At 47.6% G+C, this 101,913-nt stretch overlaps 2 protein-coding genes across 3 annotated transcripts; one reads left to right on the top strand and one right to left on the bottom strand.

Moving 5' to 3' along the window:
• The first annotated feature begins 452 nt into the window (after positions 1-452).
• CLUH (clustered mitochondria homolog) lies at positions 453-35,387 on the top strand. 2 transcript variants are annotated; one of them, XM_082294641.1, is made up of 26 exons: positions 453-616; positions 12,964-13,160; positions 14,683-14,854; positions 15,016-15,159; positions 15,364-15,491; positions 16,073-16,227; positions 17,041-17,166; positions 18,270-18,417; positions 19,137-19,229; positions 19,474-20,168; positions 21,218-21,435; positions 22,014-22,118; positions 22,903-23,003; positions 24,397-24,549; positions 25,162-25,224; positions 25,911-26,155; positions 26,939-27,023; positions 27,515-27,668; positions 27,963-28,102; positions 28,208-28,288; positions 28,890-29,015; positions 29,514-29,635; positions 30,895-30,988; positions 31,744-31,878; positions 32,866-32,939; positions 33,483-35,387. In XM_082294641.1, the coding sequence occupies exons 1-26, from the start codon at positions 502-504 to the stop codon at positions 33,649-33,651; spliced, it is 4,038 nt and encodes a 1,345-aa protein (XP_082150767.1). In that variant the 5' UTR covers positions 453-501; the 3' UTR covers positions 33,652-35,387. The 2 variants fall into 2 exon arrangements, with proteins under 2 accessions (XP_082150767.1, XP_082150768.1); XM_082294642.1 differs by lacking the exon at positions 453-616 and adding an exon at positions 7,119-8,281.
• A 1,471-nt stretch (positions 35,388-36,858) lies between these two features.
• On the bottom strand, positions 36,859-65,589 carry PAFAH1B1 (platelet activating factor acetylhydrolase 1b regulatory subunit 1). Its single transcript, XM_082294772.1, has 11 exons — positions 65,441-65,589; positions 50,443-50,651; positions 49,937-50,021; positions 48,347-48,421; positions 47,299-47,505; positions 45,830-45,998; positions 44,836-44,938; positions 43,894-44,122; positions 42,422-42,523; positions 41,624-41,780; positions 36,859-40,389 (listed from the first exon to the last, which is right to left on the bottom strand). The coding sequence occupies exons 2-11, from the start codon at positions 50,472-50,474 to the stop codon at positions 40,316-40,318; spliced, it is 1,233 nt and encodes a 410-aa protein (XP_082150898.1). The 5' UTR covers positions 50,475-50,651; positions 65,441-65,589; the 3' UTR covers positions 36,859-40,315.
• Between the last annotated feature and the right edge of the window lie 36,324 nt (positions 65,590-101,913).

The following is a 101,913-nucleotide window of genomic DNA, read 5'->3' as shown; positions in this document are numbered from 1 at the left end:
GCAGGGGGAGCAGAACTGGGGGGTCCCTTCCAACCCGAACCCTTCCGCGCTCTCTTCTGCTCCGTGAACGCCCGGGGCTCAGTGCGGGGCAGGCCCTGCGCCCCCCCCCGCCCAGGGCCTGTGTCCCTGTCCGCCCGCCCCGCCGGGCCCCGGCCCGGGCCCGCTGCTCCGGGGCAGCCGATCCCGACACCGGCCGCTGCCGGCTCTGCCAGCGCGGCTCCCCGGACACGGCGTCACCCCGGTGCCCCCCGGCGCTGCACGGTGACCTTGCGGCCTCTGGGAAGGACGCAGGCAGCCGGGAGCCTTCACCGGGGCTTGGGGGTCTCCCTGGGCCGTACCCCCCGGGGCCGTGCGGGGTCCGTGCGGGCCGGGCCCAGCGCGGCGGGCGCGGCCCCTTTAAGGCGCTGCCGGCGCGCGGGGGTTGGGCCCTGGCGGGCGCCGTAGCGGCGGCGGGGCCGCACCACGTGGGGCGGGCGGACGGCGCTGTCCTTCGGCGGGCCCATGGTCATCCGAGCGGGCGAGATGCCGCCGGCCGCCGTGCCGGCCGCGCAGGGCGCCGAGCAGCAGCAGCCGGCACCCCGCGCCAGCCGGCCCGCGGAGACGCAGCAGCGCCCCGGTAAGGGACCGGGCTGGGCCCTGCGGCGGGAGCGCGAGCCGGCCGTGCGGGGCCGGGGATGCCCGTCCCGAGGGTGCCCGTCCCAGCGGTGCAAACCCACCGCTCCCCCTCCGGTGCCGGGGCTCTTGGGGCCTGCCGGAAAGCTCGCGGGGGTCTGCGGGAGCGGGGCCGGGGCCGCGGTGGGGACCCGGGGCGGTTCTGGCAACTCGGACGGCTCGTCCCACCCGGGGACAGCCTGGCGGAGCGGCCCGGGCGCGCCCCGCCGCGGGGCCGGGCTCCCGCGCCCACGGTCCGGGGGGCTCCGTTCCTGCGGGGAAGTCGTGCTCGGGCCCGGTGCCCCCGCCGTGCCTCGGGAAGGCTCCTCGCAGCGCCGAGGCTGCGCTGGCTGCTGAGGCCGGAGGCCGTGGCGGGGCCGGGCCGTGCGATTTCGGGTGCCCGCCCGTGCCGCAGCAGGGCCGAGCCGGGGCTGGGGCCCAGGGGAGCCGCGGGGTCAGCCTGCGCCCCAGGCCTGGGCGGGCCCGTCCCGGCGGAGCGGGAGCCCCGGGCCCGGTGAAGGTCACCTTCATGGGGCCGCTCCACCGCGCGGCCGCGGGGGGGCCCGGGCCGGGAGCGCCCGTGCTCGGCCCGCGGGGAGCGGCCCCGTCCCCGTGGGCTGTGGGGCCGCTCCGGGGAGCGGGTGGGCGGCGGCGGGCGCTCCCGGCCCGGGGTGCGGGAGCGGAGTTCGTTCCGGGCACCGCGTGCTGCTGCCCACGCACGGACACGGGTGTCCCGGGGCTGGTGGGCAGCAGAGGGCTGGATCCTCCTGGAAGTTTGGGCTGCGGGCGCCACTGACATGTTAAAAAATACTCAGGAGCAAGAGCTTTCCTAGAAAGGGCAGAGGCTTGTTCGATATCTCAGATGGAAATTGCAGGTTTTAACTATTTATTTGCTGGCTGTTCTTGCTCTGTGTCAAAACCTGAGTGGCTTAGCCAGGAACAAGGTGCAGCTCCTGACTGTTCTCAGTGCCAGCTCCCGGGCCGGCACCGACCCTGAGATGTTTCCACCTGCCCCGGGTTTGCTCAGTTTCATGCTTCCTATCTTAAAGAACTTAAAAGCCTGAGCTCCCATCTCAGCCTCAGCTCTTTTTTGTGATCTCTAAAGTACAAGCAAGAGGGGTAGAAGCAACGTGCCTTGTGGCTGATCTTCATCCTGAGGCACACAAATCCCCTGATTGACCCACATGTCGCTTCCATCCCCCCCAATTTTATGGTGTCGAGGTGGATTTTTGAAGTTTGTTACCTAAAGCAAAGTTCACTGGCATTTGGTAGTGGAGCAGGTTGGATGCAGTTCAAGAGTGGGAAACTCAGTGCTGATAGTCTCCCCCTCTCAGCCACGTGCTGGATTTTGAAGCAAGAATCACGCCTGCAGTGCCAGCAACTGGGTTAAAAAGTTATGAAGTGTAATCCCTGCCTCTCTGGCCACAATTGATTGCTGAGGGAGGATGGAAGGTGGAAAAATCCTTCATGTGTTTCGGCAGCGCACAATTGCTCACGTGGGATCTGGGGAGGAGCAGAGGAAGGTCTCATCAGGGAGCCAGGTTCCACGGGAGCGGGATCAGCCTGGCCACCTTGGCATCGGCCTCACGAGCTCTGGTTCCTGGGCCAGGGGCAGTCGGGCCCCACTCTGGTGCTCCCACCGCTGTGTGTGGCCTGCAGAGCACCCCTGTAGGCACTGGCTGTCTGAAGGCAGCTGTCAGTACCTGGAGCCATGGGCAGGCTGCGAGTGGGCTCCTTGCTGCAGAAACCCACCCCTGAGCTGTGCCAGGCACCCAGGCTGGGGTGCTGGGCTCTGTGCCAGGTGAGAGGGCTGATGGCTGCTGCTCTCTACCCCCAGCTAGAAACTGTTGAGACTACTCTGTCCTGAGTGCAGAAACACAAAAGCATGGACAGTTGGGGTTCCTATAAAGATTTCTGATGGGTGCAGTTTTGGGTTAAGTTACCTTTCCTGTCAGCTAGTGTGAGATCAGAGACAGCCATTGTGTGCAGCGTTTCTTGGATTATTTTTATTCCTACAGTCTTCATGGCCTTAGAACAAGTTTCCCACATACAAGATTAGCAGTGCTTCTAACAACCATAAAATGCCTTTCAACCTTGCCTTGCCCAGATCTGTTTTTTCCTAGCTCAGTCCCTCTGTCCCTGAGCTCCCCAGCCACCCCTGCGCTCAGCCACATCTTCTGTTAGAGCAGCGGAGAATGCAGGTGTTAATGGAAAACTGCTGTGGAGGCAAGTGTAGCTGTGCGTTAGCAACAAGGTCAGAAGGCTGATTCTTAATCTGGGAATCTGCTATCACTATCTGTTGCCCGACCTTGGAGGTTTGCCGGTGTTTTGGAAAGGGCTGAATTGCTGGCAGTCGGGGTTTTAATATGCAGCTCTAACAGGCTTGTGGGGGGACAGTTGGAGAAAAGTTGTGCAGGAGAAGTCTGATCACTGCTACAAGGTTAAGAAGAGGAAAAGAGTGTGATAACACAGCATCTGTATGGCCAGATGAGGGATGGGAACCGGAGGGGATCATGTTCGGGGCGGTTCTGTCAGTGGGTAAGAGCTGAGCTCCCACTGGAAGCTCTCTTGCTCTGCCTGAGCAGCCTTGCTCCTGGGTTTCCCAGCTGAAAAGTGGAAGTAAGTAGGTCAGGAACATGCACTGGGATAAATCCACCTGCAGACTCAGAACTGCCTCGTGCACAGTAAAACCAGCACCGTGTTGCAGAGTCCTGTGTTTACCTTCATTGTCTGTACATGACTAAACTTGGCAGGACACCCCTCTCCTGGCGCAGCTTCCCAGCACTTGCTTTACTTTCCTGAATTGTGCTCCACTGGTTGTGCTGGAAAGTTATTTCTAGAAGCTTTACAGGTCTGAAGTTCATGCATTTTTTTATTTGCATTTGAGAAGCAATGACAGTCCTTGGGGCAGTGCTTGGACAGCATGCCAAAGATGAAAACCGACATGTGGTTACTCCTGTGGTGGCAGTGGCTGTTACTCTTGGCAGTAGGTCAGGTTTTTGCCATAGCATCAAGGCTATCTCGGGATTAGCTTTTTGCTAATGCATGGTTGATTGCAGAGCTCACATATGCCCCTTTGCCATTGGAGCTTTCTGTTGCATTCTGCCTTTCTAAGGTTATTGAGTCTGGGATGGGCAGTTATCTGCTATTTTCCTGACAGGCTGGCGTAAAGGCACTTGCACAGTGGACAAACCTTCCCTCTTTGGTTGGGGAAGCAGATCTATGCTTGCAGAAGTGCATGTTCTTTCCTCCAGCTAAAGAAATAACTGCTGTGGTGCTCAGCAGCCACTTGACCAGTTTAAAGGGAAAAATCCCATGAAATGGACCACTGAAGCAAGGTTCCCTATAAGTGATATTGGAGTAACGACATATTTTCATAAAAAGCATTGCCTTAGTTTGTCTTTCACTTTAAAGAGAAAATCTCTACTGCAAGCTGTTGAAGAGGCTGCAGGCTCAGAGAAGTTGTATGTAGTTATGTCCAAAGATGTAAAACTGCAGGATCATTAACCTTACCCAGTGCTCCAGCGGGTCAGATCAGCCTGACACCAGCCCTGCTTCCCAGGCTCCCCACTAGCCACCCTCCTGCCCTTGGGGCTGGATGAGACTGGGAATGGTAACGTGGATCCTGGCTGTTAGCAAGCTGTGCCGTGCTGAGTGTCCTGCATGCTCTGTCTTTGCTGTTGGTGTCCCTGGAGCCTGCGAAGTCTCCACAGCCTGGAAGCTCAGCTGCAGGTTGGGCTGGGGCTGAGGTGGGCTGTGGTCAGCTCAGGTTAGGGCACTGTGCGAGGTAGGGTGGGATCACTCCATGTCCCTGGCAGAGGGGTTCCTATGGGACAGGCAGGTTTCCCAGGCTGCTGCTGGCAGCACACTCTTGCAGGAGCAGGCACCCAGCCATGTCCCCAGAGCTGTGTGTGGCCTGGGCAGCCGGCGCGGGGTGGCCAGGGCGGCTGTGGCCGATGGGCACAGCTGTGCCGCGGGGCACAGGAAGGCAGCCGGAGCTGCTGAGGACATCACAGCTGTCAGATCTCCCTTGCAAACCCTCCCCAGAGACCAACAGGTTAGTTCTCTGCTCTTGCTGTCCCAGTAGCTTTCTGGAACTAAGGTATGTGCAAGAGTAAGGCACAGAGATTTGGAGAATCATCGGTGGGTTCTTGGTTTCTGTCTGAAATACAATTCCTTCCTTCAGTTCTCCTGAAATTTGAGAAACATGCTTCTCCTGACACCATTAATGTTTTTGTTGGTGCTGATCTTTGCACTTTGCATTAGTTCTACTCTTAGCACCTGATTACTGTGATGTTTGAATTGCATGTTATTGTAGCAGGGTCACCCAGACAGTCAGCTTCAAGGCTAGGATCCTGAAAAGTTTTGACCAGACAGAAAGTTTACAAATGAATTTAAATGTAGTTACCAGATGTGGAGAATGCAGGGTGGGTAGCTCAGGGTGCCAGATGCAAAGCACAAAGCATATAAGCACCTGTAAGTGCTTGAGCCAGCAGCTGTGAGACCCCATGGATATCCTGGGGCTTGGCCCTGCCAAGAGCACCGCAGACTGCAGCCTCACCATGCTCTGCTCTCTCTGTGAGCCGGTCCCAGTGGTGTGAAGCTGCTGAGAAATAAATGCAGAGCTTGTACCTTTGCCCACAGATGTCTGAGAATCAATTTGAGTTTGATGATGGCGGTAGAGCAACTCTAATGTTCCACTTATTAAAAGAAGTCCTTGTTGTACCTAAAGTGCTGGAAGTTCCTGGGAAGCTGTGGTTTCCTCAGAGGAGGCAGAGGGAGGCAACTCCACATCTCCCACCTCCCTGACGGGATATCCTGCAGAAATGTTTTCATTAGGGCCATCTCTGGAGCTAATGCCTATTCATTTAGTCAATTTATTTGGATTCATTAAAGTATTAATTTAGTTTCATTTATTATTCAGCTAAAATTAAATTTGCATTTGTTGTACTGACACCAGCCTTCACAGGTTAGAGCTGACACGTACACACTGCTGTGAGCTTGCTTTGGCTGGAGTCGAAGAAGTGCAGCTCAGCTTCATGAGACCTGACCAGGTGCTTCTCAGAGACTTCTCCTCTTCCCAGAGGTCTCTTGGTAAGGAGGAAGAGTTGAAGCTGTCAGTGCATGTGAACTCCTTCAAAAATCACAAATCACAAGAAAAACATGATACTCGTGATCTGAAAGTGCTGGCTCATGGGACTGAGGGGTACCCGATCGTGGGGCTCCAAGGCCTGTCCTATGCCAGAGGAGTGACTGTGGTGGTCCTGAGGGTTCCTTGCTTACTGGGACAGGAGCTCAAATGAGTTGGAGTGGGAGAGACTTCTCTTCCAATTCCTTTTCCCTTTAAAAGGACAGCAGAAGCTGGCCAGGGTTTCTGTGGAGAGCTGCTGGTCTCTTTCTCAGTTTCTCCTGGAAAGTGGCTGGCTGACTCCAGGGGCTGCTCCTGGGCTTTACCGGGGCTGCTGTTGGAGAGGGGGTTGCCCTGTCTCTGCATGTGCTGTGTTGGCCTTGAGCAGGGACCACATGAGCTGTGTGGTCCTGACTTTGTTGTGGTTCTGATGTCTTTGTGCTAGGGATGTAGCATGTAATTTTCTTCTGCTTGGTGCAGAGTTGTGTCCCTTCCCGCCCATGAAGCCGTGCTGAGTGCTCACGAAAGCTTTCCCAGGCGGGTCCAAGGCTGGTCTGTTTAGGCTGCAGCTCTTACACATCACATCATGCTTGAAAGATCTGGCTCTTCGTGTGTGTCCCATGAAACAGGGACCACCAAAGGGCCCCATGTGGCTGAGAGTGGAGTAGCATGCGTGCCAGCACACGGGATGCACACAGGTGTGCAAAGGGGCTCTGAGGCCTGGATGATGCTGCTGATGGAGGGTGAGGAGCAGGCGGCTGTGGCACAGCCTCACTGGAGGTGAGCAATGCCCTATTTGGCTGCAGCCTCCCCTGGTGCTTGGAGAAAGCTCCAGTTCCATAATAAAACTGCTTCAGTTGCCGTGATTTTCTTAAAGTAGCATGGAGAGAGGAGAGGTGTTAGGAGATTGTATGTGTGGTTTTGTGGTTTGTTTGTGTTTGATATGGCAGAGCAGCGTGAGAAGAGAGAAAATTCGTCTAGAAACTACTTACTGGTTCACTGCCTGAATGCTTTGTGCTCGCCTGCTTAGTATGGATGGCTGTGCTGGGCCTGGGCGTGCCATAGTAACTGCCCTCGCCTTGTAATTCAATGCATCTCACTTGCTCAGGTTTGGCACAGCACTCGTCCCAGGCTGCACTGGTGTGGCACTCGAGATCGGGCTATTTATAACCACTCCGGCCCCAGCCAGCATCCCCCTGTGAGTGCCTGGGAACCTGTCAGAGCCCGGCTGTGCTGCGGCACGGCAGGAGAGGAGAGGAGAGGAGAGCTGCAGCTGCGGGAGCTGCTCCAGGCCTGGCGGGTGTCGTGGCAGCTGGGGACAGGGGCGAAGGCGTGCGGTGGATGAAGGTCTCCAGGCAACGTTCTGGGGGAGCTGCTGCAAGCCCAGCATTCAGTTCTGGTGAGCACACGGGACGTGGGATCCTGTGCCGAGGCAGCTGCTGGTCCTCTTGTGTCCTGCCACCCTGGGGCCAAGTAGGCATTCTCTTTGGAGAAGGCATCTGACTGCAAGAAGGCAGCGGAGGGCACGGGCTGCGCGTGGGAGTGTGCCTTGTGGGGACTTCCGCGTATGTGTGAAACACAGCTGACTGCTCTGATCCACGCTGCATGAGCCAGGCATGGGAAACAGCCTTTTTGCAAACTGCTGCAGGCAAGTCACTGATCTCCTCTTCCAGCCACGCAGCTCTGGCTCACCTGATGAGAGGTCGCCCCTCTTGCCAAAGTCTCCCACAAGCTGCACTGTCTTCTCGGAGATGCCAGAAGCTGCCCAGTGTGCTGGGCTGTATCCAGACATCATCCCCAGTGAGGCGGTGACTGGAAACCTGCAGAAGGGCACCAAATACATTCAAGACCTATCTGAGACCAAGGACAAAGAAGGAATGGTGACAGTTTGTGATAAGAGCAGTTTGAGCCCTGGTGTTGGCACAGTTGGCCTGCTCCAGCGGACAGAGGCATCCCATGCAGTGACTGTCCTTCCAGCCGACCTTGGGGACAGGCCGGCAGGGCTGGTTGATCATGCTCAGTCACTTGAGGCCTGCCAGAGCTGTGTGAAACTTGAGGACAGAGGCTTAGCCCACAGATCCTGCCGCCGGGAGGAGCACGTGGCAGCAGCTGACAGCGACGCGGGCTCTGGAGCGCATTCCGCTGGCCAGGGCCACGGCGAGGGGCGAGCAGCCGTGCGCTTAGACACAGCCCCAGTGGCTCCAGACAGTGTGCTGGAGTGCAGAGGTCCTGCGCCTTCCCCAGGGAGCCCTGGGATGCTGTCCTCTGCTCTGCCAGCAAGTGCGGGGAAAACCCTGCCGGCTCCAAGTGCAGTTGTGCTGCCTGTGCCCCCCGGTGAGGTGTCACCTAAGGCTCGGGACACAAGTGCTGGTTTTGTGACAGAGCCTACCACCTGCCCCAGCAGAAGGTCAAGCTGCCCTCTTGATTCCCAGGCACAGGTTCTGCCCTCAAAGCAGCAGCAGCAGAAGAAGAAGAGGGGGAAAAAGAAGCTCCTTCTCCCAGGTGCTCAGCTCAGTCCCAAGGGCTCTGTCCTGCTGCATGGAGCCAAAATACTGTATGCCCTTAACGGGGGTGGGTGGCTATGTGTGCCCATGGGATGGGGCAGCACAAAGGAGAGGGGAGGGGAGCAGAGGTGACATTTTAACTTCACGGCAGAAGGAGGAGAAGGGAGGTGGCGAGGTATCCCACCTGGGTGTGTACCACAGAGGCACCTGTCTGTGCCTTGTCCATGTCAGCAAAGCAAACTTAAGGACGTTTTGCTTATCTTTTTCTCAATTCATAAGGCAAATCCCTCTTTTGTTTGTGACTGCAAACATGGTCCTTGTAAAGGATGGGAGCACATCTGCCCAGCCCAGCTTGCAGCAGCTTGGGTGGGAGTGTGCAGCTGTGAGGGGCCACACTCGGCTGCATCTGGCTTTCCTCCTCCCCCACTTCTCCACAAACTGGCACAGCACGGCTGGTGTCCACACCAGCTTTTCTTGGGGGATACCAAATGGTAACTCAGAGAGGCTTTTGTCCTCACCAGGACTTTGAGGATATGAGGAACAGTTTATTTTTTAATCACGAGGTCAAATTTTGCCTCTCACTATATTTTTTGTTCAATCTGTGTGCAGTGGCTGAATTTTGGTCTCAAATGCTGTCTTGTGGTGTACCTGGTGGCATGAGGGGATGTGTAGTGTGACTGACCTGTGGCTTAGTTTGTGGTTTAGCAACCTGTTTGCTTTCCCTGTGCCCATTGGCACACCAGTGGCAGGTGTTCAGGCTACAGCTGCTTGGGGGACTGCAGAAACTGTGTTACACTGCTTGGAATTCGAAATACCTTTGAGGAGGGAAAGGCAGAAATTGGCCCCTCAAAATGGCACTGGAGCTGATAATAAGAAATGCATTCCAAAAGTTGGTGCTGGAAAAGGTAGGGGGTTTAATTTTTAGTTTCGTCCCTCTAACAATTTCTAGTAGTAGGGAAGGAAACTCCTCACTGACAGAGCAGTCCCTGCAGACCAGGCGAGCTGCCAGCAACATAATGTCGCTGACTTCTTGATCTGATAATCTTCGAAAAGGATTTGTGTCTGACTTTGGTTTAGAAGATTTGTTTGAACAGAAATTAGTTATTAACTAGCTGTTCCCAGGATCTGTGCTGTCTATCATGGTGTGCAGCCAGCAGGTTTCGGGTTCAGGTGTGTGCCCTCCCTCACACCAGGATCTGAGCACTCAGGGTCACCAGGTGCCTGCCACTGCAGCCTGGCTGTAAATAGGAAGCATGATTAAAGCAGGCCCTGTCACCTTGGCGTGTGAACTCCTTGTCGAGACACAGAGATGAAACCTAATCCTCAGTCTGATCCTTTGTGCCAGGTGTGACCGCAGACGGGCGAGCGTGGCCCCGGTGCAGTGCCCGGCTGCCTCCTGCTCTGCTCTGCTCTGCTCTGCAGGGACTGCTCGCACTGTGCCCAGGGCAGCAATGAGAGCATCGTGTCACAGCTCGGCCACCAGCCAGCACAGGCCAGAGCCCAGCAGCCTCCACCACACCTGCGGGTACAAACTGCAGGTGGAGTGCAGGAGGAGGGTCCTTGCTGGGACACGGGCGCATCCCTTGGAATGACAGGGGAGACCAGAGGTCACAGCCTTGGGTCGAGACCACAAATGTGCATCTCGAGGCCGACGTGCTCCGGCAGGGATCTCGGTCTGCAGCAGGGAGCAGGGCGGTGAGCGGGAGGAGCGGCCGGGTTTGCCCCCGGAGCGGGTGGAACTGCTTCCCTGTGACTCAGACACCTTCCCTGAGCCATCCGGGGTGCAGCGCATGGCAGCGAGAGCCGGCAGCCAGACACAGCTCTTCAAGTGAGAGCAAGGAACAGGAGAGAGGTCTCTGCGAGTGTCTCTAAGGTCTTCCTCTGCCTCCTACCATCTGGAGTAGGCTGAAATCCTGTGAAACCCACGAGTGCCCCATGATGTGCCTCCCTCTGCACCGGCACTACTGAGGCTGCGGCACAGTCAGGCTGCGGCGGGTGGGAGGAACCGGTGACCCACTTTAAGGCAGGTGGGTGCAGCTCTGCTTCCCTCGGGGAGCACATGTGGTGAGTCAGCACCCGGCAGGCAGCACAGCCTCCTGGCCAGCTTCCTTCAAACAAACCCGTTCATTATGGAACCCCTCTGGAAAGCCTTGCCTGGCTCACATCCAAGGGTTAACCTGCTGCACAGCAGATCTTTCTCAGTCTAGACTTAACTTCTGTTTCTAAATGTAAGACTCTGCTGGTTGGAGCTGGATCCTCTGGCATAAGGAGGCATGAAGGTGTTGCCTCTACGTGTCTCTTGTCACAAAGTGCAGAGCTGTGCCTTCATTCAAGTAAGGGAAAGAAGGTATGAGCATCTTGTATTTCTGCAGACTAGGAACAGTCTTCTGATTTCTGAAACACTTGGTAGTTTGTGGATCTGACACCACTGAGCAGTGAAAAGCAGAAGTGTGGTCTTGATTGGTGACTTTCCCTTGCATTCAGATTTTCCTGTCTTGCTTTGCTTTGCTGCTGAAGGTGTTTGCTGTGCTCCAGACTGGCGTGTGCATGAGTTGCAATGCCAGTCTTCCTTTCAGCCAAATTCTGCCTCCTTCCTGGCTGCCACAGCAGGAACAGAAGTTCAGTGATCCTGCCCTGCTTGGGTGGGCAGGGGCTGGGCCAAGCCTGGCTCGGGCACCTGGCAGGTCATCCTGTCTGCAGTACCAGTAGCCCCAGGTGTAGCATTTCAGTGGTGGCTTGTCTGCACTCCCTCCAGATCCCCACATGTTCAGGCAGTCCAGGAGTATGGCTGTGCTGGCTGTAGGGTGTGACGAGGGGCTCTCCCCAGCCCTTTGGGCATGGTGTGGTTTTTCTGAAACCACATCTCTTGAGGCACTCTTGCATGGAGCTTTTCTTCCTCCTTTCTAGCATGACAGCAGCTTGCAGGAGCCAGGGCCAGGCCTCTTGTCTGACTCGCCCGTGGCTTCATCTGTCAAAGAAATGAGCAGCGAGTGCTGGGGACATATGCACAGTGACAGGCACCGTGAGCAGCAGCCACTGAGCTGCTGAAGGCAGCTGAGGCTGCATGAGGTAGCTCTGCTACCTCCTGCCTTTTAGAATGGGTGTGCTCTCGTTGCATTTTTTGCCCTTTCACGATGTCCTAAGTCAGCCCTGACAGTCATCTCTGAGGGTTTGCTGTTGGCAGTTGTAGTCTGGAGCCAGGGGCATGACCTTCCAGGGATGCTTTTGCAGGGGCTGTTGCTGCAGCCTCATGTTGTGCTCCAGAGCTGTGCAGGGGGATATGGTGATGCCATCCCTGTTCTGGATTATGGTGAAGTGAAGGCTGCATGACTTCTTTGGGCTACAGGAGGAGTTGGGGCTGATGGGGAAGAACTGGCTGTGACAGCTGTAGCTCCTCAAGCCACAGTGCCAGTCGGTGAGGTGAGGGAGGCTGAGCTGCCATTTCCCCTGAAGTGGGGAACTGGTGCCTTGCTGGGAGGTGAGGATGAGGAGAGAGACCTGCCAGATGGAGATGGCTGCAGGGCTGCAGCCTGGAGGCATTAGCCTGACTTGGAGCTGTCCTGAGCCTGTGCAGCCTTTCAGAAAGGCTGTTTCTGCTGCCTGGGAGAGCGCCCCATCTGCTCCATCTGTGCTGCCTGCAAGTGGGTGCCTGAGAGCACGGAGCTGGAACTGCTGCGTGTGACCTTGGGGGTCCAGCGGAGGATGCGGCCGTGCTGGGCCAGCCCTGCTGGGAGCACAGCCTGAGGGACATGATGCCTGCTGTGCTCCAGCACCCACTGCCCCGGGTGTGTGGGGCGGTGTGGTGCCCCTGGGGCACCAGCCTGGCGGGCTGGGGGCAAGGGGTACTCTGCTCCCTCCCAGAGTTGCTATCAGCGGCTCTTTCTACAACTTCTCCTGGAAGCCCCTTAGTCCTCTTTAGTGTGGTCCCCAGCCTGGTTCAGAGGATGTAGGCTGCTCTAGGAGACTGGCAGCTTCCTAGATCTTATCAGCTCTCTGACACTATCCACTGTATTGGAAAAGAAAACAAACCATTGTGGATCGGTGAGGTAGGTGCAGAGAGCTCCCAGCCCTGTGACGCACCTGTCTAAATGAGCACTTAAAATGTCGTCACCATTTTCTTTAATAAAATTGCTCAGCCAAAGCCTCGCCCTGGCACCATGGGATCTCTGCAAAGTATTTGGAAATGCAGAGGGTGGCCAGATGTGGGCAGGGGTGTGGGAGCTGTTTGTGTGCCTGTGGAGTAAGCGGGCTGCCACGTGACGCAGCGGTGCCGGCAGCTGCTCGCCTCCTCTCCCTCTCTGCTCTTTAACTTGTCAGTGCAGAGGTTACAGCTGCCTCCAGGCCGCAAAGCACCACACACCCTTTTTTTCTTTAATTAAGAGGCTTTTTAAGACAGCTCAGTGTGGTGTACACTGATCCATCCCTTCTGCTCTCCTTCCCTCCCCTCTCTGCACATGGTTTGTGGAAGATGCAAACACCGCAGGTGAGCGAGAGCACCTTAATAATGCTGTGAGGAAAGAAGGGGAAGGGCATGGCACACCTCTGTCTAGTAAACAGCAAGTGCAGAATAAAACCCTTCCTGCCTTTTAGCCCCTGACTGGCTCGGGCTGGCCGATGTCCAAGCCAGCCTCTGCAGTGCCTCGGAGAGGACCCTGTCTAAACCCTTCTCTTCTTGCCCAGAGCACCCGTCTGGCGTGGCACTGATGAATGGCAGCGGCCTGCATGACAGCCTCAAGGGCGAGAAGGATGCCAGGCAGAATGGCCATGAGGAGGCTGACCCGGGAGAAGATGGGAATGACCAGGAGGTCATCGTCATACAGGATACAGGATTTACTGTCAAGATCTGTGCACCAGGGATAGAGCCCTTTTCCCTGCAGGTACCTGCCCTCACCACCTGGGGAAGGGAAAAGAGGTGGTGGGAAGTATTTGAGCCGGATCCGTGCAGGCAGGGAAGGAGGCAGTGCCTGGGAAGGCCCCTGTTAGCCCCCACAGTCTGGACAGTACCTTCAGGCTGCTCGCAGCTCCCTGACCTGTCTACCTTCTGACCAGGACTAAGTGGAGAAGGGTGCAGCAAAGGGTGGAGGGTGCAGGAGAGAGAGTGCCTGGCCAGTGCCTTTGAGAGAAACGAAGGAAGAAGAGACGTGAGCAAGAGGTTGCCTAGCCCAGGCCTGCCTGGGCATTGCAAGGATAGGGAGGGTGTTTCATTCTGGATCCCAGGTGTGGAGCAAGGGAAAGGAGAACTCACTGAGGTGTAGCTCTTTGTCCGTCAGAGGGGCTTGGGCGTGGAGCTGAGCACAGGGAAAACGGCCTTCCCACTTCTGGGCTGTTTTAAAGAAGTGTTGTGAAAACATGATATCTGGGCCTGACTAAGGAAGGGAAAATCTCCTGCTTGTTCAGCAGTTATGACATGATGCTCCTGCAGGCCAGCCTGGGTTTGATGCAGTGACAGGTGCTAACACAGCTCAGGGAGCTCAAGCACCGGCCTGAAGACCAAGGGAACGATGCAGTCTCCACTTTCCTCTGCATGGAGAGCTCTGCCTCATGTCATATGGGCAGTGACATGCCACCAGATCGGGATGGGCTCTGACCGGCCTGGTTCATGGTCCCATTTAGCTTGATACTTCACCAAAAACTATTTGAATGAAGTATCTCTAATTTTGGGGAGAGGCATCTGGAATCTAAACCCAGTGGGAAGTTCTGATCTCCCCAAGACCAGGAGAGAGTGCAGCAAAATCCCATCCCCTGTGGAAGTAGCTGTGTCTCAGACTGGCTTTTTGTCTCCTTAAAATCCCCCCGGCTGTTAGTTTTAATAGGCTAATAATAGCAGGCCGTGTTGTTTACAGCAGCTTATGTAAACTACCCCGAGTCCTCCAGGTTTTGGAGCAGTGTCAGCAGTGCTGGAGCAGAGCAGGGAGGTGGGGGAGCAGCCCCAGTGTTCCAGCCAGGGCGGCTCCGGCCTCAGCTGGGCTGTGTGGCACTGGCACAGACACGCCACACAGGGAGGAGGAAATGGGCTGTTTTCCATGTGCCTCATTCAAGGCCTCACCACAAATGTGGTGTCAATGGATTAAGGAAGAACCCTCTGTTTCCCCCGCCACCTTCTATTCCTTCACTGCCCTCTGTCACCTCTGTCCCATGCCACGTGCTCGGTGCAGTGCCTGGCTGTTACATCTCTGGGTGCCAAGCCCTGCGGGGTGGAACTCAGGGGGCTGACCCTGCTAGAGGTGACAGTGCCCTCCCAGCAGGAGCAGAAGTGATCTTCCTGGAAAGGGAGGTAGAGTCTGCCTTTCCAAGCCTGCAGAGGTCTGAGAGGCTCTTGATACAGCAGCTGAGGGGCAAAGTTTGGCAAGAACATGTGGGAGGGTAAAGGATAATTGTCTGGGTTCTTACCTTCTTAAGGTTTCTCCTCAAGAGATGGTGCAAGAAATCCATCAAGTTTTGATGGACCGGGAGGATACCTGCCATCGGACCTGCTTCTCCCTGCAGCTGGATGGCAACGTCCTGGATAACTTTGCTGAGCTGAAGACAATTGAAGGGCTGCAGGAGGGCTCGCTGCTGAAAGTGGTGGAAGGCAAGTTCCTTCAGACTTGGGAGGGAATGAGTGAGGGTTTTCTTAGGGAGTGATTTTGGCCACCTGTCAGCCCTTTCCTGTGGTTCTGTTTTGAGACCTGTGTACCAAAGGGGTGAGCAACTGTGTAATTCCAGTTTCTTTCCTCACCTTTTGCTCATCAGAGCCATACACAGTGCGAGAAGCCAGGATACACGTGCGCCACATTCGGGACCTTCTGAAGAGTCTCGACCCATCAGATGCTTTCAATGGTGTGGACTGTAACTCATTGTCCTTCCTGAGTGTCTTCACTGAAGGAGACCTGGGAGGTATGGGTCAAAAAGACTTCTCTGGTGTGGTCAGGGGTTTCATTCCCTCACTCCTTGCTTAGTTAAACACACAGTATCAGCTGTCCCGTGTCATTTGGGAGTGCAGAGAACACTTGGAGCACTTCTGCATCCCTCCTTGAATGCTGACTGGAGGAGGGAATGCTGCACTTTTCAGAACTGACGTTATGTCTCTGTCTGTTCTAGACAGTGGAAAACGGAAGAAGAAAGGTACCGAAATGGAACAAATTGACTGCACCCCTCCTGAACATATCCTGCCAGGTAGCAAAGAGAGGCCCCTGTGTGCCCTTCAGCCCCAGAACAGAGACTGGAAGGTAGAGTTCTCCTGTGTCATTGAAACAGCTGTTGGCACATTCCTCACAGCAAACTGGTGGTCAGGGATTGAAACCTGAGTTGAAGTGGACTTTGGGATTTGCTCTGCTTGGTGCTTAACGAGTGCTGGGATAGCCAAAAGAATAAAGTCCAGGAGGCTGGTGTGCAAAACACTGGACATGGAGTCTGGACATCTGCAGAGTGTGGAAGGGCCAGACTTGCTGGGATGGGTGGCAGAGAAGGGAAAGCAGCGTTCCACTGCAAAGTCCTGGAGGCAGGATCTGCAGATCACTACAGATTGCCCTTAGCTGCCATTTGAAAACAAGTACAGCAAGAAATCCATACCCTGTGCAGCCCAAAGGCCCAGGGTGTCTGTTTTCACCCATGTCTTGCGGTGTGAAAGGCAAACTAGTGGACTGCAGAGGGCTCAGGAAGCCGTGCTCTGGAGACCAGGTGCGTTTGTAAGCTCTGTTTCTGGAATCAAGCAAGGGCAGCAGGTAAAAGGGATCTGGCGTGTACGTTGAATGACTTAAAGAAATTAATTCCTGCTGACAGGAGTTGCTTCTGTTGTGTTCTACTGTAGCCTTTGCAGTGCCTAAAGGTATTGACAATGAGTGGCTGGAACCCTCCCCCCGGTAACCGGAAGATGCACGGGGACCTCATGTATTTGTACGTCATCACGGTGGAGGATCGGCACGTCAGTATCACTGCCTCCACTCGGGGATTTTACTTGAATCAGTGAGTAACTGAGATTCTTCCTGTCCTGCCCTGCAGCAGCCAACTGGAAAACAACTCACTAACAAACAGTTGCAGCTTTTTTTTTTTTTTTTTTTTCTTTTCCTTTGGCAGAAACAGCCTATTTTAATTTGGTGCTCACATGGGTTGTGGGAGCTGCTATACTGGATTGGGCTGTTCAGTTATGCCTGGTGCCACTTCTCCACAGTGGCTAAATGCCTGATGCTTTAGGGAAAGTTTAAACATCCCATAATGTCATCAGCTACTTAGAGCATTTTGAGTTGGGAGGAAATTCCTTCCTGACTATTGCAACTATCTCATTTTGCCCTAAAGCAAATGCACAGCCTGTCAGAACTCCCTGAGCTGGGTGCAGATTTGACTAGAAATAATTTTTTTTTTTTTTTTTTTATGGTAACTAAGAGAGGCTGTTGTGGCTGTGCCTGTTGGAGCGGCTGTGCTGAGAGGGTTCTCTGTTAAGCAAAAGCACCTTTGGTGTGTTTGGGAAGTTCTGTGAAATGAGTCCTTCCCAGCTATAAAAATAGAAGCCTCTCTTGATCCTGGGGATGCTGAAGAAGGTCTAAATTAGAAAATCATCAGGGCCAGGTACAGGGTTACTGGCTGTTCCATGCGGGGAGCCTGGATAGTGTCCTTGCTGCCCATCTGCCTCTTTGCCCCATGGTCTCCCATTTTGCAGGCAAAGGCACGTGGTGCAGCCTTTGATACCGTGCAGTATGAAGAGCTCTCAGTCATGTTCCTAGGGTGTGGGCAGTCTCAGGTATCACAATGGCTTGTGACTTTCTTTTTTTTCTCTTGCAGGTCTACTGCATACAACTTCAATCCCAAACCTGCAAATCCCAGTTTTCTCAGTCATTCCTTGGTGGAACTACTTAACCAGATCAGCCCTACCTTCAAAAAAAACTTCTCTGCCCTGCAGAAGAAACGGTAGCGGTGCTTCTTCCTCTCCAGTTCCTTGAGCAGCACGGAGCTGTCAGAGCTGCTGTGCCTGTCTGTGGTGTTCAGCACAGCAGTGACAGGGGCCAGTGGAATCCCAGAGTCCCAACCAGTATCCACTGCATGATTCCTCTTGGCTGTAGCTCCCCAGTGACTCTTGCTTACAGCATGTAGATTTACTGTTTCAGTTCTGCCTGAAGCAAAGGGGGGATATGACAGCATTCTGCTGCCATGGGAGTCTCAGTTCTGGGGCTTACCTGGAATGCAGGTGTTCTGTCTGTGCTGCAGACTGAACACGTGGGACAATTTGCACAGTGGGAGAGCGAGCCTGGAGCTGGGCTACAACGTTTGTGCAAAGGGATGCTGTGGGTGCACTGCCCAGCTCCCTGGGCAGCAGAGTTGTCATGGGGCATGGCCACGAGCTGCAGCAGCACTGGTAACCTGAGCAGTCCATACTTCTCCCCAATCCACAAAAGAGACTGAAGCATAAATATCAGTGAAAGTAACACATGAGGGCTTTGTGTAGGCTTCCTGTGGAGAGAGGTTGGTTATTCTAAACATGTCTGTGCATGTTAATATTCTGTAATTTCCTCTAGCTCCTATAATAATAACACAACAATAAGGCATTGTTTGATTCTCCCGTCCTTGCTGCAGGAACCATTTGTTCTGCTGCAGGACAGTGGGTCCTGTGCAAAAGCCTGTCATTCTTCAGAGTCACTTAATGAACTGCCTCGGCTCAGCAGGGTGTGGATTGACAGGTACATTGTGTGGCTTTCGGGAGCTCTGCTCCTGCTTCATTAAGGAGATGAAAGTGACATTAGACAAGGGCTGAAATTAGCAGTGGCCTCCAGCCACCACTGTGACTATCTGGCCATTTAAAAATTACTGTACTATATTGCTTCTTTGACCAGAAGTAACTGCAGATGAGCCCCCAGCCCCTGCTGAGAGCAGATTACACGAGAGACCCTTTGGCAGTGCTTGGGTTTCCACTGCAGGGCCTGTGAGGACCTGTGTGAAAGCACAGGGAAAATTCTCTTGGAATAGAAAGGATTCTTCCTTTGAAAAGTGTGTAATTGTTGTTTCTCCCAAACTAGGGTTCAGAGACACCCTTTTGAGAGGATAGCCACTCCTTTCCAAGTGTACAGCTGGACGGCTCCGCAAGCAGAGCACGCCATGGACTGCGTCCGGGCAGAGGATGCTTACACTTCTAGACTGGGCTATGAGGAGCACATACCTGGACAGGTATTGGTCTTGCTTTGCCTGACAACACTGGCAAGGGTTTTGCTGCCAGCTGTGCCAAGAACAAGCTAACTTCCAACAAGTAATCTCTGGTATTTGTGGGAGGCTTTTGCTCATCAAGGGAAAACTTGTAGGAGTCCTTGTTCTTCACAGGGCCCGTGACTACAGGGCCTGTGCTGCTCAGGCTGCAGCTCCATGAGCACAGAAACAACTGAGAGGAGCAGCTTCTGCTCGGATGTTTATAAATTCCGTGTCCTTTCTCTGAAGAGTGCCACTGCGCAGGAGGCGGACTGCTCCCTCGTGCCACTCAAGCCTGGAATGGCTCTTGTGTCTCCGAGCAGACTGTTCCAAATGCTTCAGCTGCAGCTTTGTAGCACAAAGTGGTCCAGGGCAGGAATGGGCGGCTGTAGGCAGGACATGCCTGCAGTGTGACCACAGCACTGGCTAATGACACCTGCACCGTGCTGCCCCTTCAGTGACACTGCCCTGCACTGGCTGGGCTGATGCAAGATCTGTCCCAAACTGCTGTTGAATAAACTCCACTCTCGAGGTGTGTTAGTTCCTGCTGCTAAGTCACTTCCTCTGAGCTCCACAGCAGCCTGAATTCTTGCCCCTTCCTCTCCCTTCTCTCCCAAAATGCCTAGTGAAGCAGGAATTCTGCCTCGCCAGCCTCTTCCCACACAATGTGTTGCATCCCACAAGGCTTTCCCTCCCTCTTTCAGACCAGAGACTGGAACGAGGAGCTGCAGACGACACGGGAGCTGCCACGCAAGAACCTGCCTGAGAGGCTGCTGAGAGAACGAGCCATTTTCAAGGTAACTTTGGGATATGCAGGGAGCTCCTCACACAGCCCCTTCTCTGCTGCCTGTGTTCCAGCTCCTGGGGCTTGTATCCAAGCCACTAGCCAGGCTCACAGAAGTAAAAGTCAGTGGACCTTCCTGCATGCTGGAAGGCTATTAGGAGGAGGAGCAAAGGAAAAATTTGCAGGGAGCTTTGAGAGCAGGGTGCTGGGAGCGTGGGGGCCCATCCTGACCCAGCTTTGTCTCCATGTGCCTCCAGGTTCACAGTGACTTCACTGCAGCAGCAACACGAGGTGCTATGGCCGTCATCGATGGCAACGTCATGGCCATCAATCCCAGCGAGGAGACCAAGATGCAGATGTTCATCTGGAACAACATTTTCTTCAGCCTGGGCTTTGACGTCCGTGACCACTACAAGGACTTCGGTGGAGACGTTGCTGCTTATGTAGCTCCTACCAATGACCTCAATGGTGTGCGGACCTACAATGCTGTGGATGTGGAAGGGCTGTACACGCTGGGGACTGTTGTGGTGGATTACAGAGGTTACAGGGTGACGGCTCAGTCTATTATTCCTGGCATCTTGGAGCGGGAGCAGGAACAGAGTGTCATCTATGGGTCAATAGACTTTGGCAAGACAGTTGTGTCACACCCCAAGTACCTGGAGCTGCTGGAGAAGACCAGCAGGCCGCTGAAGATCCAGAAGCACAAAGTTCTCAACGACAAGAATGAGGAGGTGGAGCTGTGCTCCTCGGTGGAGTGCAAAGGCATTATTGGCAATGATGGGCGTCACTACATCCTGGACCTGCTACGCACTTTCCCTCCAGATCTAAACTTCCTGCCTGTTGAAGGGGAGGAGATGCCAGAGGAATGTAAGAAAATGGGGTTCCCCAAGCAGCACAGACACAAGCTTTGCTGTCTCCGGCAAGAGCTTGTTGATGCCTTTGTAGAACACAGGTGAGCAGAGCTCCCCCCTTCCTCCACCCGCAGCTGGTGATGGTTCCAGTCAGGACCTTGCTGCACTGTCCTGGGAACAGCCCAGCAGAGCTCCCAGAAGTGAGCAGCTAATTGCCCCATTTCTTGGCTATGTAAATGCAGTTATAGGAACTTAATTAACAAGAGGTGAGAACAGTAGGGATTCAGACAGGGAGCCAGGGAAAGAGATGGTTTGTGTTTTGGTCTCCAGATCTGTTTTGTTGATTCCTGTCCAAACATAAGTTCTTCTTTCCCTGCAGGTAACCTGTCCACTTGATGGCTAGGGAATGGGAAGAATTTATGTTGCTTTTTAAGGCTTTCCCAAAGTCCTGAAAGTTGCCTTTGTTTCTAGAGGCTGAAAAAAATCCTGTGGGAACTGCTGTAGGCATATTTGTGGTGGGATGTTTGGGTCACTTGGTGCTGTCGAGGCAGTGGGAGCTAGAGGACTGGGACACGTTGCAGTCGTGTGGTGCTCCCGCCGGGGCTGCCCTGCTGTCACAGGTGGCCAGAGCCTGTGCTTTGCCTGCCGGGAGGATGAGCCCTCCTGCTGCTGAGGGAGGAGCCCTGCCTGCCGAGCAGCCCGAGCTGCAGCCAGCGCCGCCTCAGCTCTGCCCCTGCCCTCGGGCTCTGGGACAGCTCCCAGCCCAGCAGCAGGACTGTGGCTGCAGGGCGCTGCTCTGAGCCTGGCAGAGCCTGGGCCTCTCTCTGCTGAGCTCTCCTGGCCAAGCTGCTGCTGAGCTGTGACTGGTCCCGTGCATCTGGCACCGAGTCTTTCTGAGCTGGCTGCAGATGCTGCCTATGGGAAGCAATTGCTGCAGGGAGATGGGTAATGAAAACCCACTGTTTTGCTTCCTTCCATAATGTGCACTCCTTGGATTTTTGGAAAGCTCGTGGGAAGAGGGTGTATACCCTTCCTTTCCACAGGGAAACTGTAGGGTCTGTAATGCTAACTTGGTGAGATTTTTCCCTGCAGAGCAGAGGTGATCCTCTGGGATTCTGCTGTGCTGAATTGCCCTTTCCCTCTGCTGCAGGTATCTCTTATTCATGAAGCTGGCTGCGCTGCAGCTGATGCAGCAGAAAGCCAACAAGCAGGAGAGCTCCATTGCACTGGAAAATGGTGCCTCTCCGGAGAATGGTGCCGCAGACAGCAAGAGGCCTGAGTCAGAGGATGGCAAAATAGACGATAGCGTGACTGGGCTTGATCAGGTGAAGGAGCTCGCTGAGACCATCGCGTCTGACGAGGGAACAGGTATTTCATCCTCAGCACCAGCCCAGCGCAGGCCCGGTGGGCTGTCACTGGTGGGAGCAGCGCCAGGCTGGGGGTGGTTGGGGTGATGGATGGTGGTTAAACAGGACAAGCACTGGCTGCCTGTCAGTGTTGCCTGGCCTCTTTGTTAGAGCTGCTCACACCCTGATGAATGACTCCCCCGGGGGCTGGCTGGGTGGGTGTGTCTGAGCCCAGCAAGGCCACCAGCCCCTCAGCTCTTCCCTGGGAGCAAGAGCCTGGCCAGGCTGGCCCGTGGAGTGCAGGGGAGTGGGGCTGGGCAGGAAGCGAGCAGTGCACAGGCACCTTTGGGAACCCCAGGCTTGGATTTCTGAGTGCCTGGAGTTGGGGACGTCCATGGGGCTTTTTGGGTCATCTTGCATGCTCTTACTCAGACTTTGCAGCCATTCTCCTTTACAGTTGATTGTTTTTATAATGTAATTTCTTCAGAATGTGCTATCATTGCTCTTTCTAGTAACAAAACTTTATCTTAATTTAATAGCTAGATCTGTCATTTCCTGAACTCCACATTCATTTGTATTCTGTTTTTCTTCCTGCTCCAGTGGATCCCAAAAGCAGAGAAGTGATTCGAAATGCTTGCAAGGCTGTAGGCTCCATTAGTGACACATCATTTGATATTCGGTTTAACCCAGATATTTTCTCACCAGGTACGTGTACCCAGAGCTGTGTCCAGCCAGCTGCAGAGAAAAACTGTGTTCTGTAGCCAAGACTGTTGCTGGGTTTTCTTTTGCTGGGCATGGTGCAGGGCTCTGTGAAGCACAGAGATACAGAAGAGGGAAGCAGTAATGGATTTTAGTGCTGGGGCTGCCAAGAGTGGGCGGGGAGCGTCTCCCACCGCGCTCGAGGGAGGGCTGCAGGTTGCTGCCAAGAATCTTCCTGTGATTCTCCGGCATCCCAGCTGCGAGACCACATGAAAAGAAGCAGAGGGAGGAAAAAAATCAAATTTGATCCTCATGTAGTAGTTTACACAAAAAATAACAGCTGTAGTTGAATGACTGATGTTGGGCCCTCAGTGAAGGGCTGGGTTTGTTTTAGTAACATTTCAGTGAGCAGTCATGGTGCCCTTTCACATGCACACATCAGACACAGGCATCACACGTGAGTTTCCATGGCTTGAAGCAGTATTTTTTATTGGGAAATTGAGAAGAAGCTCCCAGAGTGTTTTGGGGGTGAATACTGGGGCAGTGTGCAGGCATGTTGCAGGGGAATGGCCAAACCATTGAGTTTGAACAGCCCAGCCACTGCCTGAACACAGCAGCCAATGCTCTTCCCATCAAAACGTGTATAGTTTGAGGTAAGTTTTTGAAGCATCTGTAATTCCAGGGAGACAATTACTATTAACTTCTTACCTGCTCTTACTATGTACTTTGTGTAGAGGACTTGTTTCTGTGAGTTGCTGCGGTTGACGTTTTTTCTCTTTTCCTCTCCCAGGAGTTCGCTTCCCTGAGTCGAGCAAGGAGGAGGTGCAGGATCAGAAGCAGCTGCTGAAGGATGCTGCTGCGTTCCTGCTGTCGTGCCAGATCCCAGGCTTGGTGAGGAGCCGAGGGCCAGCAGTGATGTTGCCCTCAGAGCTTGGTGGTGCAAGCAGTGGCACTGGTGACCTCTGGGACACCAGCTTGGCCTGAGCAGCTGCAGGCTCTGGCACCGGTGGGGGAGCACAGGGAACAGCACGAGCATCGTGGGCAAGGGCACAAGGGGTTTTCCATTTCCCATCTTACATCGGGGCACAATTTTCTCACCTAAATCCAACAAAAAAATTTTGGCACTGGTAATTAAAGGTATTGCTAAGAGTTTGGGACAATAGAGACCACACAAACCATCCTCCCTAGCCCTGGGCATCCTTCACAGCTTATTGTTTTAGCTGACCCTGGCTATGACTCAATCGATGACTAATAATTTGAAGTGAACTGGGAAATTGTTTTTACTAATAGCAGTCATTAGAAACTCCCTCTGTAAGTCTTAAGCATTTTGGATGTTACCCATGCACCTGGCCAGATCAGAAATCCCAGTCCCTTCCTGGGACACTTGCTGAATTCATGGCTAATGCAGCTGTCAGACCAGGCACTGGAACTGGCGGGGGAGAACTCATGAGCTCTACTCCAAGAGGTCCAGGAGTTGTTGGTCTTGTGTAGGAAAGGGTTTTCCTTGTTGGAAAGTTTCTTCTGCACTCTAAATCCACTAGTTCTGTAGTCAGCACAACCTTCAGAACCAGCAATTCAGTCTTTAAATAAAAAAGGAGGGGAGTGAGTCAGAAAAGGGCTTGGTGATTGTTGATTACATAGTTGATACTGCAGTATATAAACCCAAAACACTGCACAGGCCTGTGTGAGAGCAGGTTGAAGAGCAGCTGCTGTAGGAGGTAGTCCTGTGCATATCAGAGAGGAGCTGGTGTTACTCCATGACGTGAATTAAACTGTTTATCAGCACTGCAACACAAAGTGCATGTGCCATTTCTCCTTATCAGCTGTGTGTGCACAGCTCCACGTACTCTTTTAATTGGAAATGTGTTTAGTTAGTGACTGTGAGGCCTCTAAAGAAGGGTCAGCCTGCTACTTGCACAAGTAGGAGTTGTTTTGCCTCTGCCTCAAGAGAATGTAGTGCTGCTCCTTCCCTGCTGAGACAGAGCGAAACTGTCCCCAGTGGCAAGGACCTGGCCCAGACTGGGCTGGCTACTGCAGGTGTCCCCCTGCCTGTGTACCATGATGGTCCCTGGTGGTACAGCAGGTGTTGCCCACCAGAAGGGTCTTGTTTGGGGTCAGTGCCTGCCTTCAGGGCGACCCTCAGCCCCCGGTAATGAGGTGTCTGCAGTGGCATCAGGGAACCCCTGTGCTGCCTCCTGGTGTGGTTTTTTAAATTTTGTTTTTAAATGGAAGTTATTTCCTTCATGTTTGTCCTCAGTAAGCAAAGTCTGTACATACCCTGCAGGTCAAGGACTGCCTGGATCACACGGTGCTCCCGATGGATGGGGCGACCTTGGCTGAGGCCATGCACCAGAGGGGCATCAACATGCGTTACCTGGGCAAAGTGATCAACTTCATCACCAAGACCCCTGGCCGTGCACAGCTGGATCACATCTTTGTAAGCATCAGGCTTAACATCACACAGTTCAAACCGCTCTGGCATCATTTGTCCCGAGGAGATTCCCACTTGGCCAGTTGTTCTCTCTGTGTAAAAATAGCTTCAAAAATAGGGGAGGAGGGAGAAGGGCCTGTAAGTGGTGGCTGGGGAGGTTTTTTTTTCAAATCCATAATGGCTTTCATAATGTTAGGGACTGTGAGTATCTTTTGAGGTAGAGAACTGCTTCAGGGATTTCCAAATGCAACAGTGAGTAACACAGTTGGATTTTCAGCCATGCATTTTTTAAGTCTCTAAGATGCAGCTGGGCTTTGGATCAAACTCAGGTGGTGTGAGTGTGGCTGCCCAGCAGCAGACAAGGGCTGAGCTGCAGCAGCCCCTGGAGCACTGTTGGAGCTGCGCTGAGCCACACAGGTGGCTTGTGGTCACCAGGCACAGAGGTGCCAGGGGCTCCTCACTGGCTCCAGGAGAGCTGTCAAACGCTTTTGCAGTTCTGTGCTGCAGGGAGAATAGTGTGTCTCCTGCAGATCTTGATAAAAGACCATTTCAAAAGCTCAGTGTATTTTTCCATTTTCTTGCCAATGGACTCAGTCTGTTCTTTATTCCTTTGGGTAGAAAATTGGAATCAGCGAATTGATCACTCGATCAGCCAAACACATCTTCAAGACGTACCTCCAGGTATGACCTGCACTCTGACCTCTTGCCTCATGTGTCCTCCCTAATGACTTTTTTCCACAAACAGAACTGTTCGGGGTTCTCCTCCCATTAGGCAGTTCCTGGGGGTTGCGTGGCAACAAGAAGTACAAGCTCATTAGCACTGAAATAGGTACAGGCCTGTATGTAAGGGAGAACAAGTTCCCACTTGAAGAAAGCTTTCCCGGAGAGCAATCATTCATGCTTTTCCTCCCCAGATCCTCACTCATTATGTTGGAGGCTTTTAAAAGTGAAATCCCAGCTTGTTTTCCTTGTAATACCTTTTCCTCTTATAAACAGTGTTGCTTTTGCCCTGCTAAGAAGCCTTTTTAATTGGCTCAACACTACATATCCTTGTACCTGTTCATACACAGCACAGCAATACACTTGGCTTGGTTCCAGTGCCAAAATCATCTTTGCACTCTCTGCTTTTTCTGTCCCAGGTAGCAGCCCGAAATGTAACTCCACATTTCTGTGTGTAGGCATACACCTAATCCTACATCGACATAACTCCATCTGTGCTAGTGCCATTTGGAAACACTGCCTTCCTGTCCCCCTCGTGGAAGATCTCTCTGTTTCTGCAGGACTGGATGTGTGTGAGGCTCGGGGTCGGAGCAGTGCTGTGTGATGTGGGTGTCTCTCTCTGTACTCACTCTGCTGTCTCTCTGTAGGGTGTGGAGCTGTCAGGTTTATCCGCCGCCATCAGCCACTTCCTCAATTGTTTTCTGAGCTCCTTCCCAAATCCCATTGCCCATCTTCCAGCTGATGAGCTGGTCTCCAAGAAGAAGAATAAGAAAAGGAAAAACAGGAACCTTGGAAATGCTGATAACACTGCATGGGCCAGCATGACCCCTCAGGAGCTATGGAAGAATATTTGTTCAGAAGCAAAGAACTATTTTGATTTCAGTCTTGAATGGTAAGTGGAGCAGGTGACCCCAGCTTCTGCCTGGACTCACCAAATTTCTGTAGCTCTTGTTCTTTAACAGGACCCCCCTTTTTGATTTGTTTCCTGTTTGAAAAAAATTTGTACCCTTGAGGGACTTACACAGATTTTTAATGGAAAGAAATTGGGCAAAGAGTAGGAAGGGGGAAGTGAAATTTTGAATCGGGAGAAACCTATGATGCAAAAGCAGCCAGGAGAAGCAGAGGAGGAAGGGAAACCTTTCCTAAGGGTACAGAGGGGACCAGAAGGTGAGAAGCAGAAGTAGTGTAGTCAAAAGTAATATAGTCTATATCAACAATGATTTAGGCTGAAGGGAGGTTCTGTTCCAAAAAAAAGGACAGCTGCTCCTGCACATGAGCAGAGATGGGGAATAAAGAAGGGGCACATTGTGAGTGCTAAACTGAAAGTACCAATGAAGTGGCCCAAGAGAAAAGCCATGGCTAGTTGGATAAACCAACTTTTGGTAGCTGGACAGTGATCACCCCTTCATGTCAGGAACTGCTCGCTCCTGACCAAGAGCTGAAGGCGTTCAGGCCAAACGCTGCAGTGGGCTTTGAGAACACATGTAGGATTTCTGTAAAAGCACTGCTGTGCTCTGTAGGCTTTCACAGACCATGGGCAAACTCTGCAGTGTTAGTCTTTGGTTTGAGTTAGCACCTGGCTGTACAGGGACCTGTGCCTCAGGTACCCACAATGGAGCGATGTCCTTGAGCAGAAACTCCCCTGAGAGCTGAAGCTTCTGTGTGCTTTCTGCAGTGAGAATGCTGACCAAGCAGCTGAAGTGTATAATCTACAGAAAATCACCCTGCTCCGTGAAATCTCCCTCAAAACTGGAGTCCAGGTAAGATCCACATCCTCCTTCCCTTGCCATCATGTTCTGTGCTGAGGAACACGAAGAGTAAGTGCAATGTGTTTTGCAGGCACAGTGTGAGCCCCAAAAGGTCTTTGTGGTGTTCATGTTGGAATACAGGTCCCAGCTCTGAGAAAGGGATTTCTAATCCAGCTTCCTCCTAGGGTAAAGTTTCTGGCATGTCCCTTGGAAGAGCAGCTAGCCTCAGTACAATTGCACTGCCTTCTTGCTCCTCTGTGGGCTGTGGGACAATAACAGGATGAGCTCTCCTGTCAAGGGTTCAGTGTTGGCACTGCGGTGTCATTTTGCCATGTACATTTTGCCATGTGCACAACTACATCTGACCACCTTGCAGAGTTCTGCCCCAGGTCATGGTACAGGAGATGTTTTGACTGTGAATCCACGTTTAGAATTTTGCCCCTTTTCTTGCCCAAGTGCCTATGGAAGTGGTAACTGCCCTCCACTCTTTTTGGTCCCTCCAGATCCTGCTGAAGGAGTACAACTTTGACAACAGGCACAAGCCCACTTTCACAGAAGAGGATATTCTTAACATCTTTCCTGTAGTGAAGCATGTAAACCCCAAAGCTTCTGATGCTTTCCACTTCTTCCAGAGCGGGCAAGCAAAAGTTCAGCAAGGTACAGACCCCACATGTCTCTGCCTCTCAGGGTGATCACTGATAATGGGAAGAGCAGGGTGGGGCATGGGTACCTTCTCCCCCCACAGTTTGGTAGAGAATCCTGGTCTCCAAGACTATCTGGAACACTCCTGCCATAAAGCCACCAGCAGTGAGCAAGGATGGGTCAGGGCAGTGCTGTCCTTCCCCCAGGGCAGTGACCTGTGTCTGTGCATCCCACTGCTGGTCTCGCCTCCTGTCTCCAGCAGTGTTAGGGGGTATTTTGTACATATATATGGATATACTGTCTTTTCAGGTTTCTTGAAGGAGGGCTGCGAGCTCATCAATGAAGCCTTAAACCTGTTCAACAATGTGTATGGTGCTATGCATGTAGAAATCTGTGCCTGCCTGAGGCTGCTAGCTCGGCTCAACTATATCATGGGAGATTACTCAGAGGTAAGCTGGGGCTCCGAGGGGGTTTCCTCAGTGCTCTGATTCCTTCCCCATGCTTGCTGAAGCTCACAGCATGATGTGACTTGCTCTGGGTTCTGTTCTCTCCAGGCCTTAAGCAATCAGCAGAAAGCGGTGCTAATGAGCGAGAGGGTCCTGGGCATCGAACACCCCAACACCATCCAAGAATATGTGAGTATGGGGAGCTGGGGGAGCAGCAGCACCTCAAGGGTCTGGCTGCAGTCTGTGAGCCTTAGTTCATGCCTGCAGCTGGAAAACAGCTACATTTTCCTCTCTTCTGCAGCTTTCTTTCCAGAACCCTCCATCATCTCTTATGATCCTGCAAAGTGAAAAGCTGAGTGTGTGCACTGTAAATGTCCTGCATGCTCTCTATTTGTCCTGCTTAGCCTAGGTTTCTAGTGTTTGTCGGCTGCATCTTTATTTAGATATATTAATTCTCTTGGCTTTGGACCTGGGCTTATGTCAAAAACAAAAAGAGGAAAGAATCCCCCCCCAAAACACAGCCAGAGTATGACATATACATGCAAGTCAGGTTAGAAATATTCCGTGAGGGGTGTTAAGAGAAACTGAAATAAAACACTCAGCTTCTTCAGTGCTGTGTCCTCTGGGACACCTCAGTGGGGCTGTTCATTAGCCAGCAGACTTGGGCTTTTCAAAGTGGCTGAAGTCCTTCTTTAACCATTAAGGAAGACTTTATTCATGTGCAGCTGAGGAAAGGAGCGGAGAGATTAGTTTTCTTTACATTAATGCTGAGTCCTTTCTCTTGTCCTAGATGCACCTGGCTCTGTACTGCTTTGCAAACAGCCAACTCTCGACAGCACTGAACCTGCTGTACCGTGCACGCTACCTCATGCTGTTGGTATTTGGGGAGGATCACCCAGAAATGGCACTCTTAGATGTAAGTAACCTGTTCAAGAGTCTTCAAATTCCTAATCTCTAAGAAACCTCTTGGCCTTTAAGATGCCCACATGATGGCTGTTGAAAACAAACACTCAGGCAGTGCTTTTCCTCCCTGGGTTGTTACTGGTTGGTGCCATCAGATGAAGGAAAAAAGGAGTTCGACCCTTTTAGCTGGGAGGGTCAGCCTCCGTGCAGAGCTCTGCGCTAGAGGACTGCAGGTGGGGTTTGAGCACCCGTAATCCTTAGGAAAACTCCTTCATTTGTTATGTTCTTGCTGCACTGCGTGAACTGGAGAGTTCGTTACCTCCCTTGTGCCTGGTGTGTTTGGGCCGAGCCCCCACGGGGGGTGGTCCCTGTGATGTGTCACGGCTGCAGGGACATCGCCAGGGCTGCAGCGCTCCCGGCAGTGACACACCTGTGGGGTCCCGCTGTCCACAGAGCAGGAACTGTAGTGTCAGTGTGTCTTTCTCAACGCCTGCTTGGCTTCTTTGTACAGAACAACATTGGCCTGGTGCTCCACGGGGTCATGGAGTATGACCTGTCCCTCCGGTTCCTGGAGAACGCGCTGGCCATCAGTTCCAAGTACCATGGCTCCAAGTCTTTGAAGGTTGCACTCAGGTGAGGCAGGGTGGGGTGCTGGGCTGGGTCACTGCTGTCAGAGCGAGCACAGTCATCGAGCACTCACATGGGAGGCTCTGGTCTTGTGAACTGGAGATTTCATCTTGTCCCAGAGCCAAGGTCATGGTGCAGTATCCAAGTTGGTTATTTCAAAAGATGGTGATCCCTTGTTCTTAAGGTTAATTGTGGGATCTACTGTGATGCTGCTTGCTCAGAAAGTCTGTCAAGATGACCCTGGTCCCTGTGGACTCTCAATAGAAAAATGTATGTGGGGAGTAGAGGTTGGAGAGCCTGTAAGGGAATTACACTGGGAGCCAGGGACAGTATGTTAAATATTCATGTTTAATGGTTCCAGCCCTCGGGGAGGGATCTTTGAGAATCATTTAATGTGCTTTTGTCCTTTGCCGTAAAGTCCTGTATTTGAATGAAAACCCTAAAGTGGCTTCTGCGTGTTCCCAAGCGAGCTGGGACTGGCGACACCTGTAGTAGGATCTGCTCCCAGTGCCCACTGCTGCAGTGCTGGAAGCCCTCTGTCCTTCAGTGCAGAACTGGCTCTGTCAGCCAGGCATGGCCCACTCCCAGTTCTTGCTGCCACATCGCAGCCATCTGTTCTCCATCGGGGTGCAAATAACCTGATTAAACACCTGCAAGGGCCTGCCTTGTTTTCCTGTGGCTGATGAATGTGCAGGCTGCAGAGAGTCTTCTGCTGTTACTCAGTAGCACCCCAATGCACTGCGATGCTTGGAGAGACCCAGCCCCTCCCACAGAGAAACTCTGCCAAACCCAGCGATTTCTTTTTCATTCCAGAAGGGCCAAGACCAACAGTCCAAGCCAAGTCAGTTCTCCCAGCTGGCGAGAGCCCAGGGGACGCACACCTGGCTCTGCCTGAGGGCTTAGGGCTGCAGCTTTCCTTTCCAGTTAATAAATCCAGCCCTGAGGTATTCCCATGGATGTGCCTCTCCCTTTGGTTCACTGCTGTGGCCTTCAGCTTTCCTAGATGAAGGAGGAAAGATGCCCAGTTCAGTCTTTACCTCTGTTGGTCACTTCTCAGCATTCCAACAAAAATCCAACCCAAATAAGTGTAGTATTTGAATCCTCAGCTGGGCTGGGAAGAAGTAACTCCCAGAGTGCTGCATTCAGTCTCCTTTCACAGTCATGTTAAGACTTTCAGCCCAAACACTGATGCCACAGTCACACTCGCTGCAGCACAGAAATGTTTCTTCTTCAGAGAAGTGACTCAGCCCTTTTCCTTCCCTCAGCCACCACTTGGTTGCCCGAGTGTACGAGAGCAAAGCAGAATTCCGGTCGGCTCTGCAGCATGAGAAGGAAGGCTACACCATCTACAAGAACCAGGTGATGAGTGGCCACGCTGTGCACTTGTGTGCTGTCACTGCGGGGCCAGAACTGAGCAGTTCCACTGCAACCCAGTGCCCAGCCTGGGCCTTGGGGAGGCCTTTCCTACAAACAGCTCTGAGGGGATGCCAGGGAGTCCTTGTAGGGCCAGGGCAAAACTGCTGCTCTGTGCAGTAACTGCCCACTATGCCAGGAATCTTTGTTCAGCTTCCTGCAAATGTGTCCGTACTCTACCCATGGCTGGACAAGCACTTCTGTTGTGGCATGGCCCCATGTTCTGGTGGGGCTTGGAAAAAACTGGTCTCCCCATATTTTGCACCACTAGTCTTTAAATACCAGCTCCAAACTGGTTTGGTAGTGAGCTCGCAGCCCAGCTGTTGCTCAGCGAAACTCCTGCCCCAGCCCGGGGCTGTCTGAGCATGTCTGCGGCTGCACGCGGTGACTCAGTGCCGCTGAGCTGGCTGAAGGCATGGCCCACTGCAGGGAATGCTGGAATGCTGCTCCTGGAGGAAGAGCCCAGTGCAGGGAATGCTGCTCACCCAGCAAATGCACTCCCACTTGATGAAAATGTGAAATGTTGATAATAAGGCTCCCAGAGGAGCTCTTTTATTGGTTTTTGAATGCCAAGGCAGGTAAAATCCATTCTACCGAGTTCCTCTGGGGATGCTGAGCTGGCAGCACCCAGGTGTGTGCCCTGGGTTGGGTCCTGTTCTCACTCGTGGTGGTGAACCTTTTTCTTTCCCATTTCCTTTCAGCTCGGTGAGCACCACGAAAAGACCAAAGAGAGCTCCGAGTACTTGAAATACCTGACGCAGCAAGCGGTCGCTCTGCAGCGCACAATGAATGAGATCTACAAGAACGGCTCCAATGCCAACATCATGCCGCTGAAGGTAACCCGGAGCACCGGGGAGCGTGCTGTGCCAGCAGCAGGTTGTGTCCAGCTGTTCCTGAGGGACATGGACTGTCAGGAGAGGGTAGCGGTTATGCCAGGTCAGACCCTTCCTGGGCAGAAGCCCCTGCCAGGGCAGTGGCTCAGACACAGTGTGGTGTCATCGGTGTGGATGGAGCACAGCGTTGCAGGGTGCCTGGGGAAGCAGTGGGGTGCAGGGACAGCTCCTGGGGTGAGAGCCTGGCACACCTCCACACAACCCTGCCCTGCTGCTGACTCACTGCCAGGGGGCAGGTTGCTCAATCCAGAAGAACTTTAGTTTCCTCATCCTCAGAAATGCTGTCATCTTTTACCAGGTGCTTTGTTCTCCTTCCAGGGATGTTGTAGTTGGGGAGGCTGGGTGGGGAGCGCAGAGGGGCTGTCTTACCTTACATGGAGCAGGAATGACTGGCCCTCCTGGGCCAAACCCAGCTGCTCCTGCCGGCCTCCACACCTGGCAGAGCACCCGGCCTGAGCAATGGGTGCTCTCCCTGCCAGGCTGTACCCCAGCAGACTGGGAAAGAGGGTTCCAGCTGCAGGGAGGACAGAGCGGGACAGTGCTCTGTGCATGGGTGTCCTTCTCCCTGTGCAGAACTGGCAACAGACCTGAGGGGTTCATGGCAATGAAGGGAGCACAAGGACCTTGAATCTAGTAAACCCATAAAAACAGCCCTAAAGGATTTACTCTTGTTACAATACTTGAAGGAGGGTAGAAAACACATTTTGGAACTGGCACTGTGATGTATTTAACTGAAGTCCTGCAGGAATCAGCAGGAGGCTCCCTTAGGGATTGGTGGGGAGCTCTAGATGATGCTTTCCAGCTTATGGATATACAGAGGTAGATAATGTAAATGATTCCATTTTCTCAGCTGTTGGTAAATGGATGTGCTTAGCACTTGAGTCCTCTCTAGGTTCTAATTCCTAAAACTTTTTTTCCCTTGCAATGTAGTTCACAGCTCCCAGTATGGCCAGTGTCCTGGAACAGCTGAACATTATCAATGGAATTCTCTTCATTCCACTAAGGTACAGTGATTCTTCTGGTTATGCCTTTAGAAATCAAGTCTGTATTGTCTTGGTTTGCAAGAGAGCAGAAACCAGCTCCCCAGCATTTGTTTGTTTTAGCCAAGATCCCAATTCAGGCCCTGGTTAGCATCATCAAGCCACTATAAACAGCAGGACTCTTAGATTCTTTTTTTTTAATTATTGTGAATTGTCTTTTAAACTTCTAGTTGAAAATTTGATTGGGATAATGGGGGAAATAGATGACCTGAGCCAAGACTGTGTTGTTCTAAGGCTGTAAATAAGCACTGGTGGTAAAATGCAGCAGCAGCAGCTGGAGGCTGCCTGGACATCCCCGAGATGAACCCCCTGCTCTGCCCCAGCCCCACTGAGGGAGCAGCTCCTGGTGCCTCTTTTTTCAAACCGAACCAGCAAACTGGGTGTGGCTGAGCTGTGGGGGAGGGAGGTGCAAGGAGTGTTCCCTCTGTTGAACACAACCTTGTCCTGGTGCTTCACCAATCCCACAGCCAGTCTAATGTCTGCTCCCCTCCCTGCTTTCCCCTTCAGCCAAAAAGACTTGGAGAACCTTAAAGCCGAGGTGCAGCGACGCCAGCAGCTCCAGGAAAGCATGAAAAGTGGGGAACAGGTGGAAGCAGAGGACAAAGCTGTGGAGGAGAAAGAGGCTGAGCCGAGCATGCCTTCTGCTGCCATCCCCTTAACACAGAGCTCTGCTTAACGTGTACCTCGCTTTAAAAAAAAAAAAAAAAAGTTTAAACCACCCTTTTCTGAATCTGGCCCAGGGCCTTGGCCGCCCTTGGAGCAGCTCCTCCTTTTTGACAATGTTATTGCACTGGTACAATTAATACACAATGCAAAGAACTAATCTGAGCAATGTAATCTGTCTGCCTGAGCTTGTGTCTGCCATGCGAGGGGAAGTGGCCGGAGGCAGCACAGACCCGTCCTGGCGCGCGGGGCCCTCCTGCCGTGTGTGTGTCCATGTCGTGTGTGTGCGCAACAGTTATTTCTACTTTGTACATATGGATTCCAAATGAACTGTCTGGAGGAATGTAACATTTCTCAGGTCATTTTTATGTTGACTAAGGACACTGCTTTGCTAAACCAGTACAGAACCAGCCCCATCACTGCTCCGCGTTCTTGTAAAACGTGGATTCCAAGCCAAAAGATTGATTTCCCCCTAGTCGCTATTCAAGACTGTGCTAAGAACAGCCATATTTGTGTCGCTCAGATGACTGAAGCCTGTGACGTGTGGAAGTGGGGGATGTACAGCATTTTCTACATCAGGATATAGCCATGGGATTCCTTTAACCATTTTTTTCTATGTTTGGTTGGCAGTTTGGCAATTCAGTGGGGTTTTGTAACATTCACATTCTAATTTTCAAGGTAAAGATATAGATATATATAGATATATATAGATATATATATAGAGATATATATATAGATATATATATGATATTCACTGTTCCACCTCTGCTCTGCCTGCAGCTGAGTAACTTGGGATACTGTATCCAAAGAGTGAGGGCTTGATCTTTAAAAAAGCGCACAAACTTCTATTGCAGTGGAAACCCCAGTGCCTCAGAGAGGTGGGAATGCAGCAAATGAGGGCTGAGCTAAGGGGAGTGAGGAGGGAATCACAGCCCTATTTGGGGGGGGGGAAGGGGGAGGAAGATTCAGAAATAAGAGACCTGATGTCATTTGCAACAGCAGCTGTGACACAGAGCTGAGGGCCCTGAACCTGACGGAATCACAACCAGAAAGTACCAGGTTCTGGGGAGGGGATTTAAATAAAAACTGAAGTTCCCTCAGCACCGAAACCTCTGCCAAATACCTTCTTCTCTGGCGTTTTTGCACACTGGTTTTGGGACTGGTGCTGGGAGCTGCCATTGCTGGCAATGGGCGGTACTGAAGGGCAAGTGCCACTAAAAAAATCCTCCTGTCCCCTCCCCTCCCATGCACATCCTGTAGGGTTGTCACTGTCCTCAAGCAGGTGAGATGTGGCTGCTGCAGGCCCTGGGATGCCGACAGAGTTGAATGTCCTGTTTTCCAAGCAGATCAAGCTGTAGAAGAACAGTGGGCTGGCTGCAGCCCCGTGCTGCCGGCGCCCAGCCTCTCCCTCCCTCGCGTTGTCTGTCATGGATCGTGCCCCGTGCTAACCCGCGCTGCTGCTTTTACTGACCCTTGGAGCCAAGTGCTGTTCCTGTGCTCTGTACCCTCGGTTTCCTGTCTGACCTTACAGGTATTTGTAACTCGGGGCTGGGCAGGGGGGGAAGGAGGGAGCAGCCTCTGAGGTGTTGGAGGCAACAAAGCAGAGTCTTCACTGCGAAGGAACTTGCTCCTATTTGAAAAATTCTGAATTTCCTGGAAAGCAATCAATAAATGACTACAGTGCATCTTTCCTACAAGATTTTTCTTTTACTAGTGTCTTACAGTCCATTAAAAGCTTTTTAAACTCTTGCAGGTACTTTTTTGGTTTCTTTACTGTTTGGTGCAAAGTGTTGGTAGCAGCACTGGAACCACCACTCCTGTTCCTTTGAGCAGAAGCAAGGGGAGAGAACAGAACCAGGTGACCTGGACGCTTTAAAATCTATAAACCAGTACCAGAGTCACAACCCCAGCCCAGAAGGGCCAGAACTCACAACCTCTGCTGTCAGGATCCATTTGTGCTCAGGGAGAGGAGTCACTTTGCCCTCTCATCCCGGGGGTGATGTGGGAGCAGGGGCACAGCTTTGGGGATGGTGTACCCAGATGCCAGAGCCTGCATCACCCCCACACCGCCAACCCAAACCCCTGCATGTGTCACCTCATACTCGACCCGTCCACTGAGAAATGTTTCAGTGCCCATCAGTGCTGTATTGGGACTGGAAACAGCTGCTCCAAACCAGGCTCACACCTAAAGAGCTGCTGTCAGAGCAGCACTTACTGCATGAGCAACAACTCACTGAGCTAACGGGGAAATTAAATTCAACTGCCCGTACTGTTCTTGGCAACTCACACCTGAACCTGCCTTGCACTCCCCGTGAGCAGCTCACTGCTTGTGGACATACGAGGCTTTCCTTTCAACCCTCACCCCAAAAACTGCCTCTGTGCCACCCCATCACCCCAGCTGGGATAGCCCTGGCAGAGCCCAGATTCAGGTTTTTTTCCCAAATGCAAGTGGGTCTCCTCCAAATGTCCATCCCAGGTCTGTTCCCACTGCCAAGTACCACCCTACCAGCTGCTTCCACAGACCTCAGCTGGCAGGAGTGCCCCTTCATTTTCTCCCCACGTCAAGCTCAAGGGCACATCCATGCTCTTCCATTACGAAGATGTGCCCATTCCAGTTCTGGCCACCGACCCATCTCTAAACAGTACTCAAGGCAATTAGGGCCAAATCACAGGGGAAAGTCAAACCAAAGCACGCAAGACCCTAATACCAGAACAGATGTTGCCAGAACCACCCAGTGCCTCAGCTTTCCCCTGTGCTGCCTCAAAGCCAAGAGCAATTACTCCGAGGACTCATGGCCGCACTCAACCCCCACCCTCAACAGCTCTTAACAGCGAGCGAGGAGCAGTGAAAGGCAGCTCCTGTCAGGGCTGCGGTGAAGAGAAGGTCAACGTAAGGGAAAAATCCAACCAAACCCAACCCAACCAGGGGAGGCCTGTGCCATGCACAGGGACAAGGCTCTCCTGCCCACACGTGAGCCCAGCTTAGCCCACCAGAGCATCTCCTGCACCACCTCATTGCACCGGATCAACCAACAAAACCTCTCACTACTCCAGCTGCCATGAACCACCTCAAAACCACCTCCTGCAGCCTCAGGTGAGCACAAATTAAATTAAAATCAGAGCAAGGGCAAAGCAGGTGGGAGCAAAATCTGAGGGTGAAACACCAATAGCTTTTTTCAAAATAGTTTAATTCTTGCATCCAAGGAAACAAAACCACATCTAGTTTTATATGCATTTAATAGTTTACCAATTGGTACAATAAGATTTTTTTAATATGCAGAAAACATGAATAAATTTTGTTTTACACAGTCTGAGAGCAACAAATCTTACTGTAAAACACAGAGCAGTATTATATACATTCCTTTACCGATTTTGTTTTAATTGTGTCAATAGCTTCAGTTAACTCCTACAGCCTGGGAACTGTTCTCTCCAATTGCAACCTCTAACAGCGCTCAAACAAACATCTGACATTTGCCTTCACGTCGATGTCAGCATCGACTCTAAAGCATGAGGATTTTGCTAACTTCTCTTCAGAATGAACTCGGGGAAGCCTGAGGGACAGGCAGGACAGGAAAGCAGCTACTTACATGACACAGTGGAAAGATAAAAAGGCCAGTTAATGCCAGTTGTGACTTGCAAATCCAACGTGACCCCCCCCGCTCCCCCCCGTCCATCCCACCCCTCTATGCATGTGCTCTTGCTACAGGACTCTCGGTATTGATTTAATACACGGACGTTATATACAGCTGGACACAACAGCTCACTCCAAGGGTGCTTTTCCTTCACTCAACTCAGCATTTGCAATATTCAAATCATTAAAGGATTACCAAGCCACCACTGTCTACAAAAACAAAGTATTTTTCCTTTTAAACAGCTCTCAGGGGAGTCAGGAGCTGTCTAAGAGTGATTTCTCAGGCAGTTCACATGGACAGGAAGAGGCAGAGGAGAGGCAGGGACCACATGCCCACAGTCCTCACTCACTACCAACCAGGGGTTGTTTTCCTTTCCTCAGTGCCCCGGGCACACATTGGTCACACCACACACAAAAGCAGGACGGGTTTGCTTCACCTTCTAAAGTGCAAGATGGTATAAAACGTCAACTTCCAGCTTCTATCTAAACCACAACAAACGTTGCACTTTCTGGCCCATGTGGCATGACCCAGGCTAGGCTAAGCCCAGGGATCTGCAGTGGCTCTGCTAACAGGCCAGAGGTGGGTCCTGGCAAGTGCTGCCAGTTTCAGTCAGAAGTGCCAAAGCAGCAGTGAACCTCTCGACCCCTCCAATATGTTTAGTGCATTATTGACCCAGTAACCTCATTGTTGCAGTTCTAATCACAGCAAAGGCACAGCAGGAGCTGACAGAAACAGTGGGGACAGTTCCCCAGCACATCCCAGAGTGTCCCCCTCACTCCCACACCTGTGGTGTGGCTCCCTTCCAACCAGGGCTTCCGCTTTGGTCCGGTCGGGACCATCCCTGAGATCATTCCCTGCTGCCCCAGAAGGCTCACTCTGCACAGCAGCAGTGTGGAGTCTCGCACAGCAGCGATGCTGCTGCCAGCACTGGGGCCGGGTGTCCTGTTCTTTGCTACAGGGAAAAAATGCAGTAGACAACTTCCACATCACAGGTACCTTTAATTTCTCATTCAGGTTTCAGTTATGTACATGAGGGTGGTTTACTTTAGACTTAAATAAAGTTTCTAGGTCCTACCAGGAATTAAACAGATGTTATTACTTTACAGTTGCAGATGCATGGAGGGATTTAAGATGCACTACTTGTGTATCTGGAATTCTCCAATAGGACAAAAAGCAGCAAATTTTTCCAGTCCAAGCAGCTAACGAACAAAACAGACTTTATTCGTGCATGCTTAACTGCAGCAACACACACCGAGAATGACAGAAACCACTGGATTTAAGAGAATAGCCTGGATCTTAAACTGGCTCTGAAAGCCCCCACATCAGAACCCCACTTTCTCCACCGCTTCCCAGAGGATCCCACACCCCAATCCAGCTCTTCCCACACAAAAACAGGTTCTTCTGGGGTGTCTGTGGAAGTTTCCCCCTCACCAGTGCAGTGTGTTCACCCTCCAGCCCACCCTATGCTGGTCAGGGACTCTCAGCTTTAAAAGGGACATTTTAAAAGCCATGGATTAAACCAAAGGAGTAAAATAAAGCATAAATTCACCTGTTAAAACATCGGCCTGGTACTTCATTGTATTGTCAATTTTAAAGGTGATTTTTAAAAAGACCTGGTTAGTTTGATAAGTACTGTAATTCTTGGTTATCTACAATGGAATCTGTCACAAAAATGCTGATTAAAATATTAATTTATAATATTTTCATTCATTTCAGATCAAAATATGTAACTTTAGGGAAATGCAAATTAAAAATTGTGTACACCAAACAACATAAATACTAATAACTGAGCTGGGCTGGTTTTGCTGATAGGATTTGGGTTTGGTTTTAATGTTTAGCATAATTCCCACAGATGGGTGTGGGTTTTCGTTCATGGCATTTTTCTTTTAGAAGCCTGTGTGGATCTGACCTGCCATTGTCAGCTGATTCTCAAGAGACTTAGTGCTTCCTTTAAAGCATTTCAATGCTGCAGCCCAAGGTTTTTCTCCACTTGCAAGCCCCAGGACATTTTTATTGGAGCCACATTGCCAAGGTGAGGATCACCTCATTGTCAAAGGGTTTCCAAGGAGGCACTAAGGAAACCAAGAAACTTTTGTATACCCCAATTTCCTGCCAGTGAATGAGGGAAGTGTCCTTTGATCCTGCTGTGTAATAGGAATTGCACATCTCTAACAAACATGGAAAGCTAACAGCAAGTTGGACCATGGCAGTCATTTGGGAGAGGAAGCTCTACTGGAAACTGGATCACTAAACTCTAGTGGGACGGACAACTCCTCCTGGAAGTTTGTCTAGCATAAAAAAAACCAAACAAAAAAACCATTTAAACTTAGTTTAACAGCACAGCTTAACCATTGAATGACCAAATAAAAAATAAATACATTTATCACATCAGCTGCGACTAAGATTTGTTGTCTTATTTCAGGTTTACAGTCAGTTCTATAAATATACCAACCCTTGCGTGATAGGAGGCCAAAACAAGTGTTTTCTGTTGATTTGGCAAATGTTTCATGACAAATATTCCAGAGTTTAATTAATTTCCATTAATTACATATAAGGTTCAGAAGATTCTGAATTGCAGCCTTATTATCTAGTATTCTTAGAGAAGATTTATTAAGCACACTTAAGTGATGTTACATAGATACACATTTCTGAAAGAGCCCTACAAAACTTTTCCCAAATGAGGTCACCAATTCAGGCACCAACAGACAGCAGAAAGAAAAACAGGTATAATTATCCGACATAACGACACTGTCAACTATTCAGTTAAGTGCCCTATTCCAATCATCCCACTTCTGCCTTCTCAGGTCTGATGTGACCAATGCCAGCCCATGTTCTTAAACCTATGGTACTTCTAGACAACGTATGTAAATTTACAGTATACAATTTGGATTCACCATGCATGAATACTTTGTGTGTAACATTTAATAAGCTCAATCTACATCCAGAATAATTTACATGAAAGGACAATATTTATTTAAACAGAGCTCAATGGGTAACCATGGTATCTGAGTGCATCCAGAGGAAAAGGGGTCACTGTGAACTCCATCAGCGGCACTCCCACACTTTTACTGTTTGATCTACACTCCCAGTCACCACGTACGGGGCTGTCTTGTGGAAATCTGCCAGGAGACAAAAGCTCACGTTACCAATGAACCCAGAACTTCAGCATTTCCTACTCTCACTGAATGGCACTGCTTTTTCAAAACAATTCTACCAGCTCAAAGGCTAAATTCCAAAGCTCCTGGCTGTACTTTTGTAGCCAAATTCTCTCATGCTGTAATATTGTAGAGCATGAAAATCTACCTTCAATTCAGCTATAAAGGCACTTTTATGGAAAAGAGATCAGGAAGACTTACAAAACATCTCACACAGATAAAACCCTTCAATGCCACCAGGAGACAGAACTTAATGTATTTAATAAGAGGTGTCCAAGAATGAGGGAACTCGACTTTTTGCTGTAGATAGTACAGTCTGTGAATCTGTATTTAAAAATGTACCATGTACTGTTCTTCAGGAGATCCCCAAATATTTGGCATATACAAATCAATTTGGGGCTGGCTCAGAGACAGGATGGGGAAGTTCCACCAAGAGGAATCAGTCTCACCGTAGGAAGAGGGGTCAGCAAAGCCAGCTGTAACTGAGGTAGCCCATTCCGGGGTTAACGAGGCCCTGCTCTGGGTCTGATGTTCTTCAACTCTCACTGTTTCTCCTCAGCCATTTCAGGGGGAAGCTAAAGCCTGCATTTAATTAGCCCTGCCAGTTTGGTCAGGGAACCCCAGAAGCCAACTCCAGGCTCCTTGCTCCAAACTCACACAGCTTTGCTGAAGGAGCAATAGACTGCCAGAGGAACACAGAGAACAAAAACAATGGAGGAGACTCCAGAGCAAAGCCCAGCCTTGCTGAACAAGGAGTGGTTGGTTTGTTCTGGCCTTGCCAGAGCAGGGGGGAACTAACATCTCCCAAGATCTGGTAACACCAACCAGGAATGTCCAGGAATTCAAAGTAACTCTTTTCTGACTGTTGTGCACACCCTTCTTGTTTTCCTTTTGCTAGGCAAGCGCTGACACTAGAGCACTTCCCAGATGCCTGCATCCTCTGGTGACAAGTTCCAGAACTCCCTGTCAGTTAATGTCCTTAACCATGTGCAACACTGGCAGCAGAAGTGGAAAAATCCAGCACGCTCCAACTCTACAACTCACATGAGTGGGGGGTTTGACTAGAAACTGGAGTTAACTTCTAGTTCATTTCTTGTACACAGAGAGCATAAGGTGCCACTAGAGCCTGAATGCCAGCCTGATGCTCAGCTGCAGCTGGTGAGGAAGCAGCAGCTCTGGCACGGGGAGCAATACATACCCAAAGAGGTAACAAAGTGTTCGTGCGCGTTGAGGGTTTTCATGCATCGCTTGTTCTTGAAGTCCCAGACACGGAGAGTCTTGTCATCAGCACAGCTCAAAATAAACTTTCCCCCAGAATGGAACAGGACGCCACGTACCCAGTTATCATGGCCCACCTTGTGCACAAGGAGAGATCAGTGAGCAGGTGCAGGCTGTGAGCTGAGCATCCCACACCTCACACTATGGCACACTGAGGGACCCCTGCCTGGCTCTGCAAGGACAGCCTTGAGCTCCTGAAACCCATCAGAACTCACAGCTTATCTCCAGTTTCTATTATTACACCTCTATCAGTTCTCCCAACAATGCAAGTTCCTGTCCTTGAAGGCAAACAAACAGCAGTCCTCATGTGATCTGCACCAATTCTGCTCTCCACCCCCAGCACCACCACCCAGTCCAGCCAGAATCTGAGCTGTGAACAGCAGGCTATGGCCCACGGGAAGTCCCACACGAGGGAACAACATGACATTTCACAGAAGACAAAATTCAGATCATTACAAGCATTTCTGTAAACCAACCAAGCTACTCATTACAGAACCTACACCACAGTCCTGCATTCACACTATGGTTGTAGAGATCCTCAGTAATTCTTAGCAACAACAAGATCTGAACTATAGAAGCAATTAAAACTGTATTTCTAGCATTTGTATTATGACGACTCTGGTTTCTCTTGAAAACATGACATGCAAGATAATGCATTCCATTAAAACTGGTTGTACATATGCAGCTATGACTGCCAGAAAAACACCAATGGACTTACAAGTGTCATAAGGCACATGCCAGTGCTAATGTCCCACATCTTAATGGTCTTGTCTCTGGATCCAGACAGCAGAAAAGGCCCAGGCTTGCCACTCTTCTTAGTCTACAGAAAGTTATGGTATACATAAGATGGAAGCAGGTAGAGGAGAAACGAAGCCGATCCCTTCCCAGTGATATTGCTGAGTACCAAAATCAGATCATACGATAGCTTACAGTGAGTAAATCCACACTGACAAAGCTGGGTCACAGGCATTGGTACTAATGCTAAGAGAATTAAACAATCTGTTACAAGAAATGGTTGTTTGTCCTGCTGATTCCACAAGCCAAGTAATGCTCTGAATAAACACTTGCCTACTGCAAGACATCCTCTGCTAGCAGCAGACAGCTCAAGTGCCACATCTCAGGATTAACGAGGATGCAGCTCACACATACCTTTGTGCTCACATTCTTCAAAAAATATAATGAAGCAGGGTTAGGAACTTCTGAAAACCTCCTACTCTGAAGTGATTTCTGTGTGTGCCCATGCACGGCGTGACCGCTGGCCAAGCTCCCACCTGCCCCGGGTGCTCCCGTGCGGGCTGTGCCCGATCCCACCGGCAGGGGGCAGGGGAGGCACCACCGCAGAGCCCGCCCGGCCACAGGAAGGGACACACGGAATTTTCGTTTTAATTACTTATAATGGAAAGATTAGAAGGATCTTTTAATGATGCAAGTAAAATTTGACTGAAATAATCTGTAAAAGCCATCACTAGACACGTCCCTATGTTCAGTGTGGCTACTTTTCCCCTGGGGTGTCCATGTCCTTTGGAGGCAGAGAGCAAAACAGCAATGCCGGGTGGAGGGTTTGACTAGAAACTGGAGTTAATTTATAGCTCCTTTCTTCTACACTTTAACATCCTTAGAATGAAATTTATTCTGGCCTTTAGCAAGCCCTTCTTGAGGGTCACTAGAAGAGGTACCTGTGACCACACAATCTGGATTTATTTAAGGAATGCTTTCTCCTATCAGTAGCTGTACAGTAAAACACAGCAGCAGTTGGTGCTTGACTCCAGCGCAGTGAACACTGCATCCAAGACAGCTTCATTCTGCATTACTGACTGGCTCCTTCTCCCCTCTACCTTCCAATTGCTAAGCATCCTTATAATGTTCACATTGTGCCAGAGAAGCTGCTTTACACATTTCTTTGCTACAAGACAGTGGTCCCACTCTCACCTGTCCCTAAACAGCATCTCTCCGCAGTTCTTGTTTCACTAGAGCAAAGGTAGGTCCTACTGATAAACACAAAAGCTGGATCCTGTGAAGCCAAGATGGGACTTAACTGCATAGCAAGACACTCAGACAAAAGTACTCATACACCTGCTGTACCTGCCAGGCCCTTTGAGCCCCAAGCTCAGTCGCTGTCAGTGCTACACAGAGCACGGACAAAGATCTCCCCATGCATGCTTGTGTAACAGCCCAGGAACGTAACGTTACCTCTGATCCTGTCGCTTCTGATATGGTGGAGTAGGAGCTCTCGGGAGCCCAGGAAATGCACTCTACCACATGCTCATGCTCTCGGAGCTCAGCTTTGCATTCCTTTGTCGCTACCACCCACACGCGCACCGTCTGGTCGTTGGAGCAGCTGGCAATCAAGGTGCCGTCCTGGTTGGGCCGCACCATGCGCACCCATTCTCTGTGCCCCGTGAAAGTCTTCACGCAGTAACTGTACAAAAAACCACAGCGTGACTCAACCACCTCTGCAATAACCCACTGCACGTGCTTGGAAATTTGAGGACACTTAACCTACTCTTAGTGGTTAAGATAAAATATTTTAGAGCACACATGTTCATCCTGGCAGGTGAGGGACCATGCCATAAACAGTTTGTGGAAAGGACGCTGACCTGAGAAAGCAGTGATAGCTAAGAGCTAGCAGAAACTTGTTAAGGCAGAAAGCAGGAAACTTGGGGGAAAACGAAACTGACATGACTACTTGAATTAAATAGGTATTTTAAGAACAAGTAGAGATTTACAGGGCACTTAGGTATTAGAGAGACAACTGACAAATTAAACAAGCAAGACAAAAAAAAAAAAAAATCAGGAGACACCTTAATCTGTGTCAAGAAATGTAGCAGATACTCCCTTTAAACTCATGGTTAACCAGTGAATTTATTTTCCTAATTGGTCATGAGCTAGAGATCTACCTTCATAGCTTCCAGGAAGACAAAACCAGTTAGTTTTAATTAATCAGTATTAACATCTAAACCCCTCTGCCTAATGATTGAGGCAGAATCCTTCAGTGAATTACTCTAAAGGGCACAACATCATTTCTCAATTCAAATAGTGCCTGCTGACATTCAGATTCCTGTGTCCCATTTCTACACACAGTGGTTTCTGCTCGCTTTTGTTCTGGTGCTGTTTGCTCACAAGTGCACTTACCCTGTCTGGACTTCCCACATTTTGATAGTTTTATCCCTTGAGGCAGAAACTATATGATCTCCGTTGGGCATGATGGCTACCGAAGAAACATTATGATCATGACCTAAAAACAAAATAAAACCTTTATTAAGGGGCACTGGCAGAGTTTTCACAGAGCACACAGGACTTGCTGGTTTTTTTATCTTGGTCAAGTAGCAACAGCAGCAGTGCATGTTTTATGGAATAATCTTTACATGTAAACTTGAGGTTTTATGAAATAATCATCCATATTTTTAGAACCCAATGGTCCAGACACTGAGCATCCTTAAAGGTGCTTTCTGTTTACTGATGCATATCTGTGGGTAGGTGTTTATTTTTTTGAAGTCTCAAACATTCTCTAGTCCTACTCGCTGCTTCTGCAAGATGATACTAAAAGCAAGAAAAAAAGCTTTTACATAAAGACTATAAAAAATATTTGCTGTCAATACTAGAATCTTATAGCTGTGGTTGTTGCACTTTCTCATTTTTCCTATGGCTTTCAAACCCAGTGCAAAGGGAACGTTCCCCTTCATGTGATCAAGCACACGCAGCCAAACCCCGCATGGAGCAGCCACAGCTCCTCTGGCACTGATTGCTCCCTTCCTGCAGCCCTGCATCAGGAACACAGAGGGCTGAAGGAAGGAATCCTTCACTGATCTGAAGGCAGTTTCACTGTCTTGCAAGCATTTAATATTTAAAGCTAAAATCCCTTTAACTGTCATTTTATTTCAGTATCATTAAGGGATGCTTCCCACACCATCATGCACAGTAGATTTGAGATGCTATTTCATTCCATAAACACTACATGTATCCCCTATTTACAGAGCACTCAAAGCATCAAATTATGTCCCCCCTTTTTCTTTTGGAAAATACTCTGGTCTATAACCCCTTTCCACATCAGCAGTTTTCCTGGATTAAAAAAAAAAAAAAATCTCTTCACTTTACAGACTGCTAAATCAATCCCTTTATACCTTACCATGCATAGTTCTGATGCACTCAAAGCCCTGGAAATCCCATAGCTTAATGGTCATATCAGCAGAACAGGAGGCCAAGAGTTTGCCAGTGTGGTCAAAGGAAATATCTTGCACAGAGTCTGTGTGCCCCTTCAGGGTTCGCTCAAAGTCTCCTGTCTCATAATCCCACACCTGACAAGTGAACAGACAAACTGTTAGCAGCAGCCCGTTACTCTTTGTATTCTTCAGCCTCACATTTGCACTCTGCAGGCCAGTCTGGCACCCTGTTCAATAATTAATCGAGCAAGAGACAGACAGCCCTAAAAAGCTTAACAGCAGAGAAAAATCAACTTCTTTTTATGTGATTTTGTTACTTATAAATTAACTGAATTCATGCATTTTGAAAACTGCTTTTCAGCTAACTTTAAGCATTATAAACCCAGCAGGAGAACAAGTTTCATTGTATCTGGAAGTCTTGACACCCAATGCCTTTAAAGAAGGAAGATCAATTCAGAAAATACTTGACAGAACAAATCCACTTCGTACAGACCATTTTCCTCCATCCATTTCTGTGCCAGCTGCCTAACTTCAGCAACACAGCCCACTTTCAATAACAGGGAAAGGATCATCTTTAATATCGCACTCACCTTTCCCAAGCTTTACTGTGGCTCCAAAATTTACCTGCTTGCTTCAGAACCAACCAGCAAATACTCTGCATACCACAGAGAATACTCAGAATGCTTTGGGTTAAGGCTGATAATCCAAACCCCTCTGAAGAGTTTGATACACATTCAGACATTCACAGATTACAGAACTGCTCAAGTTAAACAAACGTTTGCTGTTAATAACTGCAGGACAGCTTGAAGTCCCATTCTCACATCCTGATTAAGTCAGTCTCCTATCATCTAACCACAAAGCTTTTAAAACTAAACTGGCTCCTACAGATTTTACTGTGTCTCTCTCAAGCACAAAATTGGACAATTAATTTAAAATTATATTCTAAACAAAAAACAAAGCATCAAAAAACACCCAACAAAGAATCCACTATCCCAATAGATTGCAATCATTGGGATGGCAATAGTCAAATGGAGCTACACAGCTAGACTTCAAGAATAAGGAAATTCATCCAGAGTATCCCTAAGAGAGGGAAAACAAAACTGACTGGGGCCCTCCATAACATCCAGAACACTTGGAGCTGTCACTGTTCCAGCTGACCCTGTCTGTCTGCTGCAGAAACAGGTTAAATGTCTCTAAATCCACAGCTTCATTATTTTTAACTCAACCCAAAGGATAATAAAATACTCCGAGACATTAAATGGACCAGCATAAAACTAAAATCTGTAGATTACACACGGCATCACATTGGAAAGATCTGTCCCTCAAGAGGCTGAAGCAGAACCAGGAAGAACAAACCTTCCACCAGTTCAACATGTCCAGCCTGAAGCACTGATGTCACCTATTCCACAGCCAACTGTCTGGAGCACACACATACCTTTATTGTGGCATCCTCTGAAGCAGAGACCATAACACTGAAAACTGGATGGAAAATGACTCGAGTGACAGGACTCCTGTGCCCACTCAACGCATACTTCTCTGGAGGACGAGGAATCCACTCCTTAGGGTCTCGTTTCTGACCAAGAGGTCCACCTGATGTAAATTCTTCCTTAGCTTCATTCAGCTTCGATTCTAATTCCATTACCTAAGTGTATGAATTTTAAAGAGACTTTCATCTCCGGTTTTATACAAGATCTAATTCACCTTCTTGCATTAGTAATCCAAGTAAAAACTGACTCCTAAATTCACAGGCATGGAGCAAAACTGATTACCAATATTCAGTAGCACTGGTTTTAAAAATCAAACCTAAATTAATAATTTATAGTTTATTCTTTAATAATTTATAGTTAATTCTTAATAATTTAACCATTAATCATTTATTATTTTCAAATTCCCAAATATTTTCACAGGAAAAAAAAAGTTCTACAAAATTCCCTTCACTCACACACTGTACAAATACATCTGAATTACTATTGTGCCAAACTACCAAAGAAGGTCGTGCTAACAAAAGGGAATGCTACTGCTGCAGGAATTCTGTGTCCTGTTGGAGCTAGCACACACATTAACCAACAACAGAAACACTGGAGGGCTAATAAATCCTCGTTGTATTAACCTGCACAAGGGATAGGACTCCATTGTTAACACACTGATTTTAGGGTTTTTTTTGCTTTTAATACACTCTTGAGCCATTGAAGCATGACTAAGAAGAGTTTTGTACTCTCCACTTGCAGCACAATCCCCCAGTGGAATGCACTGGAGCTAATGGCTCCTTCCCTCTAGGGCCATGGCCAAAGACAACGGGCAGCACTGATTTTCCCTCCGTTCTAACCCAGCCTGACCCTCTGCACACAGCAATTCCATCTCCCCACTCACCAACTGCCTCAAGGCACCTCCTGCCTCTCCAGCTTCAGGACTGCACATGCATGTTCAGTGCTGAATGCTTTCTGTGCTTTTTATACGTGTACATCCAGCAGATCTCTACTTACCTTCTTTTGTAATCTTATAACAGATGTCCATTTTTTTTCCAGAAGTCCAGCATACTTCTTATCTAACTCTTCATTCTGAAGAGAAGCATTTAAAGAAAGAGGAAGAAAAGCACACAGAAAAACAAACATCAGAGACACAGAAGTGTAACTAAATGCTGCATTTTCTTTCTATTACAAGATTAGAGTCTCATGCTACAACAATCCTAAATTAGATGCAGATAACACAGACATCAGAAAATAGCCATGCCATGGCTTACTCCATGGAAGATAAAAGCTCTGAGGACTGGCTACCTTGGTCAGAGACAGATGTTAATCTACTACTATAGGGCACTTGTAAAAGCTGGAGTTATCTGCATGAATAATCCATACAAAAATTAAATCTCTTTGTAGAGATACACATCAATCCTTCCAATTTACTCAAATAATTTCAGCCTTTACCCTTCTTTTTCCATTTTAGTATAGCCCACTCCAATTCAGATTTTCTTGCATAGAAGTCATGAAACTTTTAGCAACTGCATTTTCTCTTTCCCTCAGGACCATCTAACCTATTTAGATTGCTTTCCTAAGCTTTGGGAAGAGGAGACTAAATTAGGTTGATAGATAAGGCAGACAGGGCAATGATACTAGAATTTTCAATTATAAGTACAGTGTTTCAATTTGTCATTTCTACTTATTTATTCAATACTAGTAGCAAATTGGAGAAATTAAGTCAAATTTTAACCAAGCATTTTGGAAAAAGAACAATGCAAGATATGTAATAAAGAAAAGGCAAGGATTTATCCAGAGGATTTATCCAGCACACAGAAGTTTATTACTCGATCCAGCTGCAGCCATATGAAATGCACACCTCCTATGCTAATAGGTGGCAAAGTTAAAAATTATACCAAATCATCTGTGACAAAGGCAAATCAACAGAATGAAGTTGAAAGAAATGACTGGTCTGAGTCATTGGCATCTGCACAGTCTAAGCAAACAGAGCTGCTTACCAGAGCTGGTCACACAATCACAGAATCACAGACTGGTTTGGGCTGGAAGGGACCTAGAATCTCATTTTGTTCTACACCCCTGCCATGGTGGGGGACACCTTCCACTAACTGCTCCAAGCCCCATCCAACCTGGCCTTACTGGATGATGAACTCCTGTGAACTGTTTCAGCCTGCCCTCGTACTACTTGGTTACCCAAGAGACTCAACAACAGACTAAGGCAATGACTTAACTCCTGACCCACCTCAAATCTCAAAAGAATCTTCCAACATTGGCTCTGTATGATAAAGCAGAGGACGAAAGTAATCCAGTTTTGTCTTCCTGTTTCTTAAAGATTCCCACTGAAGTCAGTCTCCAAAGCTGCACAGTCTCAGACCATTTCAAATCTGGTTATAAAACCATTTGCTCAGAAATGGTCAACTCACCCAACGATTATTTTTCCCTTTTCTGGCAAGGCAATAAGCTGTGTGAGTTCATCACCTCCAGTTCTGAAACTGTCTGAGCTAACAGGCAGGTAGTAGACACAGGTTCAGAACAGATCCAAGTGCCATAAAACTGACAGACTTGTACATTAAAATATAGATGAAGAATCTTGTTTGAACTCACCACATCTAATTCAGCTTCCTTTTTAAAAACCGAATATGCCTCCTCATAGCCATTGGAACGGAGGTAATCTGCTATCGCTCGATTTCTACAAAGCAACATTTTAAATACAATTTAAGGAATCAAAGAAAGATTGTCATCACAACATAGCGCATTCTGATCAGATCCTTGTCTACGCTCCAAAGTAAAAGAGCAAAAAATTGCCAGACTTTACTCAAGATAAATGTAGAATTCACGGATTGCAGCTTATATTGCAATGTGCTTACTGCAAATTGAAGAATCCTTTCTTTATGCCATCAGTAATCTTGAAATTATATTTTCATCATTTCCCAGTTCTAGTTTCAAATACTAGCAGTTCTATCAAAAATAAAGAGTAGAGAGATCCAAACCACAACACACAGTACTTAAAGGGCACGTGAACAGAACCACTCTAAAATCTATTTGGAAACAAATGCTAATAATTTAAGCTTAATGAAAATGCAACACAAACTTAAAAACTGATTCCTTACAGTTCATCTCGTTGCCTTTGTGACAGCACCATCGTGGCTGAGATGTCAGGTTAACGTGATCGAGCAGTGGCTTCTCCTCAAGAGCTAATGTCTTGGGAACCCAGGATCCACAATTCAGTCTGCCACAGTGGCTTAAATCACAAGTATTTCTCCAGATGTGAAATCCAATAGGAAATCCAGAGGCATTCAACACAGAAGATTCAATCCATCTACAAGGAGGAGAAAGAAACATCATTTGTTTCATTGAAACAAGCATTCCTCTGGCAGCTTTCTTAGATTTATCCAAACAACATCTTTAAAGACTCCGGCTCTACCCCAGCATGGGGCCCTTGCAGCTACAGTGCTGCACAACTGTAGCACACAAATGACTTTTCCCACTCCAGTACCACCACCTGAGGAAGTTCCCAAGAGGCATGGATTAAGAGACAATACTGGTTTTCTTTTCAGTCATGTGTTGATGCAGTTTACCTATAGCTAATATTTCATCTTGCCCACATTTAGAGCACAGCAAATTTTTAAACAGTTCTTCAATCTTATCAGAGTGGCACCATTACCACGGGGAGAGCTGCCACAGGCCCGTTACTGCAGCTGGGCTCAGGGAATGGTGTGATCACAACACCTCTGGCAACGCCAGCCAATTCAGGATACAGCTGGAACCCGACATGCTTGAGATAGTTGGGTGCAGCCGAGCTGTGCCTTTGCAAAACACACACTCGTTAGTATCCTTTGATGCAGAAACACAAACTGCAGCATTCTCAGTGCACAACCTGCTTCAACCGGGCAGCTTTAACCTCTGCCACACTGACATCACCAAACCCATGTTGGCAGTGCTGCCTCTGCTTTCTGCACTGCAGGAACCTTGTGAGCACCATGACCATGGGAAGTGCTGAAATGGCACTTCTTGAACACCTGGCAGGTACTGTACAGAACTCATCATTCACTCAAGCTGTTCAGCAAGTCTGACCGACCAACCAGCTTTCAGCACCGAGATAAACTGAGGCAACATACAGAGGCTCACAGACAGCAGGTGGGTTTGCAAACATTCTACTGACTGCTTGAGGACGTGCATGCTCCCGCTCCCTCACCTCTGCCCCTCCCTAGACACACAGGTATGCCGAGTTCAGTATCACAGCTCAATAACAATTTTAGTAAGGAGCCTCTTTTAAACAATAGTCTGCTATGAAAAAAGTCAAGAAAATACTAAGCTCGTATCACTAATGGCTACTTATTCATCACAGGGGATCAGAGGCTTCTTTCTAAACCTATCTAGGCCCTGCTGTCTGCTTCAAAATGAGCTTAAGCTGCAAGTTGCTTGCATTCGACCCTGCTGGTGGATCTTCTACGTCAAATGCTGCACACCATAATACTGCCCTACAAGCCAGTTAGAACAGGAACACTCTGAACAGGCAGTACCGCATTTAATTAGTCTAACCTCTTCCCCAATAGCTATTTCAGAAACAATTCAGCGGAAAACTAACAGCACAGGCTGCATCCTTCAGAGAACAGAAGCAAACATTTCACTTACTCTTGTCAATACCTAATTCATGCCAGGTAAAGAGAGAGTTGGGTTTCAAGAGATGTCCCGTGCTCAGCCCACAGTCAGAATACCACATGCAAATCAATGGAAATTCAGTTAATATCAAAAATAACGTCCTGCAGTGCAGAGAGGCGCCCTGCAGAGGGCGCCACGGCGGGACAGCCCGTGCCGAACCAGGCTCGGGCACGGGCAGGGGCAGCGCAACGAGACCGGGCACCTCGGAACGCACGGCAGCGCTTCTGGAAGCGCCCAACAGCACAACGCAAAGACACAAACGTCCAACATCTGCCTCTAGGACTGCCAGGGTGAAAATCTGAAGGTCGGGTTTGTATTATGAACCTCCACTAGCAGTGAATGTCTAGTAAATCCAGTGCCAGCATACTGGCTCCAGTAAAAATCCCAGTATCTCATCAATTTTTTTGCGGCATCTGGGAGATGCAATTATAGCACTTGTCTAAAAATAACAGCAACTGTGTTTGTAAGGCCATCCTTCACATATCACCTATTTAGAAATTCATTTTCCCTGTCAAATATAAAGTAACCCCAAACTTCTCCCATATCCACCTCCCAACACCTGGGCTGCTCCACAGTCTAACTCTGAATTGTTAGTGAGAAACAGATCCTAGTACTAGATAAATTCCAACAGCTACAGGGCAAAACAGCTACTCCTGCTATAAGCAAATTACAGCTGAGCCAAAGCCACCAACCAACTGATCTACAGTATCTCGCTCCTCCAGAAAGGGTCTGTTCCAAGCACCCTGCTCAGCATTCCTAATTTTTTAACTACAAAGCCACCTAAATAGCAGGCAAAGTATTTTTAGGGCTGCCTCCTTCATAGACAAAAACAGAACAAACAAACCAACACCAAAGCCCACCACAAGCAAACAAAAACCCCCATACAAATAACCCACTCAAGCAAAAACATCCAAACCCAAAAAGCCCAAAAGGACCAACATTCATTATACACCTGTGCCACTATGTGCACTGCATTTTTTTTAGCTGGAGCAGACTTTGTGACATACAGGCTTCAGTGAAGCAAGACTAACCAGTCCTCCTCCATCACCTATCAGTCACCACCATGTTACCCGCAAACAACTCAGCCATGAGAGGCAGCCAGGACTCTGGGGGAACGCCGGGGAACAAAAACAACCCACAAAAAACCGCCACCAGCTCATTACATCTTGCCTGAAACTGGTCACTTTGTATCAGCATCTTACTGTGACCACGGCAGTGTCAAGACAGAGTTAGATCTTCTTTTGAAAGCAAAGGTGTCTTTGCATGAGAATTTTACTTTGCTCTCTATTAAATACAGGAAAAAGCACAATGAACTTAGAGAGCCACCCATGGAGTAACAGCTACTAATCAAGTGTGAATCAGGATGTGCCTTTTATTAATACCCACTTACACTCCTCCAAGTTGTAGTTTCTAACTTAAAACCTATCTGATTCCCTATCAATAGTCTGCAAATATAAAACCACTAAGTGGCAAACCTCTGCACAAAGACAATAACAGAGGGCTACAGGTGTTCTCAGCAAGATCTAGTGTCTTTGTAAGTAAGCCTTTTAAAACTGGGAGCTGGCAGAACACCTGTCACTGGCACAGGCACGACACATGCAACGGTCACCTCTCACTCCTCCTGGCAGTGCAGGACCTGCACGGTTTTCTAGAACAACACAAACCATTCCTTACTCATACACAACATACTCCTCAGCTCCACTAACAGCAGCAGATACTCAGCAGGCAACTTGCACCTCATCCCAAGTGCCCACCTTTCCACTCAGCTACAGATCAGCTTTTATACTTAGGACTGGCAGAAACATCAGAGCAGTAAGCATAGCAGACCTACTTCAACCCTTCAGTGCTGCAGGACTACAGAGTGGCACACTAAAGCACAGTCTTTAAAAAGAAATTAAATTAAGAGGCAGCCAAGAATCGTCACAGGCCGGAATTTTTCCCTGCACAAGCTTCTAAAACACAGAATTATTGATGAAGAGCAACAAACTGAGCAGAAATACCTGAAAAGCAGAAGAATCCTCTCCTGTAAGGGAAGGTGGAAACAGCACAGTGCAGGTTCCTCTCATTTGAAAGAAAATAAATGGGACCTTCTGTCTCTTCACATCTGACTGTCCCCCCCTTCTTCCTAAACCAGGGTTCAGAGATTGCTGAGCTTCACCACACCAGGCTGCTGCTGCAGCCAGCTGCCCTGGCCACGAGCCTGCCCCCGCTGCACTAAGGACATGCTCGCTGCCACTGCAGCGGCTCCGAGGCCCCGGCTGTGCCCAGCCGGTGCCACCTGGGCAGCACACGCCCCTGTGCAAGCGGCTGCGAGCAGGGCACCCAGCCAGCCCCACGCCACGCTGGCACCGGCCACCACCGACCTGGCACGGACAGGAACACCCTCTTCCCCAGGGCGACTAAGAGGATTCAACAGACAGCTGCTGCTTCCTGGCTTCAAACACTGGGTTCTGCCACTGATGGGTATCAGTGTGGTTCAAATGCTTCCTAGATTACTGGAAAACTTCACAATAACTTAATGAGAGACCTGCACATGATTCATAAATGCACCAACAGCAAAATGAAACAAGTTCAGCTCCATTCGTTAGCTGATTCAGCTCTACAGGAGGTATCCAAGCACAATAGCTACACGCTCAGTCACAGCAGTGAGGTAGGGAAAAAATAATCACTTTCAGGCAAGAGATTCCCCTCAGTTCATTATATGTCATGCCAATAAATGATACACCTTGGCTTGTAGGTATTTCTATGACTGTGTTCATACTTGCTTCAGGAGACACTTAAGTATTTTCCATAAGTATTCTCCAAATAAGACTGAGAAACAGATTATGGATCCAAATTAATTAATCAGCATTTTAGTCTCAACCTGCCAAAAATACTTATTTACCAGAACTAGCATCAAGCAAGAGCAAAGTTACCAGAATTAAAATTCCTAAAAGTGCCCATTCTGTACACACAAAAAATCAAATCTAGTCTGTAAATTTCTTCAGAGTTCATTATGATTTTGTTTAGCAGAGTATACTGGATACTAAACGGTACTAAAGTTTGGGTTATATACCTAAGCCCTTCCAAATCCACATTTTCATAAATGTATCCTGAGGTACCAAACTACACTATCACAACAAACCTCAGCATCTTCCGCAGGATTTTGTCACTAAGTTCCGTTCAAGGTTCTCCACTGTCTTTCTCTGCTCCTATCAAGTGTATCAAAAACACTTTCAAGGACCAACACCATAAACAAACCCCTAAAATGGTTCAACTGACTAACAATGCCCATTTCTGCCGTTCAGAAGAAGTCACAGTAGAAGTCACCCCCAGCTGAGCTGCGATCCATCTCACCCACAGTGAGATCCACACTCCCCTCTCCCAGGAGTGATGGCACAGCAAACCCAGCTGTGTCAGTGCCTCTGTCACTGGCAGTGCTCTGCTACCACAGCGAGGGGTAAGAAAACCAACACAAGAACCATGCAGTGACATACAGAGAACACCAAGGCCCTCCAAGTTCATGGTGAACCAGTGTTCCTCACAGACATGTGCAGGTCCTAACCACAGTTTTAAGGTCACCTCAATAAAGCTGCAGAGTAATCTGAAGATGTATTACATTATAATGTAATACATTCTAAACATCAAAAGTTCAATTTCCCAGACTTCTCATGGCCTGAGTTACTTCGATTACTTAAACCAGGACTCCTTTCACCAAGAGAATCCTCATCAGCACCACAGTGTCTTGTCACACCACAAGAACTCCTGGCTCTTCATCATTCTGGTAATTTCAGTCCTCAAACTTACAGAAACATTTGTTTACCAGCTACTAAAAAAAGCTGTCACTCAGCCTTATTATGTTCTTAAGCACTTCTCCTAACTCCCGTAATTCCCACAGGCACATTTGTCCCTCATGTATTTTATTATTTCTCTCTTACCTTTTTAATTTTTATAAGTTAAACCAAGAAAATCAGCTTCAACTTAATTCCTTGGTTCACAACTCTGGCAGCAGCAGTGAACTGTTCCATACACCAGCACCACCACCCCGGGTTCACTCTGCTGCTGCTGTCCAGCAATCTCATCTGGTAGTGCATATCCCAAACATATGTTCATGGCTCCTCCAGGAACTTAACAGTAAATTAATTCAATTTCTGCAGATTTTATGACTGTTGCTCAGGCTCCATAAACAGTCTTCCCCACAAAAACACAAGCTATGTACACTAAACACATAACTGTAGCTCATTACATTAAAAATTAGAAAAGATACGTGGCATCAATTACAGAGCTAAAGCATCAGCAGATACAGAACAGACCAGCAGAGTGCAGCTCTGAAAGCTCAACAAAGCTTTAGCTCAGCACTGCTGTGCTTTAGGAATTGTACTTTTTTGCCTTTTTTTGCAGAATCCTAATACTTTAATTAACTCAGCTACAAGACCACTTTGTCTGTAAGTATTACTATGACAACATTTTTAATAATATTCTACAAGAACATTTATTGAAGGAAACAAAATCTGAGGTCCCATTCTCAGATTGCCAGCTCAGGCACACCTAATACAAAGCATTTGGGTGTTAAAAAGGCACATGAGCCATCATCAACATCAGGAACACAAACTGAGTTCACATTGTGAAATCAATTAAGAGTTTTCCATTACTCACATTTAGGTTCAAATTTAAATCTTCATTTATAATTTAAAATTTCAATAACCTGTATAAGAAGTAAAACATTTTGGAGTGTCAATCTACATGCTACCAACTTTCAAGTGGTTTCTCTAACACATTCTATCATTCTTAAAATGTTTTTTTACCTCAAAGAAAACTCCTGGAGTTTACTTCGAAATTGTTAATATACCCAAAATCCTACTTCAGTTAGCTCTGTCTCTTCAGCTAATTTTCCAACCCCAGTGAAAAGGCTAGTCACTTATGAAAACCAAAAGCCACCGAAAAGAGTAACTGAATTGATATAATCGGAATTAAATTCCACAATTCTTTAACTTTAAAGGATCCATTTGTGCATTAGTAAAAGAGAAACTCTTGTTGCATTGTCTCTTGCTACATGGCTGGCACAGGAGATCCTTGAAAGGTTCTTCGACAGTGTATCTTGTTTCACAACATTAACAAGAGAACTTAAAGTGGTTATTTGGGAGTATTCCTAGCAATTAGAGCTACAGTCCTTATGGAAGAACCAGACTGCATGAATTGTTCTCCTACACCTCTGGATTATGTTGCTAAATTCTACCAAGTACATAAGAACACTTCCTTTTAAGTTAAACTAATTTTTAAGGGTCTGATTTTCTTTTAAAGCCCATAAGCAAAAAGCTGCTTTATCAGACTCAAGCCACAGAATAGGACAACTCTTTCCACAAATGAACTCAAAGCCAGATTCCACAGAAGTGAAGTAATATCCACGTTTCCTGGGCATAACTATTAGGACCTGAAAAGGGTACCTAGATACGTCTCTATCTGTTGATAGGAAAGAAAAACACTAACAAGTAAAATAATCCAGTTCCGCTCCTGCCTCCACCTTGTCCCGTTACTGCAGGAAAGCTCATCCACAGTAGAATCACCCAGGCACAGCCATGCAGCCGCTCCTAGTGCGGCAAACAGACCTTATCCTAGAAAATGTTGGTATCCATCACCTGCTAAGCTGGCAGGGATGAGTCAGGGAATATGAGAAAGCTACTCATTTATGAGCTGGGTTAATCTTTTTTTTTTTTTTCCCCCCCCCCCACTTTTCAGCCTACATCTGTAAAGCTGGCTGAGGGATTACGACGAAGTGAGCTCCAACAACTATCTGATTTGGGAAAAACAAAACAAGAACCAAATCTGATCTGAATTACAACTCTGAGCCTTATTTTTAATTCATATGTTTAGTAAGCCTGTTATTCTGCAATTAAGGGAAGTCTCAAAATGCCCGTAGGTCAACACTTTGCTTGATACATCAATGTAGTATTCACAGAGTACAGCATTCTGTGCAGTCTTTGTAATAATTCACAAAAAACATTTTCTGCTTCAGTTCAGTTACAGGTTTATCAAAGGAAATAGATTTTAACATGAAAAAAGTGAAAAATTTTATGTCTGTTTTCTTCCCCATTTCACCTACATGCACAGTTTTTGCTAAAAACCTGATACAGTAGTTTAGTTCTGAAAATAATTCAACACCAAATCCATGGGGAACGAGAAAGCAGTCTGTAGCAGATCAGATATAATGCCTATGTTCCAAAGACTTGGAATGCAGGTTGCAATTACATCTGAAAAATAAAGCTAAGGAATGTCATCAAGATGCTATAAAACAAGAGCAAGTTGGCTCCTCCATGCAGCATGCTGCCTAAAGAAACGCCCGTGCATTTTGAAATCAACTCCTATGCCCGTCTGCTTTCCCATATTATCTCAAGCTAAGTTTTTAACACATCACTGGCAGTCACTACCCACCTTTAGGCCTGTAAAACAACGAAACACATTTTTGGCCTCATTACCTTCCCAGGCACCAATGCTAAATGACTTTGAGGAATCTGGACCAAATTTGCTTGGAAAATACTTTTTTTTAAAAGAAGACTTTAAATTAATTCAATCTTGACATTTTTTCTACATGTATCACTTCAGTTTTGCAATTCTGATAGAAGCATGATACAAGTAATTCTCAGGAGAAACATCTTGAGCACTGTCACATCATCTAATTTTAGAGCCTTTGAGCTTCCTCCAGGTCAGAGCTCCAGCCTGAGGTCTGTGTATAGGCTTTGGGGGAAAACATCCTTCTTCTAACCTGCCTGTTCAGTTCTATGTGAAAATGCAGGTAAATTTAGCTATCAATAAGTGAACAACCTGGAAAAACTCAGGCTGCAGTAGAAAACCAAGCTTTAACATGTGTGAAAACGTTTTTGACATAGCACTCTCCACATTGCTCTCAGTGTGTTGTGACAGTGGTAGGACAGCAAGTAGGGGTAGTGTTATGGGGCTCGACATTACATGTTGCTACTCAACACTTGCTCAGAGTGAAGCACATAAGGGTCAGCTGGATGACTTAAGCAGGATATTTTTCAGTATCATTACTGCTAGGTCAAACAACACATACATATTTTGGGATAGCAATTCTAGACCACCAAGAGAAGAGTGCTGCACTCAGATGTGTCTGTCAGCAGGCATGCAACTGGATTTGAACTTTATTGTTTTCAATTTTTCCTCCCATACTTCTCTGGCTTGAAAAATTAAGTAACAGATTTATAACTGTAAAGGAGGTCACAGGACTATATTCAAATTTAAATAATTCAATCATTAAACTGCCTGTTATACTGGAAATGTGATATTAACAAAAATGACTGTGAATTGATTAAATTTATATAGAAAAATATCTGGAAGGAAACTTAAAAGGAACACCTAAGTTAATACTTCAGAAACAGGAGAAGGTGTAAACCACAAAGAAATCCAAACAAGAACTTAAGACAGACCTTCCACTCTTCAATCATGAGAACACTGTTGGTCCTTTACCCATTTTCGAAGCTCGTTGGCCAAAAATGGCTTCACTTGCCCAGAGGGGGAGGGGAAAAAAAAAAACAAAACCAAAAATCTCATCAAAATTGTCTATCTTCTTCTATTACACGCAACAGTGTTCAACCTCTCATGACACTAGTACCAAAAATAATGAAATCAGGGTTCTGGTAGAAGGTGTCTCATCTTTCTTATCACCCACCTTCACCTACTACCCTCCTGCCTCTAAAACAGAGCTGAAGGTGAAAGAATCAGAAACTTCTACCATTACTGATTTAATAGACACCATCTGTTTAAAATACATACACACACTCATTAATGACATCATCCTCTTAATAGATTACAAGGATATGAGCATTTAAACAAACCAAATTGTTTATGCAATCTCTTTCTTTACCGCAAAAAGCAGATGAATCCAGCACAAGATAAGCTGCCAGTGTCGTTTCTTTATGGAAGAAACAGTCATTTATCTGCAGCAAACAGCCTAGATGCTTCCAGCTGATTTTCCTCTAGTCTTAAAGAAGGATAAACTTAACACCTTTGCTTTAGCATTAAGCAGAAAAATAAGGCAGAGGCAATCTCGGGGCGAGGTGAGGGGGGGAGGAACACTTGTCTAATTAAACCAAAAGAACTTAAGGTTTGTGGAGCACAACGGGAACAATTAACATGGATACAAGAGGCAAGGTATAAATAATCCCAGTCATGAATGCCCCTGTGCTATCCCAGATGCAAACCAGTAGAGCACCACCCCACAGAGCCACAGAGCCTGTCACCTACCTCACAAGAGGTGTGACAGCTGAGTCACCAACCAGCCCCAGAACAAGAGGTGCCTCTGAACAGCCTTCGACCAACTCCCTCAGCAGGGACCTACTTAACAACGGATGCAAGGAAATTACAGGACAGACACTGCTGCTGCACCACCTACAAACCTCAACCACGGATGGTCCCATCTCTGGAAATACCTTCTCAAGGCTGCAGCAAGTAGATACTAGTTAAAAACATCAGATAAGCCTTCCAGAATCAACACAATCACAACCACAAAGATGTATTTATTACATTCATTAAATTACAATCCTTATCCAAAGTCCACAAACAGCCAAGCCAAGCTGCAGGGCTCACTCAGAAGCAGTACCATTAAGAAGGAAATGGCGAAAATAATTCCAAATGTATTAACTAGCAGGTACTCTGAATTAATAACGCTGATATTTTTACATAGTTATACATGCATCAGTGCTCTTAGTATTTATTGGTCAATGTGACAATGCTGTGCACAGCAATAATTTTGGAAGGACTGTATGCTTACAGGCCCAAGGAAATGGAGTTCAGCATACACTTACTTCTCAAGTAACATTTTTCTTTGAAATTTCCTGACAGTACATGCCAGCAGGAAGCTAAATGATAGGTGGCTTCCAAGACGGTGAACTAAAAGCAAGAGAGCCTAAGTCACACCTACCTAATCCCTTAAGGAGAGAGCAGGAGGTTTAAAAAAAAGAAAACAGAATGAGCTTTTAAACATTATGAATGAGACAAACATTGCCCCATCTAAGGTCCTGCCTCAACTGAGAGGAAAAGGCCCTTCTTTAAACAACCGAGATAAGATACAGGTTAGCAATACACATCTGTTGGGCTAACCCGCAGCAGCTGGCATCTCCAGGGTAAAACTGGAACTCTATTCTTCATCAGACAAAATCCTGGTTATCGCCAATGTTTCTAATATGTACTGTTCATCAGTTGGTCTTAGAACATGGCAAGAATGAAGAAAAGTTTTGTTCTAAAATAACTAATACATGAAAACCAGACATTTAACCCAACCTCGGCTCAGGACCCCACCACTAAGCTGACAAGACAGAGCTACAGCTCCCATCACACCTCTGCACCCCAGTGGTGGCACAATCCTGCCCACAGAGCATGGCCATTCATGCTCCCCTAGCATGGACAGCATTCAGAGCAAGAATTCTGAGGAAGCAGCTTTATGTAGTTAAAATTAAATTTAAACAGGTCAGGATTGTATCTTAGTGTAAATGCTTATTTTTAAAAACTTGAAGTGTAGCCTACTCTGTCAGGCAGATCAAAAGACAAAGCAACATCACCCATGAATCCCCATTTCCCTTGTGTCAGGAATGAAGTAGCTCCTGAGAAAGCCCCTGAACCCAGGCCAGGCTTCACCAGCGCAATACATTTTTAGTAGTCAGGTTGTCCTGCCGGTGATACTTAAGCTCTTATAAAAAGGAGAAAGAGGAGGCAGTTGTAACGTCACTGACAGATCTGCAAGTATGGACAGTGCATAGCCTACTGCTTCTCTACAACAAACCTCACAGGAGAGTCCCAGAACCATTCTATCAACACACATGGCTCTGATCCTTAGGAAAGATCTTCAGTTGCCATCACAAATTACATGTTAGAGGCTGGAAACTCCCCCGCACCCCATAGGAAATCTGAAATTATTCTCTATTAATAATAATTACTGATTTCTATTGTCTTCTTGATTTCCTGAATTTAGGCCTACACAGTTCTTATTTTCAGCCTGACAAGTATTTCAGTGCCCACTTCATGGACACTTCAGCTGCTCTCCCAGTCTTTGCCTTTAGTTTAGAAAATGGGCCTGAAGCTCACCAAAGCAGGAGAGAGCTGACCTAAACTGAACTATTCCAATGTCACTCTCCTTCTTACTATGGTAATTCCAACCCCTCTAGTTCAGGAATATAGGGCAGCTACAGAGGGTTGTAAAAAAAACTTACAAACATATGCAGTCTATACCTGAGCTACCCTGAGGCAGACAGGTCCAGCTATTGTTTGCTCAGAATATTCCACAAGAGGTACAAATACATTATAATTAAAGATGGACATTGGCTGTGGAGTTCTTCATGGAAGACAAGGTTGGAGTGCTGAACAAGGCAGTCAGCAGATGTTGACTCTGGAGCTGTCCCATTCACAGCAAGTTGGATAGACAGCAAGCTGAGAGCAAAGACACAACCTGAGTCCCCAGGCTGGGAGGAGTACAGGAGCCAGGACAGGCACAGGAATCAGCAGGACAGGCAAGACAGAGCTCATGTGCAGGCGGAAAGGAACTACTGATGCCTTTTGCTTCTGTAGAACCCAAATGAACAAGTAACTCCTGTAGAAAAAGTGACTGCCATCATTTCAAGGGCAAAAATCAACCAAAGCTGTTAAGATGGCAAGTGTTTTACTGGGTTCTTCATCGGCCTTAGCCTGGATATGCATTAGACTCAGCTACTGAGCTCATGCAGCCACTGAATCCTGGAAGATCTACTCCAAGTGAACGAACTAGAAATAACGCAGAAGCCACTGCCCCTTATTTTAATTTTGGGCATACTAAGAGAAACACAGTCTCTTGTGTGCCCATCTCCTGTCACAAACTGCACTCCAAAACTGAGACCCCCATGAAAAAGCAAAATCTCAGTCTGCTTCAGAATCATCCGTGTTCAATGCTGTACTTGCTCCAATCAACACTGAAATCAGATGGGAATGCCATGAGGTACATGTGGAACAGGAGAGCACTTCCACAAGCAGCCCTTCCTAGGTGCTTCCTCCAATCCCTATTGTACTCCCCAAATCCTTTGTTCTAACGCCTTTCCTACACAACTTTAAGCAATAGTACCCAAGGGGGACAGCAATGCTCTTACAGAGCTACAGTGCTCAAAAGGGCTTCGAAAATCTTGAGATGTTATTTTACAAGAACTCAGCACATGACGAAGGGCAATGCAATCTAGTCTGTACACTGACAGCAGTCACTCCACTGTGGTCACCAGAGAAACCAGGGATTGTCTTTTCCTGTGTGCCCACCCATAATCCGGTCTAACCAAGAAGTTCCATGAACAAATAACAGCATGAAGCCACAATACAGGGGCTTCTCTAGATTCCAGAGAATCTTGTGTGTGAAACACCAGCGCAAAAATTGTAATTCTTATCTAAAGTGTAAATAAAATCAATTCAACAAGTGAATATCTAAGTGGATAAATTGAAGCGGTTATCAGACAAAAAAAATCCGGCTTTGCAACAGTGACTGGTCACTTCTCACTGCCAGACAAATCAAAATCCATCCTGCAGAAAAAACCAGCCTCAGAACAGAATGTGAGATTTGTTTCATTTCCGAAGCTTCCTGCACCATTAGATTCTTCCCTAAAGAAGAGACTTCATTGTTACGGCAATTAGTATTCCTCCACCCCGGCAAAGGGAGAAAAAAAAAGCTCTGAAAGGGTAATCGAGCCATTTCGCAGCTTTGCCTCCTTACTCCACCCAGTCTCTTCCCTGCTCAATGGCTGCTCACAGCATCCACAAACATGGGAACAGCAACAGAAACACACAAAAACGAGATGCCTAAGAACAAGCCGGATATTTGCAATGCATCTTACAGTTTAAAAATATTTTCTTTGTTTAGCTCCCCAACATAATTTTCCTATTTAACAAAATCACTCTAAGGGCAAATAACATTCTGACAGCAGACCCTCCCTCTCCCGAAAACCAGCCAAATGCTGCACAATCATTTACAAAACGATCATGAGTGAACGGAGGTTCTTTAACCACCACCTCCTAATGCCATGAACAATACTGTCATAGGAACATGCACTTAAAAGAATCACCACAAAAATACGTATTTAAGCCAGGTCAATATGCCCAAACATTTAATTATATTAAAATAGTGTTTATTAAAGATTTTTAATATAGCTTAGATTAACCTTCTCCCATCCCTAGTAGGTAATTCATTATGAAAGGACTTGACCTGCACCAACCAAGCCCACTACTGCAGCACTATAGGCAAGGAAATGGTTCGAGTGATACCATGGCAAAGAAAGGGAAGGTGTCACATTATTATTGGTATTAAAGGTCAATTTAATTGCATCCACCTTAAACAAAAAAAAAAAAAAAAAAACAACAAAAAAGAAAGAATACAAAAAAAATCTCACGCCCACAGAACTGAACAAACCCCAAACTTTTCAAGGGAGGCACCACTCCCACCCCCCAACTTTCATCAAAAGCCTTGCCTGCATATAACCTCCTGCTGAAACAAAACCTCGGGAGCAGCAATTAATACAGGATTTTAGCAAACTCGATTGCTATTATAAGATTTTCAGGGGAAGCCTGTGCACCTGCAGCCATCCAGGCAGTGATATGACCCCCAGAAGGAGAGATTAGACCTCCCTCCCCCGTTTTACTGCAGCTGGTTCTGAAGGTCTGAGCCACCTCCTATCGCTGCTGCCCTGCTGAGCACTGCAGGAAAACTGGGGATGCGAGACAAATTCTGAAACAACACCTACTCCTTTCCCTGGATTATTAATTCTCGTCTTGTTTTCGGTGCCGCGGCCGCGCTGGCGATTTGGGCCATCGCCCGACGCCCGGCCCTGCCCGGGGAGAGGGTGACAGGGGGAAACCCCCGGCAGGAACCGGGGAGGGATGCTCGGGGTCCCCTCCGCGCACGCACCGGGCCCATCGCCCCTGAAAGCTTTTTTATCGCTATTAACCCTGGCCCATCGCCTCCTCCAGGTATTTGCTAAGTCACGGACGGAGCGGCGCGGCCCGCGGGGGGAGGACACGGGCCCGGCGGCGGCTCCGCGCCCGCCCCGCCGCTCCCGCCGGGCCCTGTTTTCCTGCAGAGTCACCGCGGGAGCGGGGCCGGGGGCCGCGGGGAGCGGGGGAGCCGCGCCCCGGCCCCCAGAACCCCCCCACACCGACCCGGGGGGAGGACACCGGGCCGGCCCCCCCGCCGCCCCCCGCCCCGCCCGGTCCCTCCTCACCAACGGGCGCGGCCGCCATTTTGAGAGCGAGGAGAGAAGGGGGGGGAGCGGGGCGAGGGCGGGGAGCGGGAGAGGAGGGGGAGAGCGGAGAGGAAAGCGGCGGCCGCTCGGGCCCCGGGCCGGGACAACCCGCGGGCCGTTGGGGCGGCGGGCCCCAGGCTTACCGAGCCCCGCCAGCACCGCCGCCTCGCTGTGCTGCGCGGGGCCGGCGCCACCCGCCTGTCCCACTCACCGGCGCGGCGTCCCGGTGCGGGGTCGGGGTCCCGGTGCGGGGTCGGGGTCCCGGTGCGGGGTCCCGGCGCTCGGGGACGCTCCGCTCGCTCCGCGCTGTCAGAGGCGCCGCGGCCGCCGGGAGGGAGGGCGGGAGCGGCGCGGCCGCCGCGGCGCTGCGCATGCGCGGCCGGGGGCGGGGACGGCCGCCCTCCGCCATCTTGGGCGGCCGAGGCGCGGGGTGCGTGTCCCGGCGTGCCGCGCGCTCCTCCCGGCGTGCACTGCGCGCCTGCCCGCCTGAGGGGGCGGCGCGGGGACACCGGGAGCCCCCGGAATAACGGGCGCTTCCCGGGAACACACCGCGAGTACCGGGCACATGCCACGAAGATCAGGCACACCGGGAGAACACCGGGCACGGCAGCAGTGACACTGGGCACACCGGCACCGGGCATGCCGAGTGCCACCGAGCACCGGGAAGACGAGGCACAGCGGGTACACCCACCTCGATCTCGGCCTCCCACAGGCACCGGGCGCTCTGGTGCCTTCCGAGTGTCCCTTCCTAGGAATTTCGTCCCGGGACAGCTTTGTTTTGTTGAGTGACCTTGTCCCGCAGATCTGGAGTCACCAGAGTTGAGAGAAACGTTCAGATCTTTTGTGTCCATCACCTCCTTGTGACGGGAGCACTGGGAACTGGATGTTTGCATAGTTAAATCTCAAAATGTCCTGTGTTTAATATCTCAAAATGGTGGTTCGTGGTGGTAAACTGAGGCACAGACCACTGCTGCTTTGACCCATGCGCTCACAAGAGGTGGCACAGGAGAGTCCTGGAGCGTCTTGGCACTGCCTCTCTCAGCTCCTGTTTGACCAACACAGCCAAGCAGCTCTGTCAGCAGAGTTCTCCCACCAGTTTGTTGTTTTGAATCCCAGTGGTCGCAGTGTCAGGGACAGCAGTGCTTGCCCAGGAGCTCTGCACAGCCCATCGTGGTGAGCACTACAGCTGCGCTGGTAGAGGCCACAGGCAGGGAACCTGCTGCTGGCCGGGAATCCCAGAGCCCCGCAGCCCCAGGGACAGTGACCACAGCCACCTCCAGCACAGGCAGCGTGGCAGCAATGCAGCAAGACTGGGGCCACGCAGCTGTCTGAAATGCTGACCCGAGGGAAGAGGTAATTCCACATGGAAAATTATCTAGACAGCAAAAAAATGAGAAAACTTCAAGGGACACTAAAAATTGTGTAATCAAAAGCTGTACAGCCCTATCTGTTACTCCTGTGAGTAGCAGTGAAGATTACTAATGTAACAGTTGCATAATGCACCTCTGTGTTTGTACCCAGGGCACCTGAGGGTGCTGGTGTCAGTGTTGCCTGTGCTGGGCCTTGGGCCTTCACTTGCTCTTGTTTATTTTATACAGCAATGGAAAGGGCTGTGCAAACCCCATACACCACACAGGCACTTGTCAGGGCTATTTCACGGACAACATAAGACACACAGGGGACTGGAATTTGGGGAAAGGCTTTCAAATAGTTGCCCAAATTACCCTGGCTTTACTTCCACCTGCTTGCAAAGCAGGCAAAACTGCTTTGACAGCCTCAAAATTCTAATATTTCAAGTATTTTGGGTGCATATTCAAGTGATAATTAGCATCTACACAAAAAATTAAATCTGGTTTGCAGGGATTAAGGAATTTTCCAAAGATGTTTAGGACACTGGTATTTTATTCTCCTTTTACAGCTGGCCTTCCTTGTAATATCGTTGCTTGATACTAGAATGGAAAAGAAGTCCCAGCTGCCAGCACAGCTGAACCATGAGGAGTCTCAGAGCCCATTTTTCTTGACCATTTCCTTGATGGCCACCATGTACCTCGATAATAGCAAACACGGACCCTGCGCCTCAGTGGGGACAGGCAGATCCAAATTACACAGCTCCTTCTGATCCCAACTTCAGTTTTTCTTCAGATTATTCCTAAAGTCATTGTTTGTCGCTTGCACAGCTCTGCTGCAGTGTGAGCCAGGCTTCTCCAGGGGAGTTTTTGCCATCTGGGGTGGCACGCACAGCAACGGCTACTACAGCTGAGATTAGGATCCCAAATGTTCCATCAACCCTTTCCACACACTTCCTGCTAAACATGGAAACTGGATTCATTGATAATTCATATGTTGCCTCTGAATGAAAGTTGTCATTAATATTCTATGCGTGTACATATTTGTGTAGCAAAGCACCTGCAGTGACTGTACCACTGCAACCAGCTCATGTACATGTTTCACGTCCGTCACGGTGCCTGACCTACAAAAGATGTGAGCTGTTACAGCCACAGAGCTCTGGAAAAGAAAGAGTTGCATGAAAATGCCTCCACAGATTTGAACTGAAAGATCAGTGCAGTTTTAGGTCGGGACTGAATTCCAGTGACATAAATACTGTCGTTACAAGGTGCCTAAGCACATACCAAAGGAAAATTAACTTCTAGCTGTGTCTTGCAATTCAATTTAATGAGTCAATGGGCATGTCTACCTGTGTCATTAACCCTGTCACTGGGATAAATCACAAGAAATGAGCATTTTTTCTTCTTTTTGTTCACTAGTGAATAGTGACTTCTCTGTGATTCAAGCAAGACTCTACAACTGCAAATTTTCCACTTTATTGTTTTTATAGGTGCAAAAGTTTTAGAAATTCTGCTCCCAGTACTCATGTGGCCTTTCCTCTACATTATAAACATAAGGAAGAGGGCAGTCTGTAAGTGTGTCCCTCTCTACGTGACATTCTCAATAGCATTAAAAAGAAGATAATCAAATCATGTCTGTGAGGTATCTGCGTTGGGAACCTTGGCCCTGTGCAAAGTCTTCCTCTGTCGCAGTAAAATTTTTCACTGAAGTGAGCCCCTTTTCTAATTTAGTATAAAGGAAATGAAAGCTGAATTTTCAGCAAGTGTTCCTGTTTTACTGCTAAAAGTTGCCATGCCTGTTTTTATTCCATTCTGCATCTCACCTGGACTGCTGATCGCATAGAGCTTATAAAGAGTTCATGCTACTGTTGATGACCATGTGTTTCTGTATCTTGATTCAATAGTCTTTGATGGTCCAATACTGTTCCGATGGACATTGCTTTCACATGGTTCCTTCTTTAAACTCACGTGTTAGTTCAGCGACTGCTTTTCCTAGAGCCAAAGGATGAAAGTCCAGGTACAAGAAGCATTTCAGCCACTTATCAGTTCTGTTTCCACTGGTGTCCCCTGACAGGCCCTTATCCAAACCTGACTGCTCACTCTGGAGGTGCAGCGTTCCCTGGCAGCTGTGGGCCTGGTCCCTTGGTGTTCCCAGGTTATCTGCTGGTTCCTCCGTGTTTTTGTGAGGTTGTAATTGGTGTCTGCTCAGCTTCACGTTCACCTTCTCCGTCCCCATACAGTGAGTGGGATGTTAAAAATAACCTTTTTCTGTGAGACCGTAAAAACAAGTGTTGCCTATAATAACCTTGTCAAAGTTTTTAACACAGGAGTATCAATTGCAGGTATTTATTGCCAAACAATAAGATGTTTTCTGTTCCCAAAATTTTAAAATTTATGAGGATTATATTATTCAAGGATAAATATCCTTACTTAAAAACTTTTATTCAATAGCTTCAGGAAATTACTCCTTTTATCTTCAAAATGCTTTTATTGGCTTACAGCGAGGGCCAGTAACATGCACATTTCAGTTAAAAGGATGGTAAAGTAGTGCAGAGATAATAAAGCATCCACCTTTATATCTAATTGGAGCATGCACTTTTGCCTGCAAAAGCTGCACACTGTTCTCATGCTAATGCTGCAGCTGAACATGCAGATTAGGTCATTTTAGGCTCCTGTAGCTAACCAGGATAATTTGCGCATAAGTACCTGATATGCATAGAGCACTGCTGCAAAGGTCCGTGCAGGTATTTGGGATCGGATGCGTTTCTCCTGGCTCTCCCAGATGTGCTGCACAGCTGCAGCTGAGCTGCAGTTCAGCAGTTTGATGGACTCCAGCGCAAGCCTTGTTGTACTCAGCATCCCTTGTGCGCTCAAACTTGTAACCTGTAAGAGTCACACTTCGGGTGAAACAAAAGGAACCACCATTGTTCGATAGAAGCAGTGATACCAGGTTGCTTTCCAAATTTGTATCAAAGTAAAACAAGCAGATATAACCTAAAAGCTGGGGAAAATAGGCCAAAGCAAACAAGCATGAGGCAGGAGTATTGAAGGAGGGGAGCACAAACTAACATCAGTGTATTCTTAATCCACAGTTATCCCAGATTTGGATTAAACTGCCTTCTGGAGGGGCTTCCAGGACCCTTTTTGCATTGAAGTGTTCACCCCTGGTCACAGCATTTCTCCTTCTGATGGGTTTGTATTTTAAAAGGCATGAGATGAACTTTTCTGCCCTGTGTATCATGGACAGTGCTGCTGAGTCAAAAGCACAGTTAAAAACAAAGCAAATGTGTTGCTTTTTTAGTTCTTCAAATTCCATTGCTAATTATAGTGATGGTGTATGTTGTTACTGCTGACACTATCCACCCGCCTTCTAAATTCCTTTCACTATACTCCTTTTCAGTTGCAGTATTAAAGCACTGCCAGCAATGCTAAGTGACATTGCTTGCATTTTATAGAATCATCATAGGGTATAGAGATTATATGTAGATTTTTCTATAATCATCATCAAGGGGTGTTTTTATTGCACTCAGCCTAATGTTAAAAGATGTTCTTGTGTTATTCTTTGTGCTTTATAATTTTATTGTTTCTATATAACGCACAGAAATCTAGAATTTGCTTCTAGTTTGCTCTTCTTTCCTCGGAGTCATTTTAGCCATAGGTATGGCTTGGTTATTGCAGAGTCACTAGAAGCTCTTTAAATTCTGCTTTTAAGGCACAAATCTGTTGTTCAAGATACTGTAAAACATCGGGGATGTGTGGCCTCTGCCCCATGGGTGCTGCAGCATTCCAAACACAACTTTATGGGATAAATTATCTTTATTTAGATAATCCATGAATACTGGAGAAGGATGTTATTCGTTATGTGATTGCTTTATAGATGTGGGAAATGGGAAAAGTCGTGCAGGGACTGTAGCTGGGGCTGTGCCAAAGGAAGGATTGCAGCCACTGACTGCACTCATGTCGTGGTGACACAGCCTCTGTCCGTGCTCCGCAGGTGCGGCGGGGGTGGAGCTGACTCCGGCCCGAGGTGCTGCTTCTCCCGCGGGGTGGTGGACTTTGCTGCTGAAGTTATGCACATGCTGCACGGGAGATTTGCAACTACAGGTTGAGGTATGCAGGGAGCCTGATCAGTACCTACGGGGAAGATGGCTTTTAATCTTACATGTGTTCTAAACAACAATATATTGCTGAACAGAAGTACTTCCTTTTAAAGCAAAATGAACGCTCTTTTCCTAAAGAACAATCCGTTCAGCTGACAAACCTGCACCAGCTTTAATAAACTGACAGTGTATCCCCCCATTAAAAACAGCAACATTTTACAACAAATAGAACTATTCAGAGATGTAAATGCCATACCGATGCTTTATTTTTTACATTTTAGAATATTTGTTATTACCAGAAAATATAAATTCTCTATTAGATTAGAAACTCTTGTTTCTCAGCAACATCTTGAATATTACTGGTCTAACTAGAAGGCTGAGAAGTTGAAACAGATGTGTGCTGAGAGCCCCATCAACTTCTAGAAAGCTAGTCCAGGTTTCTTTCCAACAGGACAGAATATTGCAGCTTCCCTACAAGGAGGAGGTAGGTGGCTCAAATGCCGTGTGATTCACGGCCATAAGAATGCACCACCACCAGCCCATGCATGGATACTCACACGCCCTGATCAAATTATATGTTTGACACATTCTTAAACTGAACCTTTCTGCAAGCAATTACACATGTTAGTGATGCTGTGATTCAGTGTGGTGCTGGCTGATGATGAAACACTCACTGCAGGGCTGCTCCTCATGGCACATGGCACCAGGAAACAGGAACCTTAGCTTGCCTTTTTACCACTGGCTTCTCTCTGGAGAGCAGCTATAATGAATATTGCCTTAAATGGTTGTGAAGGAGGACAACGTAGAGACATCACCTGTTGCAGTAGGTATTTTCTAGTAAATGTACTGAAAATTGTAAATGGAAGAAAAAACCTGAGATTTAAAACTTTTGTCAGACAGTGAAGACAGACACAGCATGGGACAGAGCTCGTTGTGGCTCTCGGGGGGCTGCAGCCGCTGCCCAGGGAAGTGCAGCTTTGGAAACTGTAAAGGACAGAGGCAGTGAAAGGGTTCGTTCAGTGGTATATGAACATGAACACTGCTGCAGTCAATCCCTTCTGGGTGCAACTGTAAGTCCAAAGAGGGAGGGAAAGGGAAGGAAGAAGGAATATCTGTCCATTTTTGGAAAAGTTACAAATTCTTAACACTGGTACACTGTGATGTCCTGTGCTTTGTCCTCTCAGGAACTCCTCTTCTTTGGGGCAAATCATTTCATGTCTCTTGAATACTTCTTAAAACATTTCCAATGCCAGCATTATTCATTCATGTTTATGAAGTCTGTTTATATTTGTGCTTCAGTAAATGTCACCATAAAAATAATATTATCAAGTATTGGAAAAAATCTTTTCCCAAACCAGTGGCAAATCTCTTGGTGACTGTGATGGAATTAATCATCCAACTGGTCTGCAATGTTTGTAGAAAACAATGGATGTGCCTCCACACTCCGTTGGCTGAAAAGCTCTCTCAGACATTTGGTGTAGTTCTGTTATTTGTTCTAAGCATCATTTAGTGCCCTCAGTGACCTTATTATGTTTATATATATAATTAGAAAAAGATACATTTTAGGATGTGACATTTTTGGCCCGGTTAAAAAATGCACGTAATTGAAATTGCTTCAGAAAGGATCAATTGTTCCTGGCTCTCCACTGGATTTTCTGTATTTCTTCCAAACAGGAAATTATAAACAAATTTCATTCAATTAATGTGTATTACCTAAAAATTTATTAAAAATGGAGTTCTGTGGTTTTAAGAGCTCTCTATGAAAAAAGGGAGCAGAACTTTATCTCAAGGTAAAAAATCAGCACCCAACCGTGACATAAGAGTTTGCAGGCAAGACTTCCACTGGTGCCAGTTAGAGCTGCACTGAAAGGAGATCATAGTTATGTAATAGAATGTTTTAGTGAATAGTTTCGTAGTTCAATAAATTTTCTATGACTGGGAGAGACACGGGGCAGAGTGGGCTCTGAAGAAGACAGGATGATTTTCACAGTGTTTACCCTTTATTTCACACCAGTACTTCCTCTGACTTAGCCAGGAGTGATCCACAACTCTGACTAGGAACAAGATGTCAGACTTGAATTATAAAAATTACAGTTGTGAGGTTCAGTTTGTTCTCATTTTAATCCATAGTGATATCTTTGGTTAGAAATGGTGTTAATAATGACAATCCTTATTTGGAATTGAGAAGGATTTCTAATTGAGAATGATTTACTAATTCTTAAAAACATAGGAACAAACTCCTCTTTGCTTCATTTAGAATCCCAGTAGATTTCCATTTGGCCTGGAGAGTTTTCTCTGTCCCCATTTTCAGGCTTCATTGCATTATCTGTATTCACTGCTTTATCTCCTATGGCATCTTCTACATTATTAAGCAGGGTCTGAGAGGGAGAGATTGGATTAGAACAATTTTGTCATCTTACGGCACAAGACAATATAAAGTATCGCATAACATTTTTGATATACTGATAAAGCAGATTTTTTGATATGAACTTTGTCTAACACATCTGATCTGTACAGTTTTCTGATATGTTGTATTTGCAGAGCTACTCTGTGATTTTTCAAAAACCTACCCACCAACAAATTTGCCTCTTTTAAGGACTCGTGAAGGGGGATGTAACACAGCCAGGGATGCTGATCTGTCCGTAAAAACTGAGAACTGCATAAATAAGGAGCTTGAGTTTGCAAAGTTGTTTTTCCCCTAGCAATATTTCCTAGGATTCTTTTTTCTCAGGACTTAGAATTAATCAGCCTGGTGGTACATAACACAGCTGAAAGAAATACCCTTTCTTTTAAGTTGCCAATGTAACCATGATTTAAAAAACCCCAACAAAAACAAAACCAAACCAGACAGTGTTGGGGTGGGCAACTGATTGAAAATGTGCCAGAATAATGGAGTTAGGTAAGGCTGTTAGAGAGCAATGGAATTATGGTAAGGCAGTAATAACTACTGTGGGAGTCTGGACTGTAAAATTTTCAGCCGTAATACCTCAACAGACAGTTCTTAAAAATTGACCTTTGTGTCATTTGCAAGCCTGTAGGAACAGGCATGTCCACTGCTGGTGAGTAACAGGGTAGGAGCTCAGTTCTAGAGCAGTTGTGTGTGCAGTTCCCATTGATCACAGAGCTTCTGTTTCAGAAGCAGAAAGAAATTAAGCTAAGAGTTACCGTAGTGAGTTAAAAAAGAAAAAGTAAGTTATGAGGAAAAAAAAGGGACTCGTTTGGGAAAAATGGTTTCATTTTTGGAGGGCCTGGTGTTCCTGTACAGACAGCTACATTCTCCATCTCCTACCTTGTCCGTTTGCTGATCCTCAGGAGACCTTCATTTTTTATTTTCAGGTGAGCAGAGCTGGGCTTTGTGTGCCAGCAGAGCTTTCAGAAGCATTCTTTGAATGCAGAGAGATACCTGTAGGCAATTCTAGCAACACAGCTTTTATTATCATTTTCTTGACAGAAGACGACCAAACACTGAAAACGGTGGTGATTGCATTTGAACAACCAAGAAATCAAGTAAGTTTCAAATGGCTAAGAACAAATTCTCTGGGGAAAATAAACCAAAAATATTTCCACCTTCAACCTGAGAGATCAGCCTTCAGAGTGTGTAACCTGCCAGGTTCTGTGTTCACCATTAGGTATTTTGTACAAAACACCTTTTTTAATTCAGGGTGGTTTTCCCACAAGGGAATCTTTCCATGCTCCAAGTTAATTATGTTTCTCTCCTCTCATGTTTCTTTACTACCTAGAATTTTAAGCTAATGTAGTCTATTTTAGGTTTTTAAAAGTGCTCAGTGCTATGATATCTATGTAGTCATCTAAAAAAGATTATTAAAATCTGAATACATGGAAGTAGAGGACAGCTAGGGATCATCCTAGTTCTCACAGAACATAGTATCTTTGGGCTGGCTAAAATAGTTGTCCTCAAGTAGTCCTGATATGCATAATGTGTACATTTTAATGAGGTGAGTTAATCCCTATGTTCTAGGAACAGACTTTGATAGTATTATCTGCCATTACTTACAATACTGTGTGAAATAGAGTGCACAGAGCTATTCTGGGACTGCCAGACCAGTTAAGGAAAAACAGTGTTTTACAGGACACTAAAATTGAGCTGCTTGCAGACACTCAGCTCCAGTTGGGGTCAGTGTCAGCAGAGACTGCTGTAACAGAGAGAGGGCATGTACTCTCCTAAGATAATGCCAGATGCTGAGGTTTTGCAATAAATCCCTTGCCCCACAATTTCCATCAGCCTTGTCCCCACCTGGAAGTCTTCAAAGCCTGTTAGCAAACAGCAACAAGTGTTCTACTGACACCTAAGATGGGGAAAATAAAACACTAGCAGTGCTAAATGTCACACTTGGAAATGGCAATCGTACATGTTCAGCAGCCCATTACCCACTGAAGATTAAAAAATAATGTGAGTCCTTGCTGGGGGGATGCATCACCAGTCAGAGAAATGGAAAGCACTGAGCTCAGAGAGAGTGGAGCCTGCTGAATGCGCTGGCAGGAGCCTGTGCCAGTGAGCTGTTACCTAATAACTTGGTAATTCAAGCTCGGATACAGAGTTAGGGAGCACAAGGGAGCCTCTTGTAGCCTAGCATTTAGAGACCTGAAACCGAAAATCAACTAAAATGACTTAATTTTTTTTTTTTTTAATATTAGCAGTCCAGTGTTTATGTAAGCTCTGAGACATAAGGGGGAGCAAAGTGGAGTTAAACGTGGCTGTAAAGCCAGAATGAAGAAGTGGGGTCAGATAAGCAAGCAGGAATCTTTTTAACGTCAGTCTTGAGCTGTGAGGGCTCTGTAGTCCAGTAGTGGTGGGCCACTGTTCCCAGGAGCAAGTACCAACACTACATGGAAGGTGCTGGAAATACAGGCAGGTCAGCAGGTGCATGGCAATGTCTTTTGTCCCCATGTCGCAAGGGAGCACTGGAGTGACCTGAGAGACAGCTGAAGTGGTGGCTGCAGAGGGGAGTGATGCTGCTCTGTGGGAAGAGGCTTCTGGAAGGCAGGGCAGTTCCTTCAGTGGCTGGTGGTGGTTGTGGTTTGGCATGTGTGTTCCTGACTCTCGCATAGATTTGTGTGAAGATTGTCAGTAACTTGATTGGTAGGGACTCACCAGGTAAAGGACAGTAAAGGCTGCTCAGGGGTCGTCAGAGATGATGCTCACACTGGTAAGGGCTCCCTAAAAGGCAGTAAGAGTTTCCTGAAATCTTCTCCAGCATGTTGTCCAGCTGAAAAAAAAGTTAAAAATAATGTGAAGACATCAACTTGATTAGTTTAACATTAATGCTTGCCTTAATATCTAAAATGCTTTCTTCCACCTTCTATAACCTTATGGAAGGCCTCCACTGAATTCACTCAGAGCAGGTCCTTCAAGGTGCAGAAGAATCTTTGGTTTAAAGAAGGAAGTAATACTAATGAATACAGCCCAGTTCCAACCAGTGACTGCATTTCTGTGCAATTGTTTGATTAGAAAAATACATTATTTTCAGATCATTTGTAATGGATGTAAGAGCTTGACATTAGCTACTTACTGTATCCCAAGACCAGCTTAAAACCACTGTGGAACCTCCTTATGGTACGTTGGAAAAGGAGTAGAAAATGTGAGAACTTGTAGTCAGTCCTTTAAGATCTTGTAGTAAAATTAATTTTCATAGAACTTGCGTTGTTTCACAGAGTGACACAAACAGCACTCTAGATCTGTACTGATTTATTTTTGTGCACTTCATTCTTCATTTCAACTGCCTTGCTTCTTGTGGAGTAATTTACATATATGCAAAATAAATGTTAAAAAAAATCAAAATTGTGGCCTTTCTCACTATGATTTTGCAAGTACTAATAATAGAACAGAGTGCAAGACAAGTGGAGAATCTTGCCTTCAGGCATGAGTCTAATTTCACAGCATTTTTGTCCAGTTCATTGTTTTGATGTTATTCTTAATTTATCAGTATTTTTACTAATTAGAAAAATACTCAACAAATTGCACCATTCAAAAAATTGTTGTGCAGTTCAACAGCTAATACACATTTTAATCTGGAGTGTTGAGAATGATGGCGAGAAGCAAGACAGGATAGAGTGGGGGTAGGGAACTTGGAATAATTCAAAGAAATTGGAGAGAAGGCAAGTAGCTCATTTTATTCCCATTTATCAATTAAGGCAGGATTCTGTGTTTATCCATTGTGGCAGACAGAGGGAAGGAAAGAGAGGAGGGGGTCATGAGTTGGCTGTTTGTCTGTGAGCACACCAGTTGTGGTGGGAGAGGTGAACACAGCAAAAGAGAGAAGTTGCTGTTGGTATTCACAATCAAAGAAATGTCTGAGCAGGGCAGTGATCGGCTCGGCCGAGTCTGTAGCCCCCATAGTAGCCAGGTGGCCAGTTCCCCACTTAGTCTGCCAAGTGAGTTGATCATGAGCTCGGAGCCAGACAGAGTGCCAGGTGGCCAGATCCATCACTCAGCATCCAATTAACAATGACACTGGTTTGGAGCCAAGCAAGAAAAGGGCTCTGCGACGGGGAGAGGGACCATCACCACACCACGAGTCCGGTCCCTATGGCAGGTCCAGCTGCTTTCCATTTCCCTAGAAAGCTTGGGCTTCTTGAAACTTTGAGCCATTTTGGTTGGTTGGTTGGTTTTGGGGTGTTTTTTAAGACTTAAAGCTGTCTAAATCTTTTGGGTATCTCAGTGTTATTCTTTTCCAGCGCTATATCCATGGCTCAGAGCAGAGCTGTGCTGCACTGTGAGTACTGAGTCTGTCCACACAAGAAAGGAGCTACCCAGGTCATTTAACTTCCAAACAGCGTTGGAGTACTGATCCAATTTAGGGAATGTTAGCCTGTGTCTGGTACTGGGATCATGGCACAGTTGGAACACACCTGATTATACCTGAATTACTTGGCAAGAAATAACCCTCCACTTAGATCTCATCAAGAATTTTAGATATAAGGGCAGTTTTCAAATTCTGCATTTCACACTGATTCAACATTCAGTAACAGGCAATTGCTCTTCAAAGGCTTTTTCACCTCAGTGGGTTATGAAAGATGCTCTTCATTATCTACACATTATTTAATGCGTCTGGTTTTCCCACTCTTTACATCTGTCACAAATTTTCAATAGGTTTAAATGGAAGTATAAAATTCAAAGTTTATTATGATTATATGGGTATAATCATGGATTTTCTGAGAAAGCTTTGAAAGACAACCAGGATTTGGGAGATGGAGAGGCCCAGTGAGGTTGTTGTTCAAATGATCCTGTTTGTTGGGACAGTCGTTGTCCACACTAGTGGCTCTCTGGAGGCAGTGCACATGGTCTCTTCTCAAGCCTTACTGGTCTGCCATAGGGGCAAAGCCAAAAATTTTTGAAGTCTTTTCCATTCCCTAGAAACCAGGTTGAGACATGTAAGTAGAGAAAAATTGTCAGTTTTATTCATATGTTGTGAATACATAGAGGTCTTCCTTTTGTAGCATCTTGCATAAGTACTAAGGTATAAAAAAAAATACAGGAAAGGGGAGTATTTAAAAATTTATCTCTCTTTAAGCTTCTCATAGGCTGAAAATAGCATTCCACCTTTAGGCTGGCAGTTAGGGCAAGATAAACATTTCAGGATCAGGCAAATGGACTGGCTGAAGTGAGATAATAGTTTATAGGAATGGAGCTATTTATAGCCTGGAGGATACAGTGGTTCAGCGACAGCCCCATGACTCACGGTCAGCACGGGGAAGGTGCTCTCAGGGGAGAGGCCTGGCCAACATCTCAGAGCTGTCGCTGCAGTTACACACCTGACAAACTGACAGAACAGCTGTCAGGGGGTTGTGATTCTACCTCAGCAGCTACAAATAATGACATTTAAAACGCATTTTCACTGGCCAGGTATCAGATTGGTCACATCTCACTGATTTGCTATATGTGAGTACAAGGATATGCACATGTGACAATTAGCTACATCAAGCAGAGTGTTTAAAAGAGAGGGTAGCATCTCCTTTGGCAGATGGAATACAACATACCAGTGCTCGTTTCAAGTTCTCAAATACTCTATTTGTTAAATCATATAATACTTCTCTGTGTTAGATTTCTCAGTGATGAGACAGGAGTGGTGGTTTTGATCCATAATTCCTTAAAGGCAACGAAGTATCCCAGCATTTTTGGATGAAGGGGACAGTAACTGATGTACTATGATCCTGAGTTGACTCAGAGTGGCCCTGTGACCTTGTGTTAGCCTCTCTCACCAGTTTCCATGGCAAAACGGAGCTAACAGTGCTTAATTATCCACTTTATCTACTAAATAGGGTTAAGGCTGGGGACGTTACGACCATTTAATTACTCTTTGTAATGAGCTCTGAAGAGAAGTGACTAAGAGCCGGTGGTGGTGGAGTAAATCTCACAGCTGCTGGATAAACTGTGTGGGTAGGGTGGGAGGCCCGGGTTGCGGCAGATGCCGATGCTGCCCGTCCCTGCGGGCTCTGCGGCCCCAGCTCCGAGGGCCCCGCGGTGCCGGTCCCGCACGCCGCAGGCAGAGCGGGGCTGCCGGGCGGATCCCAGCGCCGCCTCCCGCGGAAGGCTGCGGTCTGGCCATCACTGAGCGTGATGCCGAGAGCCTTGCATCATCCGCCCTCCTCCCTCTCTCTCCGCCACAGCTGCGATAGTCACAATTACGCTGGGAGGAGTGTGTCTGTGGCGTTTCTGCCCGTTGGATCCCTCGCAGACCATCCCACGGAGGTGGGGTTTCTGCCGTGCTTACGTGTCTGTATTTTAAATCAGGCTCTCCTTCTGTAGCTGCTCTGCAGCCAGCGTGCCCTCCGTGCCCTGCACGCACAGGGCTGCAGAGCGAGAGCAACTTGCGGCTGGCAGAGCGTCCGCAGCCTCCTCAGCGCTCCGACCCCCGACCCCCCTGCTCGCCCCCGCTGTCCGCCCGCCCCCTCCTCGGCTCACCGGCCCTTCGGCCGCGCACAGGAGGGAGGGAGGGAGAGGTTCTCAAGTGAACTTGAGAGAGAAAAGGAACTTGGAGAGAGAAAAGGCTATATTAGACCAGGGGTTTGGTTATCAGTGGCAGGACAGGTGCCCAGTAGCGGGCACGGCAGTTCCCGACTGACCCTGCTCGCCGCCGTCACCCGCCCGCAGAGGAGCCCCGCGGTGTGCGCCAGCTCTGCCTTCACCGGGACCTGCTCACACAGCTACGCCAGCAACCCGAGGATGTCTGTAATCTCTGGCCAGCACAATGAACACGCTGAGCAATTTTAATCCCTGAAAATGATTCATTTTGAAAAACAATTTAAAACAAGAAGTTTTTGATTGGTGGCTAGGTTCAGAAATGCCTCGTTATCTTGTTTTGACTTCAAATGTTTGTGAAATATAAAGAAATGATGACTCTGTGCCTCTCTCTTATATTCTAACATGATTGCTTTTAGAATACTTCCATCATTTTGGACCAGCAGAAGGATGTTTTCATGTCACTTTCTAAGGGCAGGAACTAATGTAGTCATATTGATGAAGACAGTGCCCAGTCAGAGAGAAAAGACAGAGAAATTAATGGTCAGCTTTTAGTATTTCAAAACTGAAAGTTCTACCGTAGGGCCTTCCCCAGATAATGTTTTTCCATTTTAATTAATTCTTCAATCTCTACTGACATTTTTTACCAGCATCATCAGGCTTTACCATATTTACATGTGTTTATTTTTATATGGGAATGTTGGAGAACAACATGTGAAAGAACGAAATCCAAATGAGTTCAAAGATATTATCACTTTGTCATTAATGTAATATGAGGCCTGTTTATCAATGACCTCACATTCTCAGATGCCAGTTGAAAACCTGCTGAAGGACCAGACAATTGGAATGACTGCCTATAATTGAGCTGTCATCAAGTCAGCTGCCATCCCAGGGATCATGGAATCCTGTTCCTAAATGTCTGTGACACCACGGAGTTCTGTGGGGATTTTTGCCACAAGAGGATTAGAGTCTTCTCCAGGTTAGAAGAACCTCTCTCCTGGCCCTCTCTTCTCCAGTGATCCAAAATCATGCTGTTGGCAGGCCCGTGAATAGGCAACAGGGAGGATTTTGCAAGATGTATTAAGGGTAAAACTCTTTGCTTTGATTGCAGGTGGCTTTCACTACAGCACTGCTAGATTCATGCTAATTTCAATGTATACTTGATGTGAAGCTCTGTGTATTTCCAATTTCAACTTCCCTTGCTCCAGTCCCTCTGTTGCCCCCCTTGACTCCCACATACCTATTACGTGATGGCCACGCCTGGCAGTGTGCTCAGAAAGAGCTGATGAAACACAGAGAGCCCCTGTCAGACACCATAAGCAGTGTTGCCCCAAGGACACAAAAATTGCCTGTCTGTTTTACACCCATGTGCTGTGCAGATTAGGATATGGCTTTAGGTATTTGAATGCTTTAAGCCTGACTGTAAGATTTTTTTTACCCCCATAATAATGAAGTGGAACTAAATGCTCTGTTTTCCAATATGCCACAAGGCTGATTAAATAGGAGGCTGGGAAAGGGGATGTAGAGTCAACATTTAGCTTTGGGTATTCTTTTGTTTGTTATTTTAGGCTGGAGCAGATTACAAAGCTTGAAATGAATATAAATAGTTTCCTAATTTAAAAAAAGAAAGAAAAAAGTGGAAGAGTACTTAATTTAAACCTTGCCCTGAGGAGCTGGCAGCTCAAAGCCAACACGTGGACTTGTGTAGTGGCACTGTAAAGAGTAATTCCAAACCAAAAGGAAATTAAACTCATCTAGCTGGGTTTGCTTCAGTGTTCTCCCAGCCCAACTGTCTGTGGAGCTGTTACCAATATACTTGTACTGGGAATTAGGAAGCTATTATTTGTAACAGCAGTTATTTGTAACAGCCCTCCTCCACTGCAGAATGCCTTCTTGGCACCAAATGATTTCTGCAGCAGTCCTGGAATGGCAACAATCCTCATAATTTTAATAGTTCGTATCATCTGGGAAATAGCAATCCATTTTTGGGGTCCTGAGCTTACTTATAGCATTAAGGTTAGTTAATAAATATAGTAACAGTGATATAATTGTTATGTGTAAGACTTTCATGGGCAGGAAACTTCACTGCCTGTACTGACAGCTGGGTGAAGCAAGGAAGGAAGGGCCAGGTAGGGCATTTGGGCAAGTGAGGAATGGAGCAGCAGCCTCCTCCTTCCAGCTCCCACAGACCTCCAGAAAAGCTCTTCCCATTCGTCCGAGCACTTGGTTTTCCTGAAGAAATCTGGCAGAGAATCAGGCAACGCATAATGGAAAGGCTGCTGCATGCTGCAAGTGACAAACCCCACAGCGTTTGGCATTCATTTTTGTTGCATTTGGAGACGTGGACTGGGTAATCCAATATGTCTTTTATGTCTTATCTGGTATGGTTTGCAGCAGGCCTGTTTAGTGAGCGTGTCACCTTTAGGCATCAGTGATGAACAGCATCTGAAAATGGAACCTTACCAGGCTGCTGCCTAAGCAGTACGAGAGCACAGCTCCTGCTCCCAGCCAGCCCAGGCTCCACGGCCGGCACTGCCCATGGAGCCGCGCTGACCCAGGGGGCATCCACTCACTGTCCTTAGTCTAAGCCTACAGATATGAACTTATGGTAAAATACAATGAGCAGTTTGGAAATATCGGTGGAAAATAATACACCTTTATTTATCCAGATCTTCTTATTTACAGGTCTGTGCAGACATAAATAACAGATCAATGCGTTTGCTTACTTCATGTTGCACCTGCTAATTAACAGGTACAGAATATCCCTGTCTCTGCCTAGTGCGTTAGGAATTGTAGAGGGGTTTTGGACTCACTAATAAATACAGATTTTTTTATCTATTGAGAACAAAGCTGAAAGAGGACTTAGCAAAAAAGGCCTTGTGGATGCTGGTTTTATTGCTGTCCCTCAGTGAATACTGTCCAAAAGGGTTTCAGCACTATACTTTGCCATCTCTTCTAAGCAGAATACAAAATTAGATATAAATATATATACTTAAATCTACTTTTACAGCACTTTGGGGAAGATGGGGCTAACTCTGACCCAGTTTTTCACTGAAGTGATTAGTGTTTCAATGTGCCTCAAACTGAAATCCATTAAAAGACGCTGCCGTGTTAAAGCTTCATCTCTGGTGATCAAGTTTCTTTGAGGAGTCTGCAGTTTCCCACTCAAAAATAGACTCACTAACAGTCACTAAGCAATTTTTGAATATTTAGGTCACTTCTCATTTCTAGTTTTCAGCTTTGGAGACAGAACCTGGTCCAGGTAGTTGCTGACCTGAACTCTGCTGTTGCCACTTAAGGGGGGATTTCACCATGAACTTCAGTAGCCAGGACTTGTGTTCAAGTTTAAATGTATGAATATTTCAGCATTGCTGCCATCACAGTTCCATGTTTCAGTTCCATGTTCCACAGTTCCAGGATGGTGTATCACTTGCTTCCGTTCAAATTCAATCCTTTTGGCTAGTTAAGAGTTCTTTTGACTGGAAGAACCATGTCAATGTATGCCCAAAAAGGTTTAGGGGTCTGGTACAACTTCTTTCCCTTCCTCTTCTGTGATTTCAGCCACACCTGGATTTGGGGATTTGCTGAGCTTCAACAATCCCATTATAACCAGAGCAATGCAATTTATCTGTAGACAAGCTCTTAATGTCATTTACAGTGATTATATCTGTGTTAAAATGACAGTATTGGTACTCAGAGCAATGTAATTATTTTAAATAATTATTTAAAATAATTGTAAAACAAATCAGTCATCCTTTTTCGTAAAATTGCTTCAAATGACTTTTCTTCAAATACCTCTCCTCTTTGAAGGAGGCCTGTTCTTGTTCTCTGTCAGTGACTGTCAGGTGCAGCCAGACGTGGCTCACAGCAGTGTCATGACAATATTGTGCACATCGGGCTTAGCAGAGGTGGAATTGACTGCTCGGAGCTGCTGTGAGGGGTTTGCTGCATGCTCAGGCTTTCCTGGAGCACAAGGAGCATTGAGTGTAGAGTTGGATTATTTGTTATCATTATTGCTATTATTACTATTATTTTCTGGATTTTCCATGTTCATTTTACACTCCTTGCCTTCTCCAAGGATGGATTCTCCATTACCTTGGACTTGTTCCCTGATGTTATGCTCGTTCTGGCAGGTTGTGCTCACACCCTACAGTCACTTGGCCAGAGCTTCTTTTCTAACGCTTTGGAGAAATGGCTCTTCTATCTTTTGGTACTTTGTTATTTGATACTTGAAGATTTGATCAGAGAGGACCAGACTTGGAAATGAAGCTCTCGAGGTGTCTGTGCTTGAGGCAGCTGGTTCTGGAACCCTTTGCCGGACTGTCCATGTGAGGGAGACAGGGAGACAGGCCAGGATGGGCTCGTCTTCCCGGGAAGCCGCGGCCGGAGCTGGCCCGGGAGCGCCGGGTAGGAGCCGGGCTTTGCGCGCCGCTTCTGCCTGGGAATTACCAAATGGCTCAGGACACGAATATACTGCCAGGAGAGGAGTGGAATTGAGAACACACGAGTTGCTATCAGCTTCATAAATGAGTCACCAAAAGAGAGAAAAAAAGAAAACCTCATTAAACCAGGCACTTCTTACACTGTCAACTTGTCACAAGTGTGAGACCTGAGCAAATGCTTTCAGCATCTGAAGAGATGATCCCTCTGCAGTGCACTCGGTTTCATCCCGATGATGTTTAAAGACATCATTTCATGTCTTTAAACATTTTCTAATGCCAAACAAATGCCGTTTGCGTTTATGTGCTCAGACTAACAGTGACATCCAGTGGCTAAGCGACCCAACCACGGGAACAATCGCTGCAAATTGAGCTTAGATCACATGGACTTTATGGTCAATATGTAATATGCCGTCCTCAAGACTTGTGTGACAGCCAAGCCCATTCTGCCTTCCCACTAGTTCTCTTGGGAAGACGGGGGTGAAGCTGCAGTGTCTACAAGAGGGATTGTTGTAAGTTCTCCTGTGGTGGTGGTGGTGGTGGCTTTAGGCATAGATTGAATCCCGGTTTAAAAACCTCCTTTTATCTCTATAAACAAGTCTCACTGGGTCTGTAAGAACTTGGGCGTGACCAAAGCTGTTCTGAGAGCTGCCTGGGCACTGGGGAACAAGCAGGGCTGCAGCAGCAGTGCTGGTCTAAGATGTGGAAGATTGTTTCATGTGCTCCTGAGTCCTCCAAAACCTTTAGAAGAAAAAAAAATTAGAAAAGGTGACTAGAACTGGTAGTGCAGAGTCATAAAGAGGGCTGGGGTTTCTCTGTGCCCTTAAGGCATCTGATCAGAGTATTTGAATGCAGATCAGAATTGCTGAGATGTTATTTGTTACTGGCCTTGGTCCCAAAGGCAGCCCCTGGAGCCACTATTGCACAGTCAGACCACTGTGGCCATGGGAATGTCACAGGTGGAGGATGATCCACTGCTCTTTGGGATGGCTGCTGCACGCCTCCTGATGGCAAACTGCAGCCGTCTTCCTCCCTTACTGCTTAGCTTCCAGAGAGACATTTGTGTTTTGTTTGTGGTCTGACAGCTAACAGAGATCTTAATGACATATAATTCATAGAGCTTTAGGATGGTAATTACAACAGCAATGCCACATTCCAGGAACAAACTCGGGTATTTCAGAGAAAACTCACACAAAACCAGGAACAGCTCCCAGAAGTCTTCTGACATTAAGCGTACAAATGGCTTGATAGAATAAATGGTTGCTTCCAGCATGAACAGAACTAATTTTAGACAGGAGTCCCTAATGTGCCTGTCAGTGCTTCCAAATGAATGATTAAAGATAAAAATAGATTTATCATGTTTTCATTTGCATGGGGCCTCAGATCTGTGAGCAATATGGAATCACCTGCTGCAAACACCCATGTGAACCTGCTCTAATGTACTCTGGAAATGATTCCACAGTGTCCATTGGGCACAGCTAAATTCATTGTCACAAATGGAGAGGTTCCTGTCCTGGTTGCAGTAGCAAAAAGCACCTGGTAAATTTGTTTTGACTTTGCTGTTTCCTGGTTAACACAGAAGTGCCAGTGCTATGAGGCCTGTTCTGTACTATACTTCATTTTCTTCTAGAAGCCTGCCAGTGAACTGTACACACAATGAGAAATGTGCTGTGTAAGGCTGACCTGAATGTCTTTTTTGTTGGTTTTCCCCTCAAAGCTTTGGTTTTATTTATTTGTTTTTATTTACTGTATAATAGAATTTGCATAACAGTATCCATTTAGCAAACATTTTTCTTTTAAAATAACTCTACTTGCCTCTGTCTTGTGGCCAAATTTCTAACAAATATACCAGAAATACATGTTAAAATATTCATAGTACTAGTAATTCAGAAATATTGCCACAATATCACTGGAAGCCTTTACACATACACTTGTAAATACTATCCATGTCACAGGGGTGCAGTGCAGTGGTGGCAGCTCTTTCCGGAGCATCCACAAGCGTTGGCAAAGCATCCTTCCCAAAACACCTGATGAGAAGATACCTCCATCACGCCTGCTCAAAGGCCAAAGGATTTTGCCCTTTTTATAGGCACATCATCTATCAAAAGAATTAACAGATCTTGTATTTAAGTGCTTAATTAGCAACTAAAGAGTAAAGCCAGGAGAAATTAGTTTGTTATTTGTCATGGATACAGAGTATATTTGCCTTTACTATGTAGAATAGAATAATACATTTATAGTAAGACTTTATTCTTTCAAGGTTCACAGGTCAAGATTAATCAGTTGTGACCTTGGCACACAGCTCTTCTCTTCATGAAGTAAAAGCTGAGCAAGGGAATCTGAAACAAGGATCCATACGTTTATATAGAGCTGAGTCTGATTGAATGGTTGAAATGTAATTGAACTGCAAAAATAACATTCCTTTGCAGAGGGAGAATTAAAGACCTTTGGAAAAAGAGAGGTGAAATACGAGTAATTTTTCAGTGAAGTGACATTATGAATTAATCTCTAACATGGCTGAGGTTGATGGTTATAGTTCCTTCCCTACTATAATCCTTTCTCCAAAGCAGTTCTTCCTGCTTAAAATATTCAGAGAGAAAGATACAAACATCAACATTTTAAATGCCAGGTGCTTTAGTGACAGAGTGTTTGCTGCCAAACAAAATTCATATTTGTTTCTGCTTGGCATCTTTACCTACAGGATCTTTCAATTTTTTATCTACTTCATCCATTCTGTAGTAGGAAACCAGAATATAACATGTTTACATAGAAAATGCACGACTGTCACCACCAAGAGGAATTATTTTGAGCCAGAATTTTCCTCCTATTTCCTTCTGGTTTTATGAGCTTCCCTGCCAAGATAATCAATATGTAAACCTCTGTATGTTTGTAGCTGGTCTCATCTTTGTTTATTAAAAGTTGTACTTCATAGCTTCCGGGTCTCATAATTCCATCACAGCTTCCATGATATTCACCTTTTCCCCCACTCCTGCAGGCACGAATTTTGTTACTTTAAATATTCTATTCATTTTTGCTGTTGTTGACAGAAACTTGCAAATCTGACCCTGCAGGTTTGAAGATTATTAGGGACATTGCAAAGCACAGAAGCTTAAAATGAGGCACTACTTTAAAGCTTGGCTCAAGAGAGTCCTCATCCTGGTTCATGGGTTTGGAATTGCAGAACTCTATCTAAGCTGCTGTTCATCCTCTGTAATATTTTGAATAGATGTTCCAGCCAGAGGAAGGATCCAGCCTGTTGGTGTTGTGACTCTGGGGCAGCCCAGGCACAGCACCTGCACCCCAGCCACCAACCTGGGGCAGCCAGGGCGTGGGGCAGCACCGGCATGGCCAGGGACAGGCACCGGCAAGAGAAGTCGGACACGAGGTCCCTTCTGCTTCAGCTGCCACTTCTTGTGCCCAGCACAGGACTCCACAGCACGGGCTCTGTCCTTGCACTGGTAAGTATAGTTTGAGCCTGAACTAGGACTTCTACTGCCTTTTCATAAATCCACTTCAATCATTTATGTTTGTATTAAGGTTTATAATCTTGTTTTTGCAAAAGGAGCACTGACCTTTGGCCAATGTCATTTGCCAGACTTCCTCCAAGCAATGCCATCAGGAATTACAGGGATAATGAGGTGGAACAATTTATTAATCTGTCATCCCTGAGCAAATGGGATACATTTGTTTTGGAGCCTTAATGTAGTGGTCATGGGTTAACCACCTTGTAAAATCCCTTAGGCATTTCTTTCCAGGTAGGAATAAACTGGGATCTCACTGATGTACCATATATTAAAGAAAATAATGAGTGAAATCTATAATTAGCATCAAAACTTCTTGGATTTTCACTGGGTCAAGAATTCACTGATGGTGCCAGTGCTGCAATTCATTGCACCCAGAGAGCTCTAGAGTGGCTTTAGCAGAAGTCCTGCCAGCATCACAAGCTGCAAGATTGATCAAATCCTGTAGGCAAGGGCTGGAATATCAGAGCTAGAATCCTTATATGCATTTAAACATCTGATTCAAATAAATGCACTTTATGGGAAGAGTTCTACCTATCATATTTAGGGCATAGAGAAGGTCTAAGTTAGGACATGCTGACACCACTGCTGTACTATGATTAAATATGGCTTTTGATTAGTAAACAGATGGATTTTGATCTGCATCATGAGCCTGAATGAATTTGTTGCCAGTTCTTGAAGCGATTTGTGTTCTTGGAATCAAACTACCAAACAGTAACAGATGTGAGTACATTGAGCTGTCAAAAGCTTAATGAAGTAAAACTGAGATCACTACCCAGTTTCAGAGAAGGGTTAAGGGGATCCCTTTTTGAAAGCTAATTATTTAGGACAGCACACCTGTCATTAGGCAGCAGAAGATACCAAAAATTAACCATTATCTCGCATGAATTCTCGTTCTGCCACATGTAGTTGAAATGATAGACAGAGTTGTAGCCCAAAATTAATTGAGCTTTCAAATTGGGAGAAAGCAGGAGAAAAAAATTATCTCGGGTTATTAGAACCAGTTGAAATCACTACCACAGCACATCTTCCAGTAGTATAAAACATTTTCTTTCAATTCTTGATAGCGTAAAGACAATTTGGTACACAGAACATGGACAGTTAAATGCAGCAGGCATGCAGCAGACAAGACATCTGCTTTCAGCATGGTGTGGGAATAGAGAGCAGAGCCCGGCTATGCAGGGAGGTGATGCAGGAAAGCCCAGGTGCGGGATGCTCAGGGCTCTGACCACGGGCAGGAGCCTGTGTGGGGAATCTGGAGAAGTGACAGCTCCACGCCTGGCTGCTCAGAGGCTGCGGGCAGCCTGTGGGCTCGGACCTGGCAGAGGCTGCGTGAGTGTTTGGAGAGGGCCCAGCATGGTTCAGCCCAGGGCTGCGCAGGGTGATGCCGTGACACCGCGAGCAGGGGTGGCTTCTGTGCACAGCCCTTTGTTACATCAGCTGAGTGCAGCGGGAGCTGATGTAACACACAGGGAAAATCAGCTGTCAGCAAGGGACACTGGTATCTGCAGTGCTTATCTGACCCTTCAAGTGTGAACAATTTAGGTTAATCACCAATCTTCATTAGTTTTGTTGCTGTTGTAACTGTGGTGAGTAATGCGCATCTGTAGGATTAAAATCGCCAAGTACTTTCCAAGGAGCAGTGTTTCCATCCTTGTGGAGGCTGGTGACCGTGGCAGTGTGCGTCTGGGGATGGGAGGGCTCTGGTGGTGGTGGTGGGCTCGGGGGGTGATTCGCTTGCTGTATGCGAGTAGTTTCACTCATGCTATTAAAATCACTCACCTGGTGCTGGCAAACAGAGGGGCTCGAAAACCAAGGCATGGAAAGGAGAGGAGACACGATGGAAGTGCAGAAAGGAGGGAGAGATCTTTGTTGCTCTCCATTTTTGTGGTACAGAAGATGTGCAGTGCTGACCCAGGGGCTCCTCTGCAGAAAAGCAGATTTATAATTCTTAGAAGATTGCTGCATTTTTACAGGAGATTTGGGTGAATATATAACTGCCTCCATAGGAGCATTTCATCATTTAGCATCCTACTGATGCCTGCTTTTCCTCTCCACAGGAATCCTGCCCTGGAATGATTGTAAATTACCAGGCAGAAATCTTTGATCACTCACCAATTAACTCCCTTCCTTTCAACATGTAAAGCTCTCTACAAGGGAGCTCCGGTAACTTCAGTGTGGAGAGAAACATTTAAATTCAACATACTGGGAAGTTGGTTAACTGCTACTTATTCCTGAACAGAAAATTTCCTCTGTGGTTCTTTTAGACTGTTCCATTCAATGTAGGCACAAATCCAGTGCGTGAGTACTGGTACTTTCTACATCTGCTCTTACAAAAACTGAAATCTTCTAGTCAAACATAAATCTTTGAACTTCATAGGTTATTTTAGTTAGAAGTAATACATTGTAAGCAGAGAGATCAAGATGGAGAGAGGATGCTCACTTCTTACCTTAAACTTCTTTTTTCTTGTCCACAGTGGGAAGCAGTGAAATAATCACGGTCTGCCTCAGCTTAGAGAGCGGGCACTGCCCCTGCCTCGAGGTCGCAGTCCCGGCCATGCTCAGCTGGAGCCAATGCTCTCAGGGATCATGTTCCTCCTGCAGTTTTAGATCCGCAAAGAGAAGGATTTGTTTTCCTTCTGGATGAAGGATTTTTCAGTTGTAATTCTGCATGATTTCCATTTTTTTAAAGATTTTTTGATACTTTCCAAAGGGCAAACTCCACTTTAGAGGCTGAATATCAGCATGGCTTCAACACACAAGGGACTGAAGGCAGTTGTGAGATGCCCCTTGATGTGAGCAGGAGCAGCAGCTCACCAAGTGATCCTGTTTGCAGAGTTAGGTTTGGTGTTTGCAAACTCTTGACCTTCTAGAAATTATTGTTGAGTTTTCACACAGTCTCAAGTTCTCATTTTCTAGTAAGTTTAGAACTTCTATTTTTTTAACTCTACACTATCTTACTCATTCCTTTCCAGCGGGAAGTGCCCCACATACTGAATCTAGCAGTGGCAGCCACAGAATTAGACTCTCACTTCCCCTGTGAAAACATCGCAAGGTTTCTCTTGGATTTTGTTCTACTTTTGTTAAACCCATGAAATGATTTTTAGCTGTAAAATAAGTTTTACTGACTCTTGCTGTCCCAAAGCAGATACCTAAAATAAACCCAGTGATTATTAGCTAGCTATGTTACAGTAACCATTGAAAACCAGGGGGGACATTAGTGTCATCACTGAAACAGGCAGATCTTGTCATGGAGAGCAAGCTTTCAAGGTGGAGAAAACCAAACAGCCTCAAACAGGAGGTGTCAGGGTAAACAGAGGAGGGTGTGGAATCCCTTTCCCAAGGCCACAGCAGATCCAGGAATAAAGCTGGGTGTCACTCTGGAAGCAGGTTCCTCATGCCCTCTGAAGCTCTGCAGAAGCCCTGCCAGCTCTGAGGGCTGCCTGGGTATGAGGGGCTGCTGGGGCATGGGGAGATGCTGGAGTCCAGCAGCTGGGGAGAAGTGCGGCTGAACCTCCCTCTTTTGCCATTTTTAAAGAATAAAACAGTCCCATTAGTTCTTTTTTTTTTTTCCACTCAATATTTTACAGTGAAAAGAAACCATTTCCTGCTAGGATGTCTTAAAGTAAATGTATTGTAGGAGTTTGGGTGTTATGGCTATGTCTTCATTCACAATCTGTAGATAATTGCATTAAACTCTCTTTACCTGGAGAGATTTGAAATTATATTAAACCCAACAGTCACATCACTGCCCAAACAACATAGATCACTTACAAACTGAGATGCTCCCTTCTGCCCCCAAACCAAAAGCCCTTTCAGAAGAGAGGTGTTACCACCCACCACCTGTCTCTCCAGCTGTCAGGATCTTGAGCCCGTTCATTAACCACAGGCAGCTCTTTTAAACAGTGCACCTGATCATCGTACATTTTCTGGAGGCTATTGAGCTGAACTGACAAATGTCCTCTCCATGCTGGTGGCGGGGTTATGGGCTCTACTCTGGAGGAAAAGGCTTTCTCCATCATTTTGGTCACATTCCTTTAACTCCCCCCGATGGAACCAGCACTTGGCACAGGGCATGGGGTTGGCAGGGGCCCAGCTGTCTGTTGTCTCATGGCTGTGTTATCCTAGGCTCCAAGAACCTGGTGGGAGATTCTATCCAGTGGGCAAAGCTGGGTACTGAGTTTACGCTAGCCTGTGCCCAAATGCAGTTTCAAAAGTCTATTGTGTTTAGGGGTTTTTTTCCTTAGAGGTGAGTCACAAAAAAATTGCAGTAAAAATAGGGTGAAAGTGGACTTTCTTCATTTTTCTAGATTGGTTTTATTTATGGTCCAGTTACAGCATAACAGTCCACTGAATATCCAGGAGGCCACTGGGCAATCTACAAAAAAACGCAATCCACAAGCAAAGAAGCAAGGGAAGAAGGAAAGCAACGTGCCCTGTTGTACAATTAAAAGCGAACCCCAAGAATAGCATGTGATTGGGGAACACAATAAACCAAAGGCTGTTTCAGTAGAGATTGCACATGTCACGTAACCACTGCTCTTCAAGCACCCCAGAGGGCTTTGCACACATGGATGACCTGCGTGCCCTTGCACCCTGCTGAGGGCTCACCCTTTTACAGATGAGAAATGGGAGTTTATTTAAATCAAAGGTAGCTGGAATAATCCAGCACAAACATTCCATTTCAAAGCCATCACTTCCCCTCTTCCTCCAGCCTTCTCTGCCAGGCTCACAGCGGAAGGCCAGGGAAGATGCTGCTTGGGGTGGGCTTGGGCTGCTGTGCCAGGGCTCTTCCCATTGCTGCTGTGGTCAGTGGGCTCATCATTGGGGTCCCCCAACAAGAGCCTGCTGCTGGCTCAGTGGCTGTGGTGTCCCTGTCCCTGCGTGTGCCCACGTGGCCGTGTGTGCATTCCCGAGGTGGTGGGGACAGGGCCTGTCGCAGCTGGGGGCAAAATAACTGCAAGCTGCTGATCGAGGCCTGGGATGCAGCAGGCAGGAGCAGCCAGAGCAGGAGCCAGCTAAGCAGAAATATTGGCCTACATTTTTTTCTCCGCCTGGTGGAAGGCATGTGAGTTTCTATGGCAACTTGTGTTTTCTGTTCGTCAGGCCTACTGACTCACTTCTGGGGGAGCCGTGGAGAAAAAAGATTGTTTTCTTTCTGTGCCAAGTCAAGTGGCTCCTTTCCTGCAGCCCAGAGCTCTTGTCTGAAGGCTTCTGGTCAGGGTTTGTGACTGGTGTGACTTCGCAGCATCAATTTAGGGCCACAAGAAAAGACAGTCAAATGTGACAGCATCATCATCCCCTTGAGAATACATTGGCAATGAGTTAAGTTTATCTTCATTACAAAAGGACGACAGCCCAGCTGGAACCCTGGGAGAGCCAGGCTGCTGCTGGTGGCAGCACAGAGCTGTGCAGGAAGGCAACGCGGTGGCTCCCATCATGTGCCCATGCCACGGGGTAGCCCAGAGGACACACCCTCGGTGAGCTTGTGAGTGCTGATGGGATAAAATTACCAGGGAGGCCCAAAGGAGATGTTGCTGAGGTTAGTTCTTGTAGGGGGAATCAGAGCTGGCGAGGGCACAGCTCAGTGGGAGGAGTGGACACGTGCAGAGCATGGAGCCAGGCAGAGCAGAACGTGTTGGCTCCCGAGCACCTCGTCACCTCAGCTTTTCTAATTGAGAAACTTTCCTGGATAACCAAGCTTGATTTTCCAGCAGAGCCCAGGATGCTGAGCAACCATTTTTCCTTGAAATGGAGTGGAGCTTTGCATCCACTTCTCTCAGGCTCCACAGAAATTTCCAGCTATTATACCCTAGAGAACACTGCAAACACTCGCACGACCAGCAATTCTTCTGATGCTTTTTCTTTTGCCTAATCACAAACATATGGTACACTTTAGGGGAGATTATCCTTACATTGTTAGCTTTAAAATGCAGCTTTCTTCCAGCTTTCCAAGGTCACAGCAGCTATCCGGTTAAATGCTAGAGCAGAAATAAAATGTTAACGCAGCATGACCTTGGTCAATCAGTTAATCTTTCTCTACTCTATTTACTACAGCAAAATAAAAATCCATCCCCACACACTGCAGAGTGCTTTGAGATCCTGGGGTGAAAGGTGCATCATAAGCTAGAGTATTAATTATTGAAGGCGTGATAGTGTGCGTGATGCTGAAGGGAGTGTAAATGAATTTACTGTTGGTGTCTGTTTGTGCACAGCTGTGATGACCATCGGTCGTGGTGGTGCAGCCCCTGGTGAGCCCCCGGGCCTCTCAACGACTCCGAGGTGTGTGAGGAGCAACAGTACAGCTACTCCAGGGAGTAAGAACAGTGTAAAAGACTTTGTCACCATTTGATGTAGAGGTCCTCATTAATTACCCTGGGAGGGGAGGTCAGGATGCAGCCAGCTCTCTGCTGTCACCTGCAGAATGGCACGTGGGTGCCTGTTCATAATGTGGAGGGGCAGAGGCTCCCACCTCTTGTTCCCTGTTGCTACTGCAACCTTGAGGTTCTGTGGGAAAACCTATTCTAAAATTGCTCATAAATGGGTTTTCTAGCTGTTACATTAAGCTGGATTAGGCAGCACACAGCATTGATTTTTAGATGTGAGAGTGCTGAATAATTTATGTGCATGTTGCCTCCTAAACCAGAGCCTGGCTTTGTGACGGCTCTGGCCCCTCCCAGAGCAGATACAGACGACTGTGGTAGGATACAGCCAAACTTCCAACTCTCTTACTTTTTAGTATCTGCTTTAAAAAGCATTTCTAACATCATTTTGTTGCTGAGGTTTTATTTTAAAGTGTCCAGGAGTGTTATCCCACTGCAAGCACAAAGCATGATTTTTAGAGTTGCTGTTCCTTAAAACCTGCTTTTGCTATCATTCAATTTTAATATGGCCATGTATTATGATATCCAATTGTTTGATACAAGCATGAGCACATAGAAACAGCAAAAGGAAAATTGTCTTTTTATGAACCATGCAGCTGTTTATCATAAATCTGAATAAAACCCCTTTTCAGACCTTTTATCAAGTTGGTTTGTGCCATTCAAGCACTCCTATTTTTCACATGCTTTTGTAGAATACATTTAAAAATAAAAGAGGATGTTGGCACAGAACTTATTTAGCTGGTGTTTGCACTGTCCTTGTCCAGAGCCTGTCTCTGAAGAGCTTAATACACTCCTGTGTGGATTTAAGTCATGTTCAGACATTGATGATAGGTTTGTAATTTTTCAAACAACTTCATTTTATTTTTAATATTCTGCATCTTTACTGTAGCAAACAGGGTGGAACCTGTCCATTTTCCCCTTGCACTGGGTCAGCTTTGGTTAAGTCATCAAAGGCAAGAAACATCTATTAAGTGTTCTTTTGCTGAGTCCTCAATTTAAATTAACTTGCAGGGAGCAGCAAATATTTTTCCTCCTATTTTCTGTAGCCCAGTTCCTGCATCCCTCAGAGGTCACAGGCTCCCTGGAGAGCAGCCTGACGGCTGCGAAACCCAGCTCCAGACAAGTCCAAATGCTGCTATTCAGCAGCCCTGTAATAATCTCTCTTAAATACATCAGCTCCCATCCATCAAATGGTTGACCCTCAGGAACTGGAGTTACACAATGCCAGGACCAAACTGCTCCATGCCTTCACCAGGGCAGTGTGTTTTCTGCACACAATCAGTTATCGACACCGTGTCTGGGGCTGACGTTTGTTGTGGGGTATTGGCAGGGATTGCTCGGGGCTGGGGATGGATGGCTGCTCATGGCACTTTGCATCCTGTCCCCAGAACCTCTGCTTACCCTTGGGTCCATGAAGATGGAGACAGGGACCCCAGGCAGGGACTGCAGGGCCGAGGCTGCAGCCACGGCTCTGCAGGGAAGGGCCGTGAGCAGGGGCAGCTTCCTCACTGTGTGGGGAAACACAGGGTGTCCTTTCCACCAGCAGCACCAGCCCTGCATGAGGGTGCCTTGATTAGGAAATCCAGGCCTGTTTTACATTGCACACCCCTCTCTGTGGCCCAGGCAGATGAGAGGTTCACCCATCCAAACTATTACATCCTCATTTCTTACTTGGCTGTTTTTCCAACATGTTCTGTTTTGGTTGGGTTGTTGTTATTTTAGTTGTAGACTTACACAGCTCTTTGTGGGACTGCATTAAAGACAAGAACTGGTGTGATGTGTACAGGTCTCACAAATGCTGTATGTGATAGAAACTGCTCCCCCTCTGTTCACAGAGCCACAGGCTGGTTTGAGTCAGGAAGGATCTCAAAGCTCGTCCAGTTCCAAACCCCTGCCATGGGCAGGGACACATTCCACTACCCCGGGTTGCTCCAGCCCCCTGCAGCGTGGCCTTGGACGTTTCCAGGGATCCAGGGGCAGCCTCAGCTTTTGTCGGCAACTTGTGCCAGGGTATCCCCCTCATTCTTCATCCTCACAGGGAAGAATTTCTTCCCAATATCCAATCTAACCCGACAGGAATTACTGCAGGAAGGTCAGGATAGCATAAAAAATGATTGCCAGGCTGGATGATCCATCCGGAAATGTTTGCAGGACTGAAACGATACTGTTCTTTGAAATAGAACAGTAGAAACCCTTTTTTGTCATGACTCTCATTGCCAATTATCTCCCACTTGCTGGGCTGTGAGTTTAGTATCGGCATTTTGGGAAGCCCTGCAAACACCCCCCGTGGCCGATGCGCACCAGCTGTGCTGCTGCTGCCGGGACCGGTGCGGGACCGGTGCGGGATCGCTGGGGATCGCTGCCGGGATCGCTGCGGGACTGGTGCGGGATCGCTGCGGGATCGCTGCCGGGATCACTGCGGGACTGGTGCGGGATCGCTGCGGGATCGCTGCGGGACTGGTGCGGGATCGCTGCGGGATCGCTGCGGGATCGCTGCGGGATCGCTGCGGGACTGGTGCGGGATCGCTGCGGGATCGCTGCCGGAATCGCTGCGGGATCGCTGCGGGACTGGTGTGGGATCGCTGCCGGGATCGCTGCGGGATCGCTGCGGGACTGGTGCGGGATCGCTGAGGGATCGCTGCGGGATCGCTGCCGGGATCGCTGCCGGAATCGCTGAGGGATCGCTGCGGGATCGCTGCGGGATCGCTGCCGGGATCGCTGCGGGACTGCTGCGGGATCGCTGCGGGATCGCTGCCGGGATCGCTGCGGGATCGCTGCGGGACTGCTGCGGGATCGCTGCGGGATCGCTGCCGGGATCGCTGCCGGGATCTCTGCGGGATCGCTGCGGGATCGCTGCCGGGATCGCTGCGGGATCTCTGCGGGATCGCTGCGGGATCGCTGCGGGACTGCTGCGGGATCGCTGCGGGATCGCTGCGGGATCGCTGCCGGGATCGCTGCCGGGATCTCTGCGGGATCGCTGCGGGATCGCTGCGGGACTGCTGCGGGATCGCTGCGGATCGCTGCGGGACTGCTGCGGGATCGCTGCGGGATCGCTGCGGGATCGCTGCCGGGATCGCTGCCGGGATCTCTGCGGGATCGCTGCGGGATCGCTGCGGGACTGCTGCGGGATCGCTGCGGGATCGCTGCCGGGATCGCTGCGGGATCGCTGCGGGATCGCTGCGGGATCGCTGCGGGATGCGGCTGCACGGGGCTCCCTCTGCCGGCGGCTGCCGGAAGTGCCAGGCGGCCCCGGGGCTCGGTGCCGGAGCTGGAGAGCGGCACCCCCGAGCACCGACCCGGGAACGGGGGCACGGCGCTGCCCCAGGGGTGTCAGCGCTGCCCTGCGTGCTGCCGGCCCTGTCCCGAGCGCACCCAGCGCTGCCCCAGGGGTGTCAGCGCTGCCCCGCGGGTCTCAGCGCACCCAGCGCTGCTCCGGGGCTCCCCAGCGCTGTGGCGGGGGTTCATTTACGCAGAAGAACACGGTCGGGTCAAAATCGCTCGGTAGCTGTCGTCTCCAGGGTGCATCACTTGGCACGGCTTTTAATGCAGTTGAAAGGTGACTCCAAGCCGCGCAGAGGCCATTCCAGTTCTCAGGGGAGAAGAATTGTGTTTCTCTGTGTATTCTGTAGATTAGATTCTATCACTCCAAGCAGGTATTTTAGTCACAGACCATATTTGCAGCAGACTGTGGTGGTGTGTTCAGTGTTGGTGTCTCCGTCAGCCATTGCTCCAGACCTGGGAGACCTCCGCATGCAGCCTATGGACTTTGGATGGGCCCTTCCCTCCCCCTGTTCCTCAGCAGTTCCAGCAGCATGTTCCGTGGCTCAGCACAGCCCATTGCTGCTGCACAGAGTTTCCTGCACCGTTGCAAACCACACAAGGTCAGGTTCTTACCTGCTGAGAGACCTGCACAGTTGATAGTGCCCTGTGTTTCCACACTGGCCCCATGTGGAGCTCAAACCTGGACCTGCTTGGATTGCACAAGTGAAGACCACGGGATACAGCAGCAGGCCAGGAAAAGCCAGCCCCAGATGTGAGCCCCGGGAGCCCAGAAAGGATTTGGGTCTTCCCTTGAGCTCATCTGTAGCAGCGTGTGCTGTTACAGTAGAAATATTATGAATTGCATATTATTGGCATAATATAATCTGTCCTTTCGTCATGCTGAAGTTCCTGGACCAGGATGGGGACTACTGGGTAAAACCAGGAGGAACCTGGGGAGTGTCTGAGACCCCGGGAATTCGGTGTCAGCACTTGCCAGCGCTGGCCCAGGGTGTGGATGTCAGGTGCTGCTGTGGGAGGAATGGGCGAGTTTTCAGTCGTATCAGCAGATCTCTGTGAGACCTGTTCATCACACACGTCCTGCTTAACCACTCTCCATTATTAAATATTTACAATAAGAATTTATTCATCATTAAAACCCTAAATAAAATTATTACAGAGAAAGAATGGTTCAGTAGGAAACAACGGTAATTATTTTCACCCTTGTGGGTTTTTCTGCATTCAGTTCTTGGATTTCAAAATGAAAATATTGAGATAAACTCTCACTTTCATGTGAGCACAGTTCGGGGGATTTCTTATTTGGTGTGAAGCCTGAAAAGGGAGAATTAACACTCATTTAATCATTTATGTTCAGTCATAATTTAGGCCCTGAGCAACAAAGTGTTTAAGCAGGAGATAAAACTTTAGGCAGTCACATATTCCAGTGACTCCAGACAGATTATTCAGATGCCTGAACTGAAAGTTGCTTATTCAGAGTGAGAGAAGAGCAGAATTCCCATGTGCTGGAAGCTGAGTTGTGGAGCCCAGCTGGGGCAGATGGATGCTGGGAGTTTTCAACGCAGGGCGCAAACACAGAGCCCAGTCCCTGCACAGCCACCAGCGCCGGGGATGATGCCCCGGCTTACAGGGGTTGTGTGACCTCAGAAAAGTCAGGAAACTAACGAGAGTCCCAGAGATGAATATTGCCAGCAAGCTAAACTCACTGCCAGTCACAGGATGCAGAAATCCTGAGGATGGCTTGAGCACAGAGAAGCTGTTTGCTGCACAGCCGGAAAGGAAACAAGCAGAAGAGCAGGAAGGAGATTGTCAGGTCTCCAGCACTATTGCAGTTATTCTTCCACATCTGCACAGCTGAAGTGGTTTTTTTTTAACATCCATCACATCCCTGGTACAGGATATATGTAGCGTATTAGGTGAGCCTTGTGCCATTGTGTCATCCTCAAATGGAGATTTTTTCACCTCCTTTCAAATCTTGTTTTGTGGTGGGGGTGAAGGGTGGATATAAGGAAAGATGATGAGCCCCATAAACACTGCTGCTTTTTCCTGCACTGTCTATATATGAATATCATCACCATTTTATCTAAATAAATCTAAGCCCATTCAAACTTTATCTAATGTCATCAATAACTCTCAAAACAAAGAAAGGCATTTAAACAACCCAGCTTTATGATTAAGGTATTATTCAAATTCACCGCTCGGAATGTTTCAGAGTGATTTCCTTCGGGCTCAGCTACAGCCACAACATAGTAGAGATCAATATCTGTGCCATCTGAGTATCATCCAATGCGATCTAAAGGACTGACTAAACAGGAAATAATACACAGATAAGAAGATAAAATGGCCTCAGCATTCCCTCAAAACAGGCTCACTCGCCTCTGAAACTATATATGCTTATAAGGAGACCAAAGGTTTAAATTCTCATAAGTTACATCGAATCTTTAGAGAAGATGAAAAAAAAATCAGTCAATTTCATTCAGATTTGACTGAAAGTTTTAAAACCACAGATGGAAACTGAAGAGGCCCCTGTCTCCCTAGTGCAGGGCTGGATGCACCAGCTCCAGCAGTGCCACATGCAGTGCCACCTGTTCAGGAGCTGCAGGAGCCTTCTCTTCCTGGGAAGAGATTCCTGCCAATGGGCTGTTGTCAGGAGTAGCCCAGGTGAGAAAGACCAGCATAACCCTGAGCAGAGTCCCCCAGGCTGGGCAGCCTGATGGGAAGGACAGCTCTGACTTCAGACCAAGCCACTCTGCCCCTCGGTGCCCTGAGCCCCTAGGGTCTGTGTCTGGCAGGGTTGTGGAGGTAGCCCAGTGCCTGCTCTTCCCAAAAGTGAAGCATAATGGGGTAGAAATTGGACCTCTTGGTACTTCTAACATATATGCAAAATTTTAAACACTGTCCCTAAAGCATTCACAAAGTCAACCCAGCTAATGTAAGCATAACCCAGATAACGTAAGTGTTCTGGTTTATCCCTGTCCCCAGTAACAGTGTCAAATGGTTCAGCAAAAACCCTCCAGAGGTAGATGAATATACAGTTGATGGATTCTAGATGTGTACCCAAGCTGCTGCATCAGCCAGGTCCAAAAACTTGCAATAAATAAATTTAATCAGGAAACATCACTCAGATATGATTGTTTAATGACGCTGATTTATACTCCGAGCTGCCAAAGCTAGGAGCCAGCTTAGCAGTCAAGAGCCCACAGAGATCAAGGTTTCAAAACAAACAACTCTCCTTGGAGATTAGTGTTGCAAAAGATGTGAGCAGGCAGAAGAAGGAATGTTTTGCCTCCTGCTAAAGCATTAACCCAGCACAGAACTAAACTACTGTATGGCACCTGAAAAGGTTTTTGAATCTGACATATAGAGTCACACACAACACACGCAAAATAAACCTCAATACGTCCATGTTACAAAGGGAAGAACGTGGGAGATGTCAGATTCGGTCTGCCCTGGAGTAGCTCTTGCTGAGCTCCCTAAGGCCACGTGCACTGTGTGACTTTCAGTAGTGCTCACGCTGCTGTCACACAGGCTGAGCTCAGCACACAGCCCAGGCGGCTGCTCTGGGGAACTGGGCTGGCTGATGGAAGGCATTCCTGGTGGTAAAACTCCTCCATTCATTGTGGGAGCTGGGAGGAGCCGGTGAGGCGGTTTGCAGAGATGATTGGAAAGCTGCTGAAAAGTTCCATGAGAAATGAAGCTTGTCCCTCCATGAGCTACACCTGCCCGAAGGTACCCCAGGTGAGTTCTTTTGGCCAGGCTTTATCAACATCTATATTTTATTTTATTTTATTTTATTTACCTCTTCTGCTGATAGTTGTCTACATCATCTGCTCGTATGTGATGACGATACCCTCATTACTGTTGTGAGGAATTCAGATAACGCAGGGATGAGTTCATGGCGAAGCCCAGGAGGAAATGACTCCTTGCATCTGCAGAGCAGGATCAGATGAACTTGCAGTACATGAGGCCACCAATCACACGCTGAGCAAGGACGAGACATCGCCCCGACCGCCCAGCACAAGGCGGTGGGAAACAGAAGCACCTTTAGAGCCAGCCCCAAGCTCCACAAACCAGTACAGCCCATCTCCCAAGGGTTTGGGCTTGCCCCCTTCAGTGGCCATTTCTCAGGGTAGTTTTCAGTTTGCGAATTCCTTAATGGTTTTAGGTAGAATGAAAATTCTCATACGAAAATCTGTTCTTTTCAATGCCATTCCTTCCGTGAGAAGCATTGATTTTTCTAACCAGTTTATTTTCCCTTTACTTCAGTATCTTTTCCCAGCCAAAAACCAGAAGTCAATCAGAGGTAGATACTTAGAATGGAAAATTTCCCTGTGGATAATTGAAGTTCAATTTAGTTTTGCAAGCTACTGACAAAAGGGCCGTATAAAGGAAAACGTCGCTCACGTCCACCGTAGGCAGCTGCAGTGTGAGGTGTCTCCCAAGGCGGGCACTGCGTGTGCCGACCCTTTCCAACGGGATCCCTCCTTTCCTTGCTTTTATCCAAAGGAAGGGTTCGGCTTTTCCCTTCCGTGCAGCCACCGCACCGGCTGCGGGGCAGGACACGCCGGAGCCCTCAGTCACACGCACCGACAGCGAGTGACCCGGGACAGCTCAGGAGGGTTTTGTAGCAATGGGACAG

Source organism: Coloeus monedula (genome assembly GCF_965178545.1).
Source record: "Coloeus monedula genome assembly, chromosome: 20".
NCBI classification, from domain to species: Eukaryota; Metazoa; Chordata; class Aves; order Passeriformes; family Corvidae; genus Coloeus; species Coloeus monedula.
This window is presented reverse-complemented; position numbering and strand designations above follow the sequence as displayed.

Excerpts from the sequence above, each read along its gene's own strand:
- PAFAH1B1 (XM_082294772.1), bottom strand. The coding sequence starts at position 50,474 with ATGGTGCTGTCACAAAGGCAACGAGATGAACT. Across the intron at positions 47,506-48,346 it reads TTATAAGATTACAAAAGAAG|GTAATGGAATTAGAATCGAA; the intron begins GTAAGTAGAGAT and ends TCATACACTTAG. Across the intron at positions 40,390-41,623 it reads ACACTTTGTTACCTCTTTGG|ATTTCCACAAGACAGCCCCG; the intron begins GTATGTATTGCT and ends GTCTCCTGGCAG.
- CLUH (XM_082294642.1), top strand. The coding sequence starts at position 7,396 with ATGGGAAACAGCCTTTTTGCAAACTGCTGCAGGCAAGTCACTGATCTC. Across the intron at positions 16,228-17,040 it reads CGGGGATTTTACTTGAATCA|GTCTACTGCATACAACTTCA; the intron begins GTGAGTAACTGA and ends TTTCTCTTGCAG. Across the intron at positions 21,436-22,013 it reads CGCGTCTGACGAGGGAACAG|TGGATCCCAAAAGCAGAGAA; the intron begins GTATTTCATCCT and ends TTCCTGCTCCAG.